At 55.9% G+C, this 121896-nt stretch overlaps 2 long non-coding RNA genes and 1 pseudogene across 2 annotated transcripts; 2 read left to right on the top strand and 1 right to left on the bottom strand.

Annotated features, from left to right (window-relative positions):
* Positions 1 to 11400: 11400 nt before the first annotated feature.
* LOC135363089 (histo-blood group ABO system transferase 2-like) lies at positions 11401 to 77352 on the top strand (annotated as a pseudogene).
* Positions 27045 to 32614, bottom strand: LOC135363105 (uncharacterized). The gene is made up of 3 exons (XR_010408809.1): positions 32525 to 32614; positions 28496 to 28677; positions 27045 to 27100 (listed from the first exon to the last, which is right to left on the bottom strand). It is a non-coding gene; the product is annotated as an uncharacterized LOC135363105 (long non-coding RNA).
* On the top strand, positions 58096 to 64418 carry LOC135363106 (uncharacterized). Its single transcript, XR_010408810.1, has 2 exons — positions 58096 to 60026; positions 61613 to 64418. It is a non-coding gene; the product is annotated as an uncharacterized LOC135363106 (long non-coding RNA).
* Positions 77353 to 121896: the final 44544 nt, after the last annotated feature.

Here is a 121896-nt window from a genome sequence, read left to right as displayed (position 1 = left end):
AATGAAGTAGTGATACACGCTATCACGTGGGTGAACTTCGAAAACATCCTACTCAGTGGAAGAAACTAGACCGCAAATACCACATACGGTATGATCCCACGTGTATGAAAAATTCGTCCCAGGTAAATGACAGGTACAGATCAGTGGTTGCCTGGGAGCAGGGGGATTTGGAATGGCCAGTGACTGCCAGCTCAGAGGGTGCGGGGTTTCTCTCCAGGGCATTAAATGTTCTGGGACTAGATAGGGTGATGGTGCCAGCACGGGAAATGGAGTTGATAACAGTGGTTTGCACACTTTGAAATGTTTAAAAAGATAAAGTTTATTTTATCTTAAGCTACAAATATACCTGGAGACAGGAAAAGAAACCAAAGCCAAAAGAGAAGAAAAGGAATGCGTTCGCTGGTGAGGACAGGCCGACTCTGGAGCTGGAACTGGCCCTGGTTGGAGCTCATCAGCTGCTCCGGGAGGTGGGGCCGGAGCTGGCTGTAGCTGGTGCTGGATTGGGTCTTGCTCCCACTGACCCTAGATCTGCAGGGGGAGCCAGCGCTGGCTCCAGGTCGGAGGTGCCGCCGGAGCTGACTGTGGAGCCGGTCCAGCTCGGAGTCTTGCCTTGGCTCTAGCTCTGCATTCAGCGATGGAGCCGTAGGTCCAGGGGCTTCCTCCCACTGGGGCGCACGTGGCTCCAGCTCCCGAGCTCCTGGCGAAGGCCCCGCAGCAGGATATGGAAATGCCTCGAGCTCTGCAGCGGGCTTTGGGTCTGTAGCTGCTTCTGCAGCCGCGTCGACTCTGCAGCGGTGACCGGCCCCAGGGCAGAGGCCAGTTCTCCGTCTCGAGATGGTGCCGAGGCAGCAGGAGGAGAGAAGATCACCACCCTGCCAGGGGGATCACCCTGTGCTGATCCCCACAGCCCGTCCCTGTGCCTTCTCAGAGGAAACCGGCCTCCCCCAGCAGCACTGAGCTGACTCGAGACCTGGCTCTCGTTCTCGGGCTGCCTCTCACTCTGCCAGTGGTGCCGGATCAGGTGGGAGAACTGGTGTGGAGGTGGCTCTGCTCCGGAATTCACCCCGGAGCTGCTTTTGCCTCTGGAGGGGGACCGCGGGTCAGAGCTGGAGGGGCACTAGTGTGCGGGGCCCTGGCTCAGGCCCTCGAGCTGCTTCCACGGCTGGCTCGAGTCAGCGCCGGGGCACGTTCTGGTGCGTCAGATGGTTCGAGATCTTAGCTGCCCCACGGCTCGTGCAAGGTCTCGTGCTCGAGGTGCTCTAGCTCTTTATCACCCACTTGCTGACCGTGGGTGAGATGCTGACCCACCGGTTAGGCTGGGAGCTCCGAGGGCAGGGAGGGTGTCTGGGGGTCCCCTCTGCGTTCCAGCGAACAGACACAGGTGTGGGTGATGCCCGCGTGGAAGAAAGCGTGGACACAAGAGTCTGTGGCCCAGACCTCTCATGTGTAACAACATCCCCCGCATCCCGGGGCTGCTGGGGGAATCCCACCGACTCACTAAACTGTGAAGTGCTACCACATCCCAGGCACTGTTCTGGGGATTGGCGACCCAGCGGTGAGGAAGCACGGTCCCTGCTCGCGTGGGGCTGGCCGGAGCAGAGGTCAAACGAGGACTTCAGTTCCCCGGCAAGTGTCTCTGCTCAGCTGGGGGCAGCTGCCGGGAGCAGCGGGTCAGGCCCTTGTCCCCTCTGGCAGCTCAGGACCGACCCGCGTGGGGCGCGTGGTGAAGGGGATGCAGGATCCTTGCTCTGAATCCCCCCGTAGCCATTACCCCTATGTAGCCGGTCCCGTCACCGTCCCGAGTTTTGTCATCCATGAAGTGGGCAGGGGAGGAAAGCCTTTCGTGGGTTCAAGAGCCCTATCCAAGTGCGGAGCCGGGTCTGGATCATCTCTGGAGGGGGATTCAGCTCCAGCACCTGCCCCAGAGCTCGAGCCAGGTCCTCCACGGATGCGTGTCGCAGCTCCTGAGACTGGGGCAGCTGCAGCTTCGGCTCTCGCGCAGCTCTGGGATCAGAGCCCGGTTTGGAGCTTGAGCAGCTCCAGCAGCAGCTAGGGAGCTCGCCAGCCAAGGGCCAGCACCTTCACCGTCACACCCTCGCCATCGTGCACGAGGTCAGGAGAGGGGCTGGGGGCGGGAGGGTCCCTGCTGGGCAGGTCACCCCGGGTACCTTGGTCACTCCACTCAGAGCTCCCCCTCCCCACCCCTCCCACAGGTCACAGCCCCAGGGATCCCCACCCCTGCTTCCCAAAAAAGGCTCAAGGTGGACAAGCAGACCTGGGATATTGGAAGTTGAGGCTTGTACCTTCAACACTGTATACGTGTTGACCCAGAAACTCCACTTTATGGATTCTGTTGCAAATAGAGGTTGATGGACATGGTGTTCCCTTCGACACGGTGGGAGTGAGCTGCCCACGCTAGGTGATGGGTGCACCTGTGGCCTGGGATGGGTGCTGCTCACTGTTCTCCCAGACAGAGGTGCCCGTCACCCTTCTCTCCCGGGGACCTCCGTTTCCTGACGTTCTCGCCAGGGCTGCTGGTCCCCAGACCAGACACCTGCCAGTCTGAGGGTGACCAGTGCTGCCTCTATAGGGTTTCCTTTGCCAGAGTCCTTCCCCGGGAGCTCCTGCATCTCCGACTCTCCCCATGCCTCTCCCCCTCCCCTTGGACTTGCATGCATTTCATCTCTGTCCCTGTGGAACCCAGTGACTTGGAGCATGGTTTGGACCAGAGGCATGGGAAACCTTTCTGTGGCCTTGGGTTGTGAGCAATGCTTTGGCCCTTTGGGGTGTGTCTTCCAGCTTTCTGCATTTCCCTGGTTTCTCTGTGGGTCACAGGAGGAACCAGCCCTTTCCTGTCTGGGGTCAGGCGGAGGTGTCCCAGCAGGAACAGGGGTCTCTGCCCCGAGATTGTGTCCATATTTACCAAAGGGGCCTCTATGGTTACATCTCATCTGTAATCCATCGGGGATTTCAACATCCAATAAGGGAAATTCTATGTCAAGTCAACCCAGAAAAGAAGGAGTCCCCTTTGAAATTAGGAGGGCAGACACAAAGGCCCATTCTGTGTGATTCCACGTACAGGAAACCTCCAGAACAGGAAAAGGAACAGAGAGAGGAAGCAGCTTAGGGGTTTCCAGGGAGGCCTTCTGGTTCGGGGACTCCGTTGGGGAAGCAGATATTCCACAGCCATGTTCTGTGGTGTGGTGGCCCAGCGTTGGGAATGGACTTGATGCTCAGGACTTGTTCAACTGAAAACAATTCATTTTATTTAAAATAAATAATAAACAGCATATAGGACATGGAAAGAGAATAGAACAGTTAATACGAACCAGAGAGAAAGAACATAGGGGGAGGGGAGGAAACAATCTGTCGGGGCATCGGGGTCGGGTGATGGAGCTAAGGGGAATGGTACAAGGAGCTCTCCCCGTGAGGATGTGGGCTCTGGATGTGGTTCTGGGAGCCCTGCAGGAGCAGGAGGAGGGGCAGGGCCAGATGCAAGAGCAGGGCCAGACACAAGAGCAGGGCCAGGGGCAGGATCTACAGTAAGAGCTGGGTCAGGGGCAAGTAGAGGAGCACAGGCAGGTGCAGGGGAAGGGGCAGCGGCCCTGGAAAGCAGGGGAAGGGGCATCGGCTCTGGCAGGGGCAGGGGCAGGAACAGGGACACCAGCAGGGGAAGGGGCATTGGCTCTGGCAGGGGCAGGAACAGGAACACTGGCAGGGGAAGGGGCATCAGCTCTGGCAGCGGCAGGGGCAGGAACAGGGACACTGGCAGGGGAAGGGCCATCGGCTCTGGCAGGGGCAGGGGCAGGAACAAGGACGCAGGCAGGGGAAGGGGCATCGGGTCTGGCTGGGGCAGGGGCAGGAACTGGGATGCAGGAAGGGGAAGGGGCATCGGATCTGGCAGGGGCAGGAACAGGAACACTGGCAGGGGAAGGGGCATCGGCTCTGGCAGGGGCAGGGGCAGGACCAAGGACGCAGGCAGGGGAAGGGGCATCAGCTCTGGCAGGTGCAGGGGCAGGAACAGGGACACCGGCACGGGAAGGGGCATTGGCTCTGGCAGGGGCAGGAACAGGGACACAGGCAGGGGTAGGGCCATGAGCTCTGGCAGGGGCAGTTGCAGGAACAGGGACACTGGCAGGGGAAGGGGCATCAGCTCTGGCAGGGGCAGGGGCAGGAACTGAGATGCAGGCAGGGGAAGGGGCATCGGATCTGGCAGGGGCAGGAACAGGGACACAGGCAGAGGAAGGGACAGGTGCAGGGGCAGGAGCCGAGTCAAGGGCAAGAACAGGAATACAGGCAGGGGCAGGAGAAGGGGCAGGATCCAGGGCAGGAGCTGGGTCCGGGGCAAGAACAGGAACACAGGTAGGGGAAGGGGGAGGTGCAGGGGCAGGAGGTGGGTCAGGGACAGGAACAGGACCACAGGCAGGGGCAGGGGCAGAACCCGGGTCAGGGGCAAGAATAGGAGCACAGGCAGGGTCAAGGGAAGGGACAGGATCCAGGGCAGGAGCTGGGTCAGGGACAAGAACAGGAACACAGGTAGGGGAAGGGGCAGGTGCAGGGGCAGGAGCTGGGTCAGGGACAAGAACAGGAACACAGGTAGGGGAAGGGGCAGTTGCAGGGGCAGGAGGTGGGTCAGGAACAGGAAGAGGACCACAGGCAGGGGCAGGGGAGGAACCCGGGTCAGGGGCAAGAATAGGAGCACAGGCAGGGGCAAAGGAAGGGGCAGGATCCAGGGCAGGAGCTGGGTCAGGGTCAGGATCCGGATCAGGGGCAAGAAGAGGTGCACAGGTAAGGGAAGGGGCTGGTGCAGGGTCAGGAGCTGGGTCTGAGGCAAGAACAGGTGCACAGGCAGGTGCTGGGGAAGGGGCAGGTGCAGGGGCAGGAGGTGGGTCAGGAGAAGGGTCATTGGCTCTAGCAGGGGCAGGGGCAGGGGCAGGGGCAGGGGAAGGGGCAGGAGTTGGGGCAGGGGCCGGAACAGGAGCACAAGCCGGGGGAGGGGAGGGGGCAGGTGCAAGGGGAGGGACAGGGTCTGCCGCATTGGCACGGACAGGAAGCGGGGCAGTATCTGGGTCAGGGGCAAGAACCGGGGCACTGGCAGGGGTAGGGATGGGTCAGGATCCAGGGCAGGAGCTGGGTCGGGGGCAGGAGCAGGGCCACAGTTCGGGGCAGGCGCAGGGGCGGCGGCTCTGGCAGGCACAGGGGCAGGCATTGGGGCAGGCTCTCCGGAGGCAGGTTGTCCAGCAGGCCCTTCCTGGCCCCCGTCAGGCTCTCCGTGGGCGGGTGCTGGGTCACCTGCCGGCTCCTGTTCTCCTGCTGATGTCGCAGCCACCACCCCTCCGTCCAGAGCTGCCGATGGAGTTGGAACCAGCTCTAGCTCCTCAGGTCGTGGAGCAGCTGTGAGAGGAGAAAAGCTCACCCCGTGCCCCCTCTCCGTGGGCCTTTGCGGAGACAGAACCCAGCCCAGGGCCTCCCAGAGAAGCCGCAGCCAGGAAGGAGCCCTCCCCGGGGCGTCTCCCCGACCGCAGTCCACCCGCTGGGCGCTCTGAGCCCAGTCGTTGCTCCAGGCCCCACACCAGGCTCTGGGGGCTCCTCCCTGTGGGGCCAGCCCCCACCCTTCCGCACACACCCACGGGCACCCAGCCCCGGGCTTCTCAGCCTCAGGCTCGGGCTCCGTGGGTTCCGGCTCCTGGAGCACAATGCAGTCAATGACCACCAGGGACAGTGGTCTGGGTGGGGTCGGAGGCCTCTCCCCGCAATCCCCAGCACCTGCTCCAGGGGAGTCCTGTGGGGTCACGCTCCGGATCCCGGACATGGAGTGGGTGTCCGCCAGCCTCGTGCCGATCTCATCGGAGGTCTGCAAAGACAGGGACGGGTAGCCGGCCCGGAGGCATCCCAGTCCTGCCCGGCCAACGTCCCTGTCCCCTGCCCAGTCGCCCTGCTGCTCCCAGATCAGACACACACCTGTGGGTGCACAGCCCTGCACGCGGGACAATGACCCATCCCTGCAGGGCGATCGAGAGAAACCCTGGGCAGAAGCTCACAGCCCCCCACACCCTGTCCCACCCAGGCAGCCTTGACCTTGAACATGACCTGCCCACGGGTTATCTGACCCCCCATCAGCCTGCTCTTGAATTGCGTTGGCCCACCCCACATGACCCCTCTTCACACACACACACACACACACACACACACACACGGAGGGGAGGGGACCTGGGGCTGCACAGGTGGATTAGACCCTGTGGGGCTGGGTGGCCGGCTCTGGGCCTCCTGGTGTCACCTTTCGGGCCTTCCGGCCAAACGGCCAGAGGCGGTGGGGAGCCCTGATCGGACATCCCCAGCGGGGGCCAGCGTTTGCAGGGCGGGCTTTCTTCAGCCTGCAGCATCCAGAAGTAGGGAGGCAACAAGCCCACATGTTCATGGTTGGATGATCTCCAACGAAATGAGCTGGGCAGGGGGCTGTCTCTGGAATGTGGGTGCCTGGTTACCTGGGTTCCAAATTCTGTTGGACTCTGTTGTCAGGGAAGTGAGGTCACCACTGCCTGGGGTCCCCTTAACCAACTTCCTCCTCACACAAGACCCCCACCCCCGAGGGCCCCCTACCCCAGCTGCTCAATTCTCCCCCTCCCCCCATGCCCCATCCATACAGTGACTCCATCACAGCCCCCCCACAGCCTTCCCAAGGCCTGGGTGCAGCCGGTGTCCCCGCTGTGAGGACACAGAGCTGGCTTCAGACTGGGCTCCAGTGCCTGGATCAGGCCTTCAGTGCAACAGCTGCAGGATGAGGACCTAGTGAGGACCTTGCCCACGACACTAGCCCCATGACACTGTGAGGGTGTTCCCAGTCCCCAGTTAAGTCATGCAGTGCAACAAGTGATTATACATCAGGGTGGATGATGCAAAGTACAGTGCAGTGAGAACATGACAAAAACATTTAAATGACAGAATAGGATGTAGGTAAACATACTATATACTACGTAAGTGAAGGGAAAAGTAAACAACGGGGTCAGAAAGAGGAATGGGAGTTTCGAGAAGCAGGCTGGGGTAGTCAGGTGGTGGGGGGTGGCTCATGGAGGAAGTGACCAAGGAGACCCGTCACCAGTTACAACAGTGCAGCAGCAGGGTTTGAGCTCTGCTTGACCCACGACCCCCAGGGGCATTGGGGGCATTCTAGCTCCAGAGGATCTACAGGCTGCAAATCAGCCTGAGCCTAGCCTCTCTGGTATGTCTTCTTTGCTCCCGGCTGTGGCTCTTTCTCTGCCTCTTGAGGCTGTTGAATCTCCTTTTATTTTCCTCTGAAGTGCACTATTTTGTGTGGGTTCAGTACTGTTAGTTGACACAAATTCTTTGTGAAAATAAGTGGAGTATAAATCCTACTTGTTTCCTAATTAGATCTGAACATATTCAATAATAACAGCTTTTCCCCAGGCCCCTGGGTCTTCATCTGCTCACCAACGCTGAGATTTTTAAAAACATTATATTTTTAACAGTTTCAAAGAATTAGTTTGGTTTTTAAAAAATTCCAGAAAGTCACACTTTTAATACTCTATAGAATGATCTGTAAACATTGAATGAGCAAGGTTTTACAGGATGAGGGAAGAATTGGCTTTGTGGCCGGGTTTGCCCTACTCTTTACTCCCTGTTGCCCCCGTGTGGCCACTCTCCAGATAGCATGTGGCCGAATGTGTTCCAACCTGTCAAATTCAAGGGAGAATAAGGTAGAAGAAGGTTTGTCCTTGGATCCCCTAGCTCCTAATAATCATGAAATAATTTATGAGCTGTATTCTAAATCAGAGTATATGTTAACTTGATATTAGGGTTAGGTTCAGGGTCAAGTTGAATACAGTAATTATGTACAGCTTTTTGTAGGTCAGTCATACGTCCATAAACTGTTTTTAAAAAATAAAACGGGAGAGAATATAGTCACTCAAAGCACTGAGCACCTTTCCTGTCACAGTAAATATGTAACTAAACATAATTATTGCTTAACCTTAGCTGAGGACCGGGAGCTGGTCCTACAGGTACTTGGCAGGTAACATCTGTGGCCAGCTGCCCATCTCTTCCCCCGACACCCACACCCAGCTCAGCACATCCTCTGCTCTGCTCAAGGGCAGCCCAGAGAGACCAGGTCCAGGTGTGGCTCCCTCCTGTCAGGCATGGCTTCCTTCCGACAGGTAGAGAAGGTGGCCAGCTCACAGACACATGACATCTTCTTTTGGTTACTTGCTATCTGCGTCACCTTTTTGTCACCTGGTCATTAACATTTAGCTCCTGTGAGAACCTGAGTTTGCAGGTTTCTGTTCACATTTCAAAGTGTGCAGATATGTGTTGACTTTGTTCGCTGTCCCTGGGGAGGATATACAGGGTTAGGGTATGGGTTAGGGTACGGGTACAGGTTAGGGTACGGGTTAGGGTATGGGTTAGGGAATGGGTTATGGTTAGGGTACGGGTACGGGTATGGGTTAGGGTATGGGTCAGGGAACAGGTTAGGGTTAGGGTACGGGTTAGGGTTAGGGTACGGGTTAGGGTTAGGGTACGGGTTAGGGTATGGGTTAGGGTTAGGGTACTGGTTAGGGTCAGGGTTAGGGTACAGGTTAGGGTTAGGGTACGGGTACAGGTTAGGTACGGGTTAGGGTACGGCTTGGTTAGGGTACGGGTTAGGATTAGGGTACGGGTTAGGGTTAGGGTTAGGGTACGGGTTAGGGAACGGGTTAGGGTTAGGGTACGGGTATGGGTATGGGTTAGGGTACGGGTCAGGGAACGGGTTAGGGTTAGGGTACGGGTTAGGGTTAGGGTATGGGTTAGTGTTAGGGTACGGGTTAGGGTCAGGATTAGGGTACGGGTTAGGGTTAGGGTACGGGTATGGGTACGGGTTAGGGTATGGCTTGGTTAGGGTACGGGTTAGGATTAGGGTATGGGTTAGGGTTAGGGTTAGGGTACGGGTTAGGTATGGGTTAGGGAATGGGTTAGGGTTAGGGTACGGGTACGGGTATGGGTTAGGGTACAGGTCAGGGAACGGGTTAGGGTTAGGGTACGGGTTAGGGTTAGGGTACGGTTTAGGGTATGGGTTAGGGTTAGGGTACTGGTTAGGGTCAGGGTTAGGGTACAGGTTAGGGTTAGGGTACGGGTACAGGTTAGGGTACGGGTTAGGGTACGGCTTGGTTAGGGTACGGGTTAGAATTAGGGTACGGGTTAGGGTTAGGGTTAGGGTACGGGTTAGGGAACGGGTTAGGGTTAGGGTATGGGTATGGGTATGGGTTAGGGTACGGGTCAGGGAACGGGTCAGGGTTAGGGTACGGGTTAGGGTTAGGGTACGGGTTAGGGTCAGGAATAGGGTACGAGTTAGGGTTAGGGTACGGGTATGGGTACGGGTTAGGGTACGGGTTAGGGTACGGCTTGGTTAGGGTACGGGTTAGGATTAGGGTACGGGTTAGGGTACGGGTTAGGGTACGGGTTAGGGTATGGGTTAGGGATAGGGTTAGGGTACAGGTACGGGTTAGGGTACGGGTTAGGGTACGGATTGGGGTTAGGGTTAGGGTTAGGGTACGGGTTAGGTTTAGTGTACGGGTACGGGTTAGGGTACGGGTTAGGGTTAGCGTTAGGGTACGGTTTAGGGTACAGGTTAGGGTACGGGTTAGGGTAGGGCGAGGGTTAGGTTTAGGGTACGGGTTAGGGTACGGGTTAGGGTTATGGTTAGGGGTTAGGGGTTAGTGGTTGGGGTTAGGGTTAGGGTTAGGTTTAGGGTACAGGTTAGGGTACAGTTTAGGGTAAGGTTAGGGTTAGGGTTAGGGTACGGGTTAGTGTACGGGTTAGGGTTAGGGGTTAGGGGTTGGTTAGGGGTTAGGGGTTAGGGTTAGGTTTAGGGTTAGTGTTAGGGTTAGGGTTAGGGTTAGGGTCTCCCTGTCCTCTGCTGTATAGAGACAATTCTCGTCCGGTAACCAGATTGATTATTTCAGAACATAACCTTTGAGCCTCTCTGCGATCCGCTCCCCACCTGTCTGTCCTCTCCAGCCTCACCTCTCCCACTGCAGCCCCCCTCTGTGGGCCACCAAGCTGTGTGGTTGTCCCACATGTTCCTTGGGCCTGACTCCAATCCTTTACATTCTCTGTGCCCTCTGCCAGGAGCACTCTTCTCTCCCCTTGCATCATGTCTGGCTTGTTCTCCCATTGGCTGGGCCTCTACTTGCCCCCTGGTGACCTGACTCATGTCTGCTGGGTGTATGTGCTCGTCCCATATTTAAATGTAGTATCCACCTTCCCTGTGTGAGCGATTTACTAACCTGCAAGGTATGGGGTAGGCACAGGGAAGTAGTCTTAGTGCCTGTGTAAAAAAGCCAGTCTCAGGGCGCCTGGGTGGCTCAGTCCTTAAGCGTCTGCCTTCGGCTCAGGTCGTGATCCCAGGGGCCTGGGATTAAGTCCCATGTCAGGCTCCCTGCTCTGCGGGGAGCCTGCTTCTCCCTCTCCCCCTCCCCCTCCTTGTGTTCCCTCTCTAGCTGTCTCTTTCTCTGTCAAATAAATAAAATCTTAAAAAAAATCAGTCTCAGAGGGGCTCACCACACTTGCTGACAATGGGGGAGCTGCTGTCCCCACAGTGAGGGGCAGGTAGTCCCCTCAAAGGGGGACCAGCCATGTGAGGCATTTGGACAAGACTTCCAATGTTTTGGGGCCAGGGAGATGTAGACCTGGAACCAGAAGCTCACACCCTTGGATTCAAGGCTGGGGCCTAAGCAAGCCCCCTTTTTCCAGGGGTCATCTTTCCCCTTCCCTGCCCATGGGCTGAACCTGATTCCTGATCTGGGGAGTTCGAGGATGACCCCTCCTAGGAATACCAGTGGTTTACTGATGGACCTTGTCAGCCAGAGGCCCAGTAGCCTTCGAGGGAGGACCCTATAGGGGGTGGAGACAGCTCTGTTGGGGACCAGCGACAGCCCACTCAAAGTAAAGTGGGGCAGCTGGCCGGCCCTGCTGATTCTACCCAGTCTGTAGGACATAGAAACACGGGCTGTGCCCAGAGGTGCTCAAATCATGGCAGGTGGGGACAGAACCTACAGGGGGGCAGCTAGGGGAGGGCACCTGCAGGGTTTGCCCAGGAGCTCAGCACGGGGGAGTGTTCCTGGCTCCAGCATGCTGACTGTGCGGCTGCATGGGTTTCCAGCCTCCCAAGCCTCAGGCTCCCCTTTGTAAGATGGGGCGCTGATGGCCCCCATCTCTGGGAGCAGAAGGTAGAGAGGCCCTGCCGGCAGATTCACTCAGGACAGGTCAGGAGGTGGCTGTTGCTTAAAGCAGCCCAGGGCCTGTCCCCATGAAGAAGGTGCACACGTCCATGACCCCCAGCTCGGGGGTCCTGCTGCCAGCCTCTGGCAGTGACCCTCTTCCTGCCCTGTCCCCTGCCCCTGTGGACACGGGGTCTTCCTGGAGCTGTTCCTGCAGAATCACTTCATGGTGGACACAGGGTCATCTACTATGTCTTCACCGACCAGCTGGTTGCTGTGTCCCGTGTGCCCCTCCAAGAGCACTGAAGGGTGGTGGTTCTTGAGGTCCGCGGTGCCCCACACTGGCTGGATGTGTCCATGCAGCACATGGCGATCATGAGCTGCTTCTATGAGGAGTGCTTCCTCTATGAGGTGGATGACATGGTGTGCGGGGATGTGGACATGAAGTTCTGTGACCACGTGGGCATGGAGATCCTGTCCCCCCGCTTTGGCACCCTGCACCCCAGTTTCTACTGGGTGGCCCATGAGGACTTAAGCTATGAGCACTGGTCCCAGTCCCAGGCCCACATCCCCAAGGACAAGGGTGACTTCTACTACATGGGGGCCTTTTTTGGGGTGTTGTGGCGGAGGTTCACTGACTGACCTCAGCCTGTCACCAGGTGATGGTGGTCAACTGGGCCAATGGGATCGAGGCCATGTGGTACGATAAGAGCCACCTGAACAGGTACCTGCTGGACCACAAGCCCACCAAGGTGCTGTCCCTGGAGGACCTGCAGGACCCACAGCTATTGGGTGGGCCCTGGAGGACCTGTGTGCAGCTGCTGGGCTGGTCCCGGGTCATGAAGAAGCTGAGATTTGGGCCATGCCCAAGAATCACCAGGACACCTGGAACTCATGAGGGGCTGTCCCCGTCTCCAGCAGAGGGTGCTGACTTCAGCGGAGCCATCAGAGAGGGTTCCTACTTCTGTCCCCTCGAGGGACACTGTGGAGTCCAGTACTGTCTGCACGGGCAAGTCCAGTGCCCCAGCCGCACCTGCTCACAGGAGGCCTGCCTGGGGATACAGCGTCCTCTCTTTGCGTTCACTACATTTTCTTCACTTCTGGGTCATTTGCACCTGTGAACGGCTCCAGTTTTATATCAGATGTTTTTCTTTGTCAATGCTGAGCAACCATTTTTAAAAAGAACAATTGAAGGAAAAGGTTTTCTCTCTAGTTGTAAACAGACACCGCCTGGTGGGGCTGGGACAGTCCTGTAGCAGCCATGGAGCCAGAACAGGTCCTGGCTGGGTCTTCCCTCCCAGTCCTTGCATGTTGCCATGGCCATGGGGTTTCAGGGTCAGGGGTGCACCGAGCCACCTCTCAGAACCCCGGTGCGCTCACTGCCAGAGGCCTTGGCCGTGACCGCTAGCTCAGCCTCCAGGAGCATGGCGCCCTCTGGGTTATTTCCATTTCCTGCCGTGGATTTATTTTTTATTTATTAATTTTATTTAATTTTTTAAATTTAAATTCATTAGCCAACATATAGTACATCAGTAGATTTTGATGTAGTGTTCAGTGATTCATTAGTTGCCTATAACACCCAGTTTTCATCACAACATGTGCCCTCCTTAATACCCGTCACGCAGTTACCCCATCCCCCCACCCTCCTCCCTTCTGTAACCCTCAGTTTGTTTACCGGAGTCCAGAGTCTCTCATGGTTTGTCTCCCTCTCTGATTTCTTCCTGTTCATTTTTCCCTCCCTTCCCCTGTAGTCCTCTGTGCTATTCCTGACATTCCACATAGGAGTGAAACTATATGATAATTGTCTTTCCCTGATTTATTTATTTCACTTAGCATATCCCCTCCCGTTCCATCTATGTCAATGTAAATGGTAGGTATTCATCCTTTCTGACAGCTGAAGAATATCCCATTGTACGTATATACCACATCTTCTTTATCCATTCGTCTGTTGAAGGGCATCTCGGCTCCTTCCACAGTTTGGCTATTGTGAACATTGCTGCTATGAACATTGGGGGGCAGGTGCCCCTTCTTTTCACTACATCTGTATCTTTGGGGTAAATATCCAGTAGTGCAACTGCTGGGTGATAGGGTAGTTCTATTTGTAACGTCTTGAAGAACCTCCATACTGTTTTTCAGAGTTGCTGTACCAGCTTGCATTCCCACCAACAGTGTAAGAGGGTTCCCTTTTCTCCACATCCTCACCAACATTTGTTGTTTCCTGCCTTGTTGATTTTTGCCATTCTAAGTGGTGAAGGTGGTATCTCAATGTGGTTTTAATTTCTTTTTCTCTGATGGCTAGTGATGTGGAGCATTTTTTCATGTGTCTGTTAGCCATTTGTATGTCTTTGGAGAAGTGTCTGTTCATGTGTTCTGCCCGTTTCTTGATTGGATTATTTGTTTTTTGGGTGTTGAGTTTGAGAAGTTCTTCATAGATCTTGGATGCCAGCCCTTTATCTGTAATGTCATTTGCAAATATCTTCTCCCATTCCATGGCTTGCCTCTTAGTTTTGTTGACTGTTTCCTTTGCTGTGCAGAAGCTTTTTATCTTGATGAAGTCCCAAAGGTTCATTTTTGCTTTTGTTACCCTTGCCTTTGGAGACGTGTCTAGCAAGAAGTTGCTGTGGCTGAGGTTGAAGAGGTTGCTGCCTGTGTTCTCTTCTAGGATTTTGATGGATTCCTGTGTCACATTGAGGTCTTTCATCCAATTTGAGTTTACCTTTGTATATGGTGTGAGAGAATGGTCCAGTTTCATTCTTCTGCATGTGGCTGTCTAATTTTCCCAACACCATTTATTGAAGAGACTGTCTTTTTTCCATTGGGTATTCTTTCCTGCTTTGTGGAAGATTAGTTGACCATAGAGTTGAGGGTCCATTTCTGGGGTCTCTATTCTGTTCCATTGATCTGTGTGTCTGTTTTGTCCAGTACCATACTGTCTTGATGATCACAGCTTTGTAATACAGCTTGAGGTCACCTGCTTTTGTTTTATTTTTATTATTTTAGTGAATTTTAAATTAATGTATAATATATTATTTGTTTCAGGGGTACAGGTCTTTGATTCATCGGTCTTATACAATTCACAGTGCTCACCATAGCACATACCCTCCCCAATGTCCATCACCCAGTCACCCCACGCCTCCCAACCCCCTCCACTCCAGCAACCCCCAGTTTGTTTCCTGAGATTAAGAGTCTCTTATGGTATGTGCTCTGGTAAGCGCTGTGAATTGTGCAAGACTGTTGAATCTCAGATCTCTACCTCTGAAACAAATAATGCAATATATGTTAAGAAAAAAAAAGAAGAAGAAGAAGGTAGCAGGAAGGGAAGAATGAAGCAGGGGAAATCGGAGGGGTAGACGAACCATGAGAGATGATGGACTCTGAAAAACAGAGGATTCTAGAGGGGAGGGGGGTGGGAGGATGGGTTAGCCTGGTGGTGGGTATTGAGGAGGGCACATTCTTCATGGAGCACTGGGTGTTATGCACAAACAATGAATCATGGAACACTTCATCTAAATCTAATGATGTAATGTATGGGGATTAACATAAGAATAAAAAAAAAGAGTCTCTTATGGTTTGTCTCTCTCTCTGGTTTCGTCTTGTTTCATTTTTCCCTCCCTTCGCCTATGATCCTCTGTCTTGTTCCTCAAATTCCTCATATCACTGAGATCATAGGATAATTGTCTTTCTCTGAGTGACTTATTTTGTTTAACATAATACACTGTAGTTCCATCCACGTCATTGCAAATGGCAAGATTTCATTTTTTTGATAGGTGCATAATATTCTCTGTATATATATACACACACACCACATTTTCTTTATCCATTCATCTGTTGATGGACATTTAGACTCTTTCCATAGTTTGGCTATTGTGGACATTGCTGCTATAAACATTGGGGTGCACATGCTCCTTCGGATCCCTACATTTGTATCTTTGGGGTAAATACCCAGTAGTGCAATTGCTCGGTCATAAGGTAGCTCTTTTTTCAACTTTTTGAGGAACCTCCCTAGTGTTTTCCAGAGTGGCGTCTGCCTTCGTTTTAAATGGCTATTTATGCTGGTGTTTGTGAAATGTGGGCACTCACTCAGTCTGGATGCATGTGCCGTTGGGATTCCTCAGTGCCCACAGATGGTTTGTGCACTCTCTCTGGACCATCTGCCTGCACTGTGTCTTAGCAAGCATTTAGTGATGCCACTGTGAGCTCAGGCACCCAAGAAGGCGCAGAGCATGAGAGCAAGAACTAAGATACAGGATCCCTGCTCTTGGGCCTTCCTGGGACGTTCAATGGACCCGTCCTCCTGACTCACTACTCTCCTATTGTGTAATAGACATACAACTGATACCATTAAGCACGTTTCAGGGTACAATTCAGTGGCAATAAGTATATTCACTCTTCTGCACCTGCCACCTCCATCCACTGCCACAACTTTGTCATCCTCCCAAACTGAACCTCTACCCAGGAGACACTAACACCCCATTTCCCCTCCCCAGCCCCGGCACCCAGCAGCTCCTTCCACCTCTATGAATCAGAGTGCTCTCTGTCCCTCACAAGTGGGGTCCTCCCGTATTGGTCCTTTAGGGACTGGCTTATTTCACATAGCCCATTGGCCTCAAGGTCTGTCCCTGTGAGCCTGGACCTGACCCACTTTCCCCCCAAAGGAGTGTCTCAGCCCTCTCCTGTCTAAGCCAAGCCTCCTCAGTCCCTTCTGCTCCCCTCACCTTCCTCCTCCGCCTGAAGATGATCCCAGCCAATCTGCAGCTTTGAAGACCTATTCAGTCCAGATGCCAGGCACATACCCCGGGGACCTCGGGCCTCACCTACCCCATCTGTCCACGTCAGGTCCCTGCCCACCCCCCACCAGCTGGCCACCTGCTCATCCCACAGGTGTCCCCATCTCAGGAGAGGGAAACACCAAGACCAGACTGCCTAGGCAATGGATAACAGTTGGGGCAGATAGAAACCGAACAGAATCACTGGAATAAAGGCTGAGGAATGAGGAGCTTTAGGGAAGAAGGGCCTGGAAGCTGTGACTGCCCATACCTGACCTTCAGATGCCCCTCAGTGACTCCTGTGCCTCTGGTGTCTTCCTGGAACCCTGACCTGGCTGTTTTCAGACAGCTCATCCTGCAGTACCCTCAGTTTCTGGGAGGGGGATTTGCTGGAATCTGCAGTGTGTCCTACTGCCCCACCGGGATCATTTTTTTTCTTTTTTTAAAGATTTTATTTATTTGACAGAGAGAGACACAGCGAGAGAGGGAACACAAGCAGGGGGAGTGGGAGAAGGAGAAGCAGGCTTCCCGCAGAGCAGGGAGCCCGATGCGGGGCTCGATCCCAGGACCCTGGAATCACGACCTGAGCCGCAAGCAGACGCTTAATGGCTGAGCCACACAGGTGCCCCCCAGGATCACTTTCTGAAGGCACATTGTCTGGGACCCAAGACTGTGGGTCTGTGGCCTGGAGGGATTCTGAGCAGAGCTGGTGGGATGGGAGGGCTGCAAGGCACAGAGGTAGGTTTCCAGAAAGCCAGCTGGGGTCCCCGGCATCTTACTGTATTTGAATCAAAGCCCTGAGATCTTTAATATGCCAGCAACATTACAGCATGTGCCAGAAAAACAAATGTGCCTGTGCACCCAACACCACCTAAACTATTGGCCATTTCTTGTCACTTGAGCTGAGTACAAAGGATTGGGAGTCAGGACTTGGTGGGGGGGCCCTGGACCAGAGTTTGTATTTGGGGGACAAAGGCCATCCAGACAAGCTTGTGCTGAGCCTAAGGAGAGGGTCTGTGTGGAGACCCCAGCTGCAGGCACTGCTGTCCAATGATGCCCCCTCAGCCCGACCCAGTGCACCTGCTGCTGGGGGAGCACCTGCCCCCTCCTCTCTGCCTGAGGGCTCTCTCCTGCACCAGCTGCCTCCTCTCCTGCCAGCCACTGCCAGCCTGCAACCAGGGAGAGTGGCTACCCCGAGTTCCTCCAGCTGCTGGGGGAGCACCTGCCCCCTCCTCTCTGCCTGAGGGCTCTCTCCTGCACCAGGTGCCTCCTCTCCTGCCAGCCACTGCCAGCCTGCAGCCTGCGAGGGTGGATACCCCGAGTTCCTCCAGCTGCTGGGGGAGCACCTGCCCCCTCCTCTCTGCCTGATGGCTCTCTCTCACACCAGGTGCCTCCTCTCCTGCCAGCCACTGCCAGCCTGCAGCCTGCGAGGCTGGATACCCCGAGTTCCTCCAGCTGCTGGGGGAGCGCCTGCCCCCTCCTCTCTGCCTGAGGGCTCTCTCCTGCACCAGGTGCCTCCTCTCCTGCCAGTCACTGCCAGCCTACAGTCTGGGAGGGTGGCTACCCCGAGTTCCTCCAGCTGCTGGGGGAGTACCTGCCCCCTCCTCTCTGCCTGAGGGCTCTCTCCTGCACTAGGTGCCTCCTCTCCTGCCAGTCACTGCCAGCCTGCAGCCTGGGAAGGTGGCAACCCCGAGTTCCTCCAGCTGTTGGGGGAGTGCCTGCCCCCTCCTCTCTGCCTGAGGGCTCTCTCCTGCACCAGGTGCCTCCTCTCCTGGCAGCCACTGGCAGCTTACAGGCTGGGAGGGTGGATACCTGGACGACCTCCAGCCCTGGGGACAGAGCCAGTGAGGGTGGGATGTGGTCTCCCAGTAGGCCTGAGCGCCAGGTCCCCACGGTGTTCACTCTCTTCCTGCAGGCTCACTGTGCCATGTCCTCCCTCAGGCTTCCTAGGCTCAAGTCCTCCTCTGCTCGCTGACCATCCTTGGCCCAGGCTCCACACGTTGGGACTGGGAGCAGGTCATCTGGACCTTCTGGACTCTCGCTTCCGTGCCCGTGACACGGACACAGGTTGGCCTCACAGAATGCTTGGAGGAGACCCAGTGCAGGAAGATGCAGGCAGCTGCAGGGGAGATGCCAAGTGACCCCAGAGGGAGCGCACAGGCTTTCACAATGCACCGGGCTCACAGGACCCCCATGGGATGCAGGCGCCAGGCCACGGGGCACAGGAACTCCTGGTTGGGGTGGCCCTGGCGGGGAGGCCAGAGAAGGGTCCCAGAAGGGACAGGAGACAAGGGAGATGACAAAACAGAGCTTCCCAAGGAGGTCAATGGAAGGATCAGAGGATCGCAGAGACCCTTGGGACAACTTGGAAGCCCTGGAGATGTTGGCTGAAATGCTGTCATTGGGTCAGAAAAGTTAGTCACAACCCCTCAGTCGACACTGGGTAATTTACTTTGTTTGTTCTAAGAATCAGTGCGTACCTGCCATTAGAACTCACACTGCAGGAAGTCTAGGATATACTCACTCTTCATCACTTTTCAGGACTCGATTTTTCTAGAGGAAGTGCTAAGCATTGGCCTCTGTTTTCAGGAGCAGATTCTTGGTGCTCATCACCACTCCTAGCCGTGAGGACTGACACCTGTCACCTCCCACAGTGGACGTGACCATGTGGGTTGGGGGGTGCTCACTGATGAAGCCCCAGTGCTCAGTACACAGCAGGGACCCCCGGTCCTCTGCTGAATGAGGGAGGAAGGGGGGAAGGAGGGAGGGAGTGAGAAGGAGGGAGTATGGGAGAAAGGGAGGGAGAGAGAAGGAGGGAGGGAGGGAAACCACAGAAGTTGGGTCCATCCATCAGGAGCCCTTATTTGGGGTGAGGTCCGAGGGCACCACAGCCCGGGCCCTGGATGGTGGCTCAGGTCCTCCCAGTGCTGACCTTCCTTCTCCTTGGCCCTCTGTCATCCTGGATCCTCTCCACCTCCTCCTCCTCCAATTCTGAATGTTCCCAGGAACAGGGTGGCAGGAGGGGTCTCAGGAGGGGCTTCCCGGATCCTGTGCCCCGAATGACAATGTGACAGTGGCAACAGGACATTCTATCATGAGGACTGGGACTGTGGATCCCATCCATCTCCTCGGGCATTAGCGTTGTTCCATTCCCTGCTCTCTCCACCACTGCTGTGATAAACACTCCGGAAAACACATCTGTGAAAAGCTGAGTGAGAGTTTCTAGGGGTTGGTCAGAGTCCAAGCATTCCAGGTGCTCCTGTGGCCTGGGATGGGTGCTGCTCACTGTTCTCCCAGACAGGGGTGCCTGTCACCCTTCTCTCCAGGGTACCTGCAGGGGATCTCCACTTCCTCACGTTCTCCCCAGACCAGACACCTGCCAGTCTGAGGGTGACCAGTGCTGCCTCCATAGGGTTTCCTTTGCCAGAGTCCTTCCCCGGGAGCTCCCTCATCTCTGACTCTGCACGTGCCTGTCCTCCCCCCTTGGACTTGCGTGCGTTTGGTGTCTGTCCTTGTGGAACCCAGTGACTTGGTGTGTTGTTTGGACAAGAGGCATCGGAAACCTTTCTCTGGCCTTCGGTTGAGCAATGCTTTTGCCCTTTGTGGTGTGTCTTCCAGCTTCTGCATTTCCCTGGTTTCTGTGTGGGCCACAGGAGGAGCCAGCCCTGTCCTGTCTGGGGTCAGGCTGTGGTGTCCCAGCAGGAACAGGGGTCTCGGCCCCGAGATTGTGCCCATAATTCCTAAAGCGGCCTCTCTGATTACATCTGATCTGTAATCCATCAGGCATTTTAATATCGAATAAGGGAAATTTTATGACAGATAAACACAGACGAAAACAAGTCCCCTTTGAAAATAGGTGGGCAGACACAAAGGCACCTATTGCGTGATTCCACTTACAGAAACATCCAGAACAGGGAAAGGAACAGGGAGAGAAAGCAGCTTAGGGGTTTCCAGGGTCTGGGCTGGGGGAGAAATGGGCAGGGGGGCTTCTGGTTCGGGGACTCCTTTGGGACACGAGATATTCCGCAGCAATGTTCTGGGGTGTGGTGGCACAGCGTTGGGAAGGTACTTATGCTCATCACATGTTCAGTTGAAAACAAGTAATTTTATTTAAAACAAATAATAAACAGTATACAGAACATGAAAATGAACAATGTGAACCAGAACAATATGAACCAGAGAGAAAGAATATAGGGGGAGGGGATGAAACAATCTGGCGGGGCATCGGGATCCGGCAATGGAACTAAGGGCAATTGTACAAGGAGCTCTCCCCACAGGACTGTGGGCTCTGGATGTGGCTCTGGGAGCCCTGCAGGAGCAGGAGTAGGGGCAGGGATTAGGATAGGGGTAGGGCCAGGGGCAGGGCCAGTTGTAAGAGCAGGGCGAGGGGCAGGGGCAAGGGGAGGGACAGGATCAGCAGTCATGGCAGGTGCAGGATCCAGGGCAGGACCTGGGTAAGGAGCAGGAACAGGAGCTCCGGCAGGCGCAGGGGCAGGGGCAGCGGCAGAAGGAGCAGGAACAGGAGCTCAGGCAGTGGCAGGGGAAGGGGTAGCAGGTCTGGCAGGGGAAGGGGCAGGAGTAGGGGCAGGGACAAAAACAGGAGCCCAGGAAGGGGCAGGGGAAGGTGTAGCGGGTCTTGCAGGGAAAGGGGCAGAAGCAGGAGCAGGAACAGGAGCTCAGGCAGGGAAAGGGGAAGGGGCAGCAGGTCTGGCAGGGGTAGGGTTATGAGCAGGAGCAGGGTCAGGGACAAGAACAGGAGCCCAGGAAGGGTCAAGGGAAGAGGCAGCGGAGTCTGGCAGGGGCAGGGAGAGGAGCAGGAGAAGGAGCAGGAACCGGACCTCTGGCAGGGGAAGGGGCAGTGGCTCTGGCAGGGGCAGGGGAAGGGGTAGGAGGAGGATCAGGAGCTGGGTTGCAGCAGTGGCAGGTGCAGGATCCAGGGCAGGAGCTGGGTCAGGGGCAGGAAGAGTAGCAGGAGCTGGGTCAGGGGCAGGTGCCAGTTCTTCCTGGTCCACGTCAGGCTGTCCGTGGGTGGGTGCCGGGTCACCTGCCGGCTCCTGGTCTCCTCCTGAAGTCGCTGCAGGCACCACCCCTCCCTCCAGAGCTGCTGATGGAGTTGGAACCGGCTCTAGCTCCTCAGGTGGTGGAGTAGCTGTGAGAGGAGAAAAGCTCACCCCGAGCCTGCTCTCCGTGGGCCTTTGCAGAGACAGAACTCAGCCCAGGGCCTCCCAGAGAAGCCGCATCCAGGAAGGAGCCCTCCCTGGGGTGTCTCCCCGACTGCAGTCCACCCGCTGGATGCTCTGCACCCAGTCTTTGCTCCAGGCCCCACACCAGCTTCTGGGGGCTCGTCCCTGTGGGGCCAGGACCGACCCATCCCCACACACCACAAACACCCAGCCCCAGCCTTCTCACCCTCGGGCTCGGTCTCCGTGGGCTCCGGGTCCTGGACCACTGTCCGGTGACCAACCACCTGGGACAGTGGTCTGGGGGGTGTTGGAGGTCTTGCCCGGCAATCCCCAGCACTTGTTTTTGGGGATGCCTGTGGTGTCAACCCCTCCGTCAGGGAGGAGGGCATGTCCGCCAGCCGCCTCGGGAGGTCATCCGTGGCCTTCTGCAAAGACAGGGACGGGTAGCCGGCTGGAGGCATCACAGCCCTGCCCGGCCATCCTCACTGTCCTCCTGCCCAGTCCCCCTGCTGCTCCCAGATCAGACACAGACCTGTGAATGCACAGCCCTGCGCCCGGGATGCAGTGACCCATCCCTGCAGGGCTATCGGGATAAACCCTGGGTAGAAGGGGCAGCGCCTGCACACCCCATCCCACACGGCCAGCCTTGACCTTGAACATGACCTGCCCACTGGGAATCTGACCCCTCATCAGCCTGCTCCTGCTCAGGGTGGCCCCACCCCACATGAACCCTCTTTACACACACACACGCACTCACACCCACAGACACACACGCACGCAAACTCACACACAGACACGCACAGACACACACACACACGGAGGGGGGCCTGGGGCTGCACAGGTCAGATCAGAGCGTGTGGGGCTGGGTGGCCGGCTCTGGGCCTCCTGGTGTCACCTTTCGGGCCTTCCGGCCAAAGGGCCAGATGTGGTGGGGAGCCCTGATCGGACATCCCCAGCGGGGGCCAGCGTTTGCAGGGCAGGCTTTCTTCAGCCTGCAGCATCCAGACTTAGGGAGGCAGCAAGCCCACATGTTCATGGTTGGATGATATCCAACGAAATGAGCTGGGCAGGGGGCTGTCTCTGGAATGTGGGTGCCTGGTTACCTGGGTTCCAAATTCTGTTGGACTCTGTTGTCAGGGAAGTGAGGTCACCACTGCCTGGGGTCCCCTTACCCAACTTCCTGCTCACACAAAACCCCCACCCCCGAGGGCCCCCTCCCCCAGCTGCTCAATGCTCCCCCTCCGCCCATGCCCCATCCATACAGTGACTCCCTCACAGCCCACCCACAGCCTTCCCAAGGCCTGGGTGCAGCCAGTGTCCCCGCTGTGGGGACACAGAGCTGGCTTCAGACTGGGCTCCTGTGCGTGCCCAGGGCTGTGACCCTGGACAGACCCCGTGCCTCCCAGGGCCTCCCCAGGCTCCCCATCTGCACAGTGGGGTGTTCTGGCTTCTACTCCTAGGGACGCCATCAGGGGTAGGACCTCTACATACATTCCGGACCTGCTATCCCAGGAGGCTGGGGCACACTTGGCAATGCAAGGAGGAGCCAGGGGCTGGGCGGGACATGGAGCACAGCTCAGAGGGGCCTGGGTCTGCTCTGGGGTCTGGGCAAAGCCACCCCCTTCTTGCCTGTTCCCAGCCCCTGTGGGAAGGTTGCAATGAATGGATTCCGACCTTGTCCCCTGGTGACGCACACTTCCAGGGGCTCCCATTAGGTTTAGGCTCAGGCCCCGGGGCCTCGTCTGCGCCCATGTGCTGGGCAGTCCCCAGAGTGGTTCCCGGGCATTCCCGCATCCTGCTCACACATCCCTGTGGAATCCCCTCCCCTCCGGGGTGGATGGCCTGTGTGACCGCGCTCTCAGGAAGAGAATGGGGCCAAATGCTGGGATGTCATTTCCAAGCTGATGGAGGAAATTCTGTGACTTCTTCTGCTTCCCTCTGTCGTGTGTTCATTCTCTGTCTCCTTCTCTGTTTCTGTCTCTGTCTCTGTGTCTCTCACAGGAGCAGGATCTGTGGATTCCAGGGGTGATGTGAGAAACCTCAGAATCCTCCCTTGTCCGTGTTTCCCTCTTCTGTCCCGGTGCTCCATTCCTTCCTAAGGCCTTGTCACCCGGACCAGAGCACTGAATCTGGACCCTCTTCCAAATGGAGACCCGGAGGCTGCAACAAGGAGGGTCTTGGCCTTGGTCCCCAGACTAGTGGTCAGTGCTCTGCCACGTTCTGCGTACCCAGGTCCTCAGCCCCCCAAGCCCCCAGTCTGTCCCCTGCTCCAAAGGACCTCGAGGGAGTACAAAGCATTTTCCCAGGACTGGGAGCACAGGGGGTCGGGGATGCAGATCCAAGGCCAACAGGCTCTCCCACAAGCCTGTGGGACCCTAGGACACTGCATCTCTACAGCCCAAGTGACAAAAGAGTAAGCTGAGGCCTTTGTGCTGGAGCCCCTCTGGACTTGGGGGTGGGTATCTCTTCCTGCTTCCAAGTGCCCAGGCTGGTGATGGACACCGGAACCCAGACCCTGTCCTCTCCCAGTGCCCTGGCAACCCCCCTGTGACCCTTGGGGACCCCTGACCCTCAGCCTGGCCTGTCTCCTCTCCCCATGTTATGGGTCAGGGTCCTTGCCAGGAGTCCTGATGCCCTGCCCCATAGCCCAGCTGTCTGCAACCTGTTTCTTCTTTCCCCCCTGTCACCCACCTCGCTCCCAGGGTTTCCTCCCCTTCTGACCCCCAGCTTGGCAGTCAGAGTGGTGGGTGTGTGTGGGGGCGTGGGTGTGCAGGTGCACGTGCCTCTACGTGCCTGGGGATGCCAAGGTCATGTCCCCACATGGGACGGGGAGGGTAACTCTTCCCGAGGATCTGAGGGGCTCTCACCCCCAAGGCAAACCTCATTGGAGGGTTGGGACTGGCCTAGGACTGGAGAGCAGCTCCTTGGACTCTGCACCCCTCAGTTGTCCTGGGCCAGTCCCTGCCTCTCTTGACCCAGGTTCGCAACTGTCCCTGAGGGTCGGACATGGAAAGGCTTGAACGTGGCTGCTCCTCCAGGGGGAGGTGGGGGACAGGTGCACCAGGCACGCAGGCCTCCCCACCGAGAGGGCCAGCCAGGTGTGTCATGGCCAGGTGTGCACAGACGACCTGCCCACAGCTCCTGGACCATGACCCAGCCCTGCGGCAGATGTGCACGAGACCCATGGCTCCGCACCTGACCGGTTCCCCGCGTTCCCTCACCACCTCGGAGACAAGGGCTCTTCTTCGTCCTAGGGCCCGTCATCCTTCGGACAATGAGAGCAGAGGGATCCGTATGTAGAGGAGGCCGGCAGGGCTTCCCACGGAACGTCGTGTGCCCATCTCTGCTTTGTCGTCTAGGCTGAGCGGCGGACCCCCACCCAGAAAGAGGCCCACGGGGCAGGGACATTTGTCTGCCCTGTTCCCTGAATTATGGAAAGTGTCTAGAAGGGGCTTCCTGTCCATGTGTGGAGTCGATGAAGCCCAGCCAGCACCTTTCAGATGTCTGAGTGGCTCTGGGGCCCCTCTGCCAGCCCCCAGGGATCCCTGCTCTGGCTCCACCCAGGATTGGAGCCCCAGATGGAATCTGAAACCTCCTCACAGCCAGGAATGCGGCTTTGCCCGGGACACAGGACACCGAGACTTGGGGCAGAGAGCTCCTTCACGGTGGAGAGGAACCGCCTCAGCCCCAGGCCACCCTCCCCATGGGCCGGCCACAGGGTCGGGGAGCGGTCCCAACAGGCCCGACGGCAACCCCGTGTGTGGGGCCTGGCCTCGTGGCACGCAGGGTCCCCAGGAGACACCTGCGGTTCGGAGAGGGGACGTGCCAGGCCCGAGACACACAGCCCTCAGGTGAGGGGGAGCCTCCGGGTGGGGCAGGGGGCCCTGCTCACCTTGGTGAGCAGCAGGTGTGGGAAGGGCTGGGGAGGTGTTCCTCTGGGAGGTGCTCCGGGAGAGGGGCCACAGGAGAGGGCCTGGCCCGGCTCCACCAGCTTCCTCAGGCTGTCAGCACGGACCGCCCACAGCCTCTGGCTCGCCCCCAGCGGCAGGGCCCACTCAGGTTCACGGTGGGGCTGATCTGTGGTAAAGGAGGGACAATTCACAGCACAGAAACTGCAAAACTATTCCTGTCCGTGTCCCGAAGTGCAACAGAATATCCAAATTGGTTCGGAGCTCCAAGCAGGCAAGTGGGCCAATGGATGGAACCCATGGACAGATGGATGGACAGACAGGTGAAGGCCAATGGGTGGAGAGAGAGGGACAAACAAAGTGAGAGATGATGACAGAAGAACAGACAGGCACTACTGAATGGATGGACGCAGAGACATAAAGGATGGGAATAGCAGAGAGATGAATGGACAGAGGCTAAAGAACAGACAGGAGACTAGAGATGAAGGACAGAGGGACAGCGTCAAAAGGAGCCAGGAAGAGACAAGCCAGGCTGCCTGCAGCCCTCCTTGGCCCGAAGCCGAGGTGCCGCATCAGCAGGTGGGGGCAGATAGCCTGTAAGTCCCCTGGCACGCTACACCCCTGCCCTGAAACCGCAGTCTCCTCTCTGGTAAAATCCAGAAAATCATCCCAGACACCCCTAGTGCCTGTGCAGGACTGAAGGAGCCCACATGCACTTGGACTTGGCCCCTTACCGGGGGCACCCTCTGTCTGGACACCTGGGACCTTCTCTCACTTTACAAGGCCGGGGGTGGGTGAGGAAAGGGCTACCGGAGGCAGGAGGAGTCATTCCAGGAGTGGAGGAACCTCCCTTGGGTTCGCTATAAGCTTCACTGACAAATTCATCCTGTAGCTTCCCAAGCAAAAGGCTCATAAAATGTCATCAATGTTCATAACGGTTCATAAAAATGATCAGTTGAGCAGGCAACTTCAAAATGAGGTAGAAATAAGTTTAAAGATGTTTTCACTGTAATTCGGCTCTAGGACCCAGATATTTTCAGAGACGTAAATAATAATACATATGGCACAGAACCAGGCTGGGAGTGGGGAGGACAGGCTCCCACCTTGGGGGCTGGCCCCTCAGCTTTGGCTGAGGAAGCTGGGCCTGTGCTGGGTGCCTACTGTCTCCTAGGCTGGGCCCTTCCTGTACCCTCCCTGGAAGCCCTGTGCTAGGACTTGACCCCACTGACCAGAAGCCACAGCCTGGGCTCCATCCACAGACTGACCATCCTTTGCTCATCTGGAATCTAGAACTTGGGTCTCCCCAGTGCCCTCCCAACTTCCTCATCAGGTCCCCTCATTTTTATCTCCTTGCTATGTCTTGGGTTCGCCGCCCCCTGCCTTCCATCATGCTTCCACAGCCTGAACCACTGCAGACTGGAGCAAACCTCCAACCTCCTGGGCAGGGCCTCCAGAAGGACCCCATCAAAACACACACTCTATCACCCCTCTGCCCAAGAACTTCGGGTGGCTCCTCACTGCCTGGAGCACCGTGTACTACAGGCTCAGCATCCAAAGTCCTTTAGCATTCAGTTGGACCAGACCTGCCAGCCCCCCGCAGCCCCACATCCCCTTCCCTTGTTCTTCCACATCTTTGCAGACATCCTCTTTCCCTAGTGAATGTCTCTACATCCTATGAGACCCCAGGCACACATCACCATCCTCATCTCTGGGTGGGTCTTTGGGAGGGTGGAGGGGGAGGTCGTGGCCTCATCTTTGGGCAGACTGACTCAAATGGTCAGTCCCATGTGGGAGGGTTAGGCTGCCCAGAACCCACCTGTGCTATTGTTAGGGCCTGGGCACAAACCGACCGACAGACCACAGACTAGGGAGGGGACGAAGGGAGGGAGGCTGGAAAGATTTAGAAGCAGACCCACGGGAAATGGAGCAACAAGGCTCCATCCTGCCCACGCACGATGTGTGGGGATAAGCCCAGACCCTACCTGCAGGACGTCTCTCGGAAGGAGATGTTCACGTCCCAGTGGGTGTGGACTCTGCAAGGAAAGAAGCGGAGGGTCAAAGTGGCCTCCAGGATCTGGTACCTGAACAGCAGGGTGTGTGTATGGCATAGCCCTCATCTTCCCCAGAGCGCTGGCCCCAAGGGAACTGGGTTGGCTCGGATTTGTCTCCAGTGCTATCTGGTACCAGCTCAACCAGCCAGTGGCTGCCACCAGGATAGGGCCGTGGGGTAGGAGCCGACTCCTGGTCTCACCAGACAAAGGAATTGGGAAGGACAGAAATGAGGCTGCCACACCTGTTCTTCTTGTTGCAGCGAACCCAGGAGAGCTGCCACATTGTGCTGAGGGCGGGGGTGGGGAGGGGAGCTGCAGCCTCTTCTGCGATCAGCCATGCAACTGAACCAAATTCCTAGTTGCTAGAGCTGCTCCAGCCAGGCTGGAACAGGTCAGGGAGCAAGCCCCATGGCCGCTGCCGGCACCGATGGTCCAGAGTCAGCCCAGGTGGGTGCAGCTTCCTGGGTCCCAGCTGCTACCAGTCTGCCTCCTGAAAGCAACCACCGCACTTGTAGGTAGGAGGGATGCCAAAACGAGAGGTCAAGTAAGGAAACAGCTCTGCCCTCTGCCTGTCCCCTCACTCATAGCCGTGTTCCCAGAAAGACCCTCAGGCTGAGGGATGGTGGTTGGAAGCCTGTGTGGGTGTGTCACCTTAGCAAGCGTGGGTAGGAGGGCTGGGAAGTGGGGGTGTTGGGGGTTTGGGAGGGTTATTTTAGGGCAGGAGATGTTGGAACACGTTGAAAGACTAGGTGGGAAGAGAAAAGGCCTAGAAACTCTGGGGGTGAGTAACATGTGCTGGATGGACAGACAAATGAATGGACCGACGACAGATAGATGGAGGCATGAAGAGGTGAGTGGACAGTGGGAGGTGTCTCTGCCAGGAGAGGAGATGGTGGGAAGTCAGGAAGAGTGGCCCCGAGCCGGGAAGGGACAGTGGGTAGCCAGGAAAGCTGCCTCCTGCCAAGGAGAATGAGCCTGAGAGTTTCAGGGACAGCTCCAGGAAGGGGGCTGCTCAGCTCCTTTCTCTCCGCCTGGCCGTGTTGGTATCAGGCCCTCCCTTGCTGGGTCTCCCTGACTGCCCTCCTCCGAGAGCCCCTGGCCCTTCCTAGAGCCTCCTTCCTTCCCCACATGGAACCTCGTCGACCCCCTCCCTCCAAGTGGGGGCAGTGTAGTTTCTCACTATGGTCTTGTGGCGTCAGGGGTTCAGGCTGTTCCAGCTTCGGCAGATACCAAGACATGACAAGCTCAACCTGGGCCCTGTCCCCAGGGCAAAGGGTCCTCGCCCTGGCCTGGCCTTCAGCTACCTGGAGACACCAGTCTTGATGTCCCGACCAGAGCCCGGGTGCCTCCCCCGAGCCTGGCCCCCAGTAAAAGTACCTTCTCCTCATGAGAGGGACATGTGGGGTGTCCCCCTGTTTCAAGCCTGGTTGCCGCCCACAGGCTGGGCCACTCCCATCGCTGTCACCATCACGGGACGAGAAGCTGGGGGTCAGCTCCTTCTTTAGGACCCGTGCAGTGGGCAGGGCAACTGTCCTCTTGTCTGCCAGCCGCCCCCGGTTCTGGGCAGGGAGGGAAGAGAGGAAGGTTAGGCTGAGCCAGGACCCTCAGGGTCCTGGGAGCTGTGCACTCCAGGCCCAAGCCTCAGGCAGGGTGCAGGTGACGGAAGCCCTCAGAGCAGCTGCTAAGATCAAATAGGCACCATCCCTGGCCCCGCTACAGGGCTTCTAGCCCACAGGACAGGCCCGAGGGTCCACATGGGTCCCAGTGGCTGGAGCTGAAGACAAGAGCAGAAAGATGAGGCCCGGGTCTGCTACCGGGGAGCGGGGTGCAGTGAAGGGCTGTAGGCCCTGGCCAGGCTCCTCGTGACACTGCCTCGTCCAGACTCTGCACTCTAGCCGGAGTGTGGGGGTGCCCACCTGGAGGCAGACCCCAGCTTTCTCGGCCCCAGGGAGCCCCAGGGACCACGTGTGCACAACACAGCATGTCTGCATTCTGCCACGTGTTCAACGTGCAGGTACCTCTGTGTGCTTGTGTCTGCTGGACCGTCCCACAAGCTCCTGCATGAACCCCCAGCCACCGCCAAGTCCTGTCTTCTATTCTGCTAGTGCCACGCAGGGTCCAGTTCAGTGTTGTTTGGAGCCTGAGTCTGGGGCCTGATCCTGCTGACCCCTTGCAAACTGCAGGCCCGGGGTTCACAGGTCACTTGATGGGGAGCCCTTACCAACCTAGACCCTGTGTCCCATGGGCCCCTAGTGAGCCTACCCTCTGGGTCAGAAACAGAGATTCCATTTCTTCCACAGCACCTCCTTCTCCCCTCCCTACACCCATGTTGTGAGGATGTGGAGCTCATGTGTGTGCTGTGTGCTGGGAGATCAGAGCAGGAAGGCATGTCCTGTGCACAGACATGGAGGGTACTCCACACCGAGCTTGTCCGTGCTCAGAGCACACTATACAAGGTCACTATACACCAAGGCTCCCTACAGTGTCCTTAGGTCCTGCTGCCCCAGTGGAAGAAGAAAAGTTACTGATTATTTTCGGGTGGGCAGGAACCCTTTTCTTATTTAATAAGGGGTTGCTGTTTCAGGGGGGTGGCAGGGACCTTGGGATTATCTAATTCTCTCTCATCTCTTCAGTCACCTGGGGACCCTCGGACATCCTCTTTCCTGTTGCAAGGACAATGCCATCATACCCCCGAGCTTGAGGAGGAAAGTGTGGAGGAGGGTCTCGCCTCACCCTGGACCCGTGTCATCCTGGACCTGAAGGACTGCTAAGCAGCCACCATCGTCCTGCCCTCCAGAATAAGGGACCATCCCTTCAGACCCAGCCCACCCCAGCTCCAGATTTGGTCAGTGGCCCCAACAGGGTCAGGGGGCCCTAGTCTTCTCCCCTTGCTTGGTCTGGGGACCACAACTGCCCCCCTCTCCAGGCCCCCCACCGCGAGCCACAGTCTCCCCCATACTTGCCCTTATGAATCCACTTGGGACACCCTCCGTATTCCTCTCTGCAACATACTCAGTGAGAGACCCTGGACAGCACTGGGGCCGGGTGGGAGTCTGAGGGTAGGCCTGAGAGATGAAATGGCCTGCTTTGTGGCCCCTTCTGAGATCCCGGCCTTGGCCCTGTGCTCTAACAGCAAGAGCAGAGAGTGGTTGAGCCGCAGGTGCGAGGGCCTGTCTGGTCCAGCTATTGGGCGCCAAGGGCAGTGTTTTCAACAACCGCTGGCCTGTCTGAAGTGTGCACTGCTGGGAAGTCCCACTCCGGTCTGCCCTTCTCTAGCCTGTGGCCCAAGCACCAGGACCTCCTCTCCTGTCTTTCTGCTTTAATTGAACTATTCTCTTAAGAAGAAAAGGAAATGCATTTCCCTCTGCTTCTCATCTGTAGGGCGAGGAGGAGGGGAAAATGAGGGCAGTAATACCGCCACTTGGGATGAGGCCAGACCAGCTATGCTGGCCTGCGGTGGCTCTTGGAGGTGCTCCTGTGGGAGGGGAGCTGAGGAAGAGGGACCAGGATGGGCAGCCCTGACCCCGACCAAGGACAGGGAGCATACTTTCCTCCTACGCACACCCAAGACCTCAGCCACTCACCCCTGCTCAGCAGCGCACAGATTTGAAAACTCTGTGACAAACCTCTGTTGCTAGTCAACGATTGGCGCCTCAGAACACAAGGAGGGGAACAGGAAAGCCATCTTGCATGTCTGCACGATCCCTGCACCAAATATGCACACCCACATTGTGCCCCTGGGGTATCTGTGGCTGTGAGGTGTGTATGTACCTTCAGGCCTGGCTGTGGGGGATGGAGGAAGACCATCTCTATGTGGCGAAAGCGGGGGCTGGAAAGACAAGGGGGTCTGTGTAGCTCCTTCCTAAGGGAAGGGTACAGGGATGGGCCTGGGAGCGACCAGGTTCAGGAGAGGCAGGCCCAGATCTGAGGCATCCCTCATGCAGGACAGGTACCCGGGAGCCCCAGACAGGTAGGCAGTTCGAGGTCGTGGCCTCATCCCTGCCAGACCTCCCCACCCCTCTCCAATCCAAGCAATGTCCCGGGGAAATTGATACTGGGCTCAGGCCACCTGAACCCCACACTCGTGTGAGAGACCTCTGGAAGGGTGGGCTAAGACAGGCTGGGACCATCCAAGCCGAACAGAAACCCCAGGCTAGCCTTGAGGGTGCCCAGAAGACTCTTCTCCAGTACCAGCTGCTTGAAAAGGTGCGTTAAGTGGAGCGGGAGCTCAGCTTCTTGCCCCAGGCAGGTACCGTAGTAGCAGGTAAGAGGTGGGCTGCCTGTGCGCACATACTCTGACCACGAGCTCATGGCAGACAGGTGTGTGGGGTAGGCACACAGGAGAGGCATGGCTGTATCCTCGTCCCCCTGTCCAACTTGTGTGTCTGATCTGGTGTCTGTATTCACAGGTGTGTTTGTGGCTTCCCCGCCTCCAGGGTCCATGAGGAAACCAAAACATCCCTTCCTCCTTCCTACTTCCAGTCCAAAGTAAAGAAGCTGAAGGTGGTGTCCTGGGTCCTCTCTCACCCCTTCCTGTGTGGGGGGCTGCAGACGCCAGCAATAACAGCACAATCCCAACCACCACCAGCAGCCAGGGCCCTAACCGGCTCTCCCCGAGCAGCTCAAAATTGGTTCCTCTCAAGATGCAATTTCTTCTTCAGATCAGTCCTCCAACTATGGCTGCCTGGAGGACATAGGATGTGGAAGACTGTGCTTCAGGGGCAGGCCCAGCACCCCGATCTCTGCTGCTCCCCTAGGCCAAAGAGGGCGTCAATACATGTCTACACTGGGTTGGGGGTCCCACATCAGCCTCCACCTCCAGATCTTGACACCAAAGGCCCACACTCCTCAGATTCTGCCCCCAACTGGGTTGTATCCTCAGACTCTCCTGGACATCCAGGGCCTTGCCCAGCAGGGTTCTAGCTTTTGGCATCCCAGAGACACATGTTACTCACCTCCAAGCTGTGACCACCCCAGAATGTACATCCAGGCCAGCCAACAGTGTCACATCCCAGAACAAGTGTTACCTTAGGACCAGCCCCTCTCCCAAGCCAGGCCAGCTGACACAGTGACACCCCCACCCCCACCCCAGACCTGTGACAGGGCAGGGTCCCAGGCCCCAGGTGGATGGCACTGTCCAGGGAGGAGACCTTTACAGCCTAGGCTGTCCCCAAGACCTGAGAAGCAGCAGCTCCAAGATAGGGAATGGTCAGGTCCTGCATCCAAAGAGCGGAGGGCTGCCCCAGGATTCCCACCCAAAGCAAAGTCTCCCCTATTTGCCCCTGCGGGGGCTCACTCCTGCACACTGGCAGGGTTGAGGTTAGGACTCTGCATCCTAGAAAACAGGCACACGCTCCACAGGGGAGAAGGAAGACCCAAAGCCCCAACTTTTCTCCCACATCTCACCACCGGGGAGGATATTCGACAGCCCGGACAGTCGCAGATCGGAGGGTGCACCTGCAGAATCCCCTTGGACATAAGCGTCTTCAGACTTTTCCTGTGAGGAGAGCCGAGGCAGGACCGGTGAGAGAGCAGGGCTGGGGCACAGGTAGAGCCGGCACGCACGGGTGCGCTTTCGGGGCGCAGTAAGCTGCAAGGCCGGTTCCCCCTCCTGGCACGTGTAGGAACATCCAACTTCTGAACCCGCTCCCTGGCCCTGCCGCCCACCACACCCTCGCGGACGCCGCGGGGATCTGCGGGGCTCAGAAACTCAAGATCCCGGCAAGCGACGTCCCCTGACCAAGGGCGGCCTCCTCCCCGCCCCCTGCGTCCCTCCTCCCGCTCTCTACCCTCTCTCCAAGCCGGTCCGGGGGAACTGGGAACAGGGTTCACGAAGGTAGAGCCTGCGCGCAGGTGAGGACCAGGGCTGTGTCTGAGCCCTCAGCGGGAGGAGGGCGGCCACAGCAGAGCCGGGAGCCTCAAAGCCCAGCGCGACGGGGTCCCCAACTTTCTAAGATCCCCCACCCCCGCCCCTGTCGCTCGCTGCGCTTCCCCCCGTTTGCCTGCTCCGGCGCCCTCGCCACGCGCCCTCGGAGCCAGACTCCTGAATGCTCTGAGCAGGCTGCTCCCAGCCCCGCCGCCGGTCCAGCTCCGCGCGCGCCCCCGCCCCGACGCGCGCCCCCGCGGCCCCCACCTGCCTACGACACCCCTACACCTTCCCTTGCCTTCCAGCAACTCGCACCCGCACCCCGGCCGCCCGTGGGCCCCTCTACTCCCGCTGGAACCTGGTGGCTCCCCGACCCGGGAGGGAAGTGGGGTCCCGCCCAGCCGGCCTCCCGCCGTCTCCCGAGTTCCCCTAAACTTCCCCTGGGCCACACAGCCCAGGAATCCCGCAAAGACCTTCCGAGTGGGAGGAGGGGCCGGCTCGTGTGCAGCCGGGAGCCCAGAGCACCGCGGCTCAAGCTGAGGTGGCGGTGGAGGCCGAGGGCGCTCTGCTCGGGTCCACCAAGGCGACCGTGCTGGGGGCGGTGGGGGGGGGGAGTGTCCCCGCGGCAGCCCCAGAGTCGCAGCGCCCTCTCCGGGCGGAGATGGAGTCTCCCAGGTGGCAGAATGGGGGGGTCCGGACCCAGGGGTCCTCGGGGAGCAGAGGGGAGGGACCGTAGCGGCCTGCGCCCCCACCGCGGCCGCACCTTTGTGGCGGATGCTGCGCCTCCAGTCCTTGGCCGTCTCTCGGCCGCTGACGAACTGGAACTCGTTGGGTGTGAGCCACTCGCCGCGGTGGCGGATGGACGGACCCTTGCTGCCTTGGCTGATCAGTTCACCCCTACCCCCACCCAGTTTGCGCACGGAGAGCAGCGCGCGATTGGCGCCGCGCTCCACCTCGATGCCCAGCTCGCCGTTGTCCAGCAGCGGCTGGAAATCGGGGCCGCGGCCGCAGTGGCTGAGACGCGTTCGGGGGCCAGAGGGCCCCGGGGCAGGTGGAGGTGCGGGGCGGCCTCGTGCAGGCTCAGGTAGGCGCGCGGGGAGCGGAGTGGTGGAGCCCACAGCGCCTCGTAGCCAGCGGTCGCGGCGGGTAGCGAGGCGGCCGGGGGCAGGGTGGCCACGGCCGGCAGCGGTGTCGGGTAGCCTGGGAGCGGCGGCAGTGGCAGTGTGGCCAGGGTCGGATGGAAGGTGGCCAGAGCCAGGGCCAGGTCTTCGCGGCCTGGGAGCTCCTTCTTGACCGCTGGCGTGACGGGCCTGTGGCCTTGTAGCCTGGCTCTCCGCCGCCGGCGCCACTTGCTCGGGCCTGGGCTGGCGTTGGGTCTCGAGGGCGGGGGGCCCGGGAGTCTCCCGGCGGCGCGCCCGCCCTACCCGCTACTGCGCCCCGGCACCTGCGGCCGTGCCGCCCGCCGGGCCACCACGGGCCGCTTCTCGGCCGGCTGCCGGGGCCTTGGCTGCCCGAGACATGGTGCTGCGGGAGCTCCTCTCGATCCCCTATCGACCTGCCGAGCGCCGCAGCCCCGGGGCCCCAGGGCTCCACAGGACCCTGGGCCACCTGCGCCCGCGCCCCCTGGGGCGGCCCCGCTCGCTGGTCCGCCCGCAGGGCCCAGCCGGGCAGTGGAGTCCAGAAGTCTCTGGCCCTGCGCCCCGCCCCGCCCGGGGGTCCCAGGCCCCAGCCCCACCTCGCCGCCCCGGCGCCCCGGCTGCGCACCCGCGTACACTGGGGCGCGCCCGCCCGGCAGGGACTTGGGAGACTCCCGCCGCCACCGCCGCCGCCGCCACAACTTGGCCCATTTAAATGGCCCGGGCTCGGCGGGCGGGCGGGCGCGGGCTCCAGCAGGGGGTGCGTGACGGCCGACTGGGCTCACACGGCTGGCGGCGGGGGCGGTGGGACAGGGCTGCGCCCCTGCCCTATTTCCAAGTGCGCGAGGGTGTGCGAAGGAGCGTACGCTAGCGAGAAGCTGCGCGCACCGACCGCGCCATCATTGAGGGAGTCATGGGGCGCAGCTGGGAGCCCCGGACTACACTTGGGGAGTGGGCGGGCCCAGGACCGAGAGTGGGCTCCTGGCGCAGGAGGGACCTGTGATTAGGAGCGGCCCGCTGGCCTGGCGGTTCTGGGTAGGAGTGTTTTCACAGCGGCGGTGGGTGGTGGGCATCAGTGTCGGGCGTGGGTGGTCTCCTCTGCATCTGCAGGTTGTGTGGCTGTGGGTTTGTGGTGTGTGGCCTCTGCAAATGTGTTGGGGAGGTTTCATGTTCTGTGAACAACAGGACAACGATGCTGTCAATTACCGCCGCCTTACTACTCTGCACTTTACATGCCTTAGTTCACTTGATCGTCTCAATATGAGTTTTCCTCATTATTCTCATTTTATAGATGAGGAGGGTGAGACACAGAGAGGTCAAGTAACTCTCCTGATGTCATACAGCTGTTTTAAATCCAGGCTCTCTGACTCCAGGACAAACAATATCTGAGCCATGCTGTGGGGCAGGAAGGTGGGCTAGACGCAGTCTGGTTGAGGGATGGAAGATGTGGGGAGGATGAGGGGCCGATGAGTGCGAGATTGCACACTTGAGCACATTTCTGTTCCCTAGTATGAGCCAGTCTGGGGAAGAGGAACCCTCTACACTCATGTCCACTTTGGTGCCTTGAGGAAGCAGGTCAGCCTTGGCCCAGTCCTGGCATGAGGGTGGCTTGTCCCTTGGTGTTCAACTCCCATCTCCCTGCAGGCCAGCAGCCCAGCATGCCGGCCTTGCAGTAGAAGCATTAGGAAGAGAAACAGAAACCTACTAATAGCTGATGAGACAGGTTTGTCTTTCTCTGATGTGTTATTCTGAACAAGCTAGAAAGTAGCCTCAGATCCCATCCCAGCGCCTAGACCCCCACTGAGATGCATTTGGCATGGCATTTTTGTGGGCATCTCTCTGACCAGGCTCTGGGGGGTTGAGCTGGACCACAGGCGTGCTTGCATGAGCACCTTGTGCAAGGGAGTGATGGAAGTGAGGGAGCACCCCACCCTCACCCACCTCCTCCCAGGCACCTGCACCAGCTGGGCATGAGCCTGACCCCTGGCTCCTGCTCTGCTCTCCCTTGCTGATGCACACTGCCAAGATCATCTGCAACTGAGGCACCAGCCAGCCCCAAGACTGACTTGGGGAGCAAGGTCTGGGCTGAGACCAGGAACGTGTCTGGGAACCTATGCACCCAAACCTCTGTATCCCCCTTCTGCTCTACTCTTTGTACATCTGCCTGCTGGGATTTAAGGGGCCAGGTGTGAATGTGGGTGTGAAAGTGAGTGGTCCTCTATGGTGTGCCACCCTCAGCCCGGTTGCCCTCCGTGCAAACTGGACACCTGCACATGCCTGACCCTAGGTGCACACTCACCTTCTGTGGTCCGCGTCTTCCTCTCAGGGGTGCTGCCTCCATGTCTAATGGATGCAGGAGGCTGTTCCTGCCCAAGAGCCAAGGCCCACAGAGGAGCCATCATGCTACGCTGTGGTCATGGCACAGTGTGGAGAGGTTATCAGGGCTCAGCGTGAGGCCAACTGTCTGGCTACAGCCCTGACACTGCTTTCAAGAGATGGTCCCCTCCACTCAGGTCTTCTCATGTTTGCCTGCACCTATTCACTGACCCTTAGGCCTCCTAACCCCTGACCTGTAAACTGAGGTTTGGGGAGGGAAGGCTAGTGAAGTTTATCTCTAGATCTGAGAAGGTACCACGTAGCCTGTGGAGGGGGCCTCCCTTCCCTACTGCAGGACCACCCTTGACTCACCCCTGACTTCTTTCATCCTGAACAGGCCCACAGTGGTGAAGGAGGGGCAAAGAAGGCCCCAACTCTGGCTTTCGGAAGTGGAACCCAGCTGGCAAGGTAAGGGGCCTAAACTAACCTAGCTCACCCAGCCTAACCTCCATGCTACTAGATGGTTCCACCTCTCTCTGGAGGATCAAGGGGCTTCCTAAAATGACCATGACTGGGTTCAAAGCTCCCTGCAGGACCCCTTCTCCTCCAAGGGCCACACCCTGACTTTCAGGAGACCCCCTTCTAGGGCTTTGGCTGATCAGTTCACCCCTACCCCCACCCCTACCTGTTTCCCCCTCTTCATGGGAAGTAGACCTCTCTGCCCACAGGATCAGAGCCACTTTCCCACAGGGATCAGGCATCCTTACTCCTGGGCATTCTACCCCTGCCACAAGGATCTGCTCACTTTCTTCCTCCTGTTCACCTGTGTCCTGGTTTGGCACCTGCTCTGCGCTTTTGACTGGAGCCAGAGGTCAGAAGGACAGAATTTTGGCTCTAGAACCTCCCCCCGCCTGGAGTTCAGGCCTGGCGGCACCTTCCTTGGGAAACGTCGGTGGGAGTGGCTGCCCAAACCCCTCCTCCGGCCCTCAGAGGCCCCGCCCCTGCCTTCCTCGCAGCCATGGCGGCACCCTCATTGCTCGCGGTCCCCCCGCTGGGGGCCCTCTGCCGCTGGGCCGAGGCAGGAGCCCCCGCCATGGCCGCCGCCACCAGGGAGGGGGAGGGGGTCATAAATAACCCGCGGGGCAGCGCGGCCCCGGCGGTGCAGACAGCGACCCAAGACGTCCCCGGGGAGCGCGCGGGGGCGGCCCGCAGACCCTGCTGCCCCCAACCCGGGCTCAGCCAGCCTTGACCGCCTCTTCTGGAGCTCTCCGACCCAGTCCACGACTGGCGCTCCTGCCAGTAGCCTCCCTCCCATCCTGGAGGGCCTGCCTACCCCCATCTCCAGACTGTGCCCCTTAGAGCCCCTTTTCATCCATTCCTTCACCAGTCATTTATTGAGCACCAGATGTGCAGCCCCAGGGAGAGGGATCCAGAGGTGAGGCTGGGAGATGCAGAGGAAAGCAGTGTGTCTCTGGATCTCAGGTGCATCCTTGGGCCTGCTCCCTCAGCCTGGTCTTCCTGAGCTCATCCAGGGTGACTGTCAGGGTGGGAGAGCAGGCCCACACATGCCAGGCACGGGAAGGCATGCAGGGACAGCCCACACAGGTGTGAGCCCAGCTGACACGTCTCTGAGGAAGTACATCCTTGTGTACACATCCGTGTCCTCAGGCAAGCACCCGAAGCCCGCAACAGATACGTACGACAGGGTACATTCTCAAAAGCGCATGCGCAGGACAGGGGCTTGCACGGATGCTGACATCTTGACCACACACGTGCACGGACAGTGTATGTGTTCACTTACAGCACAGCCAGAGGAAGGACACCAAGACCTGTGCAAAAACATCCGTAGACACACAGGCCTGCACCATGGGCTCCATTTGGATACAGCTGTCATATCTAAGACAGCATGGCTGCGGCAAGGGTCTGGTTTAGGAAGGGTTAACCTGTGAGGTCAAAGGTCAGTGGTGAGTCAGCTGGGGCTCCCCCAGACTCCCTGCAAGAGTGGCCAGAGCTTCCCTCCGGGAGGAATGTGTCTGTTTCCAGCTGCAGGTCAGACACAGGAGGGGCTGCCCTGCGCGGACATGCCTTACCTTTGGCCAGTCCCGAGCTGGCGGCAGGCCATGCCGTCTCCGTCTCAGGAGTAGAGATGTTTCCGAGCCCAGTTTGTTCACTGACCTTAACATATGCCATTTAAAGGAGAAAGAGATAGGACCTAGGTTCAACCTTACGTTCTCCCGTGGGTGTGCAGACTTGGGGCACCCACAGGGCACACGCTGCCGGAGAGCACTGGTTGCACGATACTCACCTGCTGTGTTACACAGAAGTTGGGACACACACACACTTTCTCAGACACAAATGAGCTCAACACACAGGGTGCGCTGGGTACACTGATGTCGTACAGAGGAAGTTGCTGGTCTGGCAACATGGGTCGGAGTCTGGCTACCACTGGCTCTGCTTGCTTGGCCCCTCTTGAGGAGGGACGAAGACACCCACTTGCTGGCATCACTGGGGACAGAGAGCAGCACCTGCCCCAGAGCAGCCTGCCGGGGGCTGTGGACCCTTCTTGGCCAGGGTTATGCTGAGGTAGGCTGACACAGGTGGTAAGGACGGCAGACTCTGCAGGGGCCTGAGATTTGGGTCCTCCTGGCTAGCCACTGAAGGACCCAGTCTTCTCTGCCCTTCTTTGGACCTTAGTTTCTCCATCTGAAAAATGAGATAGGGGCTCAAAATCTGTGGGTTCCCTTTGGCTCAGAGGAGAGCAGTCAGGGTAAGATGTGGCTACATGTGCCCTGGTCAGCACGGTGAGGCAGGCCTGGCACACCCTAGATGCTTTCTCCATAAATGGGCCCAGAGTGCAGGACCTGGGGGGTCCACTCCAAGGTAGGGCCAAGTAAAGGGCAGGAGCAGAGTCTTCCAGGGCCCCTAGGGACAAAAGAATCTATCCCAGTGAATGGGCATGAGGGCTGGTGTTACCCCTTTCTCTCCCTGTCGACATTGGCAGCCTACTGCCTGGACATGGCTTGGGGTGGAAACGGGGTTGGGGGGACCCCCGGACGCAGCTGGTGCCCTGCTGGGTGGATGTGGGTGCCAAAGCCCCACGTGGTCCTCATCCCTCATGGCACAAGCCTCTGCAGCACCAGTCACCCCCTCTTTCAGATGTCAGGTCAGGGAGATGACCAGAGTGGAGTAGTAGAGCTGGGTGCAGCACGCAGACTCAGCTCCAGTCCCATTACACCCCTACGTCCCAGGAATGTGCCAGCAGGGGCTGAGTGTGAGAGACGAGGAGACCCTTACCTGAGAGTGTAGGGTTTCCTGTGTGCTCGTGTGTGTCCATACTGTGTGCTTATATGTGAATGTGCTTCCCTCCTCCTGTGACCACAGTCTTGCTGTCCACATCAGCTCATAGTCAGCGTAGATCCCACATGAAGGCCTTAGGGACCCACGCTCCTCATTGTGGGGGTATAGGCCCTGGAGGGTCAATCCCAACTCGGCTGGTCACATGTTTACTCTTTGCATGGTCAGCTGTCTTGGCCTGGGCAGACCTGTGACCACAGTCCTGATAGAGACATTAGGATGTGCTGTCCTCAGAGTCGTAGGGCAGCGGTCAGGCTCCCATGGCGGGGAGTGGGTACTGGGGGAGGAGTGGGCTTGGATGTGGGAGGGGCCTTGGAGTTGAGCATGATGAGCATGATGGGGCAGAATGGGCTCCCGTGGGCTCTCTGCCAGGACTGCCAGGTGGAAGTTGAAGGAGAAGAGGGGACATTCAGGTGGGGACCCTCAGCACAGAAAGCCTGGAGGCAGAGGGAAACGGGAGGTGAGGGGTCAGTTGGTGGAGGGCTAGGAGGGTGGGAGGCTACAGCTGCTGTCTCCAGGCCCAGCTCTGAAAGACTCCCAGGCTGCACAGGGAGCCCAGACTGGCTCTGGGAGCAACTGTTAATACGTTGGACTTCCTGCAGAGTGTGAGCTCCCTATGAGCAGGACTTTTGTTTTCTGACATACCCACGTGTCAGCATTTGAGGGCTGCATACAGGGGTCCATCCTGGTGTGGCCCACTCAGCCCAGCTTGGCCTCCTGCCCTGGGGAAGCCCCATCCCTGCTCACCTCTTCTCCCAGCACCTGTCCACTGGGCTTCTGCCCAGGCAGGACTCTGAATACCCTCCTGTCCCCAGAAGATTCTCAAGAGTTTGGCCACAGGCATCCTCTTCATCAGAGAGAGAGAGAAAAAGTTCTCAAGCCTCTTGGCAAGGCCTCATCCACTATGTTGCAGCAGGATTGCAACTCTGCACCTGCCTGCGCTGGGAGGAGGGGTGGTCTGGGTGTACCTCACACGCAGTCCCACCGTCAGGCTCACCAGGAAGACCAACAGTCACTTTGGCGGCATGGATTTGTCGCCTCAAGAAGTAGCAAGCCGAGGTGGTCAGTGAATTCACGATTTCACGAGTCCAGCCCAGGCTGGCTGTTTGAGGTCATCGACTTAGCCTGACCCCATCCAAGGCCCGGTCCTCCTTGCCAGTGGGCCCATTCCTCCAAGGGCTGGTTGAGTTGGTGACATCCCTGTGGGGTGCCCCGAATGCATTGACATCTGTGAGTGCCTGTCTGGGTGTGAGTTTCCTTTATTTTTATTATTTTTAAAGATTTACTTATTTGGTGGAGGGAGGGACAGACAGAGAGGGAGAGGGGAAGCAGACTCCATGCTGAGTGGGGAGCACAATGCGGGTGCCCAATTTCATGACCCTGAGATCCACCTGAGCCGAAACCAAGAGTCAGACACTCAACCAACTGAACCACCCAGGCACCCCTGGGTGTGAGGGTTCCTTTATTACTGCAACCCACTAAGTCCTCCATGGGTTCAACTCACCTTTTGCGCGGAGTGGCCCCGCACACTGTGCCATGAGAACAGGAACTCTGTGATGCCCAACCGTTTGAAGTTATGCACGGTGCCCCAGGTGCAGTCTCAGAAGTGGGTAGGCTGAAGAGCACAGCCTGGTACGGGCTGAGACCCTGAGCAGAGCCCATCGGCAGAGGCCAGACCCACACCTACCTCCGGCAGGGGAGGGGCAGCAATTCCAGGGCTCTGTCCAAGGCCACAACCTGGCACTTTCTCCGGGGCATTTAATAGTCCCAGGTTGGCCTTGGGGGCCTTCCCACCTGCAGACTGGCTAGGCTGCTTGGGGGCCTGGGGGAAGTGGGAGCAGAAGAGGCAACCGGAGGGACTGGGGCTGGTCTGAGGGGGTTTTACATCTGCATAGAGGAATATGGGCATCCCCAAATGTGGAGTCCTCATGCCCTGCTCAGGACAAAGGATCCTGAACTTTGATGCTCTGTGTACATGCAGATGCTAACAGAGGTCAGCGTGCTATAGACCCCTCCCAGGAGAACAGACAGACCATTCTTCCAGACTGGGTGGCCTTGCCAAAATATGAGTCTGCCACATGTTGGCAGTTGAGTGACTGTGTGTCTAAGGTCCAGCAGGTATATGTGGGCTCCTGAGCTCCCGGGGCCTCAGAGACGTGACAGGGTGATTCATGACTGGTGAGGGGCAAAGCCAGAACTCCTGCTGGGTTATCCCATTTCCATCCAGGAACATGGTCCTCAGCGAATTGTCAGCTTCTGCTTGATAGCGTGATTTTGGCCTCAATACATTGGGATTTTTCTTAGTGCTTCTAGTTGACGCCTTGCTATGTATTAGATGGGCTTCACTCATGGGCACATGCCCTGAGACCATCCCCTCAGATCAGCCTCGCCTCTCATTCCTGCCTCACCCACCCCTCAAACATAGGCTGGGTTGAGGGGTAGATGGGTGGGGGGATGGACTGACGGGTGAATGAGTGGATGATGGGTGACTGGGTAAGTGGGTGGGTTCTACACTAGGCACTCTTCTCTTTCATAAGACTTCTGTGGTTTCCTTTACAGACTATGAACCTGCGTCTCTAGCTTCAGTCCAGACACTCAAGATAAGCAGGTGGGAGCAGGGCCAACATCACCACCAGGCACAGAGAGCATAGAACCTGGATCCCTGGTGCTTTTAGAGACGGCAAAGACATTTTACTTTAATTTCCCTTAAAACCAGAAGGAAGAAAATAATATAATAGCCTGCCCTGTGCATCCACCCCACAGCCCCCTGAGTCTTTTTCCTACCGCCATGCTGTCATCACCATCTCGTTCGCAGTCCCTCAGAGAGCAGACACCACACTCCTCCCCATTAGCCAATCAGCAAACCTCATATGTGCTCCCTTCTAGATCCCTTTCCTTCAAATACCTAGTCTGGCCCCTCTCACCTATGATATTTCTGTGATACTCCCAGACTCTGCCCCCACTCATCCAGTACCTGATGGGCACATCTGGCCAACTTGCTCTCCAGGGGCTCCTTTGGGAACAGTCTGGGACCCTTGGCCTCCAGGCCTTGCCTCCGCCCCTGGGCTCAACTTCCTGTTTCCCTGTCTTCTTCAGTGTCTGAGCATGGCTGAGTTGTTGCCTTTGCCCAGGGGCGTCACTCCCTAATATCACTATTCTGTGGCCCCGTTACCACTTGTGTAGCAACTTCTGCATTTGGGAGTCCTTTCCTCCATTGAAAAATTTTAAATTATATTTTATAACCCTATTGATATAAAGACAAATATAATCCATGATAGATATATTATTTAATCTTCATTATTATTATATTATTTTTTTTCCTTCTGGTTTTAAGGGAAATTAAAGTAAAATGTCTTTGTCGTCTCTAAAGGCACCAGGGATCCAGGTTCTATGCTCTCTGTGCCTGGTGGTGATGTTGGCCCTCTCCCACCTGCTTATCTTCAAGACTTACAGCAGCAACCCCTCCTCCAAGAAGCCTCCCTGGATTGCCTTCCTTTCCTGTCAGGGTGTCCTGCACCCCAGAACACCAGCACATACCCTGGACCCACAGGTTTCTTACTGTGTTGCTGAGGCCCTGGGCAGACGAGGGTGCTCAGAAGGGCCAAGTGGAGCCCCCCTGGGGATGCTGATTTGGGTGACTTCACTGAGAAGTGATTCTGGCAGGCTGGTACGGAAGCTGAGCTGGAAGTGGCAGTGGCAGAGGGAGGTGGTGTTGACAGAGACTGAGATTTTGAAGAAAGACCTGACCTCTAGGGAGGGGCAGGCAAGGCCAGCAGACATCACTCCCAGTTCTGGGTGAGTGGCAGGAGCCCAGGCCCAGAGTGGCCCTAGCTGCCAAGACTTCCCCATCTCTGCCTGTAGGGACTCTGCCTGTGTCTACACCTGCAAGTAAAGCTGGACCAGGCCATCACATCTCTGGAGCCGGGGGTTTGACTTCCCTCTTTCTGGGTCCCCCTCCTCCAGCCATTTTGCCCCCAGGGTTTCCAGGCAGGTCCAGCTGCTCCCCCCATCCCCCAACCCTACTCTGCTCTGGCCAGGTTCTCAAAGGTCTACCAGGGAGGGGGGGCACAGACATGCACATGCCTGGGTGCACACCGAGCCTCTGTCTTGACCCTCGAGTGCCCAGCCTGGGGATTGAGCAGTGGCCACTCAGATTGGTGATGAGGGGATGGGGGTCTAAGGGCATTTACAGCCCAGGTCCAGGGGATGACTAGGTTCCTGGTGCCTGCCCATGATGATAGGAAGCACTCAGATCCCTGGGCACCATCAGGCTGCTCTGAACAGCACGGGAGGGTTCCAGAGCAGAGGACTCACCCCCCTCCCCCAATCCCAGTGCCTGCAGCACTGAGGCCAAGACTAATAAAACACCCACCTCACAGGAGACAGCTTTATCTTGTTGATCGGAAGTCTGCCAGCCCAATTTATGATGGAACATAAGCTCTCCAAATCTGAATTTATGCTCTGTAGTATAACGAGAGGTCAGTGGGATTAAAAGTGGGCTTGTGAGAGGGCCATAGGCAGCTCAGTCCTCCGCGCTGCCACAGGAACCTCATGGCCTGAGTCCCTGCACCCAAGGGAGGACAGCACAGCCCAGCAGCAGGACAGGAAAAGGGAGGGCAGGGGAGAGATCAGCCTGAGAAGGGGAAAGAGGATGGGAGGCCAGGCAGGAGAAGCGGACAGAGTGGGGCACGGAGCCTGGGGCTGCTGCTGGCCTGGACCATCAGTGTGACAAAGCAGGCCCTGGGGAAGAAGGGTAAAGACAGGTAGGGATCAGAGGCTTTCATGCAGGGACAGGGGAGCTTTCTCTCGCCACCAAGCCCTGGGCTACCCCTGGCCCTGAGAACGGGTAGGAGATGGCCCTGAGGCAGGCTGAAGGACAGAGTTCCGACCCTGGCCCCGGGGCCCAGCTCAGTCAGACCGACCTCCCTGTCCCCCTCCTCGACACCCTCTGTCTTCAGCACCCCGTGGAGTCCTGGGTGAGGGTGAGAGAGGGGTGTGCTCTGTTTAGGTGGGGCCCTGCACACCCGTCTAGCATGAGACTGACTTTCTGAGCTCAGGTAGACCCTGGCTTCAGAATTTATACAAATAAACGAAATGAGAAGTGCTGGCAGCCCTGATCTGATTACACAGTCATTCATTCTTTGGTCGTTAATAATTTGTGCAATAAAGGGTTTTGGCCGCTCAGTGTGAGGAGGAGGCTGTGGCCCAGCCTTCCCTTGGCGCCGGGCCGCGGGAGCTGGAAACAAAAATTATTAGTTTCTTATCGCTCAGCCTGCCATCGCTCATGCTGCCAGGAGCCTGGCAGGAGCCAGCGGCAGTCCCACCGCCTGCCTTGGCCTGACTCTCAGCTGCCGTTTGTTGGGAGACTCTGGGTGAGGCCCCTCATCGCCCCCCCCAGCCCCTCACTGGTGGGACCCTGGGCCTTCAGGGGCTGCTTAGGGGCTGCAGCTGGCACTGAGGCCTATTCTGGAGCTAGGGGAGCTTTGGGGTTTGAGTTCTTGTGCTCTGAGCCTCAGGCCCTCCCTCTCTGTGAGTGAAGCCGAACCACTGGAGGTCGGTCAAGCAACCGCCCACTCCTGGCCCATGGTATTTGCTCAAAAAGGGCAGTGGTCATTGTGAGCAACACCACGGAGGTCCACAAACCGCTCTCCACCTTGGCCAACCCCCCGGTCAAGGGAAAAGAAAGGTCTGTATCCGGGTGCATGTCAGCTCCTCTTGGTATGAACGTGCCTTCCTGGGTGGGACTCAGAGCGTGGTTTGGACCAGAGTCAGGTGAAACCTTTCTCTGGCCTTGCTTTGTGGTGTCTCTTCCAGCTTTCTGCGTTTCCCTGGTTTCTCTGTGGGTCACAGGAGTAACCAGCCATTTCCTGTCTGGGGTCAGGCTGCGGTGTCCCAGCAGGAACAGGGGTCTCCGCCCCGAGATTGTGCCCATAATTCCTTTTTTTAAAAAAGATTTTATTTATTTATTTGACAGAGAGAGACACAGCGAGAGAGGGAACACAAGCAAGGGGAGTGGGAGAGGGAGAAGCAGGCTTCCCGCCGAGCAGGGAGCCCGATGCGGGGCTCGATCCCAGGACCCTGAGATCATGACCTGAGCCGAAGGCAGACGCTTAATGACTGAGCCACCCAAGCGCCCCTGTGCCCATAATTCCTAAAGTGGCCTCTCTGATTACATCTGATCTGTAATCAATCGGGGATTTCAATATCGAATAAGGGAAATTTTATGACAAATAAACAGAAGAAAACGAGTCCCCTTTGAAAATAGGTGGGCAGACACAAAGGCACCTATTGCGTGATTCCACTTACAGAAACATCCGGAACAGGGAAAGGAACAGGGAGAGAAAGCAGCTTAGGGGTTTCCAGGGTCTGGGCTGGGGGAGAAATGGGCAGGGGGGCTTCTGGTTCGGGGACTCCTTTGAGACATGAGATATTCCGCAGCAATCTTCTGTGGTGTGGTGGCACAGCGTTGGGAATGTACTTATGCTCATCACATGTTCAGTTGAAAACAAGTAATTTTATTTAAAACAAATAATAAACAGTATACAGAACATGAAAATGAACAATATGAACCAGAACAATATGAACCAGAGAGAAAGAACATAGGGGGAGGGGATGAAACAATCTGGCGGGGCGTCGGGGTCTGGCGATGGACCTAAGGGTAATTGTACAAGGAGCTCTCCCCGCAGGGCTGTGGGCTCTGGATGTGGCTCTGGGAGCCCTGCGGGAGCAGGAGGAGGGGCAGGGGTTGCGATAGGGGCAGGGCCGGGGGCAGGGCCAGGTGTAAGAGCAGGGCCAGGGGCAGGGGCAAGGGGAGGGATAGGATCAGCAGTCGTGGCAGGTGCAGGATCTAGGGCAGGACCTGGGTAAGGAGCAGGAACAGGAGCTCCGGCAGGCGCAGGGGCAGGGGCAGCGGCAGAAGGAGCAGGAACAGGAGCTCAGGCAGGGGCAGGGGCAGCAGGTCTGGCAGGGGAAGGGGCAGGAGCAGGAGCAGGAAAAGGAGCAGGAACAGGAGCTCAGGCAGGGGTAGGGGCAGGGGCAGCAGGTCTGGCAGGGGAAGGGGCAGAAGCAGGAGCAGGAAAAGGAGCAGGAACAGGAGCTCAGGCAGGGGCAGGGGAAGGCGCAGAAGCAGGAGCAGGAATAGGAGCTCAGGCAGGGGCAGGGGAACGGGCAGTGGGTCTGGCAGGGGAAGGGGCAGAAATGGGAACAGGAAAAGGAGCAGGAACAGGAGCTCAGGCAGGGGCAGGGGCAGCAGGTCTTGCAGGGGAAGGGGCAGAAGCAGGAGCAGGAAAAGGAGCAGGAACAGGAGCTCAGGCAGGGGCAGGGGAAGGGGCAGCAGGTCTGGCAGGGGCAGGGTTATGGGCAGGAGCAGGGTCAGGGACAAGAACAGGAGCCCAGGAAGGGGCAGGGGAAGGGGCAGCGAGTCTGGCAGGGGCAGGGACAGGAGCAGGAGAAGGAGCAGGAACAGGAGCTCAGGCAGGGGCAGGGGCAGGGGCAGCAGGTCTGGCAGGGGAAGGGGCAGAAGCAGGAGCAGGAAAAGGAGCAGGAACAGGAGCTCAGGCAGGGGCAGGGGCAGGGGAAGGGGCAGTGGCTCTGGCAGGGGCAGGGGAAGGAGTAGGAGGAGGGGCAGGAGCTGGGTCAGGGGCAGGATCCAGGGCAGGAGCTGGGTCAGGGGCAGGAACAGTAGCAGGAGCTGGGTCAGGGGCAGGTGCCAGTTCTTCCTGGTCCACGTCAGGCTGTCCGTGGGTGGGTGCCGGGTCACCTGCCGGCTCCTGGTCTCCTGCTGAAGTCGCAGCCACCACCCCTCCGTCCAGAGCTGCCGATGGAGTTGGAACCGGCTCTAGCTCCTCAGGTGGTGGAGCAGCTGTGAGAGGAGAAAAGCTCACCCCGAGCCTGCTCTCCGTGGAGACAGAACCCAGCCCAGGGCCTCCCAGAGAAGCCGCAGCCAGGAAGGAGCCCTCCCCGGGCCGTCTCCCCGACCGCAGTCCATCCGCTGGGCGCTCTGAGCCCAGTCTTTGCTCCAGGCCCCACACCAGCCCCTGGGGGCTCGTCCCTGTGGGGCCAGCACCGACCCATCCCCACACACCACAAACACCCAGCCCCAGCCTTCTCACCCTCGGGCTCGGTCTCCGTGGGCTCCGGCTCCTGGACCACTGTCCTGTGACCAACCACCTGGGACAGTGGTCTGGGTGGTGTTGGAGGTCTTGCCCGGCAATCCCCAGCACTTGTTTTTGGGGATGCCTGTGGGGTCAACCCCTCCGTCAGGGAGGAGGGCATGTCCGCCAGCCGCCTCGGGAGGTCATCCGTGGCCTTCTGCAAAGACAGGGACGGGTAGCCGGCGGGAGGCATCACAGCCCTGCCCGGCCATCCTCACTGTCCTCCTGCCCAGTCCCCCTGCTGCTCCCAGATCAGACACAGACCTGTGAGTGCACAGCCCTGCACCCGGGATGCAGTGACCCATCCCTGCAGGGCTATCGGGATAAACCCTGGGTAGAAGGGGCAGCGCCCGCACACCCCATCCCACCCAGGCAGCCTCGACCTTGAACATGACCTGCCCACTGGGAATTTGACTCTTCATCAGCCTGCTCCTGCTCAGGGTGGCCCCACCCTGCATGACCCCTCTTTACACACACGCACACACACACACACTCACACACAGACACGCACACACACACACACACGGAGGGGGGCCTGGGGCTGCACAGGTCAGATCAGAGCGTGTGGGGCTGGGTGGCCGGCTCTGGGCCTCCTGGTGTCACCTTTCGGGCCTTCCGGCCAAACGGCCAGAGGCGGTGGGGAGCCCTGATCGGACATCCCCAGCGGGGGCCAGCGTTTGCAGGGTGGGCTTTCTTCAGCCTGCAGCATCCAGACTTAGGGAGGCAACAAGCCCACATGTTCATTGTTGGATCATCTCCAACGAAATGAGCTGGGCAGGGGGCTGTCTCTGGAATGTGGGTGCCTTGTTACCTGGGTTCCAAATTCTGTTGGACTCTGTTGTCAGGGAAGTGAGGTCACCACTGCCTGGGGTCCCCTTACCCAACTTCCTCCTCACACAAGACCCCCGCCCCCGAGGGCCCCCTCCCCCAGCTGCTCAATGCTCCCCGTCCCCCCATGCCCCATCCATACAGTGACGTCCTCACAGCCCCCCCACAGCCTTCCCAAGGCCTGGGTGCAGCTGGTGTCCCCGCTGTGAGGACACAGAGCTGGCTTCAGACTGGGCTCCCATGCGTGCCCAGGGCTGTTACCCTGGACAGACCCTGTGCCTCTCAGGGACTCCCCAGGCTCCCCATCTGCACAGTGGGGTGTTCTGGCTTCTACTCCTAGGGACGCCATCAGGGGTAGGACCTCTACATACATTCCGGACCTGCTATCACAGGAGGCTGGTGCACACTTGGGATTGCAAGGATGAGCCAGGGGCTGGGCGGGTCATGGAGCACAGCTCAGAGGGGCCTGGGTCTGCTCTGCGATCTGGGCAAGGCCACCCCCCTCCTGCCTGTGTCCCAGCCCCCGTGGGAAGGTTGTAATGAACTGATTCTGACCTTGTCCTCTCACAGCACAGACTTCCAGGGGCTCCCATTAGGTTGAGGCTCAGGGCCCGGGGCCTCGTCTGCGCCCATGTGCTGGGCAGTCCCCACAGTTGTTCCTGGGCATTCCCGCATTCTGCTCACACATCCCTGTGGAATCCCCTCCCCTCCGGGGTGGATGGCCTGTGTGACCGCGCTCTCAGGAAGAGAATGGGGACAAATGCTGGGATGTCATTTCCAAGCTGATGGAACAAAGTCTGTGACTTCTTCTGGTTCCCTCTGTCGTGTGTTCATTCTCTTTCTCCTTCTCTGTTTCTGTCTTTGTCTCTGTGTCTCTCACAGGAGCAGGATCTGTGGACTCCAGGGGTGATGTGAGAAACCTCACAAGTCTCTCTTGTCTGTGTTTCCCTCTTCTGTCCTGGGGCTCGGTTCCTTCCTAAGGCCTTGTCACCCGGACCAGAGCAGTGAATCTGGAACCTCTTCCAAATGGAGACCCGGAGGCTGCAACAAGGAGGGTCTTGGCCTTGGTCCCCAGACTAGTGGTCAGTGCTCTGCCACGTTCTGCATACCCAGGTCCTCAGCCCCCCAAGCCCCCAGTCTGTCCCCTGCTCCGAAGGACCTCGAGGGAGTACAAAGCATTTTCCAAGGACTGGGAGCACAGGGGGTCGTGGATGGAGATCCAAGGCCAACAGGCTCTTCCACAAGCCTGTGGAACCCTAGGGACACTGCATCTCTACAGCCCAAGTGACAGAAGAGTAAGCTGAGGCCTTTGTGCTGGAGCCCCTCTGGACTTGGGGGTGGGTATCTCTTCCTGCTTCCAAGTGCCCAGGTTGGTGATGGACACCGGAACCCAGACCCTGTCCTCTCCCAGTGCCCTGGCAACCGCCCTGGGCCCCTTGGGGACCCCTGACCCTCAGCCTGGCCTGTCTCCCCTCCCCATGCTATGGATCTGGGTCCTTGCCAGGAGTCCTGATGCCCTGCCCCATGGCCCAGCTGTCTGCAACCTGTTTCTTCTTTCCCCCCTGTCACCCACCTCGCTCCCAGGGTGTCCTCCCCTTCTGACGCCCAGTTGGGCAGTCAGAGTGGTGTGTGTGGGGGTGTGGGTGTGTGTGGGGGGGTGGGTGTGCGAGTGCACGTGCCTCTACGTGCCTGGGGATGCCAAGGTCATGTCCCCACATGGGACGCGGTGGGTAGCTCTTCCCGAGGATCTGAGGGGCTCTCACCCCCAAAGCAAACCTCATGGGAGGGTTGGGACTGGCCTAGGACTGGAGAGCAGCTCCTTGGACTCTGCACCCCTCAGTTGTCCTGGGCCAGTCCCTGCCTCTCTTGACCCAGGTTCCCAACTGTCCCTGAGGGTCGGACATGGAAAGGCTTGAACGTGGCTGCTCCTCCAGGGGTAGGTTGGGGACAGGTGCACCAGGCACGCAGGCCTCCCCACCGAGAGGGCCAGCCAGGTGTGTCATGGCCAGGTGTGCACAGATGACCTGCCCACAGCTCCTGGAACATGACCCAGCCCTGCGGCAGATGTGCACGAGACCCATGGCTCCGCACCTGACCGGTCCCCCGCGTTCCCTCACCACCTCGGAGACAAGGGCTCTTCTTCGTCCTAGGGCCCGTCATTCTTTGGACAGTGAGAGCAGAGGGATCCGTATGTAGAGGAGGCCGGTAGGGCGTCCCACGGAACGTCGTGTGCCCACCTCTGCTTTGTCGTCTAGGCTGAGCGGCGGACCCCCACCTAGAAAGAGGCCCGCGGGGCAGGGACATTCATCTGCCCTGTTCCCTGAAGTATGGAAAATGTCTAGAAGGGGCTTCCTGTCCATGTGTGGAGTCGATGAAGCCCAGCCAGCAACTTTCAGATGTCTGAGTGGCTCTGGGGCCCCTCTGCCAGCCCCCAGGGATCCCTGCTCTGGCTCCACGCAGGATGGGAGCCCCAGAGGTTATCTGAAACCTCCTCACAGCCAGGAATGCGGCTTTGCGCGGGACACAGGACACCGAGGCTTGGGGCAGAGAGCTCCTTCATGGTGGAGAGGAACGGCCTCAGCCCCAGGCCACCCTCCCCGTGGGCCGGCCACAGGGTCGGGGAGCGGTCCCAACAGGCCCGACGGCAACCCCGTGTGTGGGGCCTGGCCTCGTGGCACGCAGGGTCCCCAGGAGACACCTGAGGTTCGTAGAGGGGACGTGCCAGGCCCGAGACACACAGCCCGCAGGTGAGGGGGAGCCTCCGGGCGGGACGGGGGGCCCTGCTCACCTTTGTGAGCAGCAGGTGTGGGAAGGGCTGGGGAGGCGTTCCTCTGGGAGGTGCTCCGGGAGAGGGGCCACAGGAGAGGGCCTGGCCCGGCTCCACAAGCTTCCTCAGGCTGTCAGCACGGACCGCCCACGGCCTCTGGCTCGCCCCCATCGGCAGGGCCCACTCAGGTTCACGGTGGGGCTGATCTGTGGATAAAGGAGGGACAGTTCACAACACACAAACTGCAAAACTATTCCTGTCCGTGTCCTGAAGTGCAACAGAATATCCAAATTGGTTCGGATCATCTTCCACGTATGTGAAGGGTGATTTTGTACCTGGCCAAGGATGGGGCTGGACCGGGTGTGTGTGTCTGTGTGTGAAGGACCAGGTGTGTGTGTGTGTGTTTGAAGGACTGGGTGTGTGTGTGTGTTTAGCGTGTGTGTCTGTGTGTGTGTATCTGTGACGGGAGCAGCCCAGACCCCTTGGGTTGAGATCATGGCCACGTAAGGGGCACAGCCGTCGTGGCACCCCGGGTCGTCAGTGTCCCAGATGGCGTCGGGGCAGGAGACCCTCCCGGCCCTCCCCGAGCCCGGTCCTGGAGCGCCCTCATCCCCACATTCCCCCGGAGCCCGCACCAGCCCTTACCGACTGCCTGGTGCACGTGCCCCACGCTGGGGAGCCGTCGAGTGAGGCTCCTGTTGACCAGTTTGTCCCCAATTTCTTCCATGGGGCTCTGCGAAGACAGTGAGCGGCGCCCGGCCCGGAGGCATCACAGCCCTGCCCGGCCGTCCTCACCGTCCTCGTGCCCAGGCCCACTGCTGCCCCCAGATCAGACACAGCCCCGTGCGGGCACAGCCCTGCGCCCGGGGTGCAGTGACATGTATCGACAGGGCTCCGGATCAACCCTGGGGAGAGGAGGCCGCCCCAGCACAGCCCGTCCCACCCAGCCAGCCTTGACCCGGGGTGTCAACATGATCCACCCACCAGGCATCTGGCCCCTCATCACCCTGCTCCTGCTCAGGGTGGGCTACTCTGCCCGGGACCTCTGCACACACACACACACAGACACACACACAGGAGGGGCGCTGGGCTGCACAGTCGGATCACAGCGGTGTCTGGCTGGCCTGGCTGGCTCTGGGCCTCCCTGTGTGCCCTTTGGGCCCCTCCAGGCAAATGGCCATAGGTGTCAGGGGTGGGACCTGACCCCAGGTCTGCAGTGGAGGCAACGGCTCTCACTGTCGGCTTTGCTGAGACCACATCCTGGGGACATCGGGATACAGCAGGATTGCAGCATCTCCAGCCAAGTGAACTGAGTAGGAAGGGGGCTGTCTCTAGAATGTGGGTGCCTGTGACAGCCCTTGGGCATCTTGGGGACGCCCTGGCCATCAGCCTGGCATGTCTCCCCCGAGCCCCATGCTACGGCCCCGGGCATGTTCCCAGGAGACAATGCCCACAGCCCACGGCCCAGCTGCCTCCAACCTCCTCCTTCTTTCCCCCTTGTCCCATCCAGGGTCCACGCCCCCTTGGACGCCCCTGGGGAATTTGTGTGTGTGTGTGTGTGTGCGCGCGCGCGTGCACGCAGAGAGCCTTGTGCGTACGTGTGCCCGCGTGAGGATGACCAAAGGAAAGGGCCCCACATGGGAGTGTGGGCAGGGGTCCCCCGGATCTTAGGGGCCCTCGTTCCCAAAGGAAACCCCCTGCGAGGTGAAGCTTGGCCTCGTAAGCTGGAACCCTCCCTGTTCCTCTAGCCTCTGCTCAGCTGGTGGGTCCCAGGCCAGTCCCTGCCTCTCCTGCCCTCAGTTTGCCGACTGTCCCATGAGGGCCTGGAGGAGGACCTTCATTAGCGTGGCTCGGCGTGGCCGGTCAGCTCCCACCTTTTGGGTGGACGTGGCGCAGGTGCACTCTGGGTGGGCGGGGCCCTCCCACCAATGGTGGGTCGGAGGCAGGTGGATCCTGCGCAGGCGCACACGGCCCAGCATACGGCGCCTGCGCGGGACCCCACCTGCCAGCAGGCCTGCGCAACCCCGGGGGGCTGGCTGTGGCCTTGGTCCTCCGTGTCCCGATCTCCACTGCCTGCTCAGTGACCCTCACGTCCTCTTAGGCCGGAGGCCAGCCCCAGTCCCGCCAGGCAGGGCCGCTGGACTGAGTGGACACGAAGACCTGGGGACTAGAGAGAAATGAAATATACCCCCACTGCCTCCTCGGCAGGCTCTCCTCGGTGACAGCCGAAGGGGACCGACTCGGGTCGCGCTGCGAAGGGTTCGGGGAGTGCGGACCTGGCCCGCTGGCCGCGCGGGCTGCGCTTGCCGGGCGATCGCCTCTCCGGGGGGCGCGGCGGTGGGACCCCCTTGAATGGCCTTCTTGTCCCTCCCGCGCTCGGCTGCGCTTGCCGGGCGATCGCCTTTCCGGGGGGCGCGGCGGTGGGACCCACTTGAATGGCCTTCTTGTCCCTCCCGCGCTCGGCTGCGCTTGGCCTCGAGCTCGAGGACTCGCTCCGGTGGATTTGTGCCTCCCTGTGAATTTCCACGTACCCCACCTTCCGGCCGCAAAACCAACTCCTTTCTTGAGTCCGCAGCAGGAAGCGAATTAAGAAAAAGAAATTAAACAAAAAATGAAGTGCGTGCAATGACCCGGGTGCACCCCGGAAGCTGTTCGGCACCAAAGTCCTGATCAGCGTGCGGCTGATCCCCGGCCCCGCCCCGGGGAAGGTGAAGACAGTGCGTGGACAGTGCCTGGCGAACGTAGATTAGAGAGAAACGGATGTCAAGGTTTCTTTTTCTTTTTTAAAGATTTTATTTATTTATTTGAGAGAGAAAGAGAGAGAGCATGAGGGGGGGAGGGTCAGAGGGAGAAGCAGACTCCCCGCCGAGCAGGGAGCCCGATGCGGGACTCGATCCCGGGACTCCAGGATCGTGACCCGAGCCGAAGGCAGTCGCCCAACCGACTGAGCCACCCAGGCGCCCCCACACTGAGGATTTCTTTTCTTTTTTTAAAGATTTTATTTATTTATTTGAGAGAGAGAGAATGAGAGAGAGGGGGGAGGGTCAGAGGGAGAAGCAGGCTCCCCGCCGAGCAGGGAGCCCGATTCGGGACTCGATCCTGGGACTCCAGGATCATGACGTGAGCCGAAGGCAGTCGCCCAACCAATTGAGCCACCCAGGCGCCCCAGATGTCAAGATTTCTTTTTCTTTTTTTAAAGATTTTATTTATTTATTTGAGAGAGAAAGAGAGAGAGCGTGAGAGGGGGAGGGTCAGAGGCAGAAGCAGACTCCCCGCCGAGCAGGGAGCCCAATGCGGGACTCGATCCCGGGACTCCAGGATCATGACCTGAGCCGAAGGCAGTCGCTTAACCGACTGAGCCACCCAGGCGCCCTGCCATCATCTTTTAAATTATGGAGTCTTACCAAAAAAACTGTGTCACTGGTGTATCTCTAGTAGGTGATTTGGCCAGGGTCTCACACTGCATGAGAGGTGGTCTTGCCAGTAGCCCCCCCTCCTCTATTCATGCTGGTCCTTAGGTTGTCTATTTGGCTAGGGCTTTCTTAGAAATTTCTGGATGAAGCAGAATGTGTGATGTGGTGGAAGCACCTCTGACTTGGTTCTGTGGTCTGGGTTTCAGCCTTTTTTTTTCTATTAATCTCTGTGTGACTTTCAACAGGTCATGTCACCCCTGGGGCCATCAGTTTCTGCCAGTGTAACCTGCTGAAGCTGGATGAGACCTAAGTGGCTGAGATCTCCAGGCACATATTTGTTCGGTCTGGTCCGATTCTCTTTGATGAGCACGAGAGAGGGCCTCTTGGAGGAGCTTTGAGAGTTTGAAAATTCATTCATTCAGTAGATATTTGTTTAACCAACTCTTGGTGCCAATAACAGTTCCAGGGGCTAGAGATACACCAGTGAACAAAACAGATCAGAACCAGTGCTGTCTCAGAGCTTACAGCGGAGCTGGAGGGGCAGAGAATAGAGACCATGACTAAGTTAAGAAGAGAGTTACCCCTGAGAAGATGGGAACTGTTATCCTGTTATTGAAACCTCAAGCAGAGAATTGGGATTGGGAGGCATGTGGAGTGGGGAGGGTTTCCCGGTGATAAGGTGGCCAGAGAAGGTCTCACAGAGGAGGTAACATTTGAGGACTCACAGGAGGTGAGCGAACAGGCCCCCTGGGTGGCTGGGAGGACAGTGGTCTGGGCAGAGGGCCAGTGGAAAGTCCCCGGTTGGGAGCGACAGTGGTGTGCTCGAGAAGAGCGGGGGGCCTGGTGCCTGGAGCCAAGGGAGGAGGGGGAGCGTCCTGGGGCACGAGGTCCGGAAGCTGGTGGGGGCAGGCCTCGTGGTCACAGTGGAAAGACGTGGGCTTTCTGTCTCTTATTCTGATGGGGGAGCGCTTTGGAGGGTCTTGGCAGAGGTGTGGCAGGATCCCTTTGGCCTCTGGGTGGATGGCAGGTTAGGGGCTGGGAGGGAAGGACGGACGCAGGGAGACCAGTTCGGAGGCTGTGGTGAACGTCCCGGTGAGAGAGGATGGTGGTGCTGCGAGAATCAGAGGGCGGGTGATGGGGATCAGGACGCGTTCAGTCTGTGACTCTCTGGGGCTGGTTCTCTCTTGGGCCAGTGACCCACTTGGCTCCGAGGGGCGGCTGCTCTCTGCAGTTGTGGGTGGCACTCTTGCCACACTTAGCTGTCAGTGGCAGGACGAAGTCACCGCCCACCGCGGTGCGAGCGCAGGCGGCCCTCCGTCGTGGGTCCGCCGGGGCCGCGAGCGCTGCGCACAGGAGGCCGTGCGGGCGGTGGGGCCTGTGGAGGGCGACGTTTGTGAGCGGGATGGAGGCAGGAAGGGCCCAGACTGAATCGGCAAGGCTGTGGGTGCTTGGGGTGGAGCTGGAGGAGAAGACAGCTCATGGTGTTGTGGCTCCGACAGCTTTCAGCTTCCAGCGGTCACAGCCCGAGGAGTCTCCGAGCCGGTGAGACATGAGCTCCACCGTCATTGTAACAGGCCGTCATCACTCATCAGCTGAGGGGAGGACTTGTTGGGGGGACAGTTCATTCGTTCAGAACGCATTCTGTGTGCTAGGTCCCGTGCTGAATGCTGAGCCAAGAGATATGGCTCTCAGAGGCTGCTGGGGTGAGGGAGACGGTAAGCACATTGGTATGTTCTTCGAAGGTCATCATCTGGGGGCATTGGCAGAAGCACAGGACCCTGTGTCAATGGAAGGCCATGCCCTTCCAGAAGAGGTCATGCCTGACCTGAGACCTGTAGGTGGAGAGGGAGCCAGCCCACAGAGATGCACAGATGCGGAGATGCGGGGTGGGCGTCAGAGCACTCCTGGCAGGGGAAGGGTGCTGTGGGGACCCTGGGGCTGGGGAGGAGGACGGCAGGAGGGGAGCCTTGTGAGAAGAGGGGTGAGAGGCGGGCAGGGCTCGGAAGGCCATAGAAAAGGGCCGCCATGAAGCACTGAAGGGTGGCGATCACCAGGGTTCTGGCCGGAGGGATGGGGCGTGGTTGCAGAATGATGAACCCCAAAGATGTGTGCATCCTTATCCCTGGAACCTGGAACCAGACCACATGACCAAAGAGTGGAAGGTGCAGATCTGCTGACCCTGAGGTGGTACCTTTTCCTGGGTGGCCTGGTGGGTCCAGTAGAATGGAGTGAGCGCTTAAAAGTGGTCAGAATCAACAGCAGATGGACGCTTGTCTTGTCGCTGGCTCTGAAAGTGGAGGCGGGGGCCATGAGCCGGGGGGTGCGGTGGCCTCCAGCATTTGGAGTGGCCTTCTGCTTGCAGCCGGCGGGAACCTCAGTCCTACAACCGCAGGAAACTGGATTCTGCCAACAGCCTGCATGAGCAGGACGTGGACTCTCCCCAGAGCGTCCAGAAATGAGTGCAGTGGCCAACACCTACACTTTAGTCCCGTGAGAACTGCCTTGGACTCTGACCTCCAGACTTTAAGATAATAAGTGTGTTTCAGGCTGTGTGTGGAGGACCGTTAGAGCAGCCACAGCAAAACCCTGAGGTGGGAGGAGGAAGGTTGGAGGAATGTGCGGGAGGGATGTTGGATGGGAAGGGTTGTGGGTAGCCCTCCGCATTTTATGCTACAGGAGAAACCAGGTTTTGCTAAAAGCATCTAGGAAATTGCAGAGCTAGGATCTAGATGTCGAGCTGCCTGACTCCCAGCCCAGGTTCTGATCCATTTTCTGTAGCTTCTACACCAACACATTCTGTCCTATAAGCTAAGCCACCATACCTCATATTTTCAACGTCTTACTAGACGCCATGACTCCATGAAGAGGGGAAACCTGCATTAGGTCCATTTTATAGGCAAAGAAACTGATGCTTAGGTGATCAGTAACTATTCCAAGCCTATACACTTAGCACACGAGAGACTTGTCCTTGTCCTTCTGGAGACCTTATGTATGTCATAAATGAAGGATTTTTTTTTTTTTTTTTTTTTTTTTTTTTTTACTGTGCTCTTTTCATGCTCTTTTGGGACTGTGTGAAACACCTTGAAATTTTATTTTTTTATTTTTTTTAAAGATTTTATTTATTTATTTGAGAGAGAGAGAGAATGAGAGACAGAGAGCACGAGAGGGAAGAGGGCAGAGGGGGAAGCAGACCCCCTGCCGAGCAGGGAGCCTGATGCGGGACTCGATCCCGGACTCCAGGATCATGACCTGAGCCGAAGGCAGTCGCTTAACCAACTGAGCCACCCAGGCGCCCCACCTTGAAATTTTATTAGAAAACATTGTCATATGATTTAAACTTGCTATGTGTATCATGTTGGTCCTGTGATGACTCAGAATTCCTTAAATGACTTTTTCCTCTCCCTTCAAACAAAATCTTAGCAGTACCACTGCAGAATACCAGTGTGAAATATCATAAAGCAGGTTATTCCAGCCAAGAATCCGAGGTGAGGCCAGCTTTAAATTGTTGAGGCACATTAAAGTCAAATCAGTGGTGAGAATGCTGACAGCTCCTCCTCAGAAAAGATGTCTCTGTGGCACATTTAAAAATCATATCCCCCAGTGAAGATGATTAAGAACTTGGACATATTCGTATCTGTGGCCACAGAGGAGAAAAAGGGATCATTTTCATCACAGGTCAGTGCTGAGCACACTGAACTCCTTTGAATAGCTGTCCCTTTCTTAATCCGTCCAAGGATTCTTAATTTATTTTGCTTATTATCAGAAGCGTCTCCCCCCTTGAGGAAACATAAAATTTATTAAGAGAATTGTAACTTAAAATATTCAGAGCACTCCTGGCATCTTTACTTAAATGGATGCAAGAAATTTTACTGCAAGAAAGTATATATTGATCCCTGTAGCTGACTTGTCATGTTTAGTATTTTTCTCTTTGCACAAGAAGAATAGCTTCTGTAATGTGAATTTAAATGATACGTCAAGCTAATAAATGTGGTTGGCCTAGCAAGTGATAAGCATAACTAACTCAATTTAAATGTCTTTTATATAAAAATAATGAACCAGTGCATTAAAGATTAAAAATGTTAATGCAATTAGCAAAAATTAGCATTCAATAAAGAAGTGTGTTTCAGTTTTGAGATGGATGATACATCATTCAATGACCAGATAAGGACTAAATTCAGGTACACTTTATTCAGCTGGCGTGTATGTTAAAAACCAAATAAATAAAAATTAAATGCTTTATTTGCCCCTTTGCAACGACGTGGGTGGAACTAGAGGGTATTATGCTAAGCGAAATAAGTCAGTCAGAGAAAGACAATTATCATATATAATCTCACTCGTATGTGGAATTTAAGAAACAAAACAGGGTCATAGGGGAAGGGAGGAAAAAATAAAACAAGACAAAACCAGAGAGGGAGACAAACCATAAGAGACTCTTAATCATAGGGAACAAACTGAGGGTTGCTGGAGGGGAGGGGTTACAGGAATGGGGTAACTGGGTGATAGACATTTAGGAGGGCACGTGATGTAATGAGCACTGGGTATTATATAAGACTGATGAATCACTGACCTCTACCTAGACATGAAACCAGTAATACATTATATGTTAAGTAATTGAATTTAAATTAAAAAAAGTAAATGCTTTATTTGAAGAAACTTTGATAAAACAGTATGTGGCATGTAGACAAAAGGACACGCAGGTCCTTGGGGACTGTGCCAGAAACCAGGGCATGAGGTGACTTAAAACATATTGTCACCTGCCTCCTTGTGGGGGAGGTAGAGGGGATGTAGCAGGTGTGACAGTGAACGTGGGACTGGAGGGGAAATGAATTTTCCTGGCTTCACTGCTAAATAAAGTGAGCATTTTTGGTTTGGGGACGCTGACTTTAAAACAGTGGAGTATACAGTGGTGTCGCTATTTGCCTTAATGTCGCTGTGGCGTCTTGTCACTCTATGCTCATCTGCAGGTGGATGGCAAGCATTCCGATGAGGCAGCCTTGATCCTCCACAGGAAGGGGTTTGACTGCCACTTCTCGAGCAGAGACACGGGGCTGCTTTGTTCCACAACCCAGGGAAAGGTGAGCTGAAAAGTGGTTTTTGCTTGTTGATTTCATGTGCTTTGAAATCCTTGCTTTCTGCTAATCATTCTGACAATAAGATAACGTTTCATTGCCTCTTCGTGGACTCATTCCCCTCAGCTGCTGTAATTTAGCTCAAGTCTCTCCATCTTAAGAAAGCACTTTCTCAACCTTCGATCTCTTCTCCTTGTCAGCATCAAAATGCACGTCTGGAACATGGGCACGTGTAGGGGCAACATTCTCCTCCATTCCTAGGCCTTCCGTTGCCAGCCGACAAAACATCCTCTCCCCACCCCCCATCCCCCAATATTCCCTCCTCTCTCACACATGCTCATGTAGGATCTAGGTCCATGAAGTCTCAGAGGGGCAAAAGCAGGTTTTATAATAACTAAAGGTGGGGTGGGGTGGGGTAGGGAAGTGGTGACACTGGCCAGTCGGGGAGTTTCACCACGGCCCCGAAGCAACCTTACTTAGCTCCAGTCAGTTGTTGTCCCAGGGGAAATGAGGGTCTAGATCTCCTGATCAAGACAGATTTGCATAGGAGTCCTCACTGTGCCAGCCAAACAGGTCTTCAGGCTGACCTGCCGGCTGCCCAGTTTTTCTGTCTCCTTTGAGCTGGTCTTTCTGATAGTTCCCTCAGGCTCTCCTTGGAAGGAAATGAACCTCCAGCCTTCTGCCTCTGGCTCTGAGCAGGTTGTGCTCAGAGAAGACAGCTGGATGGCACACAGGCAGGTCTGCCCCACGGGGCAGCTCAGCTGACCCAGCTCTTCTCCAAAACCTTACAGATAACCTGTAGATCAGACTTAAGAGATTCATTTCCAACCCTACCAACTAGAATGTGCATAGGGTCTGAAAAGGAGAGAAAAGACAATATGGTAGGGGGTCAAAATCCACTTAGGCAGATAAGCTTCTTCATTTCTCGTATCATGCCCTCCGTGGAATTGGTGCGAAGAAAGCACTGATGGTTTGGGGTTTGTTTTTCATGATATTTACGCTTTACCTTATTACTGATGATGTGAGTGTACTTGGTTGTAAGCATTTGTATATAGACATTAAGGCGTCAAGTTTTAAGGGGATTATATGGTCCAGAGAGACATGGGGTGAGGGTAGTACTTTCTCAGCAACCCCCCAACCCTGAAAATGGGACTCACTGACATGAGGAGCCTGTGTCCTTTCTCTCAGCTCTTTGGGAACAAGAAGAACGACAACTGTTAGGTGTAAATGTTGGGTGTAAGAGGATACGGATGTTTTTAAAGCTTGCTGGCTCATAGATGTGTTTTCTTTTATTGAAAAAGTGGCCCCTGCACGTGATAAGTTCTCAAGAAATTCAGAAGAAGAATGTAGAGTGAGCTGTCCTCTCCTGGTTACACTTCTCCTAGGTGTCCCTCCCAGGGTGGTCTGTGTGTCCAGGCACACATAGCTGTATCTAATCTCCTTCCTCTTCCTCTTTTTATCATTAAAAGGAAACTTCAAATACACTGTTTTACTCTCCTACTATTTTCCACTGAATAAATATATAGATGTGTTACTAATCTTTCTTCAAAGTTGACCTAACTGTGCAATTTTTTTTATCATTTATTTTCTAGATTTTGGTACAGAAGCTTTTTAGCATGTTTACTGTCGCAAGTCTCATACCTTCGTCATTATCCTTGATGCATTCACCTCCAGACGCCCGAAATATAAGTGAGATCAACTTGAGTCCCATGGAAATCAGCACATTCCGAATCCAGTTGAGATGAACCTGGCTTTCAAATTTGGATTGGGAAGCATTGTCTTTTATACACTTCTTGGTTTGACGTGCAATAAGGAAGCACATTATTTTAGCTTCTGGCTACTGTGAGGACATGAATTCTGTGATTGTTATTATAATTATTATTATTATTATTTTTTTTTTTACTAGTACAGAAAGAAAAAAAAAAAAAAAGCCATGCTATAGCCAGTTTTTCTTTAAGTTCCATCCATGAATCACCACCATCAGTATGAATCGATGCAACAATGAAGGAAGAAATGTCTAAAACAACCTCTCCACAGATTGTATCTCAGGTTAAATGCTAACTAACTATATCTGTGTCGGGAGTTGTGAAGAGATTGTTATAAGTATTCATGTTGCTGATCCTTCATTAGTTTTACAAAAATACCCATTTTTACCAAAATGGAATAAAAAGCTGAAGGGTAATAGCTAATGGCCAAAATGGTTGCAATCGTTCATACGCATTCGAAAAATTTTGTGTATTGAAATATGTGGAAAAGTGCAATCCATCAACCCTTATGATATCTGTACATCATTGATCTTCACACCTTTTTCTAATGTACCACTTGACCCCTCCCTTCTCACTCTTTGTATTTCCAGAAATAGCAGATTTTGAATCATTCAATAGTAGAAAAAGAGGCATATTTTCATTACTTGACAATGTGGGATAGGTGCAATTTATTCCATTGTCACTAAGATAGAAAAAGCAATCCCATAGGTACCATAACCTCTTTTAGGTACCACAAGGTGTCTTTTTACACAGCTCATGTGAATACAGATGTTCGGAGAGGGGTTTTCTATTTTAAAAATAACCATATCAAAATAAATGTGCCTTATTTTTTTATAAGTCTTGTTAAATCTTTTGGTGTCCATATGACTGAGGAAGGGGGAGAGGGCGGGGGTGGGGAGGAGGTGGGTACTTTCTATGACACGTAAAGTGTTATCGGTTTTGCCTGACAATGCTGGCCACATTCTGATCTGTTTCATTAAATTTGTGGTGATGTTATTCTAAACATTTTGACTATTTGAATGTACTGAGATGTCAGAAAACAAAACAAGGAAGAAAAAGTACTGTTCATTAAAATCCGCTGCTGCCAAGAAGATGGCAGCTTGAAGCAAGGATTTTGTGACATGCAAAATCCATACACTGTTTCCGTTTCACAGGAGGTAACTCTATGAAAGAATGCTTTAAAAGGGACCCTGTTTTGAAATCCACTTATAGGTAGCTCATCCTGATTTCTTTTATTAAAGAACATGTGTGTTGAGTGAATTCCAAACTTTTGTACGTGCTAACCTCAAAGTGAAGTTCCAAGCCTATGTGCCATTACAGTACTTTTGATAAAATTTATTTGGGATCATGATTAACATGACATTAACACTGAAGCAACATTAGAAACATTTAGAATATTCAGTTTTAGGATAGAAAGGATTCACTGAGTATGTACACTTTTGAAAATTCTCTTTGTGTTACCTAATAAATTTATTATTCTCTGACTTTAAACTTCCTTTTACCTCCTGCCATTCCAGCATCTTTATAGAGAAGTTGAAACCTAATTTCTGTTTCACCAGGTAGTCTGATGATCATCCTTTTTTTTTTTTTTTTTTTTTTTTTACCAAGATGCAGCTCCTACAATTATTGCTAAGTTATGTTAAGTTCATAAATTTTTTTCGCCTTTAATAATTAAGGAAACAATACTGGTGTTGATGAAGATATTATAAGGGAGTAATGTCATGCAATAAACATGTACTGTAAGTTTCCTTCCTCATTTTGGGGGATAAACAACTAAAAGAAAAAAAAAAACAAAGCACTTCCTTTTTGTGGACATCTATAGATGTTAAGATTGCCAGAAGCAAATCCCAGGAATAAGATCAGTATTTTCATTGCATCTTAAATGTAAAACCTTCCTTTGGGAGTTCACTGTGTTCTGTGGTTAAGTGGGTGTGCTTAATCATTGTGGAAATTCTGATCAGTTGAAATAAAAAATCTTGATGCAATAACAGTGGTTTTGCCACTTCTGGTTGTTTGAGATGGATCTGTCCCATGTCAGTCGGGGTCTTAGTGTGTGTTGCCACCGTTCACAGGTAAAGCAGAAATTCTCTTTAAACCAGCAAATTTCTGCTTTTTATTTTTAGAATAAATCATCAGGGAAATGAGGAGAGGATGCTTTTGCTTTGGGTTGCGGTCACGAACTGATTAATTTAGTGTCTCTGGCACACCTAAAAACCATACATTTCAGTTGTGATCTCGGTGGCATATTTGTTTGCTTGGGTTTTATTACATTTGTTACTGCAGATGTTCGGTTGAGCGAGTAGGTCATTCCTGTGATTTTTTTTTTTTTTTTTTTTTGGTAATTTGAGCTTTTTACCTGCAGTGTTTGAGAACTCGGCATTCTTGTTTTCTTCAAATACTGATTAAAATAAAATGCTATAAAATGTGTTGTGAAACATTTTAATTACCTTCCCATGTCTTTGTTGTACTTGTGTCGAAATGTTTTCACATTCCTTTGGAAGAAAATCTTTGCTTTCATTTTGATTATGTTGCTTATCTTGGAATCAAATAGGTTTTGATATTTTTCTCTTGGAAGGTTTTATATCTTTTTGGGAATATGTAATATAAGATCTCTAATAAAAGATAAATCTTACCATGTACGTAGTCCTCCAGAGTGCTGCTTAAGTCTTATTTTGTAAACAACAAGAATTAGTACATTTTGAGGGGTAGGGTGGAAGAGTGAGGGTCTGTTCTTCGTTCCTTCAAGAATGAATCACTCCACCTTCTGCCCAGTGCTAGTTGGGAAATACAGTTTTAGAGAGCAAGTGGCAGGCGGGGGTGGTGATGAGTTCGTCTGGGTTTGTGGCCACCTTTGAGTTTGGGGTCTAGGAACCTTCCAGACAGTGGTACCTGTGGGGCCTTCTGAGCCAATTGGAGGAGCAGGGTCTGGTCAGATTCCGTATATTACAGGACAGTAGTGAGAGGAAGATGACACAGGAAGCCAAGAAGTTTCCTGTGAGCTGATCAGGAGGGCGAGTGGGATCTGGAGGCACCCCGCCGGCCCCACCCAGCGCCCAGGGCGGTGGCTTTCAGAGACTTCCTTCAAAGGCGGGAGGTGGGGCGGCTGAAGGACAAATACACAGGTCTGTAGAAGACATAGATTTGAGACAGTTCTTAAAAGATGCATTTGATTCGAACAGAGACAACACGTGTGTTCCTTGGAAAAGACAGAATAAGGAAAGATGGTAACAGGAGGCATAGAGAACGAGAAATCGTTTCCTCTGCCTGGAGCAGCGCCACCCAGTAAAACTTTCTTTAATAAGGGCAAGTTCGTTATCCATGGGCTGTCCCATAGAGCAGCCACTAGCCACCTGTGGCTTTGAGCATTTGAGATGTAGTAGTGCAACTAAGGAACTGGATGTCTTATTTTAGCTTAATTAAATTTAGCAACATGTAGCCACTGTTTCAGTACCGGTCTGTACATGGTATGCACAGGACAGTAGTAGGAAATGCAACCAAATATGTAAGTTAAGTTCACTTGTGCTAGAATCCTGCTACTGAGTGTGGTTCTCAGACCAGAAGCTGTGACATCACCTGGAAACTGGTTAGACAAGCAGAATCCCAGGCCCCACCTCAGACCTCCCGAGTCACAATCTGCACTTTACAAAGATCCCTAGAGGATTCACATGCACACTAAAGCACTGGCCTAGAACATCCCCAGGGAGTAATTTCTCTCTGCTCTTACCGAACTTTTCCAAGTAGCTCTTGACCGTAACTCCTATACCTCACAGTCTCTAGGAAGCATCCCATAATACCTGCCTGCTTGTCCCACTGCCACCCAATTCCAAGTCACCTTCGTGCACCTGGGACTCTGCCTTACAAAAGAGTTGTAAGAGGGCTCCTGCCCCTTATGTCTCTTTTTTTTCACACAGAAGCCAGAAAATAAAAGAAAGTAAAATTTGAAAAATATCTTCCCTCTTGAAAACTGTGTGTTTCCCGTTACACCTGGAATAACATACAACCTTTCACCATGGCCAGAAGCCGTGCCTGGCTTGGTCCGTGTCCTTCTCCTTCATCTCAACTCTGAGAAGGGGGCGAGGGTGTTTAAGAAATCCTTTCCCGACCCAAATCAGCTTTATCTCCCACCACGCCCCCTTCTGACTGTTGTCTAGGATCCTTATGGGTCTCTAACATGCCAAGATTATCCCTCTTGGGGGCTTTGTACTTGTTCCTTCTGCTTCAAACTTGCTCTCAAATCCTCCCCTGGCAGGCACCTTATTATTCTGGTTTAATTCAAGCATCATCTTCTCAAGAATCTTCCTTGACCAGCCAATTTAAACCAGTCCCACCTCCACTCCCTCACTGAATATTTTTATTACACTGCTTCCTTTCTGCTTAAACAGAGTCAAATTTGAAATGATGTAGTTTGCCTTCCCCACCAGAATATAAGCTCTCCTGAAGGCAAGAACCCCAGCATTTATTCAGCATTGCATCCTCACACTTGGAACAGCAGGCGTTCGGAAGATATTTGTTCAATAAATGAATGAAAATATGTGTACCACCAGTAAATGTTGTGAAACAAGAATTATAATTTTCAGAATTACAATTTTTCCAAATCCCTTACATCTTAATCTGCTCATGTTATTTTCCTGCTCAAAAGCCTTCAGGAAGTTCCCATTACCAGAAATTAAAGTATAGAGGTTTCAAACTGCATTCCTAATCTCCCTGAATTATGTGACCTCCTTATGGAAGATACTGTCGTTGCTTAATGACCAGTCATTGCCCCTCTGCCTTCCATGCTAATAAACCCTGATTTTATTCATAATCAGATACCCAGGAGCTTCAGGATGTGAATTGTTCTTGATCTAAATTAGTCATGAGAATTTTCTTCTCCAGGCTGGATGATGAATTTAGGAATTGTCATGTGACACAATTTTGGCCAATGGGAAGTCAGTTGGGGACTCCTGGGGGAGGCCTCCTTCCTCTTCAGAAGGAGGGAGCATCTTACCCTCAGAGCGCAATGTTTAAAGGTAGTATTGGTGTAACTGTTGATGCTTGGGCTGCTGCAGCCACTTTTGCAACCTTGCGGTGGCAAGCCTGAGGACAAAAGTCAACTAGACGACCAAGTCAAAAATGAGTAGAGCCTGGGTCCCTGATGATATTGAGCAGCTGAATGAACCAACTCCAACCTTCTCGTTATGTGAAATAATGCCACCTTGCTAAATGTTTAAGCCATTTGAGCTTAGTGTTTTGTTAGAAAGAGCTAAAAACACTTAAACTGGTGGTTCTCACCACTGCCCCAGTGCTGTGCTTTCTCCGTTAGGTACTTTCCTGGACGGGGGCGTGTGTACTTGCACAACTAAGACTCGGTCGTAGTAGGTTCCTCAGAACACATCCTCTTACGTTGTCCCTGCTGCTCCCACCACCTTGCATATTTTGTTCAATATGTTTAATAAAATTGTGTTTAATTAATTATATCGTGAAGGAATTTTTTTCAAATGTAAGGAAGAAGAAGGTTTTTAAAAAATGATAAGTGAGTTAAGGATGTGTGTACTAGCAACTTGCCCAAAGATTGCAAAGTTCCTTTGGCACAGAGTCAGATTCACTTCAAGTGTGGGATTGGGGCTGGCTCCTGTGTACCAAGATGAACCTTCCAAATGTCAAACAAAATCTGGAAGGCAGAGGAGAAAAGGACCAAGGGGTTGGGGTGGGAACAACGAGTCAATGGGACTAGCTCCTTTGAAGTACGCCAGCTAACGCTTTAAATATTTTAATATTTTTTCCCAATAAATGTCTATCATTGAAAGATTATAAGTGAATTTCTGAATCTCCGAACAGGCAAAGGAGGGAAATTGGAAGAGTGCTGTTTAAAAGGGCATATTTTAAGGGCTTTGGATGGAGCCTAGAGTTCTTGGCTCCCATGCTCCATATAGCTTCCCAACTTTTTTATTCACAGGCTTAGCCTTGGGGCTCATTTTCTAGTCCCAAATCTGAGTAGCGTTGCTACCAAGCAAGATGTGTCTCTAGGGTCTGGATGTATAAAACTCTTCACTAAACCAAAGGTAGCCTTCGTTGGTTGGCTTTCAAAGCATGATCTGAAGTTTCATCAAGGTCTTTGTTTTGGTCCAAAACTCCCCTCTGGAGCAAAAGATCAGAGCACTTGCTTTTCTTGAGACAGATTTCCTTGCCACACGTAGGACTGAAATCATTCTGGGCTGCCTGTATGGAAGTGAGTTTTCAAGAAAAACAATTTGACTCATTCATTTGTCTTCCTAAATGGATTTTTTAAGTGCAGTTAATAAGATTACTTTGAAGTTAAAATCTATTTTCTTAGGTAAAAACTACAAATTAATCCCATTTAATTTATGGGGCTCCCCTTAATAGAGCCTGAAGGTAATCTGTTTTAGATTTTGCACTGAGCTTTCAATAAACATTAACTGAAGTTGTCATTTGGGCAGGGTACCTGTGCTAGGCTCCGAGGGAAAAGGATTTTAATAATCTTACCCTGTGGTCTAGTAAAGGAGAGAAGAAGTCCTGTATGGAGTCAAGAAGCCATACGATCAGAGAGCAAGGGAGTCACCTCAGCGCTGACTGCACGGGTGATGGATATTTGGATACAGGGGAAGGAGAGTTGGCTTCTGCCCCGAGTGATGCAGAGGGACAGCAGGGAGGTGGGAGGCTCTGAGCTGAGCCCGGAAGGATGGACGCATATCACCTACCAGGTGTGGGAGAGGAGGTGGCAAGGCACGAATGGCACCAAAAGTAGTTATCTCAAATCTGGCGGAAGTTTCATGAAGGGAAATCACTGGAAGTTAGACTGGAAGTGTCTTTGCTGAATTTAAAGACCCTCTGTAATGTGTATCTAAGCTTTGGACCCCACCGAAGAGGACGGATATGTGGTAGTGTGCCCATGAAGGTTGATCTGTTGGCACATTGAAGAAAGTGAAAGGAAAGAAACACGTGTGTCATTTTCAGGAAACTTTAATACAATGTCACATAGTTGCCAAAATTGTGAAGAAAAGGACACCTGTATCTCTGATTTTGTGATACTTTTTTTTTTTAAGATTTTATTTATTTATTTGACAGAGAGAGACAGAGCAAGAGAGGGAACACAAGCAGGGGGAGTGGGAGAGGGAGAAACAGGCTCCGCGCAGAGCAGGGAGCCCAATGCGGGACTCGATCCCAGGACCCTGGGATCATGACCTGAGTTGAAGGCAGTCGCTTAACCAACTGAGCCACCCAGGCGCCCTGATTTTGTGATACTTTTATTGGAGCCATGCGCTGGTGCATTAAGGCAATTATGAAATGGATATTTCTTATATATGAACGTGTTGACTTCAGAGCTCCGTGGCAATGATACGGTGAAGACTTCCAGTGTCGAATCCAAGCTTGGACAGAACAATTTTACAGGGTATTTCATTAGTTTACAGTCAATCTACTTCAGGACTGTCTCTAGGGTTTAATTTGTCAACCATAAATTCAGGAATATTTGTCACCTAGATAAGAGGTTAAAGAATTAATGAGACACATTATTAAATACTTTCAGCTTTAAAAGGGTTTAGTATTTTAAAGTTTAGTAGAACCTTGTCATAATGCAATCTCTGGGGCCTGTGTCATTGAAATGTAATAATGATGAAGTTTTATAATTCAGTAAAAACTACAGCAGGTGAAAGATAGCCCACCTTATCCTGAATCCCATCCTATTTGCATGAGGAGAGATGAGTAAGGTTTCAACAAAGCTGAAGCCCCAGTTCCTGTAGCTTTCACAAGCACTGGAAAGATGGAGCTCTGTGAAGTACAAAATCTCGAATGAGAAGGGAACAGAAGGGGCAGGGTGGCACCAGCAAAAACGACTGGTCTTTGAAACTATGCACCTGGCTTCATTAAAATCTCTAGAAATAAACAGTGAAAGTGAAAGCTGTTCAATATTTTAAAAGAAACTACCTATTTGAGCACCTGGTGTCAGGGAGCCAGGAGGCTGTTGGAGCTCAGAACTTACCAGGGTTCCAAATAGAAGACACACTGTCTATCTGAGGCATACGGAGCCCTGGGAGCTCAGAGTGTGATGTTACCATCTGTGTGATTGTGACGATCAGCTACCTGATAATGTCCGTGAAGCAGTGGGGGGCTCATGGCAGTGGGCACATTTTGGTTTGTCTGGGGCAAGGGAAAAAGAAAGATCACTAAATGTTGATTCCTTTGTTTCTCTTCCTTTTTTTGGAAGGTATGGTAAAAAGTAAACTAGTGGTAAAATAATAATAAAAAATAATAATAGGGGTGAATGGGTGAAATAGGTGAAAGACATTGAGTATACTTATCATGATGAGCACTGAGTAATGTATACAATTGTTGAGTTACTATACTGTATACCTGAAATTAATATAACAGTATGTTAACTGTAGTGAAATTAAAAAAAAATAAAAGGGGCACCTGGGTGGCTCAGTTGGTTAAGTGTCTTCATCTCAGGTCATGATCTTGGGGTTCTGGGATTGAGCCCCATGTTGGACTCCCTACTCAGCAGGGAGTCTGCTTCTCCCTCTCCCTCTGCCCCCCAATCCCCCCACTCAAGCTCTCTCTCTCTCTCTCTAATAGATAAATAAAGTCTTTAAATAATAATAATACTAATAATAATTGCCAACATTTATTGAGTGTTATGTGCCAGGTGCTATAAACAGATGACCTACTCACATCATTGAAGCCTTACAACCAACCTATACAGCTATACTGATTATTATACCCTTTTTACAGAACAGGAAAGTGAGGGTTAATGAAACTGGACTCCAACCTTAGTCTATATAGGGGCCTGAGAACTACAGTCCACAGGCCAAAGCTAGCCCACTGCCTGTTTTTGTAATTAAAGTATTATTGGAACATAGTGATGCCGTTTGTTTACATATTTTCCATGGCTGCTGTACGGCTACACAGACAGATTTGAACAGTTGTAACAGAGACCATATGGCCCCCAAAGCTGAAAATATTTACTAATGGTCCTTTAGAGAAAGCATAGAGTCCACTTGGTGTAGAATCCCTAGAGCTGTCACTCCAGGGAGTATTTTAGTTACAAGAGAATGGATGGGGTGCCTGGGTGGCTCAGTCGGTTGAGTGAGAGACTCTTGGTTGTGACTCAGGTCATGATCTCAGGGTCGTGGGATCAAGCCCCACGTTGGGCTCCGCAATCAGTGTGGAGTCTGCTCAAGATTCTCTCGCCTTCTCCCTCGCCCCACTTGTGTGCATGCTCTCTCTATCTCTCAAATAAATAAATAAGTAAAATATTTTTTTTAAAAAAGAGGGAGAATGGAAAATGTATCAGTAGTGGAAAGAGCACTAGACTGGGAGCGTGTAAAAAGTGGCCATGGGACCTTGGAAAAGTCACTCCACCTCCTAAGAAATCTTTTTTCTGATCTACTAATTAAAGCCACACTGCCAAGTTTCCAAATTAGAAGGTGTCCTAAACACTTCTTTCTGGTTTGCAAAAAGCTATTTTAGCAGAGGGAGAGAGAAAGTGAGAGAGCAAGCTCAAGCAGGGGGAACAGCAGGCAGGGGAGAAGCAGGCTCCCTGCTGAGCAAGGACCCCGAAGCGGGGCTGGATCCCAGGACCCTGGGATCACGACCTGAGCCGAAGGCAGACGCTTAACCGACGGAGCCACCCAGGCGTCCCCTTTATTTTGATAGTTTTACATTTTAAATTTATCTACAGTTTTGAATGAATTTTGCTGTAAGTTGTAAAGCCTGTGTCTGCATTTCACTTAATTCCGTATGGTTTCTAATTAATTGTTTCCATTTCTGGAGAAGTCGGGGACAATTGGACTCCATTTCAGTTCGAATTTCCAAAATGTAATGGATTCAGCTGGACCCCAGGACAGGTGCCTCCGCTGAACTGAGGGCACCGCATCCTGCACTGCCCCCGCCTCCCGCAGGGGGCGCCCGAGTCCCGCTCCGAGACCCTGCGGGGCATGCGCTCTCAGCCCTTCTCCTCGGGGCGCGGACCGGCGTTCCAAAGCCTCCGAACCCACTGTGCTGACGCCCAGGCTTCGGGAGGACGTGGGGCCGCGTCCACGCTGACGGCAGCCGGGCCTCCTCAGGACCCGCTGTGGAGACTCCGGGAGGACGTGGGTCCGCGTCCACGCTGACAGGAGTCCCGCCTCGTCAAGACCCGCTGTGGAGACTCCGGGAGGACGTGGGGCCGCGTCCACGCTGACGGGAGTCCGGGCCGCGTCAGGACCCGCTGTGGAGACTCCGGGAGGACGTGGGGCCGCGTCCACGCTGACAGGAGTCCGGCCTCGTCAGGACCCGCTGTGGAGACTCCGGGAGGACGTGGGGCCGCGTCCACGCTGACGGCAGCCGGGCCTCCTCAGGACCCGCTGTGGAGACCCCGGGAGGACGTGGGGCCGCGTCCACGCTGACGGGAGTCTGGGAGGCGTCAGGACCCGCTGTGGAGACCCCGGGAGGACGCGGGGCCGCGTCCACGCTGACGGGAGTCCGGGCCGCGTCAGGACCCGCTGTGGAGACTCCGGGAGGACGTGGGGCCGCGTCCACGCTGACGGAAGCCGGGCCTCCTCCGGACCCGCTGTGGAGACATCGGGAGGACGTGGGTCCGCGTCCACACTGACAGGAGTCCGGCCTCGTCAGGACCCGCTGTGGAGACTCCGGGAGGACGTGGGGCCGCGTCCACGCTGACAGGAGTCCGGCCTCATCAGGACCTGCTGTGGGGACTTCGGGAGGACGTGGGGCCGCGTCCACGCTGACGGGAGCCGGGCCTCCTCAGGACCCGCTGTGGAGACTCCGGGAGGACGTGGGGCCGCGTCCACGCTGACGGCAGCCAGGTCTCCTCCGGACGTGGTGTGGAGACTCCGGGAGGACGTGGGTCCGCGTCCACGCTGACAGGAGTCCGGCCGCGTCAGGACCCCCCGGGACTAGAAGGTGAGGAGAAGCCGCCTGAGCGGGGACTGCGAGGGGGGGCGGGGTGCGAGCTCCCGGAACCCCGCTGGGGAAGGGCGCGCTGTGTAGATGCGGGGCTTTGTGTGCGCTGCCATGGGGTCCCGCGCGGGGCCGGGCGCGGGGCTGGCGGGTCTCCCCTTCCTGAGCTCGGATCCGCTCCGAGGTCCCGGGGTCTGTGTTTCTGGGCCACTCGGATTCGGTTCCTGGGGCTGCTCAGACAGTCTGCAGGCAGGGAGGGGACACCCGCCGCGGGGCTCGGGCTCCTTCCCGCGTCCACGCGGTCAGGATCTGGGTGGGGCTCCGGCTCCGTCACGGAGGTTGGCGTCTCTGCTTCTCTGGGAGGTGCTGACGTGGGTGTTCGGAAGAGTCACCGACTGCGGCGAGCCTGTCCCAGCGGCACAAACGCTCGGTCTCCGCACTCAGGCCCCCAGCTGTCGTTGGCTCAGCACATTGACCACCTCACACGGGGCGCTTGGGTGCGTTGGACCCCAAACAGGGACGCCGTCCCGCGGAACCGGCACAGGACCCTAAGTGCGGAGATCATCCGGTGTCCACACAGCAACCCAGCCCGCAGGCCCGCTTCCACGGTCACCACCTGCCCCACTGTCTGAAGCGTCCTTTTCCACTCGCGTCTGGTTTTCTTCCTCTGGAACTGCTCCCGACACGTTGCCTTATGCGGGTAACCTTGGCGGATGTAAAGCGCAAGCTGGTTGCAATCTGGCCTTTCCTGTCTGGCTTCTGTCCCTGCGGCTGTTTTCAGTGTCCACCCACGCTCTGACCTGCCTCAGTCCCTCATTCATCTTTTCACTGCGACTAAACACAATAGTATCGACCACTCACAACATCTCAGGTGCGCAGTTCTCTGGCCTCAGCCGAGTTGCGCGGTTGTCCCTCATCCTCCAGCACTCTTTCCTTCTCCGCGAGGGGGACTCTGTGCCTGAGACGCCAGCTCCCCATTGCCCTTCCCCTCGGCCCCTGCAGCCACATTCTACTTCGTGTCTCAGGATACTTCCTGTAAGTGTGATCACACAGTGTCTGTCCTCCTGTGACTGGCTGATTTCACTCAGCGAAGCGACTTCCAGGGTCAATCCGTGTTGTAGCCTGTGTCAGAACTCCCTTCGTTTTTGAGGCCGAATCGAGTTCCACACTGTATATGCCACATTTTGTTTATCCATTCATCCGTCAGTGGGCACTTGGGTTGCTTCCACCTTTTGGCTGTTGTGAAAATTGCTGCTCTGAATAAGGGTACTTGTACTTTCAGTTTTGGGGGGCATATATGCTGCAGTGGAATTCTGCGTTCAATATTTTGAGGAGCCACCCTATTTTTTTCTACAAATGAACCATTTTTCTTCATTCCTTCATAGGGCAGAACAAGATTGCCAGTTATGGATCTACCTTATTTTGTTTATCCTTTCCCCATTGATGGACATTTGCATAGTTTCTGGGTTTTGCCTATTGTGAACACTGCTGCTACGAATATTTCTGTACATTTTTGTTTGTATCAGTGTTTTCAATTTTGGGGGTATACACCTAGGAGTGTAATTGTTGAACCATATGGTAATTCTACTTTGACCTATTTGAGTAAATGCCAAAATATTTTATACGTAGACTCACCATTTTTCACAAGCAAGGTGTAAGGGTTTCAGTTTCTCAACATCCTTTCCAAAATCTGTTATTTTAGTTTTCTTGATTATAGCGATTCTATCGTGTGTAAAAGGACATCTAACTGGTTTAAATCTTCATTTGCATAAAGACTAAGGATGCTTAACATCTATTCATGTGCTGTTCACCATTTGTATGATTTCTTTGGTGGAAGGTCTATCCAAGTCTTTTGTCTATTTTAAAAAATGGGTCGTCTTTTTGCTGAGGAGTTGTAAAAGCTCTTTACATACTCTGGGCAACAGACTCTTATTAGATAAATAATGTACAAATATTTTCTTCCATTCTGGGGGCTTTCTTTTCACTTTCCAGATAGTATCTTATGATGTACAGATTTTTATTTTTTTTTACATTTCTTTTTTAAGAGTGAGTGAGAGAGAGTGTGCAAGTGGTCAGGGGCAGAGGGAGAAGGAGAGAGAATCTTAAGCAGGCCCCATACTCAGTGTGGAGCCTGACATGGTCTTGATCTCATGACCCTGAGATCATGATCTGAGCCAAAATTAAGAGTCGGACGCTTAACCAACTGAGCCACCCAGGCACCCAGAACAGATTTTTAATTTTGAGGATATTATTTTATCTATTTTTTCCTTTCCTTTCTTATGCTTTGGTGTCAGATCTAAAAGCATTGCTAGATCCAAGCTTATGAAGATTTATCCCCATTTATTTCTTCTAGAGTTTATAGTTTTACCTCTTACATTTAAGCCTTTAATTTATTTTGAGTTAATGTTTATATGTGGTGTGAGGTAAGGGTCCAGTTTCATCTCTCTGTACATGGATAGTCAATTGTCTAGCACCCTTTGTTGAAAAGACCATTCTCTCCCCCAGTGTAATGTTGCCACCCTTGTCAAAATTCAGTGGAGCATAGATGAAGGGGTTTATTTCTGGGCTGTCAGTGAAATCCCACTGATCTGTATGCATATCTTTTTAAAAAAACTATTTTATTTATTTATTTTAAAAAACGTTTTAAATTTAAATTCAACTAATTAACGTATAATGTATTATTTGTTTCAGGGTGAATGCTACCTTTATGACAGTATCACAATGTTTTATTTACTGTTGCTTTTTATTAATATTTGAACTTTGGAAGTATGACCTTTCACCTTTGATTTTGTTTTTCAAGATTGTTTTGTCTATTTTGTGGTCCCTTGAAATTCCATATGACTGTTAGGATTAGCTTGTGCATTTCTTTCCAAAGGCCTTTGTGAATTTCCTCGGGAACACATTGAATTTCCACATTGCATTGTGTACTATTGCCATCTTATCAATAGTATGTCTTTTCATCACCATGGGGTCCTCAGATTTATTTAGGTTTCCCTTTCTTTCAGCAATGTTTTGTAATTTTCAGTGTACAAGCCTTGCAACTTGATTACATCTATTCCTGAGTATTTTGTCAATGTTAATGTTCCCTAAAATGGAATTGTTTTCTTAAATTATTTTTTGGATGATTCATGGCTAATGTATACAAATAAGAGAGATTTTTGTGTGTTGATATTAACTGGCTGTAATCATTTTTTGTTGATTGTTTAGGAAGCTCTCTATATAAGATGATGTCATCTCTGGTCTCTGAATAGACGTAGTTCTACTGTTTTCTTTCACATGTGGATTTCTTGCCTTATCATTCTGGGTAGAACTTCCAGTACGATACTGAGCAATGAGTGAAAGCCAGCATGATGGACTTGTTTGTGATTTCAGAGTAGAGCTGTCAGTCCTCTAAATTGAGCATGATGTTTGATTAGAGTTAGGGTTGGGTTAGGGGATAGGGTTAGGGTTAAGGGTTCGGGTAGTTGACCCTGTGACCCATGCAGCCCCACAGTCAGCATGTTGGAGCCAGGAACACTCCCCCTGTGCTGAGCTCGGGGGCAAACCCTGCGGGTCCCCTCCCCTGGCTGACCCCCTGAAGGTTCTGTCCCCACCTGCCATGAGTTGGAAGTCCCCACAACCTCCTCTTCAGGTTTGAATAATCTGCTCCAGTGGCTCATGGAACTCAGAGAAACATGTGTGATTCTTGGGCACAGCCATGAATCTCAGCTTCTTCATGATGGGGGGCAGCCCAGCAGCTGAGTGACCATGCAGGGCTGCCTCAGCTTTTATTTCATTTTTTTATCAGAAAAGCAAGGGCAGTTGCCTCAAAGCGTGGGAAAGGAGGACAAAGGGATGGCAAGTATCCTGAAGCAGTAAAGCAGTCCTGTACCCTCCCCTAGGGGCAGGCACGCAGGGAGGCAGTCATGGGATAAGGGAAAAGCAAGATGTTTGTGCTCGCAAGCACCAGGTGCAGAAAGGGGAACTGAGGGTTACATTCTTTCCTAGCTCCTAACCTGTGCCCTGCCCCTGGGGATCATGGGATCCTGCTCCTACTGGGCCCTTGCGTTCAATAGTCTGAGAACAGGAACGCTGTTGACCTTTCAGCTGCTTCCACAATCACTCCTGAGGGCTTACAATATATTTTCTTAGAATAATTCCACACTTCCTCCGTGAGGTGGACTACCTGGTATGCACAGAGGTGGATATGAAGTTCTGCGACCACGTGAGTATGGAGATCCTGTCCCCCCTCTTTGGCACCCTGCACCCCGGGTTCTACCAGGCAGCCCACAAGGACTTCAGCTACGAGCATTGGCCACAGTCCCAGGCACACATCCCCAGGGACAAGGGCGACTTTTCCTACATGAGGACCTTTTTTGGGGGGTCGGTGGTAGAGGTTCACCAACTGACCTTGGCCTGTCACCAGGCAATGGGGGTCAACCTGGCCACTGGGATTGAGGCTGTGTGGCACAATGAGAGCCACCTGAACAGGTACTTGCTGGACCATAAGCCCATTAAAGTGCTGTCCCCAGAGGACCCTTGGGACCCTCAGCTGCTGGGCTGTCCCCGAGAGGACCTGTGGGACCCACAGCTGCTGGGCTGCCCCTGGAGGACCTGTGGGATCCACAGCTGCTGGGCTGCGCCCCATCATGAAGAAGCTGAGATTCATGGCTGTGCCCAAGAATCACCAGGACATCAGCAGTGGTTATTACTTGAGGAGTCATTTTGGTGCCCACCGGGTCTTTCACTTGAGTTAACAGATGAGCCCGAAGGAAGGACGTCATCAGTTAGGAAGTACAGACGAAGGTCAGAGTGGAGTTGGGCAAAGGCCTCTTTAACTCAGAGAGCGGGGGAGCCCCGAGCTTCTTCTACACACCTTGCCCTGCTCATCGATTCCAGCTGCCTGGCTCTGAGTTCTGTCCTTTTAATGAACTGGTCATCTAGTAAGTAACATGTTTCTCTGAGTTCCATGAGCCACTGGAGCAGATTATTCAAACCTGAAGAGGAGGTTGTGGGGACTTCCAGTCTGTAGCCCATAGCTCGGAAACAGGGGTGACCTCTCTGCCCAGCCACTGGCTGACCACTGAGTTAACAGCACAGGGATTCAGTGGCCACACACAGCAAAGAATACAGACTTGACAAAGTGAGTTCAGAAAAGTCACTAAGCCAACAGTAGCAACTACAACGAGCAGCAATCATGAAGCCTGGAGTGGGGAAGGTCTGATGTTCAGTATGCTTCCATTATAATATTCATAATCACACCCTGGACTTGTCACTGGGGCCAAGTCCCCCGGCTGGGGGTCAGGGAGCTCCTACATGTTCCACGTGCCTCTCTCTGGCTCCCCCACCCGTGCACAGTCCTATGCTGCTTCCCAGCAGAGGTCGGTTTTAACCAAAGCCAGGAAGATGGGATGGGTTTTCCTGACTCCCCACCCCCTGCCCCACAGGGCTGCAAGAGAGGAAAAAGGTTTCCTCAACCCTGTTAAGGTCCCCGGCTGAGTCTGGAAATTGACACAGACAGATGAACAGGAGAAAAGCAAGCAGAATGTATTGATTGCATGGTCACAAGACCATGAAGACCAGCAGAGGTGACTGGAGCAGACAGCTCTTCTACCTTTTAGACAAAGAAGCAGTAAGTGTGTGAAGAATTGACAGACGCAGGGGTTTGGACTAGGGCTCGTAAACGGTAAAGAAGTAACTAGGAAGATAAGGGTTAGTTTAACCAGGTGTGTGTGTATAGACCCCGTGGTCCTAAATTCCTTGACTCTGGTGATAAGCACGTCATCTCTGTGGTCCGGGGCGAGAAAGTTCCACATGGCAGTCTTCTGACCTGCTTAAGGGAAAAAGGGCTGATGGCTGGGGGTCAGAGAGACCTTCTTGCTTTGCTCTATGCAAAAGTTCTTTTAGCTTCTGTATTTATTTTGCCAAGGTTCCGTATTTGGGGTCGTGTGTCCTGACCCTCACTGGCCTGGTGCTGTACTCTGTCTCCTAGTATCCAGGACATTGGATGTGCTGCTGTGGAGACCTTCCAGCCCTGGGGTAGCCCCTTGTCCAGGGAGGCACCTGCCTCAAGGGGAGGGTCGCTAAGGGTGGCCGCCCCTCCTCAGGGAGATTGGGTGGGAGAATGCAGATCTTACTTCGAGAAACTGACTTTATTTCCTGAAAAGGTCTACCTGATAGTGGTATCATACGGGAGTTCTATTTTTAGTATTTTGGGGAAGCTTCATCCTTTTCCCAGCATGGGTGTGCCAACCAAAGTCAATTCCAGATGATTTTTACCTATAAACCAGAGATTTTGGAAGAACCTCTCCAGCAGAGAACATCAGGAGAACAGTTTCAAGACCTTAGACAGGCAGAGATTTCCCAGGATGCAAAATATACTAACCGTAGGAACAAACCGGTGACTGAGAAACTATGAAATGAAGAACTCGTTCTCCTTCTTCCATTTCTGGCTAGTGTGCTGGTCTGTGGCTCGATCTCACCTCAGGCAGCTGAAAGGTTGACCTCCCAGGTCAGCTACCACTGAGATGGCTACTGTTTCTAGAAATTCTTCGGGGTGTGGCCGGTTTTCCCCACCTGTGCACTGATCAAGTCGGCGACCTCGGACAGTGGAGCCACGGGTCCTCCAGTCATGGTTCCCCCCCAATGCCCCAGTAAAGCCATTCCACTGAGGGTTTAGGGGGACCGGAGCTGCCCCTAGGCAAAAACACCAGAGATTCTCACTGTCCCTACCTGGCCTACAGATGCTCCTCAGTTACTCCTGTGCCTCTGGTGTCTTCCTGGAACCCTGACCTGGCTGTTTTTGGACAGTTTGTCCAGTGGGACCCTCACTTTCTGGTAGGGGGATTTGCTGGAATCCGGAGTGTGTCCTGCAGCCCCACCAGGATCACCTTTTGAAGGCACGTCGCCTGGGCCATCTGAGGACTCAAGACTGTGGGTCTGTGGCTTGGAGGGTTTCTGAGCAGCGGGTGGGATTCTGAGCGCTGGTGGGATGGGAGGGCTGCAAGGCCCAGAGGCAGGTCTCCAGAAAGCTGTCTGGGGTCCCCGGCATCCTGCCGTTTTTGAATCAAAGCCCTGAGATCTTTAAAATGCCAGCAACGTTACAGCATGGGCCAGAAAAGCAAATGTCCCTGTGCACCCAACACCACCTAAACTATTGGCCATTTCTTTCACTTGAGTTGAGTAGAAAGGATTGGGACTCAGGGCTTGAGGGGGGTCCTGGATCAGACTTTGTGTTTGGGGGACAAAGGTCATCCGGACAAGCTTGTGCTGAGGCTGAGGAGGGGGTCTGTGTGGAGACACCAGCTGCAGGCACTGCTGTCCCCTGATGCCCCCTCAGCCTGCCCAAGTGCACCTGATGCTGGGGGAGAGCCTGCCCCCTCTTCTCTGCCTGAGGCCTCTGTCCTGCACCAGGTGCGCCTCCTCTCCTGCCAGCCACTGCCAGCCTGCAGTCTGGGAGGGTGGCTACCCCGAGTTCCTGTAGCTGCTGGGGGAGCGCCTGCCCCCTCCTCTCTGCCTGAGGGCTGTCTCCTGCACCAGGTGCCTCCTCCCCTGCCAGTCACTGCCAGCCTGCAGCATGGGAGGGTGGATACCCTGAAAACCTCCAGCCCTGTGGACAGAGTCAGTGCAATGTGGTCTCCCAGCAGGTCTGAGCACCAGGCCCCCACATTGCTCACTCTCGTCCTATGGGCTCAATGTGCCACATCCTCCCTCAGGCTCCCTGGGTCCGAGTCCTCCTCTGCTCGTGGACCATCCTTGGCCCAGGCTCCACACCCTGGGACTGGGAGCGGGTCATCTGGACGTTCTGGACTCTCGCTTCTGTTCCCGTGACACGGGCACAGGCCGGCCTCACAGACTGCTCAGAGGAGACTCAGCACAGGACGATGCAGGTCGCTGTAAGGGGAGATGCCAAGTGACCCCAGAGGGAGCGCACAGGCCTTGCAGAAGGCACTGGGCTCATGGGGCTCAGTGTGGGATGCGGGCGCCCAGCCAAGGGGCATGGGGAATCCTGGTGAGGGCGGCCCTGGCAAGTGGGGGAGGGGGAAGCCACAGAAGGGTCTCAGAAGAGGCAGGAGACAAGGAAGAGGACAGGACAGAGCTTCCCAAGGAGGTCGATGGAAGGATCAAAGGATCACAGAGACCCTTGGGGAAACTCGGAGGCCCTGGAGATGTTGGCTGAAATGCTGTCATTTGGTCAGAAAAATTGTGTCACAACTCCCCAGTTGACACTGGATGATTTACTCTTTGTTTGTTCTAGGAATCAGTGCGTACCTGCCATTAGAACTCACATGGCATGAAGTCTAGGACATACTTACTTTTCATCACTTTTCAGGACGAGATTTTTCTAGAGGAGGTGCTAAACACGGGTCTCTCCATTCTTTTCTTTGTGCGACTGGCCTGTTTCCAGGAGCAGATTCCTAGTGCTCATCGCCAGAGCTAGCCGTGAGGACTGCCCCCCATCACCTCCCACAGTGGACGTGACCATGTGGGTTGGGGGGTGCTCACTGATGAAGCCCCAGTGCTCAGTACCCAGCAGGGACCCCAGATCCTGTGCTGAATGAGGGAGGATGGGAGTGAGGGAAAGAGAGAGGGAAGGACGATGGGAGAGAAGGAGGGGAGAGAGGGAGAAGGGAAGGGAGGATGGGAGGGAGGCAGGATGGGGAGAGGGAGGGGAGAGAGGCAGGAGGAAAGGGAGGATGGGAGGGGTAGAGGGGAGGGAGGGAGGCAGGGAGGATGAGAGGGAGGCAGAGAGGCAGGGAGGGAGGGAGTGGGGGAGGGAAGGGAGGAGTGGAGGGGAAGGAGAGAGAGGGGCGAATGAACGAGTGAATAAATGACGTAGGGAGGGTCGGAGTGAAACCACAGAAGCTGGATCTGTACCTCAGGAGCCATTATTTGGGGTGAGGTCCGAGGGCACCACAGCCTGGGTCCTGGATGGTGGCTCAGGGCACGTCCATCTGTCCTCCCAGTGCTGACCTTCCTTCTCCTTGGACCCGGTGTCATCCTGGATCCTCTCCACCTCCTCCTCAAACAATTCTCAATGTTCCCAGGAACAGGGTGGCAGGATGGAGTCTCAGGAGGGGCTTCCCGGATCCTGTGCCCCGAAGGACAATGTGACAGTGGCTACAGGACATTCTATCATGAGGACTGGGACCATGGATCCCATCCATCTCCTTGGGTATTAACGTTGTTCCATTCCCTGCTCTCTCCACCACCGCTGTGATGAACACTCCTGAAAGCAGATCTGTGAAAAACCGAGCCAGATTTTCCGGGGGTGAGTCCGAGGCCGAGCATGCCAGGTGATGGGTGCACCTGCAGCCTGGGATGGGTGATGCTCACTGTTCTCCCAGACAGGGGTGCCCATCACCCTTTCCTCCAGGGGACCTGCATTGGACCTCTGCTTCCTCACGTTCTCCCCAGACCAGACACCTGCCAGTCTGAGGGTGACCACCGCTGCCTCCATAGGGTTTCCTTTGCTGGAATCCTTCCCCGGGAGCTCCACATCTCTGACACATATTCCCTGCGTGCCTATCCTCCCCCTTGGACTGGCATGTGTTTGGTCTCCATCCCTGTGGAACCCAGTGACTTGGAGCGTAGTTTGGACCAGAGTCAGGTGAAACCTTTCTCTGGCCTTGTTTTGTGGTGTGTCTTCCAGCTTTCTGCATTTCCCTGGTTTCTGTGTGGGCCACAGGAGTAACCAGCCGTTTCCTGTCTGGGGTCAGGCTGTGGTGTCCCAGCAGGTACAGGGGTCTCTGCCCCGAGATTGTGCTCATAATTCCTTTTTTAAAAAAAAAAAAAAATATTTATTTATTTGACAGAGAGAGACACAGCGAGAGAGGGAACACAAGCAAGGGGAGTGGGAGACGGAGAAGCAGGCTTCCCACGGAGCAGGGAGCCCGAGCGGGGCTCGATCCCAGGACCCTGGGAGCATGACCTGAGTCGAAGGCAGACGCTTAACGACTAAGCCACCCAGGCGCCCCTGTGCCCATAATTCCTAAAGTGGCCTCTCTGATTACATCTGATCTGTAATCAATCGGGGATTTCAATATCGAATAAGGGAAATTTTATGACAAATAAACAGAAGAAAACGAGTCCCCTTTGAAAATAGGTGGGCAGACACAAAGGCTCCTATTGCATGATTCCACGTACAGAAACATCCAGAACAAGTAAAAGAATAGGGAGAGAAAGCAGCTTAGGGGTTTCCAGGGTCTGGGCTGGGGGAGAAATGGGCAGGGAGGCTTCTGGTTCTGGGACTCCTTTGAGACATGAGATATTCCGCAGCAATCTTCTGTGGTGTGGTGGGACAGCGTTGGGAATGAACTTATGCTCATCACATGTTCAGTTGAAAACAAGTAATTTTATTTAAAACAAATAATAAACAGTATACAGACCATGAAAAGATAAAATAACAATATGAACCAGAGAGAAAGAATGTAGGGGGAGGGGATGAAACAATCTGGAGGGGCGTCGGGGTCCGGCGATGGACCTAAGGGTAATTGTACAAGGAGCTCTCCCCGCAGGGCTGTGGACTCTGGATGTGGCTCTGGGAGCCCTGCGGGAGCAGGAGTACTGGCAGGGGTTGGGATAGGGGCAGGGCCGGGGCAGGGCCAGGTGTAAGAGCAGGGCCAGGGGCAGGGCCAGTTGTAAGAGCAGGGCCAGGGGCAGGGGCAAGGGGAGGGATAGGATCAGCAGTCGTGGCAGGTGCAGGATCTAGGGCAGGACCTGGGTAAGGAGCAGGAACAGGAGCTCCGGCAGGCGCAGGGGCAGGGGCAGCGGCAGAAGGAGCAGGAACAGGAGCTCAGGCAGGGGCAGGGGCAGGGGCAGCAGGTCTGGCAGGGGAAGGGGCAGGAGCAGGAGCAGGAAAAGGATCAGGAACAGGAGCTCAGGCAGGGGCAGGGGAAGGCGCAGAAGCAGGAGCAGGATCAGGAGCTCAGGCAGGGGCAGGGGAACGGGCAGTGGGTCTGGAAGGGGAAGGGGTAGAAATGGGAACAGGAAAAGGAGCAGGAACAGGAGCTCAGGCAGGGGCAGGGGCAGCAGGTCTTGCAGGGGCAGGGGCAGCAGGTCTTGCAGGGGAAGGGGCAGAAGCAGGAGCAGGAAAAGGAGCAGGAACAGGAACTCAGGCAGGGGCAGGGGCAGACACAGGAGCAGGAAAAGGAGCAGGAACAGGAACTCAGGCAGGGGCAGGGGAAGGGGCAGCATGTCTGGCAGGTGTAGGGTTATGGGTAGGAGCAGGGTCAGGGACAAGAACAGGAGCCCAGGAAGGGGCAGGGGAAGGGGCAGTGAGTCTGGCAGGGGCAGGGACAGGAGCAGGAGAAGGAGCAGGAACAGGAGCTCAGGCAGGGGCAGGGGCAGGGGAAGGGGCAGTGGCTCTGGCAGGGGCAGGGGAAGGAGTAGGAGGAGGGGCAGGAGCTGGGTTGGAGCAGTGGCAGGTGCAGGATCCACGGCAGGAGCTGGGTCAGGGGCAGGAACAGTAGCAGGAGCTGGGTCAGGGGCAGGTGCCAGTTCTTCCTGGTCCGCGTCAGGCTGTCCGTGGGTGGGTGCCGGGTCACCTGCCGGCTCCTGGTCTCCTCCTGCAGTCGCTGCAGGCACCACCCCTCCGTCCAGAGCTGCCGATGGAGTTGGAACCGGCTCTAGCTCCTCAGGTGGTGGGGCAGCAGTGAGAGGAGAAAAGCTCACCCCGAGCCTGCTCTCCGTGGGCCTTTGCGGAGACAGAACCCAGCCCAGGGCCTCCCAGAGAAGCCGCAGCCAGGAAGGAGCCCTCCCCGGGGCGTCTCCCCGACCGCAGTCCACCCGCTGGGCGCTCTGAGCCCAGTCGTTGCTCCAGGCCCCACACCAGCCTCTGGGGGCTCGTCCCTGTGGGGCCAGCACCGACCCATCCCCACACACCACAAACACCCAGCCCCAGCCTTCTCACCCTCGGGCTCGGTCTCCGTGGGCTCCGGCTCCTGGACCACTGTCCGGTGACAAACCACCTGGGACAGTGGTCTGGGGGGTGTTGGAGGTCTTGCCCGGCAATCCCCAGCACTTGTTTTTGGGGATGCCTGTGGGGTCAACCCCTCTGTCAGGGAGGAGGGCATGTCCGCCAGCCGCCTCGGGAGGTCATCCGTGGCCTTCTGCAAAGACAGGGACGGGTAGCCGGCTGGAGGCATCACAGCCCTGCCCGGCCATCCTCACTATCCTCCTGCCCAGTCCCCCTGCTGCTCCCAGATCAGACACAGACCTGTGAGTGCACAGCCCTGCACCCGGGATGCAGTGACCCATCCCTGCAGGGCTATCCGGATAAACCCTGGGTAGAAGGGGCAGCGCCCGCACACCCCATCCCACACGGCCAGCCTTGAACTTGAACATGACCTGCCCACTGGGAAACTGACCCCTCATCAGCCTGCTCCTGCTCAGGGTGGCCCCACCCTGCATGACCCCTCTTTACACACACAGAGACGCACACACACGCACACTCACACACAGAAAAGCACACACACACACACACACGGAGGGGAGGGGACCTGGGGCTGCACAGGTCAGATCAGAGCGTGTGGGGCTGGGTGGCCGGCTCTGGGCCTCCTGGTGTCACCTTTCGGGCCTTCCGGCCAAACGGCCAGAAGCGGTGGGGAGCCCTGATCGGACATCCCCAGCGGGAGCCAGCGTTTGCAGGGCGGGCTTTCTTCAGCCTGCAGCATCCAGACTTAGGGAGGCAGCAATCCCACATGTTCATGGTTGGATGATCTCCAACGAAATGAGCTGGGCAGGGGGCTGTCTCTGGAATGTGGGTGCCTGGTTACCTGGGTTCCAAATTCTGTTGGACTCTGTTGTCAGGGAAGTGAGGTCACCAGTGCCTGGGGTCCCCTTACCCAACTTCCTCCTCACACAAGACCCCCGCCCCCGAGGGCCCCCTCCCCCGGCTGTTCAATGCTCCCCCTCCCCCCATGCCCCATCCATACAGTGACTCCCTCACAGCCCCCCCACAGCCTTCCCAAGGCCTGGGTGCAGCTGGTGTCCCCGCTGTGAGGACACAGAGCTGGCTTCAGACTGGGCTCCTGTGCGTGCCCAGGGCTGTGACCCTGGACAGACCCTGTGCCTCTCAGGGCCTCCCCAGGCTCCCCATCTGCACAGCGGGGTGTTCTGGCTTCTACTCCTAGGGACGCTATCAGGGGTAGGACCTCTACATACATTCCGGACCTGCTATCACAGGAGGCTGGGGCACACTTGGCAATGCAAGGATGAGCCCGGGGCTGGGCGGGACATGGAACACAGCTCAGAGGGGCCTGGGTCTGCTCTGGGGTCTGGGCAAAGCCACCCCCTTCTTGCCTGTTCCCAGCCCCTGTGGGAAGGTTGCAATGAACGGATTCTGACCTTGTCCTCTCACAACACAGACTTCCAGGGGCTTCGATTAGGGTTAGGCTCAGGTCCCAGGGACTCATCTGTGCCCATGTGCTGAGCAGTCCCCACAGTGGCTCCCAGCATCCCTGAATCCTGGTCACAGATCCCTATGGAATCCCCTCCCCTCCAGGGAGGATGGCCTCTCAGGAAGAGAATGGCGACAAATGCTGGGATGTCATTTTCAAGCTGATGGAGGAAAGTCTGTGACTTCTTCTGGTTCCCTCTGTCGTGTGTTCATTCTCTGTCTCCTTCTCTGTTTCTGTCTCTGTCTCTGTGTCTCTCACAGGAGCAGGATCTGTGGACTCCAGGGGTGATGTGAGAAACCTCAGAAGTCTCTCTTATCCGTGTTTCCCTCTTCTGTCCCGGGGCTCCGTTCCTTCCTAAGGCCTTGTCACCGGGACCAGAGCAGTGAATCTGGAACCGCTTCCAAATGGAGACCCGGAGGCTGCAACAAGGAGGGTCTTGGCCTTGGTCCCCAGACTAGTGGTCAGTGCTCTGCCATGTTCTGCGTACCCAGGTCCTCAGCCCCCCAAGCCCCCAGTCTGTCCCCTGCTCCGAAGGACCTCGAGGGAGTACAAAGCATTTTCCAAGGACTGGGAGCACAGGGGGTCGGGGATGGAGATCCAAGGCCAACAGGCTCTCCCACAAGCCTGTGGGACCCTAGGGACACTGCATCTCTACAGCCCAAGTGACAGAAGAGTAAGCTGAGGCCTTTGTGCTGTAGCCCCTCTGGACATGGGGGTGGGTATCTCTTCCTGCTTCCAAGTGCCCAGGCTGGTGATGGACACCGGAACCCAGACCCTGTCCTCTCCCAGTGCCCTGGCATCCCCCCTAGGCCCCTTGGGGACCCCTGACCCTCAGCCTGTCCTGTCTCCCCTCCCCATGCTATGGATCTGGGTCCTTGCCAGGAGTCCTGATGCCCTGCCCCACGGCCCAGCTGTCTGCAACCTGTTTCTTCTTTCCCCCCTGTCACCCACCTCGCTCCCAGGGTGTCCTCCCCTTCTGACCCCCAGCTGGGCAGTCCGAGTGGTGTGTGTGTGGGTGTGTGTGTGGGTGTGGGTGTGGGTGTGCAGGTGCACGTGCCTCTAAGTACCTGGGGATGCCAAAGTCATGTCCCCACATGGGACGGGGTGGGTAGCTCTTCCCGAGGATCTGAGGGGCTCTCACCCCCAAAGCAAACCTCATGGGAGGGTTGGGACTGGCCTAGGACTGAAGAGCAGCTCCTTGGACTCTGCACCCCTCAGTTGTCCTGGGCCAGTCCCTGCCTCTCTTGACCCAGGTTCCCAACTGTCCCTGAGGGTCGGACATGGAAAGGCTTGAACGTGGCTGCTCCTCCAGGGGTAGGTGGGGGACAGGTGCACCAGGCACGCAGGCCTCCCCAACGAGAGGGCCAGCCAGGTGTGTCATGGCCAGGTGTGCACAGACGACCTGCCCACAGCTCCTGTACCATGACACAGCCCTGCGGCAGATGTGCATGAGACCCATGGCTCCGCACCTGACCGGTCCCCCGCGTTCCCTCAGCACCTCAGAGACAAGGGCTCTTCTTCGTCCTAGGGCCCGTCATCCTTCGGACAATGAGAGCAGAGGGATCCGTATGTAGAGGAGGCCGGCAGGGCGTCCCACGGAACGTCGTGTGCCCATCTCTGCTTTGTCGACTAGGCTTAGCGGCGGACCCCCACCTAGAAAGAGGCCCGCGGGGCAGGGACATTTGTCTGCCCTGTTCCCTGAATTATGGAAAATGTCTAGAAGGGGCTTCCTGTCCATGTGTGGAGTCGATGAAGCCCAGCCAGCACCTTTCAGATGTCTGAGTGGCTCTGGGGCCCCTCTGCCAGCCCCCAGGGATCCCTGCTCTGGCTCTACCCAGGAAGGGAGCCCCAGATGGAATCTGAAACCTCCTCACAGCCAGGAATGTGGCTTTGCCCAGGACACAGGACAGCGAGGCATGGGGCAGAGAGCTCCTTCACAGTGGAGAGAACGGCCTCAGCCCCAGGCCACCCTCCCCATGGGCCGGCCACAGGGTCGGGGAGCGGTCCCAACAGGCCCGACGGCAACCCCGTGTGTGGGGCCTGGCCTCGTGGCACGCAGGGTCCCCAGGAGACAGCTGAGTTTCGGAGAGGGGACGTGCCAGGCCCGAGACACACAGCCCGCAGGTGAGGGGGAGCCCCCGGGCGGGACGGGGGGCCCTGCTCACCTTGGTGAGCAGCAGGTGTGGGAAGGGCTGGGGAGGCGTTCCTCTGGGAGGTGCTCCGGGAGAGGGGCCACAGGAGAGGGCCTGGCCCGGCTCCACCAGCTTCCTCAGGCTGTCTGCACAGACCGCCCACAGCCTCTGGCTCGCCTCCAGCGGCAGGGCCCTCTCAGGTTCACGGTGGGGCTGATCTGTGGATAAAGGAGGGACAATTCACAACACAGAAACTGCAAAACTATTTCTGTCCGTGTCCTGAAGTGGAACAGAATATCCAAATTGGTTCGGATCATCTTCCACGTATGTGAAGGGTGATTTTGTACGTGGCCAAGGCTGGGGCTGGACCGGGTGTGTGTGTCTGTGTGTGAAGGACCCGGTGTGTGTGTGTGTGTGTGTGTGTGTGTTTGAAGGACTGGGTGTGTGTCTGTGTTTGGCATGTGTGTTTGTGTGTGTGGGTCTGTGATGGGAGCAGCCCAGAGCCCTTGGGTTGAGATCATGGCCACGTAAGGGGCACAGCCGTCGTGGCACCCCGGGTCATCAGTGTCCTGGATGGCGACGGGGCAGGAGACCCTCCCGGCCCTCCCAGAGCCTGGTCCTGGAGCGCCCTCGTCCCCACACTCCCCCTGAGCCCGCACAAGCCCTTACCGACTGCTTGGTGCACGTGCCCCACGCCGGGGAGCCGTCGAGTGAGGCTCCTGTTGACCAGCTTGTCCCCAATTTCTTCCATGGGGCTCTCCGAAGACAGTGAGTGGCGCCTGGCCCGGAGGCATCACAGCCCTGCCCGGCCGTCCTCACCGTCCTCGTACCCAGGCCCACTGCTGCCCCCAGATCAGACACAGCCCCGTGCGGGCACAGCCCTGCGCCCGGGGTGCAGTGACATGTATCGACAGGGCTCCAGATCAAACCTGGGGAGAAGGAAGCCGCCCCAGCACACCCCGTCCCACCCAGCCAGCCTTGACCCGGGGTGTCAACATGATCCACCCACCAGGCATCTGGCCCCTCATCACCCTGCTCCTGCTCAGGGTGGGCTACCCTGCCCGAGACCTCTGCACACACACACACACACACACACAGGGGGCGCTGGGCTGCACAGTCGGATCACAGCGGTGTCTGGCTGGCCTGGCTGGCTCTGGGCTTCCCTGTGTTCCCTTTGGGCCCCTCCAGGCAAAAGGCCAGAGGTGTCAGGGGTGGGACCTGACCCCAGGTCTGCAGTGTAGGCAACGGCTCTCACTGTCAGCTTTGCTGAGACCGCATCCTGGGGACATTGGGATACAGCAGGATTGCAGCATCTCTAGCCAAGTGAACTGAGTAGGAAGGGGGCTGGCTCTAGATTTTGGGTGCCTGTGACAGCCCTTGGGCATCTTGGGGACGCCCTGGCCATCAGCCTGGCATGTCTCCCCCGAGGCCCATGCTACGGCCCCGGGCATGTTCCCAGGAGACAATGCCCACAGCCCACGGCCCAGCTGCCTCCAACCTCCTCCTTCTTTCCCCCTTGTCCCCTCCAGGGTCCACGCCCCCTTGGACGCGCCTGAGGAGTTTGTGCATGTGTGTGTGTGTGTGAGTTAGTTTGTGTGCGCGCGCGCTCGCACAGGCAAGAGCCTTGTGCGTACGTGTACCCGCGCGAGGATGACCAGAGGAAAGGGCCCCACATGGGAGTGTGGGCAGGGGTCCCCCAGATCTTAGGGGCCTTCGTTCCCAAAGGAAACCCCCTGCGAGGTGAAGCTTGGCCTCAGAAGCTGGATCCCTCCCTGTTCCTCTAGCCTCTGCTCAGCTGGTGGGTCCCAGGCAAGTCCCTGCATCTCCTGCCCTCAGTTTGCCGACTGTCCCATGAGGGCTTGGAGGAGGAACGTCCTTAGCGTTGCTCGGCGTGGCCGGTCGACTCCCACCTTTTGGGTGGACGTGGCGCAGGTGCACTCTTGGTGGGCGGGGCCCTCCCACCAACGGTGGGTCGGAGGCAGGTGGATCCTGCGCAGGCGCACACGGCCCAGCAGACGGCGCCTGCGCGGGTCCCCACCTGCCAGCAGGCCTGCACAAACCCGAGGGGCTGGCTGTGGCCTTGGTCCTCCGTGTCCCGATCTCCACTGCCTGCTCAGTGACCCTCACGTCCTCTTAGGCCGGGGGCCAGACCCAGTCCCGCCAGGCAGGACCGCTGGACTGAGTGGACATGGAGACCTGGGGACTAGAGAGAAATGAAATATACCCCCGCTGCCATCCTGGCCCCAACCTTCCACTTCAGTGTTCGTCTCAGTGCATGGCGGGGGTTCAGGGGAGGGTGATGGGGACACATGTGGCAGGGAGGAGGTCAGGCCGCCTTTTCCTCCTCTACATCACCTCCCCCTGTCTTCCTCGCAGCAGCCCCTTTCCCCAAAATCCGGCACTCAAACACCTTCATCTCCCTGCTTTCAACCCCAACCCATCTTCCTGAGGTGAGAGTCACTGACCCCATCTCTAAAGTAGAAAACTGAAGTCCCAGGAGTTCCCACAGGAGCTTGCCAGTCACAGGGCTGTGAGATGGCACTGCTGTGGGTTTGAACCCAGCTCAATCTGACCCAAAGCCTGAGCTTACAGAGGAGCCGGAGGAAGGAGCCTTTGAGCCCAGGCTTGGAGGTGAGGCCATCCTGGATGGGGGTCATAGGGAGGGACGGCAGGGGTTCTGAGGGGCAAATTCCAGCCGGGCTCCCTGGGGGACGAAGGCTCTACACAGGCTGGAGTGGGCTGAGGGGTGCACACTGGGGAGTATGTCTAGACCAGATCACACAGGGCTCTCTGGATATTGGGCAAGGAGTCAGGGGACACTGCGTGTTGGGGGGTTCACGGGACACAATCCAGGCAGTCTTACCAGAGCCACAGCATCGTAGATTTAGAAGGAGCTTGGTGGGCATGTTATTGTCCCCATCCAAGCATGGATCACCAAGCAAGCACCAGCCAGAGGTGAGGAGGCTGCCGCAGTTTCCTCCTGTGTAGAGTGGGGGCCGTGGTGGTCGTCTGCGTCCTTCCAGTCCTGGGCATGCTGCCTGGAAGTTCCAGAGGTGGCTTCTTGTCAGAGTAGCTAGCTGTTCCAGTGAGGTCAGTACTCAGAGACGTCTGAGTCAGGAGACTAAAGGGACGCCCCACGTGCCCAGTTCAGCAGGATGCTCTTGGACATGGTGCCGATCTTCATGTCCAGGCTGATGGTGTTGAGGCAGCAGCGCCCACCTGCTGCATGGAGAGCGGCAGCGAGGAGCCGTGGTTGCAGACCCCGAGACACGGCGCTCGTGTGAGTCCGAGGCTGCCACAGATGTGATGGAGGCTGAGGAGGGGGAGGTGCTGACAGAGGATGAGATGATGCCTGAGGTCTCCTGCTACGACTGGGAGGGCAACTCCGGAACTTGAGGAACGGCAAGGCCAGTAGAAACACCAGACTGTGTAAGGCAACCGCGGTCAGCATCTAGCCCAGAAGCTGCTAGAGACTGAGTCTTCTTGGCCCCTTGTGGCTGTGGAGTGGGGACCCAGGCTCCAGGAAGGGATGTCTCTCAGGGAGAAAGGGTGGGACAGTCACCTCCTTTTCCTGGCCATCCGGGATCCTGGGACCAAACCCACACTAATGTCCTGCACATCTCCATCGGGCTGGAGGAGCATGCAGAGCGGGTAGGCGATGTCCCTGCTGCGCAGGTAGGGGCTGCATCTGAGCTGGTCCCAGGACTGGGAGTGAGCGCTCCTTTTGGTCTTGGGTGTTGTGTTGGGGGTGCGGAGGCAGAATTGAAGGGCTGATTTTGCATTGATCCGACACCCTGGGTGAATGGGTGCTCTGGGGTGTCCATGGGCACAGGTGGCTGTGACCCACACATGGGAAGGTGTGAAGGAAGCACACAGAAGACAGTGCCCTGAGCTATGCAGGTTTTCTGCTCATGGGCAGTGCTCCTTGGCAAAATTCAGCTAGTCTGCTTGTTCCTAGAGCACAGAAGGCCCCTAAGGTTGTGAGTGGTTCATTGCAAGTCAGGTCAGTCTGTTGCTAGGCATCATGCCTGGCAGGAGGAGAGCTTCAGCCTGAAATGACGGTCTGGGGGTGACCTGGAATGCCAGGTGAGGTAGAAATTGCCCAGGTAGCCTGATCCACTCCAGTCTGTATTGCTTCTCTACCCAACAACCCAGACCTAGACAAAGGCCCTCTGGCTGCCTGGCATCTGGAACGGTTAGAATGTTCCTCTGGTTCAGTCGAAGGAGAAGATCAAAGTTAGTAGAGCAAAGAATCTATGAAGATTAGGGCAGAGATACATGGAAGAGAAGAGCACGTGAGAAAAATCAGTGAAAACAACAGTTCTTTCTTTTGCAGATTTACCAAAATTGACAAAGAGACAAAAATGGAACCACTTTATACCAACCAATTGGCTCCCTGAGATGAAGCAGATCATTCTGAGAAGCCCACAAACTACCAAAGTGACTCCAGAAGAAATGGAAACCATGAGCTGACCTCTAATAAGTAAATAGACTGAAGCAGTCATGAGAACTTCCCAAGAATGAAAAGTGCAGAACCTGATGCTTTCCCTGGTGATTTGTCCCACACGTTTAAAGAAGACAGAATACCAATCCTTCTGAAAGTCTGAAAAAAGTACAAGAGGAGCGAACACTTCCCACGTCACCCTAGAATGCCAGCATTGTCCCGATTCCAAAGACTGACAAAGACCTTACAAGAAAAGACAGTTGCAGGCCAAAATCCATTATGAAGAGCGAGGCAAATATCCTCAACAGAATTCTAGCAGACAGAATCTAGCAGCACATTGACAGGACTCTACATCATGACCAAGTTTGATTTACACCGGGAATGCAAAGGCTGTTCAACGTAGCTAATCAGTGTCCTAGACCACCTCCAGAAGAAACATGATCATGTCAAATGTTGTAGGATAAGCTTTGACAAAATCCAAACCTTTTCATAACAAGGGTTCTCAATAAAATAGAAATAGAAGGTTAAATTGTGATAAAGGAGAGGTGCCTGGGTGGCTCAGTGGGTTGAGTGTCCGACTCTTGGTTTGGGCTCAGGTCATGATCTCAAGAGACTTCAGATTGAGCTCCAGGGAGGGTTCTGCACTCAATCGGGAGTCTGCTTGGAGATTCTCTCCCTCTGCCCCTCCCCACTCCTGGGTTTGCATGCTCTCAAATAAATAAATAAATAAATAAATAAATAAATAAATAAATAATTCTTTAAAATTATGATAAAGGATATTTATGTAAAATAACTAAAATGTATATCATTCTCTGTGGTGAAAGACTGAGTGTTTTCTCCTTAAAATCCCTAAAAAGTCAAGGATGCCCATGTCCACCACTTCATTTCCTTATTGTCATGAAAATTTGGTCAGAGAAATTATACAAGATTAGTTACTAAAAGCTCACAAATGGAAAGGAAGAAGAAAAAGTTTATTTATATATGACATGATCTTCTATGCAAATAATCCTAAGAATTTGAAAAACTGTACGAGATTATAATATTTCCCGAAAGGTATGAGCAGAGAAGACCAACACGTATGGATCAATGGGATAGTGCTGAGAATCAAGGAATAAATACATGTACAGTCAGTTGTTTTCGAACACGGAGACCAAGATCAGTCAATGAGGCAAAAACAATGTCTCCAACAAACGGTGTTGAGAAACCGGATATCCACCTACGAAGGAGTGAAGTCAGAGCATTCCCTTCCACCCTATAAAAAATGAACTCCACATGGATCCAAGAATGAACTTTAAGAGCGAAAATTCTTAACACTCAGAAGAAATTAAGAGCACCTAGGGGCAGATCTTCCTTCCCTTGGATTTGGCAATATGGTGTCTCTTGTATGGCACCCGAAGCCCAAGCAACAACAGAGAAAACAGAGACACTGGACTTCAACCTCGCTAAAAATTTTGTGAAGGAAAGGGTAATCTCAAGAGGATGTAAAGAAACCCAAAGAATGGTAGGAAATATTTGCAAATCTCATACGAGTCTTGCATCCAGAATGTGTCCAAACTCCTCCAACTTAAGAACCTAAACAATCCCACTGAAAATAATAGACATTTCTCCAAAGAAGATAGTCAGACGACCCAGTGAGCACATGGGGCGATTTTCTTCATGAGATCGTAGGAAATGCAAGCCAACACCACAGTCACATGCCTTCCCCCACCCAGGAAGAGGGGCTCTAGTGAATAAGCAGAAATAACAAGTGTCGGAGAGGATGTGGGGAAACAGTACCCTCCTCCATTGCTGGGGGAGATGTAATATGGCGGAGCCACTGTGGCAAAGGGTGTGGCACGTCGTCCACACGTTGAGCATACTGTTCTCATTTGGCCGAACTCCACTCATTCTCTAAACAGAAGAATGGAATACAGGCCCTCTAACAACAGCCTGCACGTAAGTCTTCGTAGCAGCACTCTGGACAATAACCGAAAGATGAAAACAACCCACAGGTGCACCCACACTTGAATGGACAAACACAACGTGGTCTGTTCATACAATGGGATTCATTCAGCCACGCCAGGAAAGAGGTAGTGATACACGCTATCACGTGGGTGAACTTTGAAAACATCCTTCTCAGTGGAAGAAACTAGACCCCAAATACCACATACGGTATGATCCCACGTGTATGAAAAATTCGTCCCAGGTAAATGACAGGTGCCAGATCAGTGGTTGCCTGGGAGCAGGGGGATGGGGAATGGCCAGTGACTGCCTGCTCAGAGGGTGCGGGGTTTCTCTCCAGGGCATTAAATGTTCTGGGACTAGATAGGGTGATGGTACCAGCACGGGAAATGGAGTTGATAACAGTGGTTTGCACACTTTGAAATGTTTAAAAAGATAAAGTTTATTTTATCTTAAGCTACAAATATACCTGGAGACAGGAAAAGAAACCAAAGCCAAAAGAGAAGAAAAGGAATGCATTCGCTGGTGAGGACAGGCCGACTCTGGTGCTGGAACTGGCCCTGGTTGGAGCTCATCAGCTGCTCCGGGAGGTGGGGCCGGAGCTGGCTGTAGCTGGTGCTGGATTGGGTCTTGCTCCCACTGGCCCTAGCTCTGCAGGGGGAGCCAGCGCTGGCTCCAGGTCGGAGGTGCCGCCGGAGCTGACTGTGGAGCCGGTCCAGCTCGGAGTCTTGCCTTGGCTCTAGCTCTGCAGTCGGCGATGGAGCCGTAGGTCCAGGGGCTTCCTCCCACTGGGGCGCACGTGGCTCCAGCTCCCGAGCTCCTGGCGAAGGCCCCGCAGCAGGACATGGAAATGCCTCGAGCTCTGCAGCGGGCTTTGTGTCTGTAGCTGCTTCGGCAGCCGCGTCGACTCTGCAGCGGGGACCGGCCCTGGGGCAGCGGCCAGTTCTCCGTCTCGAGATGGTGCCAAAGCAGCAGGAGGAGAGAAGATCACCACCCTGCCAGGGGGATCACCCTGTGCTGATCCCCACAGCCAGTCCCTGTGCCTTGTCAGAGGAAACAGGCCTCCCCCAGCAGCGCTGAGCTGCCTCGAGACCTAGCTCTCGTTCTCGGGCTGCCTCGCACTCTCCCAGTGCTGCCGGATCGGGTGGGAGAACTGGTGTGGAGGTGGCTCTGCTCTGGAATTCACCCCGGAGCCGCTTTTGTCTCTGGAGGGGGACCGCGGGTCGGAGCTGGAGGGGCTCTAGTGTGCGAGCCCCTGACCCAGGCTCTCGAGCTGCTTCCACGGCTGGCTCGAGTCAGCGCCGGGGCACGTTCTGGTGCGTCAGATGGTTCGAGATCTTAGCTGCCCCACGCTCGTGCAAGGTCTCGTGCTCGAGGTGCTCTAGCTCTGTATCGCCCACTTGCTGACCTTGGGTGAGATGCTGACCCACCGGTTAGGCTGGGAGCTCCGAGGGCAGGGAGGATGTGTGGGCGTCCCCTCTGCATTCCAGCGAACAGACACAGGTGTGGGTGATGCCCGCGTGGAAGAAAGCGTGAACACAAGAGTCTGTGGCCCAGACCTCTCATCTGTAACAACATCCGCCGCATCACAGTGCTGCTGGGGGAATCCCACCGACTCACTAAACTTTGAAGTGCTACCACCTCCCAGGCACTGTTCTGGGGGTTGGGGACCCACCGGTGAGGAAGCACGGTCCCTGCTTGCGTGGGGCTGGCCGGAGCAGAAGTCAAACGAGGACTTCAGGTCCCCGGCAAGTGTCTCTGATCAGCTGGGGGCAGCTGCCGGGAGCAGCGGGTCAGGCCCTTGTCCCCGTCTGGCAGCTCTGGACCGATCCGCGTGGGGCGCGTGGTGAAGGGGATGCAGGATCCTTGGTCAGAATCCCCCCGTAGCCATTACCCCCATGTAGCCGGTCCCGTCACCGTCCCGAGTTTTGTCATCCATGAAGTGGGCAGGGGAGGAAAGCCGTTCGTGGGTTCAAGAGCCCTATCCAAGTGTGGAACCGGGTCTGGATCATCTCTGGAGGGGGATTCAGCTCCAGCACCTACCCCAGAGCTCGAGCCAGGTCCTCCACCGATGCGTGCCGCAGCTCCCGAGACTGGGGCAGCTGCAGCTTCGGGTCTCGCGCCAGCTCTGGGATCAGAGCCCGGTTTGGAGCTTGAGCAGCTCCAGCACCAGCTAGAGAACTCGACAGCCAAGGGCCAGCACCTTCACCGTCACACACTCGCCATCATGCACGAGGTCAGGAGAGGGGCTGGGGGCGGGAGGGTCCCTGCTGGGCAGGTCCCCCCGGGTACCTTGGTCACTCCACTCAGAGCTCCCCCTCCCCACCCCTCCCACAGGTCACAGCCCCAGGGATCCCCACCCCTGCTTCCCAAACAAGGCTCAAGGTGGACAAGCAGACCTGGGATGTTGGAAATTGAGGCTTGTACCCTCAACACTGGATACGTGTTGACCCAGAAACTCCACTTTATGGATTCTGTTGCAAAGAGAGGTTGATGGAAACGGTGTTCCCTTCGACACAGTGGGAGTGAGCTGCCCACGCTAGGTGATGGGTGCACCTGTGGCCTGGGATGGGTGCTGCTCACTGTTCTCCCAGACAGGAGTGCCCGTCACCCTTCTCTCCCGGGGACCTCCGTTTCCTCACGTTCTCGCCAGGTCTACTGGTCCCCAGACCAGACACCTGCCAGTTTGAGGGTGACCAGTGCTGCCTCCATAGGGTTTCCATTGCCAGAGTCCTTCCCCGGGAGCTCCTGCATCTCTGACTGCCCCCATGCCTGTCCCCCTACCCTTGGACTTGCAAGCATTTCGTCTCTGTGCCTGTGGAACCCAGTGACTTGGAGCATGGTTTGGACCAGAGGCATGGGAAACCTTTCTGTGGCCTTGGGTTGTGAGCAATGCTTTGGCCCTTTGGGGTGTGTCTTCCAGCTTTCTGCATTTCCCTGGTTTCTCTGTGGGTCACAGGAGGAGCCAGCCCTTTCCTGTCTGGGGTCAGGCTGAGGTGTCCCAGCAGGAACAGGGGTCTCCGCCCCGAGATTGTGTCCATATTTACCAAAGGGGGCTCTATGGTTACATCTCATCTGTAATCCATCGGGGATTTCAACATCCAATAAGGGAAATTCTATGTCAAGTCAACCCAGAAAAGAAGAAGTCCCCTTTGAAAATAGGGGGGCAGACACAAAGACCCATACTGTGTGATTCCACGTACAGGAAACCTCCAGAACAGGTAAAGGAACAGAGAGAGGAAGCAGCTTAGGGGTTTCCAGGGAGGTCTTCTGGTTCGGGGACTCCTTTGGGGAAGCAGATATTCCACAGCCATGTTCTGTGGTGTGGTGGCCCAGGGTTGGGAATGTACTTGATGCTCGGGATTTGTTCAACTGAAAAAATGAATTTTATTTAAAAAAAATAAAAAACAGCATATAGGACATGGAAAGAGAATAGAACAGTTAATACGAACCAGAGAGAAAGAACATAGGGGGAGGGGATGAAACAATTTGGCGGGGCATCGGGGTCGGGTGATGGAGCTAAGGGTAATGGTACAAGGAGCTCTCCCTGTGAGGATGTGGGCTCTGGATGTGGTTCTGGGAGCCCTGCAGGTGGAGGAGGAGGGGCAGGGCCAGATGCAAGAGCAGGGCCAGACAGAAGCGCAGGGCCAGGGGCAGGATCCACGGTAAGAGCTGGGTCAGGGGCAAGTAGAGGAGCATAGGCAGGGCCAGGGGAAGGATCAGCAGCCCTGGAAAGCAGAGGAAGGGGCATCGGCTCTGGCAGGGGCAGGGGCAGGAACAGGGACACCGGCACCGGAAGGGGCATTGGCTCTGGCAGGGGCAGGAACAGGGACACAGGCAGGGGAAGAGGCATCAGCTCTGGCAGGGGCAGGGGCAGGAACAGGGACACTGGCAGGGGAAGGGGCATCGGCTCTGGCAGGGGCAGGGGCAGGAACAGGGACACTGGCAGGGGAGGGGCATCGGCTCTGGTAGGGGCAGGGGCAGGAACTGGGACGCAGGCAGGGGAAGGGGCATCGGATCTGGCAGGGGCAGGAACAGGGACACTGGCAGGGGAAGGGGCATCGGCTCTGGCAGGGGCAGGGGCAGGAACAAGGACGCAGGCAGGGGAAGGGGCATCGGCTCTGGCGGGGGCCGGAACAGGGACACAGGCAGAGGAAGGGACAGGTGCAGGGGCGGGGGGTGGGCCAGGGGCAGGAATGGGCGCACACGCAGGGACAGGGAAACGGGTAGGGAAAGGGGAAGGAGCTGGGTCATAGGTAAGGATAGGACCACAGGGAGGGGCTGGGGAAGGGACAGTTGCAGGGCAGAAGCCGAGTCAAGGGCAAGAACAGGTATACAGGCAGGGGCAGGAGAAGGGGCAGAATCCAGGGCAGGAGCTGTGTCCGGGGCAAGAACAGGAACACAGGTAGGGGAAGGGGCAGGTGCAGGGGCAGGAGGTGGGTCAGGGACAGGAACAGGACCACAGGCAGGGCCAGGGGCAGAACCCGGGTCAGGGGCAAGAATAGGAGCACAGGCAGGGGCAAGGGAAGGGGAAGGATCCAGGGCAGGAGCTGGATCAGGGTCAGGATCCGGATCAGGGGCAAGAAGAGGAGCAAAGGTAAGGGAAGGGGCTGGTGCAGGGTCAGGAGCTTGGTCAGGGGCAAGAACAGGTGCACAGGCAGGTGCTGGGGAAGGGGCAGGTGCAGGGGCAGGAGGTGGGTCAGGAGAAGGGACATTGGCTCTAGCAGGGGCAGGGGCAGGGGCAGGGGCAGGAGTTTGGGCAGGGGCCGGAACAGGAGCACAAGCCGGGGGAGGGGAGGGGGCAGGTGCAAGGAGAGGGACAGGGTCTGTCGCATTGGCACGGACAGGAAGCGGGGCAGTATCTGGGTCAGGGGCAAGAACCGGGGCACTGGCAGGGGTAGGGATGGGTCAGGATCCAGGGCAGGAGCTGGCTCGGGGGCAGGAGCAGGGCCACAGTTCGGGGCAGGCGCAGGGGCGGTGGCTCTGGCAGGCACAGGGGCAGGCACAGGGGCAGGCTCTCCGGAGGCAGGTTCTCCAGCAGGCCCTTCCTGGCGCCCCGTCAGTCTGTCCGTGGGCGGTTGCTGGTCACCTGCCGGAACCTGGTCTCCTGCTGAAGTCGCAGCCACCACCCCTCCGTCCAGAGCTGCCGATGGAGTTGGAACCAGCTCTAGCTCCTCAGGTCGTGGAGCAGCTGTGAGAGGAGAAAATCTCAGCCCGAGCCTGCTCTCCGTGGAGACAGAACCCAGCCCAGGGCCTCCCAGAGAAGCCGCAGCCAGGAAGGAGCCATCCCCGGGCCGTCTCCCCGACCGCAGTCCACCCACTGGGCGCTCTGAGCCCAGTCGTTGCTCCAGGCCCCACACCAGGCTCTGGGGGCTCCTTCCTGTGGGGCCAGCCCCCACCCTTCCGCACACACCCACGGGCACCCAGCCCCGGGCTTCTCAGGCTCAGGCTCGGCCTCCGTGGGCTCCGGCTCCTGGAGCACAATGCAGTCAATGACCACCAGGGACAGTGGTCTGGGTGGTGTCAGAGGCCTCTCCCCGCAATCCGCAGCACCTGCTCCAGGGGAGTCCTGTGGGGTCACGCTTCGGATCCCGGACATGGAGTGGGTGTCCACCAGCCTCGTGCCGATCTCATCGGAGGTCTGCAAAGACAGGGACGGGTAGCCAGCCTGGAGGCATCCCAGTGCTGCCCGGCCAACCTCCCTGTCTCCTGCCCAGTGGCCCTGCTGCTCCCAGATCAGACACACACCTGTGGGTGCACAGCCCTGCACGCGGGACAATGACCCATCCCTGCAGGGTGATCGAGAGAAACCCTGGGCAGAAGCTCACAACCCCCCCACACCCCGTCCCACCCAGCCAGCCTGGACCTTGAACATGACCTGCCCACGGGTTATCTGACCCCTCATCAGCCTGCTCTTGAATGGCGTTGGCCCAACCCACATGACCCCTCTTCACACACACACACACAAACACACACACACACACACACACACACACGGAGGGGAGGGGACCTGGGGCTGCACAGGTGGATTAGACCCTGTGGGGCTGGGTAACCGGCTCTGGGCCTCCTGGTATCACCTTTCGGGCCTTCCGGCCAAACGGCCAGAGGCGGTGGGGAGCCCTGATCGCACATCCCCAGCGGGGGCCAGCGTTTGCAGGGCGGGCTTTCTTCAGCCTGCAGCATCCAGAAGTAGGGAGGCAACAAGCCCGCATGTTCATGGTTGGATGATCTCCAAAGAAATGAGCTGAGCAGCGGGCTGTCTCTGGAATGTGGGTTCCTGGTTACCTGAGTTCCAAATTCTGTTGGACTCTGTTGTCAGTGAAGTGAGGTCACCAGTGCCTGGGGTCCCCTTACCCAACTTCCTCCTCACACAAGACCCCCGCCCCCGAGGGCCCCCTCCCCCGGCTGCTCAATGCTCCCCCTCCCCCCATGCCCCATCCATACAGTGATTCCCTCACAGCCCCCCCACAGCCTTCCCAAGGCCTGGGTGCAGCCGGTGTCCCCACTGTGAGGACACAGAGCTGGCTTCAGACTGGGCTCCTGTGCGTGCCCAGGGCTGTGACGCTGGAAAGACCCTGTGCCTCTCAGGGCCTCCCCAGTCTCCCCATGTGCACAGTGGGGTGTTCTGGCTTCTACTCCTAGGGAAGCCATCAGGGGTAGGACCTCTACATACATTCCGGACCTGCTATCACAGGAGGCTGCGGCACACTTGGCAATGCAAGGAGGAGCCAGGGGCTGGGCGGGACATGGAGCACAGCTCAGAGGGGCCTGGGTCTGCTCTGGGGTCTGGGCAAAGCCACCCCATTCTTGCCTGTTCCCAGCCCCTGTGAGAAGGTTACAATGAACGGATTCCGACCTTGTCCCCTGGTGACACACACTTCCAGGGGCTCCCATTAGGTTTAGGCTCAGGCCCCGGGGCCTCGTCTGCGGCCATGTGCTGGGCAGTCCCCACAGTGGTTCCCGGGCATTCCCGCATTCTGCTCACACTTCCCTGTGGAATCCCCTCCCCTCCGGCGTGGATGGCCTGTGTGACCGTGCTCTCAGGAAGAGAATGGGGCCAAATGCTGGGATGTCATTTCCAAGCTGATGGAGGAAAGTCTGTGACTTCTGGTTCCCACTGTCGTGTGTTCATTCTCTGTCTCCTTCTCTGTTTCTGTCTCTGTCTCTGTGTCTCTCACAGGAGCAGGACCTGTGGACACCAGGGGTGATGTGAGAAACCTCATAAGCCTCCCTTGTCCGTGTTTCCCTCTTCTGTCCCGGGGCTCCATTCCTACCTAAGGCCTTGTCACCCGGACAGAGCAGAGAAACTGAAACCTCTTCCAAATGGACACCCGGAGGCTGCAACAAGGAGGGTCTTGGCCATGGTCCCCAGACTAGTGGTCAGTGCTCTGCCATGTTCTACGTACCCAGGTCCTCAGCCCCCCAAGCCCCCAGTCTGTCCCCTGTTCCGAAGGACCTCGAGGGAGTACAAAGCATTTTCTCAGCACTGGGAGCACAGGGGGTCGGGGATGGAGATCCAAGGCCAACAGACTCTCCCACAAGCCTGTGGGACCCTAGGGACACTGCATCTCTACAGCCCAAGTGACAGAAGAGTAAGCTGAGGCCTTTGGCTGGAGCCCCTCTGGACTTGGGGGTGGGTATCTCTTCCTGCTTCCAAGTGCCCAGGCTGGTGATGGACACCGGAACCCAGACCCTGTCCTCTCCCAGTTCCCTCGCAACCCCCCTGGGCCCCTTGGGCACCCCTGACCGTCAGCCTGGCCTGTCTCCCCTCCCCATGCTATGGATCTGGATCCTTGCCAGGAGTCCTGATGCCCTGCCCCATGGCCCAGCTGTCTGCAACCTGTTTCTTCTTTCCCCCCTGTCACCCACCTCGCTCCCAGGGTGTCCTCCGCTTTTGACACCCAGCTGGGCAGTCCGAGAGGTGTGTGTGTGGGTATGGGTGTGTGTGTGGCGGTGGGTGTGCAGGTGCACGTGCCTCTATGTGCCTGGGGATGCCAAGGTCATGTCCCCACATCGGACGTTGTGGGTAGCTCTTCCCGAGCATCTGAGGAGCTCTCACCCCCAAAGCAAACCTCATGGGAGGGTTGGGACTGGCCTAGGTCTGAAGAGCACCTCCTTGGACTCTGCACCCCTCAGTTGTCCTGGGTCAGTCCCTGCCTCTCTTGACCCAGGGACCCAACTGTCCCTGAGGGTCGGACATGGAAAGGCTTGAACATGGCTGCTCCTCCAGGGGTAGGTGGGGGACAGGTGCACCAGGCACGCAGGCCTCCCCACCGAGAGGGCCAGCCAGGTGTGTCATGGCCAGGTGGGCACCGACGACCTGCCCACAGCTCCTGTACCATGACCCAGGCCTGCGGCAGATGTGCACGAGACCCATGGCTCTGCACCTGACCGGTCCCCCGCGTTCCCTCACCACCTCGGAGACAAGGGCTCTTCTTTGGACAGTGAGAGCAGAGGGATCCGTATGTAGAGGAGGCCGGCAGGGCGTCCCACGGAACGTCGTGTGCCCATCTCTGCTTTGTCGTCTAGGCTTAGCGGCGGACCCCACCTAGAAAGAGGCCCGCGGGGCAGGGACATTTGTCTGCCCTGTTCCCTGAATTATGGAAAATGTCTAGAAGGGGCTTCCTGTCCATGTGTGGAGTCAATGAAGCCAAGCCAGCACCTTTCAGATGTCTGAGTGGCTCTGGGGCCCCTCTGCCAGCCCCCAGGGATCCCTGCTCTGGCTCCACCCAGGATGGGAGCCCCAGATGGAATCTGAAACCTCCTCACAGCCAGGAATGCGGCTGTGCCCGGGACACAGGACACCGAGGCTTGGGGCAGAGAGCTCCTTCACGGTGAAGAGGAACTGCCTCAGCCCCAGGCGACCCTCCCCGTGGGCCGGCCCCAGGTTCGTGGAGCGGTCCCAATAGGCCCGACGGCAATCCCGTGTGTGGGGCCTGGCCTCGTGGCACACAGGGTCCCCAGGCGTCACCTGAGGTTCGGAGAGGGGACGTGCCAGGCCCGAGACACACAGCCCGCAGGTGAGGGGGAGCCTCCGGGCGGGACAGGGGGCCCTGCTCACCTTGGTGAGCAGCAGGTGTGGGAAGGGCTGGGGAGGCGTTCCTCTGGGAGGTGCTCCGGGAGAGGGGCCACAGGAGAGGGCCTGGCCCGGCTCCACCAGCTTCCTCAGGCTGTCAGCACGGACCGCCCACAGCCTCTGGCTCGCCCCCAGCGGCAGGGCCCACTCAGGTTCACGGTGGGGCTGATCTGTGGATAAAGGAGGGACAATTCACAACACAGAAACTGCAAAACTATTTCTGTCCGTGTCCTGAAGTGCAACAGAATATCCAAATTGGTTCGGATCATCTTCCACGTATGTGAAGGGTGATTTTGTACGTGGCCAAGGCTGGGGCTGGACCGGGTGTATGTGTCTGTGTGTGAAGGACCAGGTGTGTGTGTGTGTGTGTGTGTGCTTGAAGGACTGGGTGTGTGTGTGTTTGGCGTGTGTGTCTGTTTGTGTGTGTCTGTGAAGGGAGCAGCCCTGACCCCTTGGGTTGAGATCATGGTCACGTAAGGGGCACAGCCGTCGTGGCACCCCGGGACGTCAGTGTCCCGGATGGCGTCGGGACAGGAGACCCTCCCGGCCCTCCCCAAGCCTGGTCCTGGAGCGCCCTCGTGCCCACACTCCCCCTGAGCCCGCACCAGCCCTTACCGACTGCCTGGTGCACGTGCCCCCGTTGGGGAGCCGTCAAGTGAGGCTCCTGTTGACCAGCTTGTCCCCAATTACTTCCATGGGGCTCTGCGAAGACAGTGAGCGGCGCCCGGCCCAGAGGCATCACAGCCTGCCCGGCCGTCCTCACCGTCCTCCTGCCCAGCCCCACTGCTGCCCCCAGATCAGACACAGCCCCGTGCGGGCACAGCCCTGCGCCCGGGGTACAGTGACATGTATTGACAGGGCTCCGGATCAAACCTGGGGAGAAGAAGGCCGCCCCAGCACACCCCGTCCCACCCAGCCAGCCTTGACCCGGGGTGTCAACATGATCCACCCACCAGGCATCTGGCCCCTCATCACCCTGCTCCCGCTCAGGGTGGGCTACCCTGCCCGAGACCTCTGCACACACACACAAATACACACAGAGGGGCGCTGGGCTGCACGTTCAGATCACAGCGGTGTCTGGCTGGCCTGGCTGGCTCTGGGCCTCCCTGTGTTCCCTTTGGGCCCCTCCAGGCAAATGGCCAGTGGTGTCAGGGGTGGGACCTGACCCCACGTCTGCAGTGTAGGCAACGGCTCTCACTGTCGGCTTTGCTGAGACCACATCCTGGGGACATTGGGATACAGCAGGATTGCAGCATCTCCAGCCAAGTGAACTGAGTAGGAAGGGGGCTGTCTCTAGAATGTGGGTGTCTGTGACAGCCCTTGGGCATCTTGGGGACGCCCTGGCCATCAGCCTGGCATGTCTCCGCCGAGGCCCATGCTACGAACCCGGGCATGTTCCCAGGAGACAATGCCCACAGCCCACGGCCCAGCTGCCTCCAACCTCCTCCTTCTTTCCCCCTTGTTCCCTCCAGGGTCCACGCCCCCTTGGACGCCCCTGGGGAGTTTGTGTGTGTGTGTGTGTGAGTGTGTGTGAGTGCGCACGCGCGCGCGCAGGCAGAGAGCCTTGTGCGTACGTGTGCCCGTGCGAGGATGACCAGAGGAAAGGGCCCCCATGGGAGTGTGGGCAGGGGTCCCCCAGATCTTAGGGGCCTTCGTTCCCAATGGAAACGCCCTGCGAGGTGAAGCTTGGCCTCAGAAGCTGGAACCCTCCCTGTTCCTCTAGCCTCTGCTCAGCTGGTGGGTCCCAGGCCAGTCCCTGCCTCTCCTGTCCTCAGTTTGCCGACTGTCCCATGATGGCTTGGAGGAGGAACTTCTTTAGCGTGTCTCGGCGTGGCCGGTCGGCTCCCACCTATTGGGTGGACGTGGCGCAGGTGCACTCTGGGTGGGCGGGGCCCTCCCACCAATGGTGGGTCGGAGGCAGGTGGAACCTGCGCAGGCGCACACGGCCCAGCAGACGGCGCCTGCGCGGGTCCCCACCTGCCAGCAGGCCTGCACAAACCCGAGGGGCTGGCTGTGGCCTTGGTCCTCCGTGTCCCGAACTCCACTGCCTGCTTAGTGACCCTCACGTCCTCTTAGGCCGGGGGCCAGACCCAGTCCGCCAGGCAGGGCCGCTGGACTGAGTGGACATGGAGACCTGGGGACTAGAGAGAAATAAAATATACCCCCGCTGCCGTCCTGGCCCCCACGATCCACTTCAGTGTTCGTCTCAGTGCATGGCGGGGGTTCAGGGGAGGGTGATGGGGACACGTGTGGCAGGGAGGAGGTCAGGCCGCCTTTTCCTCCTCTACATCCCCTCCCCCTGTCTTCCTGGCAGCAGCCCCTTTCCCCAAAATCCGGCACTCAAACACCTTCATCTCCCTGCTTTCAACCCCAACCCATCCTCCTGAGGTGGGAGTCCCTGACCCCATCTCCAAAGTAGAAAACGGAGGTCCCAGGAGTTCCCACAGGAGCTTGCCAGTCACAGGGCTGTGACATGGCCCTGCTGTGGGTTTGAACCCAGCTCAATCTGACCCAAAGCCTGAGCTTACAGAGGAGCCGGAGGAAGGAGCCTTTGAGCCCAGGCTTGGAGGTGAGGCCATCCTGGATGGGGGTCATAGGGAGGGACGGCAGGGGTTCTGAGGGGCAAATTCCTGCCGGGCCCCTGGGGGACGAAGGCCCTACAGAGGCTGGAGTGGGCTGAGGGTTGCACACTGGGGAGCATGTCTAGACAAAATCATGCAGGGCTCTCTGGATATTGGGCAAGGAGTCAGGGGACACTGCGGGTTGGGGGGTTCACGGGACACAATCCGGGCAGTCTTACCAGAGCCACAGCATCAAAGATTTAGAAGGAGCTTGGTGGGAATGTTATTGTCCCCACCCAAGCATGGATCACCACGCAAGCACCAGCCGGGGGTGAGGAGGCTGCCGCAGTTTCCTCCTGTGTAGAGTGGGGGCCGTGGTGGTCGTCTGCGTCCTTCCAGTCCTGGGCATGCTGCCTGGACGGTCCAGAGGTGGCTTCTTGTCAGAGTAGCTAGCTGTTCCAATGAGGTCAGTACTCAGAGACGTCTGAGTCAGGAGACCAACGGGACGCCCCACGTGCCCAGTTCAGCAGGATGCTCTTGGTCATGGTGCCGATCTTCATGTCCAGGCTGATGGGGTTGAGGCAGCAGCGCCCACCTGCTGCATGGAGAGCGGCAGCGAGGAGCCGTGGTTGCAGACCCCGAGACACGGCGCTCGTGGGAGTCCGAGGCTGCCACAGATGTGATGGAGGCTGAGGAGGGGGAGGTGCTGACAGAGGCTGAGATGATGCCTGAGGTCTCCAGCGACGACTGGGAGGTCAACTCCGGAACTTGAGGAACAGGAAGGCCAGCAGAAACACCAGACTGTGTAAGGCAACCGCGGTCAGCATCTACCCCAGAAGCCGCTAGAGAGTGAGTCTTCTTGGCCCCTTGTGGCTGTGGAGTGGGGACTCAGGCTCCAGGAAGTGATGTCTCTCAGGGAGAAAGGGTGGGACAGTCACCTCCTTTTCCTGGCCATCAGGGATCCTGGGACAATACCCACACTAATGTCGTGCACATCTCCATCGGGCTGGAGGAGCATGCAGAGCGGGTAGGCGATGTCCCTGCTGCACAGGTAGGGGCTGCATCTGAGCTGGTCCCAGGACTTGGAGTGAGCGCTCCTTTTGGTCTTGGGTGTTGTGTTGGGGGTTTGGTGGCAGAATTGAAGGGCTGACTTGGCACTGATCCGACACCCTGGGTGAATGGGTGCTCTAGGGTGTCCATGGGCACAGGTGGCTGTGACCCACACACGGGAAGGTGTGAAGGAAGCACACAGAAGACAGTGCCCTGAGCTATGCAGGTTTTCTGCTCATGGGCAGTGCTCCTTGGTAAAATTCAGCTAGTCTGCTTGTTCCTAGAGCACAGAAGGCCCCTCAGTTCGTGAGTGGTTCATGGGAAGTCAGGTCAGTCTGTTGCTGGGCATCATGCCTGGCAGGAGGAGAGCTTCAGCCTGAAATGACGGTCTGGGGGTAACCTGGAATGCCAGGTGAGGTAGAAATTGCCCAGGTAGCCTGATCCACTGCAGTCTGTATTGCTTCTCTACCCAACAACCCAGACCTAGACAAAGGCCCTCTGGCTGCCTGGCATCTGGAACGGTTAGAATGTTCCCCTGGTTCAGTCGAAGGAGAAGATCAAAGTTAGTAGAGCAAAGGAATCTATGAAGATTAGGGCAGAGATACATGGTAGAGAAGAGCACGTGAGTAAAATCAGTGAAAACAACAGTTCTTTCTTTTGCAGATTTACCAAAATGGACAAAGAGACAAAAATGGAACCACTTTATACCAACCAATTGGCTCCCTGAGATGAAGCAGATCATTCTGAGAAGCACACAAACTACCAAAGTGACTCCAGAAGAAATGGAAACCCTGAGCAGACCTCTAATAAGTAAATAGACTGAAGCAGTCATGAGAACTTCCCAAGAATGGAAAGTCCAGAACCTGATGCTTTCCCTGGTGATTTGTCCCACACGTTTAAAGAAGACAGAATACCAATCCTTCTGAAAGTCTGAAAAAAGTACAAGAGGAGGGAACACTTCCCACGTCACCCTAGAATGCCAGCATTGTCCCGATTCCAAAGACTGACAAAGACCTTACAAGAAAAGACAGTTGCAGGCCAAAATCCATTATGAAGAGCGAGGCAAAAATCCTCAACAGAATTCTAGCAGACAGAATCTAGCAGCACATTGACAGGACTCTACATCATGACCAAGTGTGATTTACACCGGGAATGCAAAGGCTGTTCAACGTAGCTAATCAGTGTCCTAGACCACATCCAGAAGAAACATGATCATGTCAATTGTTGTAGGATAAGCTTTGACAAAATCCAAACCTTTTCATAACAAGTGTTCTCAATAAAATAGAAATAGAAGGTTAAATTGTGATAAAGGAGAGGTGCCTGGGTGGCTCAGTGGGTTGAGTGTCTGACTCTTGGTTTGGGCTCAGGTCATAATCTCAAGAGTCTTCAGATTGAGCTCCAGGGAGGGTTCTGCACTCAATCGGGAGTCTGCTTGGAGATTCTCTCCCTCTGCCCCTCCCCACTCTTGGGCTTGCATGCTCTCAAATAAATAAATAAATAAATAAATAAATAATTCTTTAAAAATTATGATAAAGGATATTTATGAAATATAACTCACATGTATATCATTCTCTGTGGTGAAAGACTGAGGGTTTTCTCCTTAAAATCCCCAAAAAGTCAAGGATGCCCATGTCCACCACTTCATTTCCATAATGTCATGGAAGTTTGGTCAGAGAAATTATCCAAGATTAGTTACTAAAAGCTCACAAATGGAAAGGAAGAAGAAAAAGTTTATTTATATATGACATGATCTTCTATGCAAATAATCCTAAGAATTTGAAAAACTCTGTACGAGATTATAGTATTTCCCGAAAGGTATGAGCAGAGAAGACCAACACATATGGATCAATGGGATAGTGCTGAGAATCAAGGAATACATACATGTACAGTCAGTTGTTTTCGAACACGGAGACCAAGATCAGTCAATGAGGCAAAAACAGTGTCTCCAGCAAACGGTGTTGAGAAACCGGATATCCACCTACGAAGTAGTGAAGTCAGAGCATTCCCTTCCACCCTATAAAAAATGAACTCTACATGGATCCAAGAATGAACTTTAAGAGCGAAAATTCTTAACCCTCAGAAGGAAACTAAGAGCACCTAGGGGCAGATCTTCCTTCCCTTGGATTTGGCAATATGCTGTCTCTTGTATGGCACCCGAAGCCCAAGCAACAACAGAGAAAACAGAGACACTGGACTTCAACGTTGCTAAAAACTTTTGTGAAGGAAAGGGTAATCTCAAGAGGATGTAAAGAAACCCAAAGAATGGTAGGAAATATTTGCAAATCTCATACGAGTCTTGCATCGAGAATGTGTACAAAACTCCTCCAACTTAAGAACCTAAACAACCCCACTGAAAATAATAGACATTTCTCCAAAGAAGATAGTCAGACGACCCAGTGAGCACATGGGGCGATTTTCTTCATGAGATCGTAGGAAATGCAAGCCAACACCACAGTCACACGCCTTCCCCCACCCAGGAAGAGGGGCTCTAGTGAATAAGCAGAAATAACAAGTGTCGGAGAGGATGTGGGGAAACAGTACCCTCCTCCATTGCTGGGGGAGATGTAATATGGCGGAGCCACTGTGGCAAAGGGTGTGGCACGTCGTCCACACGTTGAGCATACTGTTCTCATTTGGCCGAACTCCACTCATTCTCTAAACAGAAGAATGGAATACAGGCCCTCTAACAACAGCCTGCACGTAAGTCTTCGTTGCAGCACTCTGGACAATAACCGAAAGATGAAAACAACCCACAGGTGCACCCACACTTGAATGGACAAACACAACTGGTCTGTTCATACAATGGGATTCGTTCAGCCACGCCAGGAATGAAGTAGTGATACACGCTATCACGTGGGTGAACTTCGAAAACATCCTACTCAGTGGAAGAAACTAGACCGCAAATACCACATACGGTATGATCCCACGTGTATGAAAAATTCGTCCCAGGTAAATGACAGGTACAGATCAGTGGTTGCCTGGGAGCAGGGGGATTTGGAATGGCCAGTGACTGCCAGCTCAGAGGGTGCGGGGTTTCTCTCCAGGGCATTAAATGTTCTGGGACTAGATAGGGTGATGGTGCCAGCACGGGAAATGGAGTTGATAACAGTGGTTTGCACACTTTGAAGTGTTTAAAAAGATAAAGTTTATTTTATCTTAAGCTACAAATATACCTGGAGACAGGAAAAGAAACCAAAGCCAAAAGAGAAGAAAAGGAATGCGTTCGCTGGTGAGGACAGGCCGACTCTGGAGCTGGAACTGGCCCTGGTTGGAGCTCATCAGCTGCTCCGGGAGGTGGGGCCGGAGCTGGCTGTAGCTGGTGCTGGATTGGGTCTTGCTCCCACTGACCCTAGATCTGCAGGGGGAGCCAGCGCTGGCTCCAGGTCGGAGGTGCCGCCGGAGCTGACTGTGGAGCCGGTCCAGCTCGGAGTCTTGCCTTGGCTCTAGCTCTGCATTCGGCGATGGAGCCGTAGGTCCAGGGGCTTCCTCCCACTGGGGCGCACGTGGCTCCAGCTCCCGAGCTCCTGGCGAAGGCCCCGCAGCAGGATATGGAAATGCCTCGAGCTCTGCAGCGGGCTTTGGGTCTGTAGCTGCTTCTGCAGCCGCGTCGACTCTGCAGCGGTGACCGGCCCCAGGGCAGAGGCCAGTTCTCCGTCTCGAGATGGTGCCGAGGCAGCAGGAGGAGAGAAGATCACCACCCTGCCAGGGGGATCACCCTGTGCTGATCCCCACAGCCCGTCCCTGTGCCTTCTCAGAGGAAACCGGCCTCCCCCAGCAGCACTGAGCTGACTCGAGACCTGGCTCTCGTTCTCGGGCTGCCTCTCACTCTGCCAGTGGTGCCGGATCAGGTGGGAGAACTGGTGTGGAGGTGGCTCTGCTCCGGAATTCACCCCGGAGCTGCTTTTGCCTCTGGAGGGGGACCGCGGGTCAGAGCTGGAGGGGCTCTAGTGTGCGGGGCCCTGGCTCAGGCCCTCGAGCTGCTTCCACGGCTGGCTCGAGTCAGCGCCGGGGCACGTTCTGGTGCGTCAGATGGTTCGAGATCTTAGCTGCCCCACGGCTCGTGCAAGGTCTCGTGCTCGAGGTGCTCTAGCTCTTTATCACCCACTTGCTGACCGTGGGTGAGATGCTGACCCACCGGTTAGGCTGGGAGCTCCGAGGGCAGGGAGGGTGTCTGGGGGTCCCCTCTGCGTTCCAGCGAACAGACACAGGTGTGGGTGATGCCCGCGTGGAAGAAAGCGTGGACAGAAGAGTCTGTGGCCCAGACCTCTCATGTGTAACAACATCCCCCGCATCCCGGGGCTGCTGGGGGAATCCCACCGACTCACTAAACTGTGAAGTGCTACCACATCCCAGGCACTGTTCTGGGGATTGGCGACCCAGCGGTGAGGAAGCACGGTCCCTGCTCGCGTGGGGCTGGCCGGAGCAGAGGTCAAACGAGGACTTCAGTTCCCCGGCAAGTGTCTCTGCTCAGCTGGGGGCAGCTGCCGGGAGCAGCGGGTCAGGCCCTTGTCCCCGTCTGGCAGCTCAGGACCGACCCGCGTGGGGCGCGTGGTGAAGGGGATGCAGGATCCTTGCTCTGAATCCCCCCGTAGCCATTACCCCTATGTAGCCGGTCCCGTCACCGTCCCGAGTTTTGTCATCCATGAAGTGGGCAGGGGAGGAAAGCCTTTCGTGGGTTCAAGAGCCCTATCCAAGTGCGGAGCCGGGTCTGGATCATCTCTGGAGGGGGATTCAGCTCCAGCACCTGCCCCAGAGCTCGAGCCAGGTCCTCCACGGATGCGTGTCGCAGCTCCTGAGACTGGGGCAGCTGCAGCTTCGGCTCTCGCGCAGCTCTGGGATCAGAGCCCGGTTTGGAGCTTGAGCAGCTCCAGCAGCAGCTAGGGAGCTCGCCAGCCAAGGGCCAGCACCTTCACCGTCACACCCTCGCCATCGTGCACGAGGTCAGGAGAGGGGCTGGGGGCGGGAGGGTCCCTGCTGGGCAGGTCACCCCGGGTACCTTGGTCACTCCACTCAGAGCTCCCCCTCCCCACCCCTCCCACAGGTCACAGCCCCAGGGATCCCCACCCCTGCTTCCCAAAAAAGGCTCAAGGTGGACAAGCAGACCTGGGATATTGGAAGTTGAGGCTTGTACCTTCAACACTGTATACGTGTTGACCCAGAAACTCCACTTTATGGATTCTGTTGCAAATAGAGGTTGATGGACATGGTGTTCCCTTCGACACGGTGGGAGTGAGCTGCCCACGCTAGGTGATGGGTGCACCTGTGGCCTGGGATGGGTGCTGCTCACTGTTCTCCCAGACAGGGGTGCCCGTCACCCTTCTCTCCCGGGGACCTCCGTTTCCTGACGTTCTCGCCAGGGCTGCTGGTCCCCAGACCAGACACCTGCCAGTCTGAAGGTGACCAGTGCTGCCTCTATAGGGTTTCCTTTGTCAGAGTCCTTCCCCGGGAGCTCCTGCATCTCCGACTCTCCCCATGCCTCTCCCCCTCCCCTTGGACTTGCATGCATTTCATCTCTGTCCCTGTGGAACCCAGTGACTTGGAGCATGGTTTGGACCAGAGGCATGGGAAACCTTTCTGTGGCCTTGGGTTGTGAGCAATGCTTTGGCCCTTTGGGGTGTGTCTTCCAGCTTTCTGCATTTCCCTGGTTTCTCTGTGGGTCACAGGAGGAACCAGCCCTTTCCTGTCTGGGGTCAGGCGGAGGTGTCCCAGCAGGAACAGGGGTCTCTGCCCCGAGATTGTGTCCATATTTACCAAAGGGGCCTCTATGGTTACATCTCATCTGTAATCCATCGGGGATTTCAACATCCAATAAGGGAAATTCTATGTCAAGTCAACCCAGAAAAGAAGGAGTCCCCTTTGAAATTAGGAGGGCAGACACAAAGGCCCATTCTGTGTGATTCCACGTACAGGAAACCTCCAGAACAGGAAAAGGAACAGAGAGAGGAAGCAGCTTAGGGGTTTCCAGGGAGGCCTTCTGGTTCGGGGACTCCGTTGGGGAAGCAGATATTCCACAGCCATGTTCTGTGGTGTGGTGGCCCAGCGTTGGGAATGGACTTGATGCTCAGGACTTGTTCAACTGAAATCAATTCATTTTATTTAAAATAAATAATAAACAGCATATAGGACATGGAAAGAGAATAGAACAGTTAATACGAACCAGAGAGAAAGAACATAGGGGGAGGGGAGGAAACAATCTGTCGGGGCATCGGGGTCGGGTGATGGAGCTAAGGGGAATGGTACAAGGAGCTCTCCCCGTGAGGATGTGGGCTCTGGATGTGGTTCTGGGAGCCCTGCAGGAGCAGGAGGAGGGGCAGGGCCAGATGCAAGAGCAGGGCCAGACACAAGAGCAGGGCCAGGGGCAGGATCTACAGTAAGAGCTGGGTCAGGGGCAAGTAGAGGAGCACAGGCAGGTGCAGGGGAAGGGGCAGCGGCCCTGGAAAGCAGGGGAAGGGGCATCGGCTCTGGCAGGGGCAGGGGCAGGAACAGGGACACCGGCAGGGGAAGGGGCATTGGCTCTGGCAGGGGCAGGAACAGGGACACAGGCAGGGGAAGGGGCATCAGCTCTGGCAGCGGCAGGGGCAGGAACAGGGACACTGGCAGGGGAAGGGCCATCGGCTCTGGCAGGGGCAGGGGCAGGAACAAGGACGCAGGCAGGGGAAGGGGCATCGGGTCTGGCTGGGGCAGGGGCAGGAACTGGGATGCAGGAAGGGGAAGGGGCATCGGATCTGGCAGGGGCAGGAACAGGAACACTGGCAGGGGAAGGGGCATCGGCTCTGGCAGGGGCAGGGGCAGGACCAAGGACGCAGGCAGGGGAAGGGGCATCAGCTCTGGCAGGTGCAGGGGCAGGAACAGGGACACCGGCACGGGAAGGGGCATTGGCTCTGGCAGGGGCAGGAACAGGGACACAGGCAGGGGAAGGGCCATGAGCTCTGGCAGGGGCAGTTGCAGGAACAGGGACACTGGCAGGGGAAGGGGCATCAGCTCTGGCAGGGGCAGGGGCAGGAACTGAGATGCAGGCAGGGGAAGGGGCATCGGATCTGGCAGGGGCAGGAACAGGGACACAGGCAGAGGAAGGGACAGGTGCAGGGGCAGGAGCCGAGTCAAGGGCAAGAACAGGAATACAGGCAGGGGCAGGAGAAGGGGCAGGATCCAGGGCAGGAGCTGGGTCCGGGGCAAGAACAGGAACACAGGTAGGGGAAGGGGGAGGTGCAGGGGCAGGAGGTGGGTCAGGGACAGGAACAGGACCACAGGCAGGGGCAGGGGCAGAACCCGGGTCAGGGGCAAGAATAGGAGCACAGGCAGGGTCAAGGGAAGGGACAGGATCCAGGGCAGGAGCTGGGTCAGGGACAAGAACAGGAACACAGGTAGGGGAAGGGGCAGGTGCAGGGGCAGGAGCTGGGTCAGGGACAAGAACAGGAACACAGGTAGGGGAAGGGGCAGTTGCAGGGGCAGGAGGTGGGTCAGGAACAGGAAGAGGACCACAGGCAGGGGCAGGGGAGGAACCCGGGTCAGGGGCAAGAATAGGAGCACAGGCAGGGGCAAAGGAAGGGGCAGGATCCAGGGCAGGAGCTGGGTCAGGGTCAGGATCCGGATCAGGGGCAAGAAGAGGTGCACAGGTAAGGGAAGGGGCTGGTGCAGGGTCAGGAGCTGGGTCTGAGGCAAGAACAGGTGCACAGGCAGGTGCTGGGGAAGGGGCAGGTGCAGGGGCAGGAGGTGGGTCAGGAGAAGGGTCATTGGCTCTAGCAGGGGCAGGGGCAGGGGCAGGGGCAGGGGAAGGGGCAGGAGTTGGGGCAGGGGCCGGAACAGGAGCACAAGCCGGGGGAGGGGAGGGGGCAGGTGCAAGGGGAGGGACAGGGTCTGCCGCATTGGCACGGACAGGAAGCGGGGCAGTATCTGGGTCAGGGGCAAGAACCGGGGCACTGGCAGGGGTAGGGATGGGTCAGGATCCAGGGCAGGAGCTGGGTCGGGGGCAGGAGCAGGGCCACAGTTCGGGGCAGGCGCAGGGGCGGCGGCTCTGGCAGGCACAGGGGCAGGCATTGGGGCAGGCTCTCCGGAGGCAGGTTGTCCAGCAGGCCCTTCCTGGCCCCCGTCAGGCTCTCCGTGGGCGGGTGCTGGGTCACCTGCCGGCTCCTGGTCTCCTGCTGAAGTCGCAGCCACCACCCCTCCGTCCAGAGCTGCCGATGGAGTTGGAACCAGCTCTAGCTCCTCAGGTCGTGGAGCAGCTGTGAGAGGAGAAAAGCTCACCCCGTGCCCCCTCTCCGTGGGCCTTTGCGGAGACAGAACCCAGCCCAGGGCCTCCCAGAGAAGCCGCAGCCAGGAAGGAGCCCTCCCCGGGGCGTCTCCCCGACCGCAGTCCACCCGCTGGGCGCTCTGAGCCCAGTCGTTGCTCCAGGCCCCACACCAGGCTCTGGGGGCTCCTCCCTGTGGGGCCAGCCCCCACCCTTCCGCACACACCCACGGGCACCCAGCCCCGGGCTTCTCAGCCTCAGGCTCGGGCTCCGTGGGTTCCGGCTCCTGGAGCACAATGCAGTCAATGACCACCAGGGACAGTGGTCTGGGTGGGGTCGGAGGCCTCTCCCCGCAATCCCCAGCACCTGCTCCAGGGGAGTCCTGTGGGGTCACGCTCCGGATCCCGGACATGGAGTGGGTGTCCGCCAGCCTCGTGCCGATCTCATCGGAGGTCTGCAAAGACAGGGACGGGTAGCCGGCCCGGAGGCATCCCAGTCCTGCCCGGCCAACGTCCCTGTCCCCTGCCCAGTCGCCCTGCTGCTCCCAGATCAGACACACACCTGTGGGTGCACAGCCCTGCACGCGGGACAATGACCCATCCCTGCAGGGCGATCGAGAGAAACCCTGGGCAGAAGCTCACAGCCCCCCACACCCTGTCCCACCCAGGCAGCCTTGACCTTGAACATGACCTGCCCACGGGTTATCTGACCCCCCATCAGCCTGCTCTTGAATTGCGTTGGCCCACCCCACATGACCCCTCTTCACACACACACACACACACACACACACACACACACGGAGGGGAGGGGACCTGGGGCTGCACAGGTGGATTAGACCCTGTGGGGCTGGGTGGCCGGCTCTGGGCCTCCTGGTGTCACCTTTCGGGCCTTCCGGCCAAACGGCCAGAGGCGGTGGGGAGCCCTGATCGGACATCCCCAGCGGGGGCCAGCGTTTGCAGGGCGGGCTTTCTTCAGCCTGCAGCATCCAGAAGTAGGGAGGCAACAAGCCCACATGTTCATGGTTGGATGATCTCCAACGAAATGAGCTGGGCAGGGGGCTGTCTCTGGAATGTGGGTGCCTGGTTACCTGGGTTCCAAATTCTGTTGGACTCTGTTGTCAGGGAAGTGAGGTCACCACTGCCTGGGGTCCCCTTAACCAACTTCCTCCTCACACAAGACCCCCACCCCCGAGGGCCCCCTACCCCAGCTGCTCAATTCTCCCCCTCCCCCCATGCCCCATCCATACAGTGACTCCATCACAGCCCCCCCACAGCCTTCCCAAGGCCTGGGTGCAGCCGGTGTCCCCGCTGTGAGGACACAGAGCTGGCCTCAGACTGGGCTCCAGTGCCTGGATCAGGCCTTCAGTGCAACAGCTGCAGGATGAGCCGGCTTAGTGAGGACCTTGCCCAGGACACTAGCCCCATGACACTGTGAGGGTGTTCCCAGTCCCCAATTAAGTCATGCAGTGCAGCAAGTGATTATACATCAGGGTGGATGATGCAAAGTACAGTGCAGTGAGAACATGACAAAAACATTTAAATGACAGAATAGGATGTAGGTAAACATACTATATACTACGTAAGTGAAGGGAAAAGTAAACAACGGGGTCAGAAAGAGGAATGGGAGTTTCGAGAAGCAGGCTGGGGTAGTCAGGTGGTGGGGGGTGGCTCATGGAGGAAGTGACCAAGGAGACCCGTCACCAGTTACAACAGTGCAGCAGCAGGGTTTGAGCTCTGCTTGACCCACGACCCCCAGGGGCATTGGGGGCATTCTAGCTCCAGAGGATCTACAGGCTGCAAATCAGCCTGAGCCTAGCCTCTCTGGTATGTCTTCTTTGCTCCCGGCTGTGGCTCTTTCTCTGCCTCTTGAGGCTGTTGAATCTCCTTTTATTTTCCTCTGAAGTGCACTATTTTGTGTGGGTTCAGTACTGTTAGTTGACACAAATTCTTTGTGAAAATAAGTGGAGTATAAATCCTACTTGTTTCCTAATTAGATCTGAACATATTCAATAATAACAGCTTTTCCCCAGGCCCCTGGGTCTTCATCTGCTCACCAACGCTGAGATTTTTAAAAACATTATATTTTTAACAGTTTCAAAGAATTAGTTTGGTTTTTAAAAAATTCCAGAAAGTCACACTTTTAATACTCTATAGAATGATCTGTAAACATTGAATGAGCAAGGTTTTACAGGATGAGGGAAGAATTGGCTTTGTGGCCGGGTTTGCCCTACTCTTTACTCCCTGTTGCCCCCGTGTGGCCACTCTCCAGATAGCATGTGGCCGAATGTGTTCCAACCTGTCAAATTCAAGGGAGAATAAGGTAGAAGAAGGTTTGTCCTTGGATCCCCTAGCTCCTAATAATCATGAAATAATTTATGAGCTCTATTCTAAATCAGAGTATATGTTAACTTGATATTAGGGTTAGGTTCAGGGTCAAGTTGAATACAGTAATTATGTACAGCTTTTTGTAGGTCAGTCATACGTCCATAAACTGTTTTTAAAAAATAAAACGGGAGAGAATATAGTCACTCAAAGCACTGAGCACCTTTCCTGTCACAGTAAATATGTAACTAAACATAATTATTGCTTAACCTTAGCTGAGGACCGGGAGCTGGTCCTACAGGTACTTGGCAGGTAACATCTGTGGCCAGCTGCCCATCTCTTCCCCCGACACCCACACCCAGCTCAGCACATCCTCTGCTCTGCTCAAGGGCAGCCCAGAGAGACCAGGTCCAGGTGTGGCTCCCTCCTGTCAGGCATGGCTTCCTTCCGACAGGTAGAGAAGGTGGCCAGCTCACAGACACATGACATCTTCTTTTGGTTACTTGCTATCTGCGTCACCTTTTTGTCACCTGGTCATTAACATTTAGCTCCTGTGAGAACCTGAGTTTGCAGGTTTCTGTTCACATTTCAAAGTGTGCAGATATGTGTTGACTTTGTTCGCTGTCCCTGGGGAGGATATACAGGGTTAGGGTATGGGTTAGGGTACGGGTACAGGTTAGGGTACGGGTTAGGGTATGGGTTAGGGAATGGGTTATGGTTAGGGTACGGGTACGGGTATGGGTTAGGGTATGGGTCAGGGAACAGGTTAGGGTTAGGGTACGGGTTAGGGTTAGGGTACGGGTTAGGGTTAGGGTACGGGTTAGGGTATGGGTTAGGGTTAGGGTACTGGTTAGGGTCAGGGTTAGGGTACAGGTTAGGGTTAGGGTACGGGTACAGGTTAGGTACGGGTTAGGGTACGGCTTGGTTAGGGTACGGGTTAGGATTAGGGTACGGGTTAGGGTTAGGGTTAGGGTACGGGTTAGGGAACGGGTTAGGGTTAGGGTACGGGTATGGGTATGGGTTAGGGTACGGGTCAGGGAACGGGTTAGGGTTAGGGTACGGGTTAGGGTTAGGGTATGGGTTAGTGTTAGGGTACGGGTTAGGGTCAGGATTAGGGTACGGGTTAGGGTTAGGGTACGGGTATGGGTACGGGTTAGGGTATGGCTTGGTTAGGGTACGGGTTAGGATTAGGGTATGGGTTAGGGTTAGGGTTAGGGTACGGGTTAGGTATGGGTTAGGGAATGGGTTAGGGTTAGGGTACGGGTACGGGTATGGGTTAGGGTACAGGTCAGGGAACGGGTTAGGGTTAGGGTACGGGTTAGGGTTAGGGTACGGTTTAGGGTATGGGTTAGGGTTAGGGTACTGGTTAGGGTCAGGGTTAGGGTACAGGTTAGGGTTAGGGTACGGGTACAGGTTAGGGTACGGGTTAGGGTACGGCTTGGTTAGGGTACGGGTTAGAATTAGGGTACGGGTTAGGGTTAGGGTTAGGGTACGGGTTAGGGAACGGGTTAGGTTTAGGGTATGGGTATGGGTATGGGTTAGGGTACGGGTCAGGGAACGGGTCAGGGTTAGGGTACGGGTTAGGGTTAGGGTACGGGTTAGGGTCAGGAATAGGGTACGAGTTAGGGTTAGGGTACGGGTATGGGTACGGGTTAGGGTACGGGTTAGGGTACGGCTTGGTTAGGGTACGGGTTAGGATTAGGGTACGGGTTAGGGTACGGGTTAGGGTACGGGTTAGGGTACGGGTTAGGGTATGGGTTAGGGATAGGGTTAGGGTACAGGTACGGGTTAGGGTACGGGTTAGGGTACGGATTGGGGTTAGGGTTAGGGTTAGGGTACGGGTTAGGTTTAGTGTACGGGTACGGGTTAGGGTACGGGTTAGGGTTAGCGTTAGGGTACGGTTTAGGGTACAGGTTAGGGTACGGGTTAGGGTAGGGCGAGGGTTAGGTTTAGGGTACGGGTTAGGGTACGGGTTAGGGTTATGGTTAGGGGTTAGGGGTTAGTGGTTGGGGTTAGGGTTAGGGTTAGGTTTAGGGTACAGGTTAGGGTACAGTTTAGGGTAAGGTTAGGGTTAGGGTTAGGGTACGGGTTAGTGTACGGGTTAGGGTTAGGGGTTAGGGGTTGTTTAGGGGTTAGGGGTTAGGGTTAGGTTTAGGGTTAGTGTTAGGGTTAGGGTTAGGGTTAGGGTCTCCCTGTCCTCTGCTGTATAGAGACAATTCTCGTCCGGTAACCAGATTGATTATTTCAGAACATAACCTTTGAGCCTCTCTGCGATCCGCTCCCCACCTGTCTGTCCTCTCCAGCCTCACCTCTCCCACTGCAGCCCCCCTCTGTGGGCCACCAAGCTGTGTGGTTGTCCCACATGTTCCTTGGGCCTGACTCCAATCCTTTACATTCTCTGTGCCCTCTGCCAGGAGCACTCTTCTCTCCCCTTGCATCATGTCTGGCTTGTTCTCCCATTGGCTGGGCCTTTACTTGCCCCCTGGTGACCTGACTCATGTCTGCTGGGTGTATGTGCTCGTCCCATATTTAAATGTAGTATCCACCTTCCCTGTGTGAGCGATTTACTAACCTGCAAGGTATGGGGTAGGCACAGGGAAGTAGTCTTAGTGCCTGTGTAAAAAAGCCAGTCTCAGGGCGCCTGGGTGGCTCAGTCCTTAAGCGTCTGCCTTCGGCTCAGGTCGTGATCCCAGGGGCCTGGGATTAAGTCCCATGTCAGGCTCCCTGCTCTGCGGGGAGCCTGCTTCTCCCTCTCCCCCTCCCCCTCCTTGTGTTCCCTCTCTAGCTGTCTCTTTCTCTGTCAAATAAATAAAATCTTAAAAAAAATCAGTCTCAGAGGGGCTCACCACACTTGCTGACAATGGGGGAGCTGCTGTCCCCACAGTGAGGGGCAGGTAGTCCCCTCAAAGGGGGACCAGCCATGTGAGGCATTTGGACAAGACTTCCAATGTTTTGGGGCCAGGGAGATGTAGACCTGGAACCAGAAGCTCACACCCTTGGATTCAAGGCTGGGGCCTAAGCAAGCCCCCTTTTTCCAGGGGTCATCTTTCCCCTTCCCTGCCCATGGGCTGAACCTGATTCCTGATCTGGGGAGTTCGAGGATGACCCCTCCTAGGAATACCAGTGGTTTACTGATGGACCTTGTCAGCCAGAGGCCCAGTAGCCTTCGAGGGAGGACCCTATAGGGGGTGGAGACAGCTCTGTTGGGGACCAGCGACAGCCCACTCAAAGTAAAGTGGGGCAGCTGGCCGGCCCTGCTGATTCTACCCAGTCTGTAGGACATAGAAACACGGGCTGTGCCCAGAGGTGCTCAAATCATGGCAGGTGGGGACAGAACCTACAGGGGGGCAGCTAGGGGAGGGCACCTGCAGGGTTTGCCCAGGAGCTCAGCACGGGGGAGTGTTCCTGGCTCCAGCATGCTGACTGTGCGGCTGCATGGGTTTCCAGCCTCCCAAGCCTCAGGCTCCCCTTTGTAAGATGGGGCGCTGATGGCCCCCATCTCTGGGAGCAGAAGGTAGAGAGGCCCTGCCGGCAGATTCACTCAGGACAGGTCAGGAGGTGGCTGTTGCTTAAAGCAGCCCAGGGCCTGTCCCCATGAAGAAGGTGCACACGTCCATGACCCCCAGCTCGGGGGTCCTGCTGCCAGCCTCTGGCAGTGACCCTCTTCCTGCCCTGTCCCCTGCCCCTGTGGACACGGGGTCTTCCTGGAGCTGTTCCTGCAGAATCACTTCATGGTGGACACAGGGTCATCTACTATGTCTTCACCGACCAGCTGGTTGCTGTGTCCCGTGTGCCCCTCCAAGAGCACTGAAGGGTGGTGGTTCTTGAGGTCCGCGGTGCCCCACACTGGCTGGATGTGTCCATGCAGCACATGGCGATCATGAGCTGCTTCTATGAGGAGTGCTTCCTCTATGAGGTGGATGACATGGTGTGCGGGGATGTGGACATGAAGTTCTGTGACCACGTGGGCATGGAGATCCTGTCCCCCCGCTTTGGCACCCTGCACCCCAGTTTCTACTGGGTGGCCCATGAGGACTTAAGCTATGAGCGCTGGTCCCAGTCCCAGGCCCACATCCCCAAGG

This window comes from Mirounga angustirostris, unplaced genomic scaffold, assembly GCF_029215605.1.
Source record: "Mirounga angustirostris isolate CCGP_5_RB_7025 unplaced genomic scaffold, mMirAng1.0.hap1 SCAF_18, whole genome shotgun sequence".
NCBI lineage: Eukaryota > Metazoa > Chordata > Mammalia > Carnivora > Phocidae > Mirounga > Mirounga angustirostris.
The sequence above is the reverse complement of the archived record's forward strand: the minus strand, read 5'-3'. Positions and strand labels throughout refer to the sequence as shown.